Source organism: Strigops habroptila, chromosome 8, assembly GCF_004027225.2.
Source record: "Strigops habroptila isolate Jane chromosome 8, bStrHab1.2.pri, whole genome shotgun sequence".
In the NCBI taxonomy this organism is placed as follows: domain Eukaryota; kingdom Metazoa; phylum Chordata; class Aves; order Psittaciformes; family Psittacidae; genus Strigops; species Strigops habroptila.
Window position 1 is genome coordinate 17,700,751 of NC_044284.2, and position 131,403 is coordinate 17,832,153.

Below are 131,403 nucleotides of genomic sequence, written 5' to 3' on the forward strand. Positions count from 1 at the left end.
TGAGATTAAATGCCAGCATTTTACACCTCTTTTTTGTCTTCCTAAAAAAGACAAAGACATTAAGATCTTTTAGCTCAACAAAGTGCTTCCCATAAAGTTCAATAAAAGTAGCACCACCAGCCTTCAGGGGAACAGAGTTGGGCCTTTACAGGATTCTTTAGAGAATCCCACCTCGAACTCCAAAAGAAGCATTGACAGCTTGGGTCTTGAAGGCCTCAGTATCTAAATACACTGCAACAGCAGTTGGTCTTCTTGAAAGAGGAAATGTAATTCCCAATTACTCCACTCTTTTCTCTGTTCCTTTTTGCAAACAGCCAGTGCAGTGTTCATCCCACACCAGGTTAGCCAAGGTCCAGGAAACCTCGGGACTCAAGGTAGCCTCAGATTTCTCTAGCCAAAAAGCTTGCCATTCTTCTGCCTAACATGGAATTTCAAAGCCATACTAAAATCAGTGATATTGTTACTCCTAGTGTTGTTTCATTTTATAATTTATTGAGTGCTAATACTTTCCTCTCCTCCTTGTACAAAAAGGAGTTTATGACCAGTCAAGCACCAGAGACAAGTTTGACCTGTGTGCCATAATAAATCAGGTGCCAGGAACAGATGGAGAAGGGTTAGAAAGCATACTAAAGTCATTCTTGAGTTACACCTATGGTGTATGGTCTACTCTATGGACCTCATAGCACAAGCATTTGTTTTCAAAGCCTGCAACAATGGCAACAAAAAAAGGGGGGTAGAGGGGGAGAGAACATGAGCCATTGTAGGTCTGAGACTATACAGATTTCCACAGCAACGCTCAGTGGATCTGTGTTGGTTTTTTTCAACGTCTAAACATAACTATAAATCTGATCCTTATTTTCTATATATTGTTCCTGTTACATTATGGAAAAATGCTGCTAGGACTAAATTCAACCTTTTGTTACAAATTCCACTGGAATTATATCAAAAGTTATAACTGAGCTTTATAGATGATGGGATTGGTGTGATTGTTTGAATTTAGCATTCCCATTGTGGGCTAAATTTATACAGCGTATTTGATCTCCAGACCATATTCCTTTTCCCACATTCATTTCCATCTGCCATATCATCTCTCTACTTGACCTTGAATATTGTTGTAGCTTTGGAATACAACGTTTCTGTGGCTTTTTCTCAGGCCACTACTTGGTGTGGGAAAGGGGGAGTATTTTTTGTGGTCTCCAGACCAATACGACACAGAGCAGGCAAGAGTCCATGCTCCTAAACAATGGAAACCAAATACTGAATCTAGAAGCTCATGCAGAGGTTCCACTGAAGTCAACAGAAGCCACATGTGGCCATTCACCTGTGACTTTGAAAGGGTTTATCTTAGTCATTTTTGGGGTCAAAACAACAAAACTGGCTTGCATTTGTCGTAGATGAGCTTCTAGCAACAAAAAGCGTAAAGCAAGCGTAGGACAACAGCACCTACTTGAACAGTGTTTGTTCAGACATCATTAACCAATCCCTCCACTGTCATTGCACTCAATCATTGCTATTCCATTCTTAATATAGCTTCTTATGATTCAGGTTTCCTTTTGCAGTGTCTTATATTTTCCACTGACTTAGGACATTGAAACAAAGAGGTTTGCTTGACTTTTGGCCTGAATACTACTTTTGTTTCATTGAAGTTTTTGAAGAGACTACAGTAGAATTTTTTTTTTTTTTTGAGAACAAAGGGAAAGAAAATAATTCTCTGACATCTGTTCTTTTTACTTCCAGCTAATTAAAAAAGTTGTATTGCTGAGTGCTATTTGTTCGCTATTGTTTTTCTTCACCATTTTCCAGCATTTCCCATACAATCCTAGGCTAAAATATCACTTAAAGCATCATACAAGCTACCTGTTGCTAACCCAAGATGCCATTCACTCGTTGTAGGAGTAAAGGATTGCTCTGCTTTTGATATGTGTGTATAATCATGACAGTTGTCATTGACAAAAATGACAAAATTTAATGAGATTATATTTTAAAGGAATTAGCATATTTATAGTAGAAAAATACATTTTGCCTTAACTGTCTTGATCAGGGTCTGTTTTCTGAAAACAACAGCATGGTAAGTCCATATTTCTAATAGTAGTTGACTTTGCATAAGTAAGTGGTTACCACAGAGAGGGCTGGTTATTCCAAATTTGCCAACATCTTGCTTTTCTGCTTAAAGAGGTGAGTTGAGAACTCAGGAGACCAAACATCTTGTTTAAATAGATATAAATTAACACCACCACCACCAGCATAGGCTTAGTGTTTCTTGAAGGTATTGCTTTGGACAGGACTTGCATTACTCCCTTAGCTTTTCTGCCAGGGCTTGCCAAAAAGTTTGCAACTATCAACTGTAAAGTCAATGGCAATGGTATAGAATAACCATCTGCAGGACTTGACCCGCCAGCACCAAAACATTAAGTGCTGCTGTACAGTAAGGGTGGGGGTGAGGAGGGTGTGACACATCAAATTCAGAAAGCAATTCAACAGTAAGCTGAGCAAGCTGTTCTCACTACGTCTTTGACAGCAGGAAATTTTTTCAGCACCTGAAGCACCCTTATAAATGATATTCCTGCTAACGGCACATGGCTAATGTTTGTAATGAATTTAAAATAGGATGCTCTCAAAATAGCTCTTTAAAGTAACAATTCCTTTCCACATTAAAGATACATATATCTCTGCTGACAGACAGACATTGAGTCTAGTGGTTGTTCCTCTTATTTCTGTTTCTTATTGACTTATATCCTAGCTAAGTCTTATAAGAGTTTCTTACACATGTAAAAAACAGTGAGGGCCTAAAATCCAAAACTTACTTTTATTGTTTGTCCTTTATTGTTGAGTTTGTGAGAGATAAAATAAAAGGCAGCAAATTCAGTGGAGCCATGGAGGAGAGAGAGACATCAGTTAGATAGATCATTGGCTGATTTCATCTTCCCAAAACCAGAATATGTTCTATTGAGTTTGATGTGCCAGGACCAGAAATTGGGAAACATATCAAGACAAATATTTTAAAAAAGCAAGTACACATTGTTGCTCTGAGATAGGATTGTTTAAAATATAAACAGTTATGCAAATAGGAAACACATTGCCTGAAATACATGAAATGCAATGCACAGTAACCAGCAAAAGTAAAATCAGGCAGTCAGATCCTTAGTTGGATCTTCTTAGCCCAGCTACTTTGGCATCATCCAGCTAGGCCCTTTTTACATGAACTGAAGGGTTGGCCCAGATGTGAGTACAGATAAGGTGCAACTATTCTTAGGCAGTACTGGAAACCTACGATGCCCAGTAAAACTGCTGGTTTGCATTTGCAGTTTCTTTCTTGCCTTCCCCCCCCCCCGCCTCCACACCCCTGCCTTTTTTAATTATGCTTTCTTCTCTCTCTCCCCAACAAAATTCCCTCAACTCTAAGTGAAACAGACTGTGATCCACAGGGCATCCACACAGGCAGTCAGAACAACAGGACTTGCTCTATATCAATTAATTATCCCTGATTTAAGGCAAATTACATTCATGAGATAGTTGTTGCAGGACTGCGGTAAAATTTTGCAGAGCTGCAAGAAAGTTAAATCTACACAACTCTTCTCTCTACCTTTCCTTGGGATTTGGCACTCACTAGTTCACCATGCCAATGAAACTCTCCCACAGTAAACTCAATTCCTGTAGGCTCTGTAAATCAAAGATGTCAGGCATTGTAGAATGAATGGGAGGAAACTGGGAGAAATTATTGGTCTTTCTTCAACTACAGCTTCCCCAGAGCTATGGCTGATGGGCTGAGCACAACACAGGCTACGACTGCCTCAGACACAAACATCAATGTTCAAACCTGATTTGACTGGATCAGCACTGAAAGCCCGAGACAATAGCTGCTTATGAAGTCATTGTGCTTGTTGTGCATGCTGCCCACCACTGTAACTGTTCTCACTTGCCAGGCTGAAAGGGGAATCACGTGGGTATAGCTAACTCAGGTTAATGCGGCAGTGAAGATTCATATCCATATATACCAAAATCATCCCAAGAAATGAACACAGCTTTTCTGACTGTGTGAACACTGTGGTATATGTGAGCTAAAGGTAGCCAACAAATTTATGCCACTAAGCTCTTTTAATTAAGTTGGTGCTATAAAGAAGGCGGCACAAACAAAAGTTAAAGATGAGGCTGTAAGACACATATGGGGTAAAATTTATCCATCCATCAGGCAGCCAAGATGAGCAACAAAAGAACACAACCAGCAAGGAAAGTAAATAACAATGGTGAGTTCAAAGGAGACTTGGATCCGTGTTTGTGGAAGAAACGAGAAGCCACAGCCACCGATTGAACTTGTTCGTTCACAGTGGTGATGGATTGGTTGATTAGATTTTTTCAGGGTTAATAAGGGCAGGCCTCAATGGGTCAGAAAGCCTCTCTCATCTTGTATACATTCTCCTGGTATGTAAACTAACATTAGACAGTCAAAGCAAGAAAAAAAGTGTGATGAATCTCAGTGGTTCCCCAGTAGCTGCTTTCCCTTGCCACAAGGGTGATGTGAGGAGCTGTGGATTCTGCAGCAAAACCTGAATATATAACACTGAAGGGCAAAGTACTTCATTTTGACCTAAGCACATTTGGGTGGTGTAATGATGAAAGACAAGAAGTAAAACTTAAAATGAAAAGTAAGGAGACAACTGAGAAATATAAAAGCCTAAGGTCTTCACCTTTCTCCCTTCTTTTCTGAGTAATGAAAAAACAAGTCACAAAGAACATGACACCATTTAAAAGAAACATGTGCCACATTGCATCAGGGGAATCAATTTATTTTACTGCAGTCTTGCCTGACTGTAAATAGACAGAGTGTGAAATCATAGCAGAACTGCAGCAGAAGAATCTCGAGAGAGCAATTAGACAGAATATGCAGAAATCATTCATCCAAGAATGATCAAACACCCCAAAATTCAGACCTTGAGAAAAAAGTAGATTCTTGCATCCTCCTAGGATGCAGTTCAGCAATAAACGTGAAAAGGAGACTAAGGCAAGCAGTCTTCAGGTAGGTGAAAAGTAGAAGAAAGTGTGCACTAGAAGAAAGTGTCCTCTGGCACTGAGAGTGAAAGGAGACAGATTGGAAAAGAGAAGGACTAAAATTCCTCTACCATACAGAGGGAGTAGCAGGTGGTAGAAATTTGCTATTAGACTCCAGGCTAATTTTCAGAGAGAGGGGCACAGTATATGGGTCTTCAGTGGCAGAATTTGCCCCTAAATTGAAGATTGAAGTCTGGTCAGTGTAAACAAAACTTCTGTAACTGAAACCAACTGCAAACCTGTGCAACACAAATGGACTAAACAGATTACATGGCTCACAGAAAGTGTGAAACCGGAAGGATTTTCAGAGGTCCATCCCTAGCACTGGTCTGCCCAGAGCCAGCATTTATCTAACCTGTTCTTAAACAGCTTCAGAGAAAAGGTTTCTTAAATCTTCCTCCATTAGCTGGGCTATCCCTTGTGTTGGGATCTCAGAATTACATCTCAGAATATGTAAATCTTTCGATTAAAATCAGAATGCAATAAAACTTTACATTCAAAGAAGCCTAAAATTTTATGACTATAATCCAGTCGCCAATCGGCTGTATTTAAAACACTTTGCACTGTAACAGGAAGCTCTTTTTTAAGTCTTTTAAAAAAAATGCTCTGTTAAAAGTAACTAGATTCAGTAATCACACTTCCACAGTTGATTCCAATTTTCTGTAACAAGGAAAGTGTTCCTGGAAATATGATTCTTATTGTTACTTAATGTTGATGAGTTATTCAACCAAAACTAATTAGTTTTACAATGGAAAAATTGTATATGTGAATTAGGCATGGTCTCTGGAAAAAGCAGTGTTGTAGATCAACCCTCCTTTATGGGATAAATGCAGGAAAGGCAGATAGACTAGTTTGGGAGTCTACAAAATCCATTGGGGTACTACTGCACCTTTACCTTTACACTCTCTATTAATACAAGGAGGGCAGTGTAATTACAATTATCTTCAAAAGGCCAAGCATCAAGAATGAAATAATTACTGCCCAATTTCAGAACAACCTTTGAAATGTTTATGAAATGTAGGTGATTCCAACTTGTCTTTACTTGGCCTAAGCACCACAGGGCTGATCTATTCAAGTGATTTTTGTCAGCAGGTAACAACAGCTGATTCACGCTGTCTTCTGCTTGGGCCTTGATCACACCACAGACACAGTCCTATTTGACAAAAAAATAGTAATAAGTTCAAGATAAGGTTTGTGAAATTACAGTGGAATGAAGAGGCATGAAACGAGGCAACGGCTACTAAGTATTTAGCAAACTATCCTGTATTAAAGACACATTGTCTGCCCTCAAGAACTAAGCACATGCAAATCGATGTTCCAGATCTCAGAAAAGAAAAACTAATTCTCAAGTAATTGCTGTGCTGATTGAGTTTAGTATAGAGGAATAGATTATAACTATGAAGCCATCTTAGACAAAAATAATCTATTCTTCGAAGCATTACATACTAGCGCTTACTTTTTCATGTATAGAATTACTTTTTATTGAGTTGATTAAATGAAGTAAATAGATGTTAACCTAACTGATAAGTGGACAGACAGACCACAGAAATTGATACACCATTCTTAAAATAATGTTTAAACAAATGAATTTAAAAGCTCTCAGGAACACTCCCATTCCACTTCACTGACCACAAAGGGTGCCTAACCTGAGCAGTTTTGATTAAACACCACCGTACCACATTGACATAGTGGCAAAATTTCTCAGAAAGCTCAGAAGTGTAGCGCAGTCATCAAAAGGATATAGAATCATAGAATGGTTTGGTTTGGAAGGGACCTTAAAGATCATCTAGTTCTAACCCTACTGCCACAGGCAGGGGCACCTTCCACTAGATCAGGTTGCTCAAAGTCCCACCTAACCTGGCTGCGAATACTTCCAGGGATGGGGCATTCACAGCTGCTCTAGGCAACCTGTGCCAATGTCTCACCACACTCACAGTAAAGAAGTTCTTCCTGTCATCTAATCTAAATCTACCCTCTTTCAGTTTAAAGCCATTCCCCCATGTCCTGTCTCTATAGCCCTTGCAAAAATCCTGTCCAGATTTCTTGTAGGCCACCGTTATGTATTGGAAGACTGTTACAAGGTCTCCCCAAGCCTCTTCTTCAGGCTGAATGATCAGTTTATTTCCTGCGTAGTCCCAGCAATGGAGCAATGCTTCAAATCAGAACAGTTTCTGCTAGATTGCATGTAAAAATCATCATGGGAACTGCATGGAGACATTTTATAAATGGCAAAACTTGCTATAGACAAAGTCATCAATTTGCAGCCTAACCCCATCAAGGGACATCAAAACCCTAGAGGGAGACATGATTCAAAAAGTTCTGAGTCACCAAACTATTGTTATAGTTATTCTTTCTGGCCCAAAAATTTCCATTTGTGGTTTTTCCATTTTTCAGCAGGTTTGAAAGGTATTGTTTTCATGGCAACTTTCTGCAGGGGGTGGGAGAGCATACCACTCTTATACCAGTTCTGACTGGAAGGGAGGAAGGAAGGAAAGAGAAGAAAGAAGAACAAATTCCCTAAAGATCTGGACAAGTTTGGCTAAATTTAAACATGGTTGAATTATATTACATTGCTGAATCGCTTAGAATTGTTAATCAAAGCACAGTTTCTCCAAAACAACCATGAGAGATTCCTGAAGCTGCAGTTCTTTCTCTTTAAACATCTATTCCAACATGAAGCACCAAAACTATTTCAGGTAGGGGTGAATACAAACTTGAAGTCCCTGAGATTAGCATTTCATCCAGCAATAACACATAATTCAGGTGTGTTAGATCTGAAACATGCAAACAAGAGTAACATCCGAGTGGAGAAAATTGGTGATGAACAGAGGTTACAGAAACAAATCCTTTTGCATCACAGACTAATGGATACAGGCAAAAAGGACACGTGAAGGAATTCTGAGACTTTTAGAAAACGCTAAGTGTCCAAACCTGAGCACAAAACTAACTGAAGAAATTTAATTCAAGAAGTTCAAACAAACAAAGCACAGACTCTCACATTTTTAATTTGTGCAAATGCAGAAAAACGCTGTGAAATTAATCTGTTCTGCACTGGGTGGTACCCAAGTCCCCAGAGCTTTAAGCTCTTCGTGACCAGTCTTTCTGTAAATTATAGAAATTCAGCTCACAGTTGGCTGACAAGTGTCCTGTTTTCTGAGTCAAAAAGAATTTTCAGATGCAAGTCGAAAATCGAAAACAGGGAAGGGAAGGGGAACTAAGGAATAAAGGTGTTGATTTTTTGGTTTGGTTTTGTTTTTTAATAAAACCAGCAACAATTATCCTCCAGTAATGGTGATAAATTATCCAGATTGAGAATAAAGGGTTGCGTTTGCTTTTGCATGCATTTATGGAAAAATACTAGTAAATCACAAACATAATCTAATGTTTTAATTTTCTTTTCTCAAAGGCCACAGAGTTCAGAGTTGTCAGACATATATGAAATACTTAAATTCAATGGAAATGAATGAATTTCTTAGAAATGCATATAAGGAACACTGTACAGATCCTTAGCTGGTGTAAATCAATGAAGCAATGTCGGCTTCAGGAAAAAGGCTGATTTGCAGTGGATGTGGGTTTGAGTAAGAGACCTCAACTAAAATAATAATGGACATATACCTCTAAGAAATTTATTTTAGACTAATTTCTATCATAGGCATTTATAAAATTTCTATCACAGGCATTTTCAGTCTATGCTGATGCAAATCTAATGGTCAGCAACAGATATGATAGACACAAAACTCATGGAACAAATTCCTCTCTCAGTCAGACTCTGTAGGTGAAATGGTGAATGTTCTGGATTTGGAACCCTCACACTGTCTGGCACAGGTAATCCTACCTCTTGTCCCTCTGAAAAGTACCAAATATTTCAGGGGGAAAGAAAAAAATTACAAAATATGCGAAATTTCTATTAATTGCAACATAAAGAATCAGAGAGAGATGACTCCTCCTGAGATCACACTGTCCATTCCAATAGAAATATTGAAAGTTTAAATAAAAAGTGAAAAAACCCAAAAATCTTAAAGCACTGTATCAGACAAAACAAACAAACCAAATGAAACAGGTGCAGCCACCTCTCAATTCTCACATGGCTCAATCAGCTGTAGCAAAGTTTGGAAAGTAATCAGGTAATAAAAAGGAATCAGGATAATAAAGTCCAGTTGGTTAATTACTTAAATCAGGATACTCAGTCCAAGTTTCACCAAACTTGGTGAAGAGGTGGCAATGGGAGTAAAGATTACTGCAGCACAGCTACGATAGTGCTCACCTGCCTGTGAACAGCTCAGTGCAAAAGTAGTATGTAGAACCAATGATTAAATCCATAGTTGGTGTTTACAGTATGTTTACTGATCGCTATACAACTTCAATAGATACTGCCATTGCACAAAAGGACATTCATGTACATGACAGTGAAATATTCACAAAACACTAGGTTGCCAAGCAAGTCGCACAGAGCAGTCTCATAAGCTTCACATCCTGAGACATGCCATCACCAGCCCAGTTCAGTGGATAACAATGAAAAAAAAATCAGTAGAAACCCTTACACCTGCAATAGCCAGTCTGGAGAAAAGGAGCATAGCTGCTGGAATAAGTGTTCATCTCAACATTATTGACTGGGACAGAAGAAGGTAGAGGAAGCCCAAGTCAGGAAGAGACCTCAACTGTGGACTCGCACAGACTACTGACAAACGCACAGGGAAGCCATAACAGCACTCCAATCAGCTCTGACATGAATAACCAATATTTTCCAAAATCTCTGGATTCAAACACAGGAGAGGTCCTGAAGCAACTCAAATTTGAGAAAAGACAACTAACTAGCAGAACTGTAGAAGCACAGAACTGTGAAATCCCATGGTCTGTCACACACAAAAGAAGCAGAAGTCTCATCTGGTCAAAACATCTTTTCTTTAAGGTGTGTATATTTACACAATGTTAATCATGAGTCATGCCAGGACATAAATGAACAAGTAAAAGAGAAATCCATTGCTTAAATAGCTTTTAGAAGTGACTGAGAATATGATTGGAAGTTTTAGGATATTTTTTTATCCTTTCTTCCAGTGTGATTGTGCCATCAGGCACAAATCATGAGTAATACTGGTGCAATATATCCCATTCACCCTACCCAGCTAATTCTCCTTAGCACAAGGGAGTTTGTTTTCTGCATAACACCACGATGTAGAGCTGGCACAACATTTTCACAATTTTTGCTCACAAGCTTAAGACACCAAACATACTCCAAATAACAGAACAGTGCTTCAGATGGTAGAGCCTTCTGAAATGAAGAACATCTCATTTTCTGCAGTTGATTGTGACAAACTCTTTCAAGAATGAGGGGCTGGAGAAATTGTATTACCCAATATTCTTTTGATGCAAAGTTACTCGTTTACCTTTTTATTAAACCTATCCATTTATATTTCTCTATATATAGAATAACTATAACAAAGCAGTTACAAGCATGTCACGTGAGCTAGGATAAAAATAATTTTTAAAGCATAATTTCAAATACAAATTATTAAAACAATCAAAATGGAAATTTAAAAGTTTAATGAAAAAAGCTTTATCTGTATACCAGGAGGGATCTATTTAAGTTTAGGCCTCACCTAGAGATGTAAAATAGGTTTGTGTGCTTATCTTATAGGGCCACTGGGAGAGAAGGGCTTCTCCATCAGGTGGGAGCTGCAGCCTGCCTGGGCCCACAGAAAGCCTTGCCTCTCACCAACCCACTTTGCTCAGTGCCTGGTGCTGGTTGCGATGAGTAGCCTCCCCATGCTAAGTTTAAGCAGCTTGCACCCTCCCCAGGTGGGCTGTGCATCCAAGATGATGTCAATGTAAGGCTGGAGAAAGAAAGCTGTTCTATATCCTCCATGTCCTGATCTTGTAGCAGTGAAACCAAAGCTCTGTACTCATGCAAAGATGTGTGAAATGGTTAGATGCTTAGATGCTTTTGATCAAAGCATAGAGATGAAAGTTAGAAAAACATTTTTTCTTTTTGTCCTTTAAAAAAAAAGGCAAACACAAAACCACCACACTAAAGTCACTTGAGCAGGCAACTAGGGCAAAACAGATTCCATTTTACTCATGGTTCCAAGACTGGAGACAAACTCCACAATTCAGCAGGGCAGTTTTCTTTAAATGACCACAAATTGAGTACTGTCATTTTCTAGAGAGCTCCTGTGAAAGCCAGGAACCCTGCCAGGCTAATAGCGCTCACTGCTGAGGGCAGATTTCACTCCCTCCTCCAAGCCCACCAGGATTAGCACTGATAAGCAAACATGAGAGAACCCAAGACAGGCTCTGACATTACCACTCCACTGCAATTAACTCGTTCCCTCAAAACACAGCAGTTTAGATGAGTCAACAAATACGAGATAGATAGAGGAAAGAAGAGCTAGAAAATATTTCACCAAAATTTCTGACTACGTAGTTCAAATAAAGCCACATGACACTGCATGACCAAATCATTTATGCGATTATCTAATGATTCTGTGTATCAAAATGCTTCAATAAGAAGGCTCTGCTGGAAATAAAACTGATACATCTTTATTTAAAGAGACTACATTGGGCGTGGGGAGGGGAAAACCCTAGCCTTAGCATTATGTCAAACAGATTTTTTTTCCCTCCCCTTCCCTCTTCCAAAAAAAAAAAAAAAAAAAAAAAAGAAGAAATATATAATTAAAAACAAAACAAGAGGAAAAAAAAACCAAAAACCAAACAAACTAACAAAAAAACCCCAATGCCGAATTCATTCCTTTGTCAAGGTCACCTCAGACCACAATACTTACACGTTTTGCCGAAGCAGGGCCCATGCTCAGCACATTAGGAGACCAGATTCTGCTTCAGTAGTCTGTTGCCACTATCATCATGCCCTTTCTAAATCACAGGCATGTATCTGTCTATCAAGTCTTCTGTACGTCTGTGCCCGATCTTCTCATAACAACCCTGGGTACAAAACCATGTATTGAATACAGGTTTAAAAACTTCACCATATTGAGAGACCTCAGTGACTCAAGGCAAATGGCAAAGTGACCAGTATCAGCATTTTATAGTTGTGCCTACAAAACTGCAGCCAGTATTAGTCCTCTTCAGGATGCTGGCATCAGTGTACAACTGTTGCTCCTAGCCAAGGACAAAAAATAAGAACAGCTACCCTGTACAGCATACTGGGCCTGGCCACAGGCTTCCAAATGAGTCAGAAATATTGCAATTCTCTTTTGGATTATTGAACACTGAGTATCTTCTTATACACATGAGGCTACCTAGCTATGTAACTGCAGTTGTCAGAATCTTTAATGTTTGTGTTAATTTTATGACCCCTTCGGTTCTCCTTCTTCTTGCAGGATGAAAGCACGTCTATGGAGGGGAGGGGTCACTGCCAAAGGTCATCTATATTTAATGAAGTTTCATGTGGAGAGTCACGTAACATTCGCAGGCTGAAAAAAAATCTCTGTTGCTGGGACTTTAAAAAACAAGTTGAAGGTAGTGTGCAGTCACACTACAAGCACTTGTAGATCAGGTCTTACTGTGCCTTCCAATTTCTTCAGAGTAATAACTAAAAAAGTTGGAGGGCTTCCTCTAAGTGCACCATTCTGTTACCGAGGAAAAATGTCTTTGGAGGGTTCATATTAATTTCATGGATTAATATATCCTGTGGATAAATTCCACAGGATTCACTTATTCCCGGTAGTATGAGCTCTAGTATTTCACTAAGTTTACTTACATGGCAAAGGATTTGCTATTACACATCCCACACCAAAGAGAAAAAAAACCAAAACAACAGCCTATTTCAGTTGCTGAAGTTCATGGTGCATATTGCTGCACTTTACCGAGGTTCCAAGCGATGGAAGCGTGCTTGCTCAAGAAAACATGGCAGCATATGTTTAAGCAAGTGCTTTCCAAGTCCCACTACACTCATACACACGACTGACAGAAGCTGTCAGTATAGACTGGCGTGCTCCTCTGAATCCCGGCCAGAGGATACTTGAACAATTCCATCAAGTCAATTTAGATGTGCCTCTGACAAGAAAGAGATTTTCTTCCAAAATATCAGGCTCTGTCTGCCTATACCTGTGAGTATGCCGCAGATGAAGTGACAAAAGTTTGCAGGATCGGACGTGCAAATTAGAGAGAAAGAAGTTAAAGACATGTACAGCATCAGGCCTGCTTTAATTCAGGCACGCTTAATTTTTCTGGAATGCAACAGCGGTCACTGCCATGAAGTTTTCCATGCATGAATAACTACAGTAGAAGAATGCTCTTAAAGTCTACAGTTGCCTACAGGCCCCAGGAAAACCTGGTCACATATAATATGTATTTTAAAGTCCCCATGAAAGCAGAAAGTTTCATTTGTAGAGATGAGAGCTGTAAGTAATCAAAATGGACCTAGACTGTAAGATTCAGACCTAGACATAATTCACACACCAAACCTTTAAACAACCAAATCAGCTTATGCCAGATTTATGCTAGTATGAGAGCAGTCCAAAATATCTACCATTTTAGCTAGTCCTGATTATCTGTCATACCTCTGGCATTCAGAAAATGACAGACCCTACACGACAAAATGCATATGCACACACATGTATATGCATATGAAACTAGACAACAACTTAATATTCATCAGCAGGGATTTCATCAAAGCAAAACTGCTCTGCCAGAAGGTTAAGAAAGCTACAGTATACATTCACAAAGGGTAAGTGGAAACTGCAACATGCCTGTATTTCAGTGAAGCCCTTAGTGGAGTATCTCAAAATGCTGAAACTACATTCAAAGTGGACACCTCCCCAAAAAATAAAACCAACCCCCACACATCAGCTGCAATGCATTACCAAAGGCCATAATAAATAGCAAAAAAATAGAGGAACTAAAGCATGATCTCAGATCTACTTTGTTTTAGCATGTTTCTTACTAGCAAGGAAGAAGGAACAAGAAGCTTCTGAGTAAGACCACCTGATGAGTAATATTAATTCAGAACACCAGTAAGGAGAGGAAAAGAAAAACACAAAGCTAAAGACAATTAATGAATCCCTCTCTGCTTGTGATTTCAAAATTTTAGGCACTTATTAGTATGCAGAACTGAATTTGCAGATGCATCTTGCAGATGCAAATGCCCTCTCCATCTTCATTTGTCACAGCTCTTTTCCTGGGCTAACTCCACCCTAAGTGCTTTGTACTGTCCTCTCACTCTCTCCAGTGCTTAGTCTGGAGCAGTCTGAGCATTCAGAGGTGTAAATCATACTTCACACCCCACAGCTCACCATGAATGGGGTTATTTTGGCTCTCCTATTCCCATTTCACACCCCACATGCAGAAAACCTTAAGTGGCTATAAAAGAGACTGACAAGATTACAGATCACAGGCTTCTGTGAGCTCTGGAAGCACTGTACAGATACTAGTTTCACACACAGAAGAAAGAAAATGAGGTGGACAATTCTCACGAGCAATGTGTCAACTGCCTCAGCAATTTCACATCACTGTATGTATGCCATTTAGCTCTATCCCTTCCATTCTCATTCCCTTCTACTTCCAGTGTAGGCAGCCAGCATATCATGCTATGGAGAGACCAAAAACTACAGTGCCTTGCCACATTTCCATCTGCCAAGAGATGAAGATGTGTCTTTTGCCCCTCATTCTCTCTTTCACACCAATGTGTCAGATAGAAGTCTTGCTTGTCCTCCAAAGCAGGCATTCAACTACCCAAGGCTGCACGTAGGACTTCAGCCACAGCTCCAAACCTAAAACTTTTCTAACTCTAGCGAGTTCAGTGGTTTAGATATCAGGAGGGGCAGATCAACCTAGTTGCACTGAAGTAACAGAAACACTGTCATGGCTGAGGATATGCCAATGGTGCTGTAGTATCCAAGTGTCCCTTCTCATTTGTTACTAATAAGTAAGATCTCCTGGGCAGAGACAAATAGGCTTTCACACACAGAAGAAGAAAGGCGAATAATGTCACCAAATGCCCTGCGGCTAACATTTACAAAGAGACATTTTTACTGCTGTATGGAGATAGGATAGCAAAAAGCGTGGTCTTGTTGGCACAGACACACATGCACGCACACACAGGCGCACACTGTACAAAACTGTTTGAAGAGCTTGTGGTCTTGTTGTTAAATGAGTTGTGAATGTTTCCAAAAATCCTGAACACTAGACAATGGCAGCACATTGCTAAAGAATGTTTAAAAGGATTTCAGCTGATCTGATAATTGCCTGGTAAGAGAAAAGCAGAAACAGCTTACAGAAATGAAAGAACATGGGTTTGAATGAAGTTTTAAAAAAGTTGATCTTGAATTTTTAAGATGACATAGCATACACTGCAAGGAATCGAAAACACCAACTACAGGATAAAAATAGCTAGGATCTTCTGTCAGGAGAGCAAATCCGCATATACCCTTTCAGAGGACAGACATCCAGAACTTCGCATTCAAGAGTCTTTCCGACTCAGAGCTGTTACAAGACACCCAACTGAGAGTGATTTTCATTTCATGCAATCCAAAGTCAGGAGCATGATGTGAACACAGATGACTTGAACTTTCATTTTTTCACCCCAAAGTTTCTAGATGAAGCAGCCAAGACACGTATAATATAGACGAAACACTGATTTGTGCAAGAACTGCAACTCTGGTCTTGTTTCTATAGTCAAAACCATTAAATTGGAGTTGGATGAACCTAGCAAAAATACATCTGTGAACATTTTCTGGCATGTTAAAATGCTTACGTTCATACACTTCCACATCAGTATTCTGCACATATCCCACCCCCACATTTAGACGAAAGTAGTGGGCTCTGGCTCAGATGGTCCCCTACCAGCAAATCCTTGGAGGGTGGGCAAGTACAACTGAGAAAGTATCACCCTATTCTTATTATCTTCCTTTGGCAGAGCTATCAGAGACAGAGCACTATGATCTGAGCCAACATGGCTATTTTTTGCAAACATGCAATCTGGTAAGTGGGAAATAAATTTTAGTTTTACAAGAAAAGGGTTATGCGTAGCATCAACCTTCCTGCTTGCACACACACCAGAAACACTTAACACATCCCATCAGGAAACAGGAACAACAACATCTGATTGCTCAGCCCAGGCTGAATTCATAAAACCTTTTTCTAAATATTGAAAGAATTAAAAATGTACAGATCTCTAAAATAGTCAACATGTATGCACTTAAGAAAAATAAAATCCTAACATTACAATTCCAATAGCAAAAAAAGTTACTATATTAATAAAAAAGTTATTAGCTCTACTATGTTTTCATATGCATATTAAAGAAAAACCTGAGCCTTCCTACCACCTGAAAAAGATTACTGTGCTCAGCTCTCTAAGCAGCACTGTACCTGTACTGCAGGTACCTATAACGTATTTAAGTAGTTCTATTACAAGGAAAGACCAGAAATTGAGACACCCTAGATGAGGCAGAAAACAGAGCCTCAGAAAACAATACGTGTGCTATCACAAAGCAGTGTCATATCCCATGCATGTTATGACAAAGCAATAAGCACTGCTCTTTCATATTAAGCACAGCAATATGTTCTATGTCAGAACACTTATTTTCTTTAATACTTATTTTATTAAGCATGAGAAAAATTAATAAATCAGACTGCAATGTTCTGTATTCGGTACAACTCTGAATGAAGCTTGTGCAACTTTCTTGCAAATATTTATTGCAGATACAGACAAGCCCTACTCTGTTAGATTTGTGATTGGCTGTAGTTACCATTCACTAGGACTGAAACGTACATTTCAATGAGAAACTGGCAAAGAATAAATACTTGTAAGAGACAGAAAAGGCAAGGTCTCCAAATTCACTGAATGCACAACCTGGTTTTCCACTAGATGCATTTAAATTACATTTTGCAGATGTTTTTTTGAATCTTTTGCCATAGCATGTGAAATTAATTTTTGAAGGGAGGGAACACAAGAGAAACTTTTCTACATTTACATGTTAAAGAGCATTTGCTGGCCGAGGCACCGTAAAATGTGTTCTCCTGTTTGAGGGAGGCACTTTCCAGGGACACTACACGCCAGTTTCCGGGTCTGAATAACTCAGAAGCAGCAGCATTCCCCTGCAGCGGGTATGTACATAGCCAAACTAGTCCTCTGCGTTAAGTACATTAAGAGTGTCAACGTAAGATGGATTCCCATTCTTCTTCCACCAAACTGGAAGCGGAAGCTAAAAATGCCACTTTTCACTGACACTGTAAAGTTCTAAATATCCGAGAAATCTTGTAAAAAGTTTCAATCCAGCAACAAATGGATTACAAGAAAAAGAAAGAAAGAAACTTCTTTTTCCATTACCTATTTTAAGCAATGCTTTGATTTATTGTGAAGAAGACAGCGGAACAAGATAAATGTGTAGATCTTCACTAGAGATGTAGGCAGCAGAGACATTCCGGTGCATTTTGTGGAGTATTTTTTGTTTAAGAAGTTCAAAGAATACTTTCCTCTTCAAAGTCAAATTTCACCACCACCGGCCGGGTCATGTTCCACTTCTTGTTTCGATTCCTATCCTCGATGAACTCCTGGTAAGGATCTTGCTTTGAAATAGCTTTCTTCGAGCGTACATAACCAAAAAAGACAGTTAATGCCAAGAAAGAGTAAAACAACATGACAAAGAGGATGAAGAAATAGGCGTTGTCATATGGTTTGTATTGTGGCTCTTTTTGTTCTGTAGCATTTTTCCTTGTGTCCAGGTTCCTTTCCAGAAGTTGCAGAACACATTGCGAGATGAGAGAAGCTAAAGCTGTTTGGTTCATGTTGGGGAATTAAAAAGCATGTCAGAAAACACAGAGGGGAGTGAGCATCTAGAGGCCCCAAGCAATGCTTCATTAAAGCAGGAGTCTATCGGCTAGCTTTAACAGTAGTTGGATCTGGCCTGTAATCATTTCCTCTTTTGGTAAGGAATGCTGTTAAGCACTTATTGGGTCTCAGTCGTTTGATAATGAGGCATTTGGCTGATAAGCCTGCCTTGCCTGTGAAGTGATGTCTATTAATAATAACAATAATGGAACAATAACAAACCCCTGAGACATACATCCGCCAGGCAGTTTTAAATGTGTGATTTCCTCCCTTATATTTGGGGAGCAAATCCACTCAGGCCACTAAGTGAGAGGATTTTAATAACAACAGTGGGCTATAATAGGAGTACAAGGGCAGGAGAAGAAAAAGAAAAAAAAGGAAGGAAAAAAAGTTAAAAATATCACACCCATGGAGGAAGGTGCTGAAGTCCATCTCTGAGTTGAAGCATGCGAACGATCTCACACATTTTCTACAAGCATTCTAAATGCCATTCTCAGGTGCTTTCTTTCAGCATCACAGCTGGCAGTCTTTGCAAGATGATGTCCCAGAGCCTGATGCCTTTCTACACAGTCCCTAGAGAAAGGCCATCAAAATACGCTGCCTGTAGAGCAAACCAGCATTCAAGATAAGAAAGGGTTGCTGGATACCAATATGGCATTTCGGTCAGCAGCTATAACTTTAAAATGATAATTTTCAAATCAAATATGACAGGCTTAGAGCTGAAGTGGGAAGTTGAATGGTTTTTTTAAGCGTCTGTGTAAGTATTAGGGCTGGTGGTCTGTAGCTGTGTGATGCCGCAAACACATACCCTACTGAAAATATACAATAGCGTAATATTCAAACTGAAAAGAACTGCTGATACAGTCGTTCTGGAAAATGAAACCCTTGACTGCCACTGACAAGTGGACTACACTGAATGTTTTCAGACAAGGAGCAAGGGGGTTAAGTCTTCTCCAGTGTGTTTTGTCACAGGTCATGTCTACTTGCATGATAATAGCAGAGCAGTGCTCTGTGGATTCCTGCTTCCTATTGTGTTTTACAGGCTAGGTCACTCTAAAGTAAATTGTTGTTTTACAAAGTAGTGAAACCTTATCTTGCTACAAAAAAAAGAGTCCTTACTGCCACAAACGACAATGCCAGCTGTTTCTTTCTGTGATCTGAATTCTAGGGAGTAAACACCATGACTTTGAAGTGGAGAGCACATCACCCGACTAGCACTTTGCCAACTCTGCACTGTTTCTTTAGGCCTGACCCCCTGAACTGATTGTATGATGACTAATTCACATGCTAAGATTTCAGTATATCAGTATCACTAAACAGCCTGCATTTGTCATTAAGGGTTTCTTGTAAAAAGAAAGATGAAAGTGAAGTCTGTAATTTTATATGAGCAGCAGACTGTGGTATAAGTACATTTAGAATATGCAACTTCTAGAAGAAATGTTCAGCTCCACATTTTAACTATTTGTTTTAAAATCAGCCTTTCAAAATAGAAAAAAAGATTACAAAATCCCATAAAGAGCAATGCCAAATCCTGTGCTTGGTTGGAGCCAAGTTATGAGAGAGATCTTATTCACCTACTCTTGTGGGTAAAGGAGAACAGATCCACGGGATATAATTTTGTTCTGAGGAGAAAGATGAAAAGCTTCATCGTCAGTTTAATTACAAATAAAATACCTTCATTAAACCCGTATAAAATCTTCAGGAAAACTATGCCCAATTTATATTCATGTAACTGGAAAAGGATTTTTATTTAGGTTTTGCAGCTTTTCCAGAACTCTGCAAACTCTGTTTGTTTGTTTTTTAAAGAATTTGCTTCAGTAAAAGGAGCATGCAATTCTACATAAATTAAATTGGACACATGCTAATCCCTGTAAATTTGTTGCCTGCTTGAGAAACACATGACCTCTGTTGGCCAAGTTTCTGGGGTTTTTTGGTATTAGCAAAATAAATTTTAAAAGGGGGAGGGAGGGGTGTAGGACACCACCAGAACTGAATAGAGAAGTGACAAAAATCACAGCAGTGAATTCAGTGTGACAGTTTTAGATACACCATGAATGAGTAGCGCTGCGCCTACACTTCAGCATGCCTCAACACAAGGCTGCAGTACCCTGCTTCTTGAGGTGCACAGTCATTATTTCTCAAAGTGGTTTGACTCAATTTATGCTATGAAGTGAACTGACAGCCTCACATGTCTTAGAATTTTTTTAATGGTTCTTAATGAAAGGCACAGGAAGACTTGTTCTTTCTTTCTCCACCTTTCAGGCAGTCAGATCCATCAACCTGAAAGCTAAATTACTGTGTTAACACTGGGACACACTTATCAATACATGGGCTTCTTCCCACAGGTAGCTTGCAAACTCAGAATCCAGGCCCAATAAACTCAACTCTACATCTTCCTTTCCGGACATGTCATAAGGTATTGAGGTGTCCCTACAGTAGGGGATACTCTAGACCAGAGTAAACTACCCTTAACATAATTAATACTACATTTCACCGGTTTCCCCATGACTACTCATGTTACCTAAGAAAGGATGATGCACAAAGACTTGTAGCCTTAACACTGCCCACTGTAGGAAAAATTTAAAGGCTTTGCATACACTTGTAGAAAAAAACTAATGAAGAAATGCACATACCATAGCAGTCAAACTCTTCTGCCACCAAACTCAAGCCGCTAGAATGGACTTCCAGACATGCTTCTGGGTAAATGGTGGGGTCTTAGCTGCGCTCAGACCAGCTTTAGGAAGCTTTATGCCTTCCAGCCACAGCATAGCTTATTCCCTTCTGCTTCTAAGCAGCTAGGAAAGAACTACACCCTAACAACCCACAAAGCTCACCAATACTGCCCTGCTTTGCCCTTCCTGAAATACTCTTGCCCAACCACACCTGCATCAGGAGTTAGATGATAAGACCCAACCCCAATTAAATTCAATTAAAGGGAGATGCTCATTCAGCCTTCTGCTCCTCTAATGTAATCTGGTTTTATTCTGGTTTAGGATGTTTTTATGCACTGTTTCTGCATCTGGTTGAACAGATCAATGCTCTGTTAGGGTACATAAACAAACATTGCTTTAAAGTTGCTTTTTCTCTCCCTTTTTTCACCCTCCCCCAGCTAAAAGTATATAATGGTGCTTTGAACAAGATCCTAAAGAGCTATTTCCATAAAGTGGTCCAATTCTTTTTAGAGATGTAAGTACATGAAATTCTTCAAATGTGGGGGGACAATGAGTGAAGATTAAAAAGAAAGTAAAAGATTAAAAGGAAAAGACCATAAGAAAAACTCAAAGGGGGGGAAAAAGATCAAAAAGAGGATTAACCATGTTACTTGTTGTTTTTCAGAAATTAAAGAAGTATGGAGGATAAGGAATTTGTTTCCTTTTGGCCCTAGAAAAATGCCAATTATGGTAGCTAAATTGCCAGGATCACATATCAGTATGCTTTGGAAATGTGAGAAATGGATGGGAAATATAAACACAGGGCAATAGCTTACAGTTATGTTATGAATTAAGCCACAAAAATATCAAGATTTAGTCACTGAATAAGCTGCCAAAGTTAATCTTTCCTGATGAACTTGAGCAGAATCAGAATAGAAGCAACAGAACTGCAGTTTCACAGATCAAAATTGCCTTGCTCACTCATCTTTGTTATCTCCAGGTCCCCACATACCTAAAAATTCCACTAAAAGTGTAAGGAAAGTGCCTGGGTGCACAGGGACATAGATCAAGTTCCTTATCTACTGTGGGTATTCATTTTTGTAGGTTTTTTTAATGCTTTAGGGAAAAAAAATTAACTATTCTGAGTCCCTTTTTGGCAAGAGAGATTATGATACTATCCACACTTGCACAGTTCTTGTTTTCCTTTAAATTTTTAGGACATAATAGCCGAGCAACCTTTTGGGGAGCGGAGGAACAGCTTCCTCCCAGGTCTTTTAAATACATGGCATTTACTTAGCCTTTTAGGGATAAGGATGATAAAAGGAGGCAGACAGGGATTTCTGCCACAAGCTTGATGAGTGTCTAAACCTCAGATATAGTTTACCAAGATCTGTAGGGTAATTTTTACCCAAACTAGCTATTTGTCCATAGGCTGAGCAGACGGTTTTGCTGTGCTCAGTTCTGACCCCGCCACCACCACTGAGCACAGCTGCCTGGCCTGGGAGGACCCTGGAAGGGCCTGGCCACCGGCAGAGCCGACAGAGACTTCATGCTTGAGACTCCGTTAGGCTCTCAGCACTGGCATGCGTGGTCTGAATAGAGATAGGAGCCAACAAAATGCTCTGAAACCAAAGCCAGTGTGAAGCAAAGGCTCACAGGAATGGTCTGTTTTGGACCCCAAGTGCTGTTATCCAGCAAATTCCCAGAAGTCACTCACCAGTGACCCTGATCCCAGCCACACCATGCTGCTGCTTGCACATAGGTCAGCAGGGACCTAACGTAGCTCCTCCACGTCCCAGAGGAGCACCTGCAAAGGGAGTGGGATTTCATTTTACACAGTGCCTCATGTGCTAGGAGCAGAGTCCAGAAATGGCATGGCTGTTCCCGGCCATTGCCTAAGGGCAGACTGAGCTCTGTCCAAAGGCACCCACCTCTGCCTGGCTGCTTCCCTCAGCCACCTCTCACGGACCCCACACACACAAGGAAAACCCTCTTTTAGCAGTACTAAGGGGCCACAGCAACTTCTCTCCTCCCCACTCATCATGCTCTTTCCCTGGGACAGCAGCACCCAAGTGGAAAACTGTATTTGGGCTTCATCTTCAGGAGAAACCACCCCTCAGGTTTCTCAGCGGATTCCCAGCACGATTCCTGCTGCCTCCCCTCCCCACCCACAGGGAAAGCCGTGCCGTTCCCATTGCATGTGCCAGTCGGACACCTCAGCACCAGAGCTACAAGATGGCTGACCCGTCAGTCCTCACATACCACAGAGCCCCGTCCCACTGCCTCTCCTGGCCAAGCGCTGTCCTCATCTCTGCTCACCCCCTTCATCATCTCCAGCCCCAGCGAGACAGAAACTTCCCCCAGCAGTAGCTGTTGCTCTGCTCAGGACTGCCTGCCTCCACAGCAGGTGGGTGTGCTTCCTTGGCTGCTTCCCACAGGATGGGTGCTCCACAGTGTCCCCCCATCATCCCTGCCCCAAGCCTGTAATGGCTATGCTAAACCATGATTAGAAACCCCTCTGAGCTCTAACAGAGAAGCTGAACTCCATCTTACTTTTAAACACATAGTCATTGTCCCCTTTTCAATTCAGGCATCTCTGAAGTGGAACAGAAGACCTCAAGGTTGCAAGAGCTGCAGGGGAAAGGGATGCGAGGCGAAGCAGCCATGACTCCACATGCAGACTTCAGATGAAGACAATGGAGAATGAGTTCGGTCAAACGCTGAGTAACAGAATCAGCAAAGGCGCAAGACCCCGATGGGCCTCTGTACCTGGAACTGTGCAGGAACTGGATGATGTCCACCAGCCCCATCACCCCCAAGCCCAAAGAACCATTTGCCTTTTGCAGGGGGTCTAAACCAGCATTTCAAAAACCTCTAGAGATTTTTACACTTTGTAAGTTATTCCAGTACTGACTGTTGGGGCACCTATACAAAGGTGGGCTCTAAAATACTTTGTCCTTCCCTGAATTGCTGAATTATAAAGTATTATGGGCTAAATGTGCAGAGTGCCTGTAGCAATCATCCTTAAAAAGCTAAGTCTTTATAGGTGTATGCACTTCAGATCATTATGGATAAATGCATATATATATGGGGAGAAAAATATTTGTGTTAATGAAACAGAGATGTGAGAAAAAAGCATGGATATTTGTACAGAGGTATAAGAAAAGCTGAGAACATAATTGTGCAGAACACAAGCAAAGATACCCGTGTGAGCACTGAAAGGAGGAAAGTATAGTCAGAAACAAGTAGCTTAACATTTGGTTATGGCCTAAGGGATAAACTTTGCTGAAGATGAAGACACTGAATAGTTAATAAAGCTTCTGAACTGTTTCTAATTCTTAGACAAGGAAGCAATAGTTCTGCTCTTATCAGCCACTGCTCTTTCATATTTGTGTATCCAGCTAGCTTTATTAAATTATTCAGCAAAGGTCAAATGTGATGTGTCTTCCTGGTTTTATTATGATTTTTCATGACATTGCCTGAGTAGCTGAATAATAAACAGTGCATGTCAAAACGCTGCAGTGCCTTAGCTATCCACAGGCACATAGGATTATGAGCCTATTCAGTCATCAGTTCTGAGGCAATATAAAAGCATTAGGCAAAGATTTGAACTACATATGAACACTGCAAAGTGTTGCTTGTGAAAGCACGACAGCAAAACAGAACCGAGTGCCAGGCATATGTGTATGTATATGTATAGATTTTGAAGTCTGCTTGTACGATAAATACTTTATAAGATTTTGAAAGTGACTAGCCATCTAGCTAAAGCACTTTGCTCTCTGTGGCGGATAAGAACTTCCCAGCCTGTGATGAGCTGCTGGGGGGTGCTGGAAGAGAATATGTAGTGAAAATCTGACAGACCAAATAGCCTATTACCTACAACAACCACAGGAGCAGACTGCAGCTTTGGTTATTTTACAATAGACAAATGTCTAAAACAGATTGAGATCAACTCATGTGATTCTTTAAGATAACTCTATGATTCTCTGGTTGCTCTAGGCAATATCTAGATGTCATTGGAAAAGGCAAAAGAAATTAAAAATGGGATCTTCTAATCAGAATGAAGGTTTTCTGGCAATTATTAAGAGAGCAACAGAACATTGAAAAGAACAATACAGAGAGGTTTATGAATTCAAGATGTTCCAGGTTTCTGATGGTCTCATTGATATTGCCTTAAATTATTTTCTTGTGATTTTATACAGAGATACCTTTCAGTAATCCACATTATAGACTTTAAGGTCAGAAGACTTTATGGATAGAAAACATAGAGAACTTTCAATGTTACTAACATAGCAAAAATGTATGCTTACACGTTAGCAATGACCACTCTAGCAGTCATCAGAGTTGCGCTCTGACAGGAGGGAATACATTTCTTAGGTGTATGAGACTGTATCACAGAATTCAGACATAACAAACAATTTACATTATATAGTCTGTGATACTTCCAAGAAAATGCAAATTCATCCTTATTACACAAATTATTAGTAGCATCTGATAATTTGGGGTGAGTTTGGGATTTTTGAAATTAAGTAACTTCATATTTTTTCATTAAGTTTAAAGATCTAGGTTACACGCCTGTAGCCAAATTTTTTAAGTTTGAAATTGCACAGATCTTAACCTAGGGATGAGAAAGCTAGCTCTATTATCACATCTACGCAGAACAGATTTCTGAGGACACAGATCCTGTTTAACAATCAGTTATTTTCAGTGAAGATTTGTAGGTTCAGGCAGGAATTTTGTGCCTTGCAGAATAGTTGTATGTCCTGGTTCAACAGCATCTGTCACACAGATAGACGAGACTTTTCAGCAAGATTGAGTACAAAACCCTGTGTGATTATTGGAGAAAAATGTTTACATATAGGTTTTGTTGGCATACACTGGATTATCCAGGGGGAACAGAAGGAAAATAGGTCCCATTTTAAAAAGGATTATTTTCCTATCTTATTTAGTAAATATGATGTATGTTAAAACAAAGGAATAGTAGCATATACCAATGTAAATATATGTCAAAACACATATATTGGTTATTTTTATGGGAATAGAGGTTATTCGTAGATAAAAGAAGATTTAAAAGCAAAGAATAAATTAAAAATCATGGTTATGCCACAGGGAATAAATATTTTTTCAAAGCCTGTCTCTCAAGAGTTTCCAATCTCTTATGAGATGACAGACAGTTAAGCAGCTGTTGTTATTTATTTCCACCTTGTAAAACATGCAAACCCCACCATCAAAAGAAAAAAGGATAAAAGGAAAAAAAGGAAAAAAAGGAAAAAAGGAAAAAAAAGAAAAAAAAGGAAAACAAAAGGAAACAAGAGGAAAAAAGGAAAAAAAGGAAAAAAAGGAAAAAAAGGAAAAAAGGAAAAAAAGGAAAAAAAGGAAAAAAGGAAAAAAAGGAAAAAAGGAAAAAAAGGAAAAAAAAGGAAAAAGGGAAAAAAGGGGAAAAAAAAAAGGAAAAAAGGAAAAGAAAGAGGAAGGACCCAGAGATCCATCTTTTATGTAGTCATCAGTGAGTGGACTCCACTGCTATGAGCACATTCCTTCAAGATATTCCATGGCATTTCTGTCAAACACAATATCCATGGCAGGCTTGTACCCCTTTGACTTTCCAAGTGTTCATATTCAAGAAACACACATGGCTCCCAAGAACCTCTTCAGCCTTGACAGTGATAACAAGAAGGGATCAACAGTACCCCAAGTAATCCTTATAGCTCTGTCAAAGATTCCTATGGCACATCATAAATCAGAGAACTGCTTAATCCTTCTGCCCTGGGCTCCCCACTTCCTTTAGCAAGAGCTCATCCCAGTTCCCTGCCTGCATGTCTTGCCCGCGAGAGGACTGGATGATTTTCTCCTCATCTGTCTTGTTTCCAGGCTCTCCTGCTCAGCATTAGCCTCTCATACAAGGAAGTGCTTGGGAGACACTTAAAAAGAGGATGGAGCAGCCAAAATATGCAGTCTAACTTTAGGTCAGGAACGTGCCTCTGTAGCACTACAGGGGCAGGGGGAAGAAATCACAGCTCTGTCCCACCCCCCACAGCTGCTGCAATAGAAAAGGACAAACCGTGAAGGTGGCATTTTGCAATCACCCTGCAACAAATACACACCTTTCCTGGGAAGCAGCACTCATGCTGATATCAGCCAGTTCCAAACTGTGCAAGCAAGGAGGCTTTTATCCTATATTTTTCAGCAAAGGGATTGCAGGTGGGGAAAAAGAGGCTTATTTGGCCTTTGCAACAAGCCTAGGGCACAAGACAGATGCCAAGGGCCAAGTCCTCACAGCGGGGAAGCAACATTGAAAAAAAATAATCAGAAAAATTAGCAGTTTAGAGCAAGAGGTAGATATTAATAAGAGATTTTTAAATTTTAATTGTCACAGAAATTAAAAGCATATCAGAGAAACATAAACTTGAAGAAAAAAAAAAGAAATCCCCTTTCCCCATTTTTCAGCATATAACATCCTCTTTTTAAAAAGTATATTCCTTCCTTTTCCAAGAGAAGAGGCCTAGAGTTTAAATAAAACAAAATAAAACAAAAATAAAACTCACCCAGAAAGAGAAGCTGAAAGAAATTCAAGATGGTTACATTCCCCACAAACTAAGGAAACTAAGTGTCCACCAAGCCCAGTGTGAGCTGATTTCCTCACACACCGATGTATCACTAAAATGTACTCCATTTTGAAGGGCCTTCCCCATGTTTTAGTCAGCTTGTGTGTAAGCCTATTAAAAATTCTTGAGGAAAGAAAATCAGGACAAAAACCACCCATAACTGATTACAAACCTCCTGTCTTTTATGAAGCCATCCCATTTGCCCTGCTTCTCATGGGTTTAAGCCCATTTTATTTTCTTTTAAATGCACAGCAAAGGCACAATGCTTTTCTCTTGTTGGGAAAACACACTACTGGTACCAATAGCGCTAGGAAAATGCGTAGTTCATTAACAAAAGCAAAGCTCCTAGTGGCACATTAGCAGTACCTGTGCACAGGGGCTGCTTGAGGCTCTCGTAGCCCTAGGATGTGTGCAGAAAATCCTTACATAATGAATACAGCTTGCATTGAAGATAACATGGTTTATTTCTTCATGATATTCAGATTAAAATGTATCAATGTATTTAGCACAATACTACATTTTAGGACAAAAATCATCAGTGCTTTGCAAGTGTTCATAATGTTTATTCATTATAAATAGTAAATATTTACTGAACTTTTTACATGAAACGTTTCTTTTTTTGTTGGCTTTTTTTGTTTGTTGGGTTTTTATTGGGGTTTTTTTTGTTTTTGTTTTTTTTTTTGTTTTGGTTTTTTTTTTTTGTTTTGTTTTTTTTTTACAACACTTGTGGTGTTGTAGAGGCTGCAGCACAAAGGTAATATTTCATTTTTCCATCTCCCTTAAGACCAATGTGTGAACTAACTTCTGTACTGAACCTAGTCTAACTCACTACTTCATCGTCCTTAATGCTAAAAGGAATGTATTTGTGTTCTGCCTCCCTCTTTTGTTCCAATAGAGAAAAATAAATAACACTGCCTTCCACCTTCCTCTCAACATCACAAAACACAAATTTATTGACATTCTAAAATGTCACAATGCAAACCTCTTGTAAACCTTGGTTCCTATAATTATATTTTCTATATTGGATATCACTGTATAATTTAAACAAGCATGTCAAGTACAGGTCCATCTCTATGTCCTGTACATCACTAAAAAAAAATGTAAACGTAAATCAGTTCTTTGTATTGTTTCCTGAAAATGACCTTTAAATCATGATTAGCAAGCTAGATCTTAGTTGTCCAGCAGACTGCAACATTTCTGTATTTTATCATCAGGAATTATGCACTGCAAAAATAAAAGTACCTGCAAAAATATAGTTCCGATTCTATCTACATGACTTTGGATGATCCCAAAGTTTGTGTGAGGTACACAGTATTGCACATTGCTAGGCAGTTGTGAAAATTCAGTCGCATTGTTGTTGATTTTTTTTTCTCCCATGTTTGTTTGAAAAGGTACAATGGACTAGGAAAACTCCACATACAAAAAGGGTAAAATCTGGTTTTCATGTTACATAAGATCTCATTTCTTGGTAAAGCAAAACTTGTAAGTGACATTTATTGATAATATGATTACAGAAGCATGGTAAGGTAACCAGTAAGTTGCTCTGGAAGTCGTTCGCACTTATCCTAGCTTCCTATGGACTGTGACATTTCCTCTTGATGACAATTTCCAGTGTGTGAAAACAAAGAGGTTCTCCTGCCCTTGCTTCAGAAACTGAGCAGTTTGAAAGTTAGACTGAAGTCAGCACTGGATGTCAGATGAGTCAGAGTACGCAGAGCTCAACTGCTCTAAGTTTCAAAATGTTCCATTTGTCCCAACCAATGCACATTAATTTCAACAACAAAAAATGGAATGTTTTGCCAGGCAGTGACATTAAATACTGCTCTGTTTTGTATACCCACTCGTAATGAACCATGTCGCTTTTATTTATTCATTATTGCTTTTGGCCTTTGTCTTCTGTATAGCTTTATCCAGCCTTCAAAAGTCTACTAAAAGCTATGACTGGAGAGAAAATAACAATCCTGCTTCTCTCAATGGGACTGCCCCACTTTAGACTGCAGTGTGTTGAGAAGATCACTTGTATCCAAGCCTTGGAGTGAGACCGGAAGACAATACCAGGTTTAACTTGAAGTGGACAGTTCATTTATGCGATATCTGGCTTCAGATAATGAAAGGCACCTGCAAAAAAGCAAAAGAAACTTTTTAAGTCATACTGTGACAACTTCACAGCATGGGGCCATGCCAACTACAGGTTGACATTGTCATATTTAATACTGATATATCAAAGGAAAGGGACTAATATTTTTATTCCTAGGACAAGTTTGACAAAACTCTATGTATCTGGGATTATATACTGTAATGATTCTTGAGCTGACCTCATTAAGAACATGTGTTTCTAATAGTGGAATGCCAGTGGTTATTTCATTTTGGACAGCCCTTATGTTTTACCTAATGGCAATCAGGTTTCATGTCTCAACAATTAATAACATCAAGATGTTGTTGACATCACTTAAGAAAATAATTATGCAGCAGAAATTTTGCTTGAACAATCAGCTATCTCACCAGTGCACTCTGTTCACTTTGGAGTGAAGCAGTAGTGAGCCATTAGGATCTCTGCTCATAATTTTCTTTGTTACAGACAGAAAGTACAGACCCTTGATAAATGGGTACAGTATTGAACTTCACAATGCAGAAGTCCCAATACTCACTTTGTCCATACTGTCCATACTGGTAGCCTGTGACGGGGTCCATGCTGTAACCTGTGGAGCTGTAGGTTGGTGGGCAGTAGGACTGGGATGTAGGCAGGCTGTCTAAACTCTTCATATGATCTAGCCGCTGGCTGCAGCTGGCTGAGACAGTGGTGGTGGGCTCCAGACCCCCAGTTAAAGGGGACAGGGCATAATCAGTTTGGGGCTGGTGAGGCACACCGCCGTGGTTAGTCAAGAGTCCCATTACCTAAAAGGTACAAAAATAAGAAGAGTTAAAATATGTGAAGAACTGTATTGCTTACAAAACCACAGGAGTTGTCCAGTCTATTATCTGATTTCCTAAAATAAGTAGACCTGGTATTCAAACTATGCTTTGAGCATCTAATCCAAAGAGGAAGTGGAATTTGGTTGCACTGCCCACCAAAAAACCTGATGGCTAACAACCAATAAAAAGTGATACTAAGGGCAAATAAGCAAATATAGTTTTTAAAAGTTTTGTGATTTTAGAGTGCCTGATCCCATGACCCAGCTGGGATCTCTGCAGATGTTTATTCCTTGAGGACTCAATTATAAGACAATAAAAAGCTGCTTGTACACGAGCAGTTATGAAATCAGCAGTTAAGATTAGTTGAAAAGGGATGACTTGAAAATACGTACTTGTCCTCATAAAAGCACTGACCCTCTAGGCCATAATTTCCAGTAAAAGAGCAAAAAAATAATTCAAAAGCACCTGTGCTTTCAAGCACAAATGAAGGCAGCTACATTAATAAGTTCTTACTGTATAAAAGTCACTTGAACTATAGGTTGGTCTGCATTTCCTTTCCCAGCACATCTCTATAGCACATTTTGAAAGTAAGTATGACTGAGAGAATTGCTTACTTCTTCTGGAAATAGTCTGAAGCTTATAACAGATGGATGACATACGGCTTCTGCTGAAACAGCATATTATGATAATTTTCAGGTTGTTCTTCCTCCAGAAATGCATTACAAATATCAAATGTACACTCTTTGATGATCATTTTGCTTTACTGCACTTCTTACCATAAACTAAAAAGAAATTATTAAAATTGGAGTCTATTGTGTAAAGAATAAATTAATGCTCATAAGAACTTGTCTAATTCCTAAAGATCTGATGCACCGTCTTGAACTGTATTTATTTTTCATCACAAAAGAAAAGGGATTATTATCTGGAGGGAGCTTGTGGTCCCAGTTCTGAGTTTTGTTTGTTGTTTAATAAATAAATGAAACAAGATCCAGGGATCATGATTTAAACAGAAAGGAACACCTATCAAGGTCTTACATGTCTGATAAGGAAAAGAGCAAGAGGCACAAGCAGAGTACTTCAAAAAAAGATACCCAGATACCTACATCAAGAACACAAAACTGCATCAGATGCACCCAAGGCATCTCACAAAAAAAGAGAAGCTGAGAAAGAAGTGCAATTACTACTCAAAGCACTAGAATGTTCACTTTCATTTCACTAAGCAGAAAAACATGAGTTTAACTGATGGTATTTGCTGTTTCTCAAACCGAAACATTCATGCAAAAAAAAAGTTTCAAAATACTTTCAAAACACTTTCAAAAGTTTCAAAATCCCAAGACTTCATATAGATACTGAAATCTTGTAGCATTTAAGTTAAAAACACAAAAGAAGAATTTGGATTCCAGCTATATTTTCAATTTAATTCAAATAACCTTTTTAATGCACAAACCCTATTAAAAGAATCTGAGGTTAATAAAAACAAAAAAAAGACAAATTTAAAAAATCTCTGGAATCACCAGATTGAAAAATCATGTTATTTGCACGGCAACCTGCACAGCATTTTGTTCCCAACGCCCTTAGAATCTGAAATAACTGGGTTCTCAAGTTTTTATTCTAAAAATTGGTTCCTGAAAACTATTAAAATTTCTAAATATTATTTTAGTTAGTTTTTCTATTTTAGGAATTACAAATATTTTTCTTGCACCTTTGGAAAAATCTTACAGTCCTGAAAATCTAGCATGTTTAATGATCTGACATTGCATGAGCAGGATACAACATCAGAAACAATGTTCATTTAGGTTATATTAATCCTTGTCCTCTAAAATAAACACTAATAGAGTTAAAAGAAGAGAAAGATCCTCAAAAAAACATAGGTTAACTTAAACATTTACATTGAAAATTACTACTATGGAAAATATTTACGTAAGCACAGATATAATGGTTTTGATGACAACTTAAAACACACATGGTTTATCAGAAATCTGAAGTAAGTTCAGAGCCTTTTCCATTCCTGCAGAGCAACTACGTGACATCCATATTTACAGGGCTTTACTACATTCTGTTCCAAGTTCAAGATCAGGGAGCATGGGCTTGGCTCCATCACCCTTGCAGCCCTGCTGGAGTCCAGTGGCACTCCCCTTGGCACAAGCACTCTCACGTCACACACCGTCTCTACCAGGACTTCTAGGACCAGTTGCAGAGTTGAGCAGATAGCTATTTTACCAACTATGTACTTTAACTAGATTTTTTTTCTGTTTAATATTTTCAATAGACAACATGATTTGGACTTTGCCAATAAAAATAGTGAGCTCAAATACTTTGGAATTGGGAGTAGTTTTAGAGTTAGAGATTAGCCCGGATCCAGACCTGGTTTCAAAAGACAGTCAAATTTCAGTAGCATCTATAGTTGGATAGAGATTTATCTTCTCTGACAAACTAAAATGAGCATTTGATGAGATTTACTTTAAAAATTTTAAGTTAATTGGATAATAATACAAGTGTTTAGGCATATTTTTATTAAGTGCACACGCACCTAATAGAAGCTTGGGAGCAGAACTGACACAGTTCTCCGTCTCTGCAGTGGAGAAAACTGAAGTTGGAACAGTAACCATCTTCTCAGAAATATCTTCTCCAGAGGCTTTCAGCATCATCCTGCAGTTGATTAGTATCTAAATAATTAGATTTTTGGTCATGTCTGTTTTGAAAGCTACAGGAGAAGTAGCCTCAGGGCCGAAGTCTTTCGTACGGTATGTGCCATGACCTTATCACCCATACAAGGAGTTACAGGAAGGGCATGGCTGACTTTCACCTAATCAATTAGAAAGCCATTAATGGGCCACGTCCGTAAGATGCCCAGCATCCTCAGCTGAGTAGTGTACAAGAGACACATGAAGATCTGGATTTTGCAACTCAGATCTTTTCCTGGTAGTTCTAAATAAGTAAACAGATCTAATTGTTTTACAATAATTAAGGAAGAAAATGACTTTATTCAACCCTTATACCATCTATATTTCAGGAAAATATGTACTTCCCTCTGAATTACTTTGGGAAAGCCAAGGTAGTAATTGTCAGCCTCGCCTCTCTGGTTCCCAAAGAAGCTGAAAAGTAAATCAAGGACTAATCTAACACCTAGAAACAAATGCTGCTATAACTATTCAATTTATTTTAAAAAAGTATTCCTATACATGCAGAAAATCAGGCTGTAAGGTTTTCGGCTACATATATTTTGTCCTCATTATTTACAAAACACATGCAGAAATGTTGAAGCTGAGCTTTTGAGCTTATATAATAAACGACAGTATATATAATTAATAAAATAGTTCTATTCTGTTAGAAAACAAAAATGCAAATAGGAGCAAGCAAAGAGAACACAGTGAACTGCAACAACCAAACTCTACAGAGAAGTTTTCAGAGAGCACATCCCAAGCAATCCAAAATACTCATCAGGACAAATCCCTTGCTGATGGGGTCAGCACAACATCACTAGCTGAGGATACGATCCAGAAAGAGAAACTGAATGATGAAAGCCTCAAAGACCATGTAAGCAACATCTGGTCCATTATCAGCTATTAGAAAATACTTCTATTATCGACAAAATAAAGGCCATTAAACTGAGAAAAAGCTTATTCCATTTAAATGAAACTTTATGCCTATTACTGTGGTTGGTATTTTAGGATGTAGGACCTACCATAGGCACAATAAAATGCTCATATGTTTTAATTCATTTACGCATGCCTGCATTTAATATGCTTTGTGACCATGTCTGCAATTAATATGATTTGTGAGAAAAGAACATGTGCAATATTTTTTGGGTACAGTGATACATTTTTCCCCCCCCTCCTGTGAATGAAAGATTTAATGAAACAGCTCAAGGAAAATTGTTGGCAGTTAACGTATTAAGTTGAACTGACAGAATCATGAGTAAACTTTAGTGGAGTTAATGATATCCTCTTATCTGACCCTGACACATTTGCAGCATGTAATTTACAGAAGCTCTGTCCAGGGAATCTTGACAAATGCTCCTAACGATGTCAGGGCAATGTTCCATTCTAATGTAAAACAGATGTGGGTCAGATACCCTCATTCATCACTAACACTGAAAATTTCAAACTCCTTCCGAGATGAATGGCATTACCTGCTGTTAACTCTTTTCACTGTAGAAAAATCTCTCAAAAACAAAATATTGCACAAGAAAAAACACAAAAAGGATGGTTATGATGCATTCAAATGAGAGATTTTAGAAGATTAATTAAAATTAATTAGCTAGATGGATCTATACCTAGAGAATCCTAGAACCATGTTGCAGATTCTTTTTTTATATAAGAATATTTCTGCCGAGTGTATGAAGAAACCCAACAGAAAGAATTTTTGTGCCAAATAGCACTGGGAACCACATGTTTGGTTAATGAAAATAGGAGCAAATACATTGACCTTGAACATCTGATGATCTGACCTGCATACTCATATCAAATGAGACCTCATACTGACTTCACACCACTAGACATCAGTGAAATTAGAGAAGGTGCACTAGTGTACATTTAGGATAATTAAAAGGATAACTTGATCCTTCATGAATTACATTTTTATCTACAGGAAATTACTACTGTTCACAGCATTACCATAGTCTGTCACAAAACTCATGCCTTTTTTCAGGTGCTAGATCCTGGAGTAATAGGACCAGGTAACGTTACTGAAAGAAGCAAGAGAAGCTAATTCTCTAGCTCCTGGTTGTATGGAAAAGCTTACAAAATTTGATGACTGAAAAGGTAAAAGAAAGCCCAAAGATGATCACATAGTCACAATTTATATCAATAATATATATGGATCTGTAAGTATATATATAAAATAAAACATCTCAAAACTTTTTCAGGTGGTCACAGAGACTGCAGGCTTGTGAGTTTAAATGCTCAAATATGGCAATATTACTTACAACAGTTCATAACAAGCCTAAATTTGAGATTAGGTTGCTGTCTGCCTGTGAACTCTCCTCCTCTTACCTTCTACTCAACCCAAAATGCAAAAAGAGGATTCTGGCCATCATGAAACCAGCCCAAGTGCCACTAGCTGGGCTCTCGCACACTTTCCCCTCACAACTGGGATACATAGTTTTGTACTCTCTGAAAGCAAAACAAACAAAAAATGTACCTTTTTTTTTTATTATTATTAATTCAAACACTGGTTTTATTTTTTCTGGCAGGTGGCCAGGCAGATGGGATCTGCAAAGCTTTCACATGCGGACTCTCACCAAACTCAGCATTGACGTGTGGAGTTAAAAAACATGACAGACATGCATAACTGGAGGAATCCAACCAGTAAGGAAGGGTTTATTCATGAGGCTCACATGAACGTGCAGGCCAGGGCCTCTAATGTTAGGCTAATCAGCACTGGGGGCAAATAAAAGTGTATCTTGCTATTTTGGTCAGGGGAAGCCTCTTTGTATTCTAATTCAGCACTCCTTCTTTTATGTGAAAATTATTACTATTATTGACATCTTGGCAAAATGAAGGTAAAAATAAAACAGTTCTCTCTAAGAGAAGTAGGAAATTTTGTAGGAAATTGAACTTGGTGCATTTAAAGATGGATGCATTGTTTTCTAAGGACTGCTAAGGATCAAATTCTGCTCTTTCTGATCCCACTGCAACATATGCTTTGCACTGAATCATGCTGTGGTATTTTTAGTACCTTTTTTTTTTTTTAATCTAAAATATAGATCATAATTAAGGACTCAAGTGAGCCATCTGTGATTACTCACGATAAAACCCTCATTCATGCACCAGTCCTTAACTGAATAAATATGCAAGTATTCAGATTCCCATTGATATTTCTATTTTGCAAATTCATTAAAGAATTAGAAGTTCACCAGCACATGCCAGTCTTGCACTCTATGAAGGGCTGACTAATACATTCACTTAACAAGTGGTTTAAATTGAACTTCTACATGTAGCAACAGAAAAACAAAAATTATTCCGAGGGCTGCAGTGATGCTGAATACTCACCCTGTGTATATTCTAAATGGTACAAATTATTATGAAGATAAGTCAGTCACAGAGCAATATCATTAAAAACGGGTTAAGAAAACCATGAAAAAAACCAAACATGATGGCATATTATATATAGTGTCATTTTACACTGTTTGTATTTGAGGTATCTATATTTTTTATTGTATTTCTAAATATCTGTTCTTATGGAGTTACAGTAGAATTGGCTTAAAAGCTTCCAGAAACGTCCAGAGCTTTTTTGTACCTTCATGTAAGTTTTCTGAGCGAAGAGGAGACCTTCTGAAGGCTGAAACTCCAACCCTCCTGCCCCAGCATTTCTGACATGGTACAGATGGAGGAAGGAGTAGGCCCAGAGAAGTTAAGGTGGACATTCAAATGTAAGGTCACCTGTTTATTGCAGTCGTTATATTAATATATTTTATAGGTTAAATTATCTAAACATGTATATTAATAATATTTAAAATGTTACAATATTTACAAAAAAAATAATGTTATGATTTTTGCATGATAACAATCACGAAAATATTTGATCTCATATATTTGTACCCACAGAAACAAAAATAATCCCACTGGCTGATTTTTTTTTAATTTTTTTTTTTTTATTAAAAACCCAAACACATTACAAAACAAAAACTCATATTCATAAAAATTACATCATATGAATTAATTTTCTTCCTCACAAAGAAATCCCTGATCTCTGTCTCATGTTCTTGAGTCATTAAGTGAAGAGCTCTCAAAGCCAAGTTCATTGTGACAGAGATCATGAGCTTCTCATCGGTGTAGGACATGGATCCAAATGAAATGTTTTTGTGGGCAGCTAGTTGGACAGTAATTCAACAGAAAGTACTAGAAAAAAGTATAATAAACTAATATTTGCTTTTTTCCCCCCTCCTCTTGTCCTTCTTAATGAGGGAATGCAAGTTTTTAGCCACTGGTTCCTGTGTTACCCTTAATAACAGGGTTAACGAGACAATACAAACATATCTAGCTGGTTCGACAGCTGCCATCAGGTACATACTTCAGGTTAATGAAAACCAAGTGCTCTCAAAGACTAAGTCTTAAGATCTATCTCAACAAAGAGAGTTACGGAATAATTCTTAAACTCAGGAAGCAAAATGTTTTAACAATAAAAGAAAGAAACCTTGAAACAGCTTGCAGCTTTACTACTGTTCACAGAATAGTCTGGAATTTTCTTATCAGGGTTATTCCTGAGCTCCAGGTAATGGCATGAGAACTGCAAACTTAGTTAAAGACTGTTATGATCTTCTACACAACCCGTTCAACATTCAATCCGCTTCTCATTTTGAAACTGCAGCCTTTAAAGCTACTGGCTTGACTCAGTTATGGGGAAAGATGATGAGGAAAAGGAAAAAGCAGATCTGAGAAGTGTTCTAGACAACAAGGAGGAGAAAAACATATGTTCAGCAGGAGACAAGTTATACATATTTGTTCTTCCTCCAGTACAAACTTCACACTGTAGTCCCATTTAAACCTGGGTATCCTACAGGTTAAACACAGGAAGGAAGTGAGCTCACAGGCAGCAATGGGAGCAGAGCATTGCTGCTCCACCTGAATCCACAAGCACTCCAAAACTGTGAACTGCCTGAACCACCTGGTAGAGGGCAAACTGCTACTTTGACACTAATAAAAACCACATGACAAGGTCAGGGGATGCCTATGTACACCGGAAAAGCCTTTTTCCTTATCTTAAATGAAGCAGTTCAAAATATTGATATCCTGTCTTAAAAACAATCTGCTCTCTAGTAAGACCATACACCTGCAGTTGTGAGACAAGTGCTTTTGCAGTCGCTCTTCTGCTTCACATTGAGGAACCAGTAATGACCGCTAATGCTGTGATCAGAAAGTGACACGCCAATTCAGAAGCACACTTAAGTCCTGTAGACACATATTAACACATAGATATTCTACTCCTTAATAATTTTGACTTAACAAATGTTTGTTTAAGGAAAATGCACTGAGCAACTGAAACCTAATTTGAAAAGGAAATACAATATTCCCATACACATACACATGAAAGCCAAAAAGCTGCATAATAGGCATAAGAAAACATAAAAATATGCAATTTACATATATTACACACTAATAATCTCCATTCTGACATTATATTGAAAGAGCTGTGGCTGAGACGTCAAGCTTGCAGTTGAAGTTGTATTTTTCATGAAATACAAACAAGGACACTCCTGGCTACCAGTTCCCTGAGACATTAATCCCTGTCTTCTTCCTGGAAAAGTCAACCCTTTGCAGGTCTGTAAGACAGAGGTTCACTCACCACAGCCAGGTAGTAATGGGTAAACCAGATGAACAAGGAGAATAATCAGTCATCTGGAGGAGATCTGCAGACCTTGTCTAGATGTTAGCAAGTGCTGAATATTAATAAGATGGACTCCTTCTGTTCTCTTATTTTTTTAAACAAGAGCAACAACATTTTATTATGCAGCCTGCAAGACAGGTATGTTATGGAGCATTCCGCTTCCTAAAACTGACCAAGACATACAGCCTTCTCCAACTTGCTAAGGCTAACACAATAAAAAATAAAATTACGGCACACTAGCCATCTCCATTTGTCCTCCCAGCACTTGCCTTAAACAACATATTTGTACATCATATTCAAGAACAAAGTTAGAAAGGAAACATCCAGTATGGAAAATGAAGCTTTGCAGGGGGTTTGCATGTCGGACCCTCATTTGGAATAAATTGAAGTTAAAGGAGAAAAGGAGGCTTAAGTCTGGTAAGAATATGATCCTATGAATCTCAATATTAGATTTTATTCTGCACGTTCTAAGATTGGGGTTTTTTTAAATCACAAAAGATTATTTGGGCTTCAAAGTGTCGTCCCCCCCTCCTGCTGGAGTCACCATAAATTCAGCTTTACACACAGCCAGTCCAGAGCTCTTGCCTGCCAGAGAGACATGGATGGGTGGAAACATTATGCTAATTGCTCACACATCCCAGATTTATTGTGGTCAAAAATTCACTGGCTAGTAAAAAGACCCTCTTTCTTTCTCATCTAAATTCCACGCACACAGGCAGGGCACTGCAACATGCCCACTCAGCAGGAAAACTCCTGTTTCTCTTTCTTCTTAAAATCCCCAACACAGAATTGGCTTTCAACTTTCCAGCCACTGTTACCTCAGCTGCTAGGTCAGCACCTGCGTGTCTGCGGGAAGAGCCCTGAGGAAGTGTGACAGGGGGATGCACTGCAACATACCCCACAACTAAGGGGCATTTCACACACTAACTTCTCAACATACATGACCAACGTCTGAGGCTCTTTTGGGCATAAAGACATTCACTGTTTTGCTATAGTCCCACAAGTTACATGTCTGAGGCTGAATCACTCCCTTACACAAACAGAAATTCTAGGTATGTCCCTTTATACATACATACATTTTATACATATCTCTAAGTCCTTGTTTAGGCCCCAAAACTGTTTTAGAGGAGCTCTTGGTAAAACTGCATGAATTTACGGCTGGTTTGTTTGTTTATTTGATAGAAAGATCTTTATCAGCCAGTGAAGGTAATCATTCAGTTGCCAAGAAGCTGTTCAAGATCTAAATGGATGTAAGTAATCTCCTGTATACATTCAGTGATGACTGCATGATGTTAGCTTTTGAGCAACTGGCCTTTCCCTAAAGCTGTTGGTAGAGGTGCAGGACACAGGAGCTCCAAGCACTGGGGTAGAAAAAGGTTTCAAAAGTCTAAGGAAAAAAGGCCATAACAACTGAAATTTCATAGCAAAAAGACAGGGCTGGGTGTAAAGCATCACAGTAGCTGATTAAAGTCATCTAATCTGCTCCAGGATCTCCTTTTGATTATATCAAACCTCAAATCAGCAAGATTATGGGGGGAGGAAACCTGGCCTCACTTTTTTATCCTGCTTTGCCTAGACACCATGAGATTTCTTTACTGTTGTGCTACATTTCTGTGTCACAGACAATAAAAGCTTTGTGAAAGGAAAGAAAAGATCGCGTTTTCCATAGCCAGGACCAACATACATTCAAACTGACACAAACAACTACTTTTGATAGAGTAACACTGAATCGCAGAAAGATACTTATGTCAAAAATGTGGAAGCCTTGTGCACTGTGAAACTGGCCACTTAAAAAAAAAATACATATACATAAAAAAAGAAGCAACTAATATGTCATGGCTTTTCTTGGAGATTGCATTTAGAAATAAGAATCCTTTAGAACAAAATTCATTCAAGTCTTGTTGAAAGTACATCCGTTTGTTTTTCTGTTGGTATTTTTTTCCTGAGGTTTCAAGCCATAAAGTTTTGTACCCCACTCTATGCTATAGGAATCTGTGAATCTTAATTACATTTACTGTTACAAAAAAGGGTTTATGAACTTTTGCCTTTGGGCAAAAATGTTTATTTCATTGCCTTTGTTATTCATTCTTTTCAACTCTAGTGCCTTTGAACTTTTCAGCTGCACAGAGTTATCACCGTTGCACAGGAACCAGGAACTGTACTCCCGAGATGCAAACCACAAGTTGAAGAAAACGAAGGAGGCAAAGATATACGAGTCGTTATTTTGGCCACCCTTTGTGCCATTAAAATCTCATTTTCTGCCTATTAGAATGCCCTCTCCCTGCTTAGGCAGTGGTGATAGTCGGTGATTAGTGTGTAATTGAGTATAATTGTCTTTTCACTTTTCATTTGTGTCATTCTGAGCTTCTCTCTGTTTTTCTAACCACTGAGAGGAAAAAAGGGTAGAAAGCAGATAAAGCTGTTAAAACTCTCACTTGCAGCCCTGAAGAGATTCCTGATTGTAATTATAGATTGCATCCTCTTTGTGACTTCTCAGAATTTAGTGGACATTGCTTTCCAAGCACCTGGGCAAAGCTCTCGCTAATAAAATAAACTACCATCTATTCAAGCTTTAACTAATAATGTCAGCTTCAGATGGATGCCACGTGTAGGAAAATTTAACCAACCTTTTGACACTCAATTATCAAGGCAATTTATTAACACGATTTCCTAAAAAGAGCTCACACAAATTAGAAAAACAATTATGGTGTTCATGCATTTATATATTGCCAAAGAGCAGTAATAGTCCTAATTTATGTATTTATAACTCGATTATAGCTCATCTCAATGCACACTGCTCAGCCCTTGGAACTCTCCTCATACAACTTGCCTGTAATTTTCCTGGACCATTCGGTGAAACCTTGGTGAGGTTATCTTAAACATATATTCACAGAAAAACTACATGATCTACTTTCTGTACCTAGCCATGGACCTTCAGGAGAATAGCAGTAACATTACAAATGTTTGGCGACTGAATTTAAACATGAAGACTGCATGATTACATTATAAATCGCTGGAAATTAAATATAAGCTATGACTCTTGAAAAAAGAAGGAAACTAGCAAACTGAAATCATGTGGCTTGTATAAAGAATACATTATGGTTTAAATTTGGCAATTCATTATACTGTGGCCTGAGGGAATAGACTCTTTGGTTCTGGTATACAGCAAATCCTCTGTCTGAAAACACAGGACTGACCTGAGGTGAAAGGCCATTGCCAATGGCAGGGTTCATGGGATTTGAGGGCCCGGATGGAGGCACAAAGCTGTCTGTATAGCTGGAAAATCCATGCCTGGTGCTGGGTAGGCAATAGGCAGAGCTGCTCTCTGGATTTGAAGGGAGGCTGCTTTGGTGTACAGTGCTTGGAGGGAGAGGCTGAGGTCTATGGACGGTACTGCTTGGATCAGACACGGCTGGAAGCAAAAGAAACATGTTGATATGTTTTCCCCTTTTTTTCTGGCATAATAAGTTCATTATGTGAAGCTCAACTTGACAGAAATGCGTCAGAACCTGCATCTAAGCACTAGATAAGTAGAAAGTTAAATCTTTAATATTGCTCGATATTTAACTGGCCAGTAAGATTACACAAAAATCCTTAATTAGACTGTAAAATCGTAACAAGACACATGCAGGTTTCACACAATCCTTAATGGGCATGTATTATTAAGAATTGATACAGCAATATTTATATAGATAGATATGTATTTTTAAAAAAAAAAAAAAAGGAAAAGCTTTATTTGCTTAGAAAACTGGTAAAAGGCTTTTCTCGCCTGGTCACAGCACAGAAATTCTGCCATGGTTTGTAGTGAACCTAGTAGCGCATGGGAGAAGCCCTGGGCTTTGAAAAATTCCCTTAATAGAACATCCACCAACAGTTAGGATGCAAATCTCAAGCAGGGAGCAAGAAGAATACAGTAGTTTGTTTTATAAAATCTCAGTTACTAGGTTTTTCTTTAACAATGAAATCTAGCATAGCCTAGATTTGAAGCTCTGTTCCCTCCTCCCCCCACCAAAAAAACCAACACATCAAATTTCAGAGAATTTCTGATAACATTAAGACAAAACTTTCACCATACTGAGGCTTGCTACTATCTGATGTGAAATAAGATGGTCTAAATAGCTGGGTTTTTTTCACTATCATCAGATAAATATTCAGAGTACTTATGGAAGTTTCCAGTGCACCATTATTGAAAGTAAAAAAGAAGACAGAATCAACTTCTGCCTCCTTCCCCACCACACCAGGCACTCTCAGCAATGGGGGCCAATGCAATAGAAGGATAGGGAAGTGTGTACATTGCTTTACCAACACTGCACCTCTGCCGTGCAGGAGGTTATTATTTCTCTAGCTAACATCCTTCACATGTAACCAGCCTTTTCTTGCAGCAAAACAAACCCAAGTTCTTACATGCTTAAAATAAGTAGCCTTGCAAGGTCCCCACTGACTGAGACCCTAAATTAGTCAACATGCCTTTTTCTAATTAGAAAATATTTCTACAACAGACCAACACAGGAAACCTCCCAATAACACTATTTCAACCAAGTACTTGTTGGCTACTGTACCTTGCGGTATTGAGGTGGGTTGATAAGAGGGCTCAGAGAGCTGGTACGTCGGCAAAGTTGGCATGGCACTGGGTGGAAATCCTCCTGGGATCAGATGGTTGAAAGCCATCAGTTGGTTGGCTCCTGCCTGTTTCCTCCATCTAGCACGCCGGTTACTAAACCAGACCTACAAATGTTTTAATTAGGGACATTTGATTTTTGTACATTTAATAGGGGTGCATCAGAAATAATGGCATTATATTTCAAATGCATTCAGTGTCTGAGACAAGAGATACAGAGATGTGCACTGGGCTTGGGACTCCTAGACAAGAAAAGAGCCCTTGGCAGACACTTCCATGGTTCAGCAGGCAGGACACAGGAATTGGAAACCCTAGTTTCCTCTCAAATACACCCTCTCCTGAGAAACAAGCTGACTGATGCTTTCAAACTTGAGTGCTTTTAATAGCTATTAATCACTATCCTTATTGCGCCAGATTTAATAAGAAAGGGAAAACATCTCTCCATTTGGTGTAAGTGCCAGCCAAAGCTATTTGGTCTGGATTGTATTGTCTTTATATTTAATTTGCTGACGAGTTAGCTGCATTGCTTAATGCACTGTTGGAAGGTGCTTGTACTTATATATTGGGATACTACATTGCCCTAATGATCAACAGAACTTTAAGCTTTTAATTTGAAAAATACAAACCCAGTGTACAAAACACACAAATCCCTCCCAGCAAGTTTTCATGTACGTTCACATATGTACAAAACATCTCTTAATAATCTTGACATTAACAGTAGATCAGAATTTCAGTACTAGATTAGCATTTCAGTACCACTTTGAAATCTGTTCCCAGGACAGGGTACCAGACAGATGGAGTTTGGATTAGCGAGACATTTTAGCTATAAATCTGTTTTCCTTCACGTCATTCTCAGTTCATATTTTAAGTTTTCAAAGTCTTGGATGGCTCTTATTACCTCCATGAAAGGGAGAGGCAAGACTTCACAAATGCAGACACAATAAGAGTTGCAAAACATGCAAATTCATATTGATATTATAGAGATTACACATGCCATGAATCAGAACGGCAACCAGCCACAGCAGGGGTGCCTGGACCAGCGTGCATGCACACTGCCCTGACTGCAGGTTTAGGACAACTTTTAGATTATAACGCTCAAGTCCATGAAGTGGACCACCCCAGAAAAGAAAGAGATAACGGAGGTTACACACACTTGTAAATGAGGAGACAATTACTCGTAACTGTACACACAGAAGCAGTTGCAATGATCATCCATGAATATTATCAATTAGATAAAACCTTAACTGGGTATTTAGCATCTTACAAAGTACCTCTGCACAGCCTGTAAAGCCTGGCCTGAAAGCCAACTGAGGTGCGTTAGCTGATGAGCCACATGTAGACGTATAGGTAAAAGCTGGGTCTCAGATCTGTCACCCTTTCTGCAATCAGACCACGCTGGCGTATGAATCAGCCATCACAGACTGGATTTCTAGGTGTAACATCATTCACAAACCATGAGTAGCCCTTACATAAAAGTGCAAAAACATTTTGGACTACACTGTGGGCTTCTCCTCTGCTTGCTATTTCATAGGAGGAGTAGTGGGACTCAGTGTGCCATCTGGTTTCTGACATGGGCCATCTGTCACCGTGTAGTTTGATCTGGCTTCATCCTCTTTCCAGAATGAGATGCTCAGTTCACACAGCTGCCTCCTCTTTTGACCACAACTTCTACCCCTCAATTACATACTCCCACTCCAGTTTAGGATTTAGGACAGAGGGATAGATGGGGCCTCTGCCTACCCCAGAATCCCTCTCTTGGTGTTTTGCTGCACATACCTACCCTCCCTCTGCCTCCACATGAACCATTTTTGAAAGCAGCTAGCAGGGACAAGGCACCAGGGGAGAGATGGAGAGTTAAGGATAGGTCTAGATTCAGCAATATCTTTTTACTTTCTCATCCTACAGACATCTATATTTTTTTTCTTCTCTCACCTTACCTCTGCTTCCCTCACTGACATTTAAGTCTAAATTTCTTATTTACTCCTCACAAATTCCTTCCATCTGCCTATGTCTCCCAAAGCCCACCAGTCTTACACTCCTGCAGAAGACGACCCAAGAGAAGGAAAAAGGGGCAAAACACACTGAATAGGGAGGAAAAGGCTTTGCTAAATAGCCAAAGAGCATTTAAGAAGGATAATGGAGGTCAGAGAGGGAGCAGGGAACAGTAAAAGCATGTTGTAATTAGCCTACCCAGGTCGTTAACTATGGCTTTCTCCATGACACTCTCCCTTCTCCAGGTCAAGGAGGTTATCTGATGATCTACAAATGCTTTGAAAACATTAACTGAACTACACTACCTGAGTGGATTTCACTGAGGAAAATGAGGTAACTAGGTTTTCTTTCCTCTACAGATAAGCATTTGCTATATCTTTATTAAACGCCCTAGATCTTTATTAAAATTGGTCAGATCCCAAACTTTAATTCAGTAGCAAGTGATTTGCGTTAATGTTGAGATTTATGCTTTTATTTACAGACAGGTTTCTGGCTCATTTTATAGATTCTCATTTTTCCAGAACCACAGGTATGTTTTACATCCCTGAAACGGACACACTCAATGGTATCAAAAAGTCTACAGCAGCCCTTCAATGAACATACTTGCACAGAGCTCTGTTGCCACCTGGAGCCCCATTAAATTAAGTGGGACTCTGCAGGGGTGCAGGAACCTGCCCAGGCTGAGCAGAAACAACACTATTAGCCCCTCAGTCCCACGTAACTGGGATGTGCTAAATGGGTACTCTTTGACTGTCAGCCTTGTCACATTATGCTGGCACAGCCATGGTTTCAGGCTCATCCATCAGCTCCAGCCACTTCTGCTCCACTGCTGCCCCATCAATGCAGCACATACCTTCTGCCACCTGCTCTGGCTTTTTATTTTCCCTGGGTGACAGGAAGGCAGATGGCACCTGACTGGCACCAGAGTTAGTCCAAAATTAACTCACCAAAACCCCTTGAACAAATTCATACCTGCAGAGCAAGGCTTATTGCCACTAATACCGCACACACTTGTCACTACGGAACAGCAGAGGCACGTTAATAAAGCAAAAAAGTAAGAAGAAAAAAGAAAACACACCACACACCTTTACAGTGAGCACCAGGGGCCCGACCCGCACACACATTTGTTCCTCTCTGATTTTAATGGGATTTGGACCAGCCTTGATAAAAATAATTTATCTTTAAAAGGACCATAAGCATGGCCCCGACTCTTACCATCACTATTTTTTATAAATGAACACAGTGAAGCTCTGAATCTGTGGTTCTGGATGTTTTAACACAATCGGTTTTACTGTTGTTATTATTTACTATCATGGCTTCTCCCTTTTCACATGGCTGGAGATTTGTTTTGCCACTGTGTTTAACCCCCATTTTATACCAAGTAACTGCAGAGTTCAGCTGTTGTACATGACAGAACGCAAAGCAGAAATAATGCAACAGTAAGACAGGAGCTAAAAATACAAACAAAATAAAATGGGAGAGTTAAATCATTGAAAATAGGTTTCGAAAAGTCAAGAAAAGATAACTAAAAAGAGTAACTAGAAAAAATAACTCTAAAAATTTTATTTACACTTTATATAATGTTTATTAAAATTAGTCAGATCCCAAACTTAATTCAGCAGCAGTTATATGCTTTCTGAGTTAACTGAGATCATTTATTTTATTGTTACTTTCTAGTCATAGTATTTCACTTAGACTACATTCGGCTGCCTGGACTTATTCTCAAGAGTTCAGGAAATCCTTTTATTTTTTTTGATCAGCATATATCCTGAAGAATCCATGCGCACTTTTACCACTGATTAAAGAAATCCTGAAAAATTTTGCCAATATCAAGCCAAGATTTAAAAATAAAACTGGTCACCACAAGCCAATGTGTCTGCTTAGAAACATATTGTAAACACCTGAGGAAGTATTTTATTCTATTTGTACATTTCCAGCATGATGTAAACACCATGACCTCTTATGTGCAGCAAATTTCAGTTTCCACCAGCATGACAAAATCCTCATCTTCTGAGCAGCCTTTTCAAATCTAGCAGGTTCCCACAGGATGGACGGTTCTGTTCTCCTACACCTCCCTTCTGAGAAGGATGTAGAGATGCTCAGAATATAATATAGCCCCTGGTAGAGACCACAGGTGTCATACTGTGAGAAAATGCCACCCTGCAGCAGGTGTGACAGAAACCAACTCTAAATTATCTGTGCCTACTTAATCTGACAAACTAATGTATCTTATGCATTGCCTACACCAGCAATAGCATGGATCTCAGTGGAAGGCAGACCAACCCTAGCTAGTACTTCACCACTACCACACAGAATTCCCTTATGGAAACAAAAGCAGTGGATAAGCAAGCTATTGCATTTTGGAGACTCAAAATATAGCATTCTTACACAAACAGTACTGTGTCTGAAGGAATGTGATCCACTTGCATTGGTGTAATGTGAAGGAGCTCTAAATTAGTCCAGCATTGTGCTTGGTGCTGTGCAAATGCAGACACAGGCAATGTGGTTTGTCTGAAAGGCCCAAGCATCCAAAAGTGATGTCTGCAGCAGAAGCCAAATCACACTGATTTTAGTGAGGCTCTGGCTCCCTAGTTTCTATGTCACTTTCAAAGGAGGAACACAAATTGCCCAAATGGTAACAATATTGAACCCTAGTGTCTGGCCAAAATTTACATCTCAAAAACAGATCTGAAGAGAATGAAATTAAGAGTACTTACTTTAAGGGGAATAAATATTGGAGATTCTAGTTTTTCAAGGATCTAGAACTGGACTGACCAAAAAAAGAAATCAGTCCACAAAAGAATATAAAAAAAAGTATTTTGCACCAATGTAGAATGGATGAGGTAAACTAATAGGTTTCTCTCATCTATACCTTCTCATATTTAGATTCTGCCTCTTATTATAATTTTTATTTTAAGTAGTTTGCAAGTGATCATGCCAAAATCTTATTTTGTTCATCTCAAAAGGATATTCTTTAAAAGATGAATTTATACACTTGGGATCACATTAGTGTAATTAGCCTTGACATTTCAACAGTCTGATCATAAACACAGAGTGCTCTATGTGCTTTTAAGGCAAAAAGATCTCTGATCCAACAGAGCAAAACATTTGAGATGTGAATTTTGCAGAAAACCCGTGGATATTTTGTTATACACAGTCCCAACCATTGCAAGCATCAATGCCAAAAGCACACAAAGTCAAAAGACTGATGTATTGTTAACGGCACTTCTAATTTTAGACAGAGGGGTTTTTTTGTTTTTTTCCTCTTTTGCCTTATGATATTTTTCACAGTAACTGTCTAACCCACCCACCATATTCTCTACCTCGCTTCTCCCAACATTCACATGTTCAAAATGAAGTCTAACCATCCTGCAAGCAGGAGTCCTTGGTGGGTGTACCATCAGGGAATGAATTTGGGGTGGCCAGAATAGCAGTGGGGATGCCCTACAAAGAGGGGAGACTGAAGAAGGGAAACTGATAATGAAGCTGTGCTGCACCATCCATGACAGAGCTGACTCTGCTACGTCTGTGAAACACTGCAGGATGACTTCTAAAGACACCTGCAGCATCCGATCCTGCAGTCCCTGCTGATGCTGGAGCTACATTTACTTCGGCAGCCTTCAAGCAGTCTGTGCAGGCACTTTCACCCTTTCAGCAGGCCAACACCTGACACCAGCCTGTGTGCCTGCCTAACCCGATGGGGAAAACGCAGAACAACAGGGGGAAAAAAGTTAAAAAAGATTTTTTCATCCCTTTTCTCTTTTTGCAGTAGGGTGAATTTCCACCCTGGCTCACCATGGTATCAAATGAGCTCCAGGGAGGGCACTGCCAGGGACTAGCCATAGGAAAAAGAAAGAGTAGAAACAGAATTGCTTTTCAGCAAACACTGTTGTTAAATCAGCTTCATTGCAACATCTGCACACCTCCAGCCTCACAGGAATAAGGTCTCCTGTATACACACAGGGGCACACCGTGGGTAAGCCTGCTTCCGCACAGCATCCCAAAGCGGTGCTGCTAACCTGCCATGGCCACCAGTGCAGGTTCTCTGCCTGGGGTCTGCCGGGAGCTGTTGTTTATGGTGATGGGAAGTCATGCTGGTTGGGATACAAGAAGTTATCAATATGACAGAAACCAGAGTTCTTTTAAAACAAAAGGAGAAAACAAACCATCGAAAAACCCCACAAAACCACACACACACAAAAAATAACCCACCACAAAAGAAACCCCACAACACCACCACACCACACACAAAATTGAAAAAGACCCCAAAACCAGTAGGGAACAAGGACTTCCAACCACCTCCCAGTGTGATCCGACACATTCAACTGTCATAGGTTTCTTGGAAAAGACTCTGACTCAGTCCCACACAAATACTTCTAAAACACTGCAGCTGAACAGTTCTGCAAAATATTGAGTAATAAGCAAATTGAACTGTGTATTTATAAATTAAAGCACCACTAATTTGAGCCCTTAGGCAGCAGAGACCAGAAAAAGTGAATCAAAATCAAATCCCTTCTTTTCCTTTATATTTAAAAATGTCTTCTTGGGCCTGCATATGCTTGTAGTTGACTAATTTACCCATAAGAATTTCTCCTTTTCCTCAGGGGGAAAAAGAATATCTGCAATTACAGGGTTATCTACTACAAGAATGCACACAGCATTTTCTTTCTTTATCCTATACTTGATGCAAGAGGGACAGCCTCAAGAAAAGGCACTAGAAATTCTCCATAAACCACATCAGGAATAACTGTAAAGATCTGCTGAAAGGTCTTTAATGTTCCTGAATCCATCCTACATTCCTTTATCCCGTCTTCTCATTGCACTGAATTGTTCAGCACACAGACTCAAACCATTTCAGAGGAGCTGAGGGCAAGTTAAGACTTTTTTTTAGTACAGGTCCTCCCTTCCCCATGATTTCCCAGTGAATGCTTTTCACTGTTTGCTGCTGAGAAGAGACTGTTAAAGCTGAGAAACTGGACTTCAGATCTTTCAAACCTTACTACTAGCTTAAGAGTCATAATTTCTTCTCTTAGTTTTCCTCCCACTACTTATTCTCCCAACCATCTCTTCCCTCCCTGAACCACAGTGAAACAAAGGAAACAATATGTAAGCACAGCACTTAAAAAAAAAATATTTTTATAATTTTTCTTCTGGCTACTCAAGACTTTTGAGCTCTTGGGACTTCTTTTATTTGCTGAGGTTGTAATAAGCTTTTTACAAAAGCTTACTAGCTGATTACAAGTCTGACATGGGAACATTCAACCTCGTCCTAGTAGCCTGGAGAGATCTGCTTGAATTTTCAGACATGCTCTTTTGTTAAACAATATTTTTCTTTTTGGAAGTTTTCAAGCAAACCAATTTAAACCTGGGATTTGGCCGAGAACCACCTTTTCAGGACGGGACATACTCACATTTCTAAATTCTTCCTGACTTCCCTTGCTTTTTCACCATTATTCATGGACTGAAACAGGCCAAACAAATATCTCCTGTTGTCTTTTGGGGTTAAATAGGAAGGCCATGTGTCAGCTGCTTCCAATGCAGGACCTCCTGCCCTGCACAATCCCATACACCTGGGGGTGCATCCTCAATGTGGTCCAACACACAAGCCTCACACATCACATTTCTGATAATTTGGGATGCCTACCTTCAACACACAGCCCAAGAAGGTTTGTCTGACTGGCCAGCCCTCATCAGCCAAGGCAGGCTTTTGGCCCTCCTCCTGCTACAGGACAAACCTGCACCTTATTTAAAAACCCTTCGCTGAAAGATTGAAGTAAACACCTCCCATCGTCAATCTGAAACAGGCTCCAAGCTGCTGCCAAAGTTCACCCAGTTCATCCAGGTCTAAAAATAAGCCTGATGTGAGAATCAAGAGGTGGTCAGAAAAGATGCTACCCACTTCATTCCTAATGCACTATTTGTTACAGAAACCACAACTGCACTGCTCTGAAGCTCAGAAAGAGCCTTTGATCTTTATCTACACTAGGGAAAATTTCACTTTTAGACTTCGCCTTCAGATTGAGTTGGTAAAAATAGACTACAGACCTTAAGGGCCTGCACTGCAACTCAGTAATGGCTTTAATGAGGTTTTAAACTGGACCAGTAAAGCACTGCATGGTTGTGATTTTTACTCTCAGCATGTGAATCTTTAACCTCACATTCCCGGGGGGATGCTGGGAGGGGGGAAGTGGGGGTGGGTGGGTGGGAGTGTTTTTATTTGTTTAATGGTCATCCTTTGAGACTCTGCTTATGTTTCTGAATTGTATCTGATGAATGCACAAGACCAAAGATCTTTCCCCTTCCTGCTGCCTCTAACGTGCAGTGAAGAGCCGGATGCCATTGGAAGAGGCAGCAGAAGAGATTGTCCCAGCTCTACACCACATCTAGGCTCAAACATGGAGGCGAAAGATTCAATTAAGTACACAAATAACATTCACAGTGTAAAGTCTGTTTTCAGTTGTTTGTGGCTTTCAAAAAATTCCCCTTAGGGGCTGAAATGCTCTAAGCTTGATCTCAGCCCAGAAGCGACTTCTTTTCCCTACTCCAACAAACGAGCTTAGAAACATGTATTTGGTTACCCTTCAACAGTGGGAAAGTGAGAAAATAGATGGTTCGGCAGTTTAAGACTCTTCCTTTCACGGGTGTTCAGAGAGCACCTCAGGGAATAGAAGGAAAGGGGAAGCATGGGGGTGGCAGGGTAGAAAAAACAAAACATGAGATGCAAGCACTACAAGAAGGGACTGAAGGAATAGCAAGTTGGTCTAGTTGTAATCAATTAAATAACTTCCTAGACAGTGTGAAACAACTCTACAAAATTGGACCTTACAGCTCCAGAGAAAAAATAAATTTTCCAGGCTCAGCTGGTCTCAGGCTGCAAAAAGCCACCTCTTTTAGATGATGCTTGATTGGGAAGCAGTCAAAGAGATCTTTGTGTATGTATCTATATAAAATTTGGTATCTCTGATCTCTGTCATACTGTTACCAAAAAAGAAGTGTGACTAAGAAAGCTTGAATGTTGCATCAGTATGGCTATCCAGCCCTCTCAGCCTCAAGTCTCTTGGGGTTATTTTCTTTTCACAGGTTGTCTTTTATTTCATGCCCATCATAGGTGGCTATTTTAAGGAGCTATAGAGAGGTGCTGAATGCTGATAAGGCAAATCCTGTATCCCTTAATCCACTGCTAAATCATTCTGCCAGTCTTCAAGGGTACCAGACAGATGGAGTGCACTAGGAAACTGCCCACAGGCTGGTTACTTGAACCCCAGCTCATCTTTAATCCAGAAATGTTTTGTTCTGGTATTTTAATCATTGATTGACTGGGAACTTTCTTCCATGCTGGGTTAGGTAAAATATCCATGTCAGAGTTACTGGGGAATTTGTGAGGCTGTATATCATAGGAGTGGTGTGAGACAGGATGTGTCTCAAGGGAACCAAGGAAGCCATAAGGAATGTAAAAAGTCACAGGGTTAAAGCCACATTAAGACAGCTGTTATGTTAATGAGAGTTCTGCTTTTCTTCTAGCTGTGGGTCATTGAATTAGAAAAACACGAACAAGGTCTTTTTCATTTTATCGTATTTTGGCACTGAAGCTAACATAACCCAAAACATCATATACTAGATCCCATTCGTCTTGCTAACAGAACTTGTGTAGGAAGCTATCTTTATTATATTTGTGTGTGGATGATTCCTAGGGTTTGATTTGGTCTTACCTGACACAAGTCTATAGATGAAGCTGTTTTGCAAGCATGTCACTTAGTAAACATGTTAAGAAAAGAGTCATGCACCACTGAGTTTGCCTTCTAGACAAATTCATCTACACATCTGATTTTGTCACAGTCAGAACAAACACTTACAAGAAATGTGGTGTGAAGTCTTCCAAAAAAAAAAAAAAAAAAAAAGTTTAGCAGGTAAAACTGAAAAAGTCTGGACCTTTCAAGACAGATACTCAATAATACAGCCGTGCTGCAATAGGTGTGCTTGTCTCAAAAAGTCAGAGGCATGTTTTCTATTGCTATTTTGGTTTGCAGAGTCTGGCTCAGGCTGAGCTTCAAAGATCAAAACATAAAAATAGAGTTTCACCAAAGCAACCAAATTCACCTGTACCCTTGCTTAGATCACAAGTTACCATTCACTTCTCTTCCTTGGTTAGATCACAGGCTACAATATTTTGCTTGTCACTCAATCACACATTTGCTTATGAACACTTGCAACTCAGACAGATTTAAACAGGCATGCTTTTCTAAATTACTCTTAGAGATCAAGTAGTGGAAGAACAGCAGAGGATTCCACCTGAAGTATTAAACATTTCACAGGACATGCTACTTTGCCATGAAACAGATAAGTCCAAGCCTGAACCTGAACTCTAGGGCACAGTTTATTCCAGAATTATTTGACTATTTGTCTGGTTTTGTGCATCTGAAAATCCAGGTTCACGCTTCTTTTTGATTTAAATCAACTCCATGGTTTACTCCTTCAGCGCATTAGCTTGTTTTAGACAATGTGGTTCTACACAAAGTTGTGAAGACCTAACAGTTATTTGAGGGTTTATTTTCTTTCAAATTAAACTGACAGTGAGATTAAAACAGATATTACAAGGTTTAAATTAAGTCAACTTCAAAAGCTAACTTAAAAGTAAACTGTAGATACAGCACCAGTAACCTTGCTCACTCGCATGGCTCTACAGACACATTGTCCTTTTTAATATGTTTTTCTCTCTTCTGTTAATGCCTGAAAGACCCAAACAACAACAGATGAAATCAGTTAAGTACCTATAGACTGGCACAACAGCTGACCTGATTACGTGCAGAGTGCTGTCAAAAGCATAAAACAAACAAACTGGGATAATAGACCTTCTTCTCCAAAGGCTCAGTATTGTATTCATGGTAGGTATGGAACAATTACTGGGAAAAACATACATGGTTTTTTTTCAAAGCAGTTGTCTTAAACAGTTGGAAACCCAATGTCCATTGGACCCAATGTCCTCAGCAAAGCCCCCTGAGGTTGTAAACAATGTAGCTTCGCATTTTCATTCTATCCCAGAGTAGGATCACTTCAGAATATAAAAGGAATGACATGCTAACAGAAAAAGAAATTCCCTTTTTTAGGCAGCTTTTGAATACATACCTGGACACGAGCCTCTGTGAGTTTGGCTCTTTGAGCAAGTTCTTCCCTAGTATAAATATCAGGGTAGTGTGTCCTCTCAAAAGCTCTTTCCAGCTCTTCCAGTTGCTCTGCCGTGAAGGTTGTTCTGCTGCGACGCTGCTTTCTTTTTAAAGGTAAATCTGGTTCAGAATCAATGTCAGAGCCTTCATCAGACTGGGGTGCTGATGCTCAAAAAAGAAAAAAATGAGGCAAAAATTAGCTTTAGTTGAGTGGAAAACAAAAAGCAAAATATTGGATCAATCGAAGACATGGAAAAGCTGCTTTGTCCCCATGAACTGAGTTGGCAAACTTAAAAAAATAAAAGAAAACAAATCAGAGTTAAATGTGCTCAAACAAACAAAGAATTGTCAAAAGTTCAGCTATGACTTTAGCACCTTTTCCTGGGCCAAGAATACTGATGGATCTCCAGAAATCTTTTTGAGTAAATGAATTACTCAATTTCTTTGTTTTAAATCCTCCAGCAGTTTGCAAGTATTTTAAAAACCTGAGAACTGCTTAGTACAAAGCAATACGTTCTTGTTCCATTCCCTGAACTAGCAAACAGATACAAATATTTGTCACACCAGCGTGCATGTTGTAACTTAAACATCCCGACTTTATAGATACAAGTCCATGAGACCTTCCCTAGAGATCCATAACTAAGGTCTTATTGCTGAAATGATTATGAAAGTGATTGCAAATGTATGGGGAACACTACTGGAGAAATTCATTGATACACAATCAAATATTTATTTTGTATCGTGTATTATTTGTCCTACACTCTGAGCAGTATTATAGATATTTGCTAGTATATCTCAGCACATTAAAACATCCCTGCTTGTTTACAAGTTACTCACGTGTCTTAGGACTGCCTAACATCACCTTAGGACAGGTCAGACAAGTATTAATATTAAAAAAAGAAAATTTGAGATGCAAGTTACACAGAGAACTCCTGTAAGAATATCTTAGAGCAATAGTTTGACTTGATTCTTCCAGTTACTAAAGCGAGGAGATTCCAGCATATGACCAGAGCTGAAATACATGGTTTCTTCACCTAAGGTTTCAGCACAGAGCACAGCTACACACAGATGTGCTGATGCTCAGCATCCAGCCAACAGTCGAGGATGTGACTGCAAAACAGCCAAGGCTATGCCGGACCAAGGGCCACTCACACCACATCCCAGATCGGTACTTAAGGAAAGTCAGCAAGAAACAGACCACGTACAGCATGTCCATGACCCAAGGAAGGGACTACGAACTCTTGCGATCACCAGTTTAAAGGGAAATCAGAAACGAAACTCTTTCTGGGTTTCATGGACCTAGAGAGAGTGAGCTCACATACACACAGACAGGTATGGCATCATTGCTTATTTCCTCTGGCACTCAAGCGAATTCCAGCTACAGCCCAGTCGCAGCTGAACCCATAGCCATAGCTCTGAAGGAAGCAAAGCCCCTATCAGCACCCAACCACATTCTCTTTCTTCAAAAACCATAATGAACCAAAAAAGTAGACTTCCAAAGCCAGCCTTCACTTGCATCAGCTGTTGTCCCAGGTGACAAGCATTCCTTCTTGTCTGAGTCTTCAAGGGAAACCACCTAAAGAGGGCAGACACTCCCCAGCGATGCTGAAACTGCTTGTTCAGCAAGCATTGCCTCTACTACTTCAATAATGCCAAATAAATTATTGATATAGACATTGATTTAAAATAATCTTAACATGATTTATTTGGCAGTAACTGAGAACACAAAGCCAAGAAGAAATCACTGTTTCTCAAGCTCCAGCTAAAGTTCCCCACCATGTTCATTTCTAGCTTACATTTCCAATTTTACTCAAGCTGTTTGAATTAATAAATACACCTAATCTGTTTACATCGTATTACAGCATGAGAAGGACAAAATGCTTTTTCAGGCAATACAGATGAAGAGTTTATGAATTTCTGTCTACCAAAAAAAAAAACAACCCAAAACCAAAAAACAAAAAACAATTACGCTAGACCAAAGACTTTTATGTGAAAGCTGTCTTCGTTGACCAGACACCACCAATATCTTGAACCCAACATACACAGAACATCAGGAGAACCTCCCATAAATCTCAGCATTGATGTAGTGTGAAAACAACTGACTCCCAGAGTCTTTAATCTGCATGGAAGTTTTGCCCCAAGTAAAACTCTGGTTCCTGAGAACATCGTCCTCAAAAACAAAAGGGAATCAACACAAACATCCTATCCCAAACAGTTCATTCCTTACTAAACAGATAATCTGGGGTATCCCAAAGCGAACATAACATATTGTCTGAATTAATGACAAATCCCAAAACTTCTCAGTTGGGGTCCCAAGCGACACCTGCCTTCCTCAGCAACTGCCAAGTTACAGTCCTCCAGGATAGCTTCATGATGCTGGTTCAATAATAAAAGCAGGATATTTAAAACCTAGTTTCCTCATGTTAGCCTTAGATACAAATCATGAACATTAAACAGAACAGCTGTGGTGACAAGCTAGTCCAGTGGAAGAGAGCACACCAGCCACGCTAACAGCGTCATATTGGCTAGCCCCGCACTTTGACCATACCTGACTTGTGGTAAGATCTGCAACAGAGCTCAGGAAGGTCCCTTTTGGAGACAATTTCTGTGACAAAAGTTGCCTTTGATTGTGTAGAATGAGGGTTGTTTTTTTGTTTTTTAAATCAAATAGTCAAATCCCCAGATGTCAGGAACTCTTTCAATACTCTCTTTCAGGCTCTACATGTACATATGGAACTTCTTCAAACATCTACAGTTATGCCTATAAAAAGTCAGCTTAAACTGTCTGATTCAGAGTGGATATTTATCGCTAAGTGTCTGAAGTGAATTCCCTCACTAGCTGGTGGAAAGTATCAGGAGACCTATAATGATCTTTCTAAAAATGTTTTATAAAGACTTAGCAAAATCTTGTGATATTTCCCCGCACCTTGCATTCATGCAGCAATGAGAATGTAGAGCTGAAACATTGACTTCTTTCCATTTTTCATTTTCGCTTTACATTTCGTTTAGCAGTATACGAAAGGCACAAAGGTAAACCAGTCAGCAAAAGCTGAAGCATCTGAGAGTCCACTACGATACATCTAATCAAGTGCAAACATTTAGAGAGAAAGTAACAAAATTAAAGTACGGAGAAAATGTATATCAAATTAAATGGCTTTCATATCTATCTGATTCTAACGGTGTTACCCTTCACCAGGCCTGGCTGCTATGTGCAGCTTTATTGAAAACACTGAGTTCCTTTGTCTTGTCTGATCTGTGATATTAATATCAGACAAATGTAATCTTAAATTATAGCTATGTCTGTACTACAAACGACACTTTTTATTTCTTACGGTCATCTTAAATAGTATTAGTTTCAAGGAAGTTTTTATTCTTATTTTTTCCCTATTAAAATACCGTTATTAGACATTTGTATAGGTGAGAAGCCAATCAGAGCACTGGCTAAGCCCATTAATTTGACTTACCTCAGCCTCTAAAAAAGCGGTGTACATTTTATATATGCTCAATAGCCATAGCGCATTGCCCTTTGCTAAGCAGTATCTCACTAACAGATCCACTGACTTTTATGATACAAAAAGATACTATTCAGCACAAGTAAAGGTGGTCAGATTTTAGATAGGTTATTTCTATATCACCTCCACAGACACACAATATGCATATTGCTAACCTTTACAGTTGCCCTAATGATCTTAGTACTTCAACCCCTCAAGCTATAAATAGGAGAAAGGAGACTCACCAGTGCCCTTGGAGATTTACAGCCAGACCCCCCAGTACCCCCCGCCTTACTGCACAGCTCAAAATGGGAGAGGCAGCCAAAAGCACTACCAGTAGCTGAGCCATGAAGTTTAATTAAAGAAGGAATTACAGAAATAAAGAGCAATTATTTGTCTCTTAACCCCGTGGGACCTGAGGAAACATTGCATGCCGGTTATCATCACGACATGCAAAAAAAAAACTCTGCTCAGTGTTGCAGGCATTCGGTCACCTGGAGCTCTGCAATGATCCCTTTTCTAAATGCCATAAACAGACACGGTGGGGCAAGAGCCGAACAACAAAATAATGCGCAAGAGGTCAGTCTGTGGGTTGTTCTTCCTCTCAGCAAGACATTTCATTCGAATAATTAAATAACAAAAACATGACAACCATTTAAAACCCATACATTACCGCTGCAGCACAGCGCACCTGACAAACGCAGGCAGAGGTTATCTTTTTGCCACCTGCAAGGCACAACTTCTCTGGCAGTCCTTCAGTCACTGCAAAATGTTTAAGTAAGATTACGCAGCCTCTTCCTCCATGTGTAACAGCCTGGGGTCTGCCCTAGATAAATTGTCTGGCCACAGATCTCGCTAAAACAAGACTGAAAAAACAGCATACCAAAGGCCATGGAGGGTTCTGGTGGTAGTTTATTTGCTAGCTACCATTCCCGGATCTCCTCATTTCTTTATTTACACACAGTTAATTCCGCAGGCTCTCCCTCTTATGCCACATCTCTATTCCTTAAGGTCACGGCCAGGACATCCCCAGCTCTGGGGGAGTGCTGGGAGGCAGCGGGTACCGCGGGGCTGCTGCCGGATGCCTTTCACACCAAGGGAGAGGCGAGTGACCTGCCTCGTGTTTACTCGGGTGCAGGCGAGGAGGAGTGCAGCAGGGCTGCCACCCCCCGCACAAACCCACAGCAAATGACAAATGACACTTTCTCTTTGTGATCTTTGGGATTTTTGTTGACTTATTTGGAGGCTTTTGTTGGATCCTAAGAAATGGCCTGTGGCTGAGGTCTATTCGACCGATTTCCACGCTCCATCTGTGGTATCCATCAGCAGGGCCTTTGCCCGCATTCAGGGCTCTGACACCTGCCTGGCAGGATGCGGGAGGCACAAAGGAGGCTGCCGCGGACGCGAGGGGGGCGGCGGGGAGGGCAGCCAGGGTGAAGGGGATGCACAGCAGGGGTTAATCCGAGCCACCCCCTCTCCAAACCTCCGCACCTGGAGACATCCCTCCAGGACTGCCTCTCCCGGCCAGAGGTAAGGGGGCTCAAACGCAACCCTTCATCATATTGTGGATGAATTAGAGAGGAAAGGCAGGGAAGGAAAGAGGGAAAACCACCCCAGGATGTGGGCCGTCGGAGTCACCCCAGGCTCTCGCTAAATAAACCTCTGGCGCTGTCTTGCTGCGAGGGCTGGGAGCAGCAGTAGGTGGCCAGCAGCGCATTCCTCCCTGGATTCTTGTTTGTGTTGGGGTAGGCTTTCAGCAGCTGGCAATTTAACAGTCAACGGACTAGAAACATGTCAGGCATCCTTTCTTTCCTCAAAATATAGTCCACAGGAAAATAAACCTGCACCTTTTATTTCCTACTGACAGCCTCCCTCTTTTTTCCCCACTCTGAGCAGTCCTGTTTAGGAGCAGGCTCATGTTTGCATACAAAATGTAATGAAGACTCTGAAGCCAACCAACTACCTCATTTCCAACCCGTCGGTCCTTCATTTTGCTGTGTTTGCCTGGGGAAACATGACGCCAGGCTCGCCTCTCCTCCTCCTCCTCCCAAAACCTCACTGTCACAGCAAGGAGCCATTAAAAAGAAAATGCGCCCTGCCAGGTCTGCGCTAATCAAAACAGGACAAATAAACTCTGACACTCAACAACTCCCCGAGTGCCCACTGCCCTGGGTGGAGACTACAGATTAGTTATGAATATGGCAGGCAGTGGGGAATGAGCTCAGGGGGTCTGGAGTCACCCCTCAGTCACCTGTGAACTGTTTAAGATGCCACAACCAAACGCTGTTTATCCAAGATAAAACATGCTCCAAAGATTAGAAAGAGCATCCCTAAATTTTACGTTGTGGTGCTCCCACTAAAGCAATTTGGACTCAGAGCTGCAATTTTATCCAATTCACTGTTCTCTTTCTGTGCTTCACCATCAACAGGGGAAAAGGACAGAGAGGACACTACGGCACCCCCAGTTTCACCCTGTTAGGTCACAGCCCAAAATTTGTTAGCGGTTGGACTCCTCTTCTTTGACACAAAAAGCAAATTTCAAGAAACATAAAGAACAAAACAAGAAACCACAAAAGATTTCCCAGTGGGGTTAAGGTAAGACATGCCAATGTAGCTACACACTCCTATTTCCCTGTTAAAAGGGAAAATTTAGGATCAGCAAATATATAAGAAAATTCCCAATTTTCCTAGAAGGCAACAGAATACCTATGTTGAATACTCAGAAGTAGTAAAACTGCTTTTAATTCTTTCTACCATCATTTCGACTATGAAGTATCAAAAACTAAGAAAAGAAACCAAACGGCAAGCCTCTGTTCCAGACATGAATATTGCTCATCTAACAAGGATTAAGTCACACTTCAATTACCCCTTTGAAAACTGCTGCTATTTGCAAAGGGCATAGTTACAAAAACATTGTAAATGGCTTTTTTTTTTAAAACTCCACAGGCACTTCACAAAAGTCTGAAGTGAGAGAATGAGAGAAGTGGGGAGAAAATATGTTGCTGTTTAAGTAAACTGATTAATAAGAGTAATTAATCGGTTGCTGGAACTGGAAAAGAGAAACTCCGTCTCCTAAGCTGGAAAGTCAGCACAGAAAGGGAACAACCACAACAGTGATAAAAGTGATCTTGAGAGAAGCGGATGGTATTTTTATTTTGTTTGGGCTGATTCACATAGAGAAATGTGCTTTGTACGGCAAAGTGAAAAGGAAAACAGTAGCTGTAGCAAAAGGAAGTGGCCAACAGTGACTTTTATTTACAATTACCAAGAGACAGGCTATTATTGACCATATGTGCCACAATCACCCTCCTTATCATGGGTTGGCCATCATGTCCATTGGGAGCTGTTAATGAACTGGGTAATTGAGCTGCTGACATGTGTTACCAAAACAAAACAATAGGAAGAAGAGACAAATGAACATTTTATTTGCCAATCAGAGTAGGTTCCGCTTTTCAGAGAACTGTGCCTAAGTAAGTGGCTGAATACATAAAACAGTGCATTGAAGGCAAGCAGATGCATGCACAATAATGGTTAACTGACAGCCTATGGCCCATCTGTGCTTAACATTTTGTTAAAGAAATTACTTGACTTGCTAAAGAGACAAATCATACAGCTGCCCCAAGTGCTGCATTATAAGAGATAAATCATTAGCTAAACTGTTTCATGCTTAAAATGACAATGCATATTAACAGTTATGCAGGGACATTTTGTCAGCACAGCTTGATGCAGTTATAACTTACAAAAAATGTGACAGCTCATAGCTATTCAATGATTTCAACTTTAGAAAAGAATGACAGCACTGTGAAAACAATTTCACCGCACAAACAATAGACAATTCACAGGCTCTTCTTTTTAAAAATGTATTTAATTTTTTTTTGAATGATGAAATAATATGGAAAGAAAAAAAAAAAAAATGGCCAGTGTCTAACTGTTCTGCACCATTAATCTGCTAGCATGTACTTCATTCAAAACCACAGAGCATCAAAAAGGAACACATTCCATTTTAAATATCAAAGCCTGCATCACCAGCACTAAGAATAAATGGCTAATTCTCAACTGTGCATGAAAGGATAAAGAATTTCTAGAGTGAAAGGAAGGGAAGAGGAAACTGCAAATACAGCTACAAAAATCTCTTCTTATTCCCCCACCTCCTCTTCCAAGAAGAGATTTGTTTTGTTGATACAAGTAACATTGAAGTACTTAACAGCTTTGCATGTGGGCTTGATTCCACTCCCAAGTTCCACTGCTGTAAATTTGTACTAGGAATTATCAGCACTATTATTCTTTTACATTGAAAGCTAAACATAAAGGAAATGCAATTACCACTCAGATCCTATTGTATAGGTAGTACACACAAATGCGTGTGTGTATAGCCCAGGAAACCTGCCCAAGGGAGAGCAGAACAGACTCATCTCCTCCTGACTGTCACACAGACCAGGGCAAGCCAGACCCTCAGCCAGATTTACCTGAGCACCTGCTCTACATGGGATAAAACAAACACACACAAACGAACAACCCACACACAAAAATAATGTGATTTGGTAAAACTCACGTGGGTAAAAAATCTGTGGGAGCTTTCCCCATCATTTCAGAAGCTGGTGCCCACATAAGGGTTAACTCAGGTTTAATGACTAAATAAAAGTTAAATTGGTAGTTTTCCCCATGCAAATAAGACTGCCTTGCTGACTACATACAGTCTCTATTCAGTGGCCTTCAAGGATTACTCTGTTGTTATAAAAGCAAAGCTGGATCCAGGCAAGCTTCGGCCCTTGCTCAATCTCTCCATCATTCCTAGTAGATCCAGGGAAGGAGTTCAGCAAGAGGAAGCCAGCACTGTGATAACCCCAGGCATGACAAAGCACTCCAGCATGAACCCCTACAATCTCAGTCACTGGACTCCAAGTTACCCTGGACCTTCTCTCTGAATACAGCCTATTGACTCGGAGAGGAGGGCTTTCTGAAAAGCACAAAGAAGAATCATTAGCACGTCCCGTTGATTTTCACTGGGACCTCATGATTGCTGAACTCTAGGGGCTTTTCCAACCCTTCCCACAGGGAGCATCTGCAGCAATGCTGTGAACACGAGTACTGTCTTTAAGCATTTCATCATCTTCTCACTTAAAAAAACCCAAAACATACACAAACTAGGAGATTTCAAGGGAGAATTTACAGAGGACAAAAAAAAAAAAAATCCACAAAGACAAACACCCTGCCAAAAAGACCACCAAAACCAACTTTACCTCCTAAATTTAGAAAAACGCAAAGGAAACTAAATACTCAAATCCAAATGAGTTTTGGAGGTTGATGTTTTAGGCTATATTTTAATATAAAACTCAGGGAGACTTAAGAGGAAAGCTAATCTCTCTTGTACAAATCCCAGAACGTACTAAGAAAGGACTGGCGTCATGTCTTCAAGCCGGTATCAGCTGATGGAAGAGCTGATTGGTAACCAATTAAGACTGAAAACATTGAGTATCCTGGGAGATGGAACTTGTCAGCTGAGAAATTAAATAAAGCAAATGAAGGAGTCTCTGGGTAAATATAAAGACCGTATTTGCGAGTTGAAGCACTGCAAATAACTGAGCTGTCAGCAATCTTTCCTGGGGTAGGCAGTGTGGCTTCTTCAGAATTAAAAATAATCGATAAATTACATTTGTCTCAATCCTTTGCAATAACAGCATGCGAACAAAGCTCCTAAAAAGTTATACGAGATCATCAAACTTTCTGGGCATATCAAGAAAAAGCTTATATACATTTTTTATAACCAGCTCTGTATCACTTCACTGGGTTTTGACCAACTCATAGTGTTGCTAAAAGATGTTTGAAGACAAAAGAAACTCTACAAATGCCTAAGGTAGAAAATCGTGAGACCATTTTAATACACTTCCTATCTCTCTCAACTAGTTCTAGCACCCGAATTAATACCATCCTTGATTCAAAACAAACACTGACAGAACAAGCTGTTGTCGATAGCTTCATCTCAACATCAACATTACAGTCCTCAAAGTTTCTATGGGAAATCAAGGCTATCATCTCCTCTTAAACCCACAGCTGCAGCCAGACCACCCCTCAAGCCACTTTTACCCTTATAGAGCTAAACTGAGTTATATGACCATCTCTATCACTCTCAGGACATAGAATGGTGAAAATATTTCCAGATTTCTTTTTTTTTTTTTTTTTTAGTGGAATATTGTATTTTGTTATTGAATACTCCATTTCCTCTAGAAATCACTTAATTTTGCAGATTTCTAGGTTTTTTGTAAAAGGAAACTAGAAGTACAGACTTTTTTTTTCGCTCCAGACTTCAGTCAATAAAAACAAAAAATTACATTTTTCTTCAGATATTCTTCCTGTGATTAATTTTCCAGGGTACTACCTACTCCTGCCAAATGCTTCTTTTCCAGCCAAATCTGTTAGTAACTCAAGGTCACTCCCATCACAACTATATAAGAATTGGGGTGCTGACCTCAAAATCCATCATTTTCTGTCATGGGACCTGATCCTATTGTGTACTGGGCCCTCCAGTCCAACTGTTGAAAGACAGTCTTTGCCTTTATGGTTGTTCCAGTATTTGGGATGAAAGGACCCTACAATGGGATAGGCAGCAGGGTCCTCAGCATCTCCTTGTGTTACTTCCCAAGGGGTTTTTCATTCCCAGATCCTGCCTTGGGTACCAGCACAGGGGGTGCAAGACTCCTTCATGCATGAGACTTCCCGAAGCACACAATGCTGCTTCCTTCATGATAGTGCCAGTGATGCCATTACAGTAATTAACTTGAGTCCATCTGAGAGCCGGGCATTTGCAGATTCTCCTTGTTGCTTGTCCTGTAGAGTTTGTATACCAATGAACTCCTGGCATCATCCTTTAATTACCCTTTCCCAGTGACTGTCCCCTGAGAGCTTGCAGCACAGCACCTACATGTAACTCAAACTTCTCTGGTTAGGTGAAAGGTGAGCAAACAAACCTCGCAGAAGCTATTATAGCTCTTAAATGCCACCTGACTGTACCATATTACAGATGCTAAATGGACATAAGGAATTAAAACAAGATATTTTCTACTTTTTAAGCAGGCATTGCTGAAATTAAACTGAAATTTAGGCAATTAAAAAAGTTTCATGCACACATACAGTGCAATAAAGAGATTAACACTGCAACTGCTAATAATGAAGCAAGGTATACAGCTTGCTACCTGTTTAAAAGAAACATGGGGAGCTTAATTTCCAAAGAAAACTCACAGTTCTTCAGGCCAGTAAGAAAACCAGAACACAGCCCAACATCAGCCGAGCTCGGAGCGGTCGACAGAAGGGATCTATATGCCATGCTGGGCTGCAGCCAGCTCTGCAGCACCTTTACAACACAGAAAATGCGTCCAGCTGGGAGTCGCTCTTGGTCCATTCTCTACACCACACACACATGAAATTCCCATACATGTGCTCTCATTTACTACCTGTTGGCAGATGCCGATTAATGCCCTTCAAAACATACAAAAATGATGGTTGCTGGTAAATGCTTAATGGCAGAGATATCAAAAACTATTTGACTAAATATACACACACACCTACATCATCTTTGAAACCTCTACAGATATTAATAAAAAATTTAACTCTCTGAATGACTAGCAGACCTAAAAACTGAAAAAGTAACTCTGCACCAATTTTGAGAAATACACATACGGCTTTTCTCAACTATTCTGCCACACACATAAGCAGAAGCAGTAGGATACCTGTTAGTATATCCCGTAGGCTTTGCTTGGACACTAACATTACAAAACATATTTTGACTCATTTCTTTTTTCCTCCCTCCCACAACATTATTAATTTTGAAAGAATATTTGTTCATGAATCAAAATGAAATAAAGTTTTAACTGATATCCAGCCCCTTTAGACAGCTCTGACTTTAACAGAGGTTTAAAATGAGAAATGAAACACGTGTTGATGAGCACGCAATCCACAGCGTGCATGGAGCACAACTTACATAATGCATTATTACACCAATATAAAATGTCAACTGAATGATTGTCTTTGCTGTATTAATTTTGGCAGACTTCACCACAGTACTTTGCATTTTGTAGCTGTTTAAAAGTAACTATGATTTTATGCACTTCCCTAAAAAAATTTTACTGCAAAGCATTTACCAGAAAACTACAAATTAAACAAAACCCAAAAATTAGTTCCATGCACACACAGTGCTATAAAGGGATTAACACTGTGATTTGCTAATAATGAAGCAAGGTATACAGCTTGCTACCTGTTCAAAAGAAACAGGGGGAACCATGGCTTCCTTAAAGCCAGGCAAATTAAACAATAAATAATGTTGCTTGATCATGGCGGGGGGGGAAGAGAATTTTTTAAATCCTCTATTTTAAATCCTCTATTTTAAAATATAATTCCTACATGTGTCTAAAGGACTGTCTACACTACTGTTTCACAACCTTTATTTAACCTACGGACTACGGCAGTCCCCAAGAGGACAGTCTGTGAAACGTCTGCTGGCTATAACCATTCGCTGCCCACCCAGGCTGCAGGGTCAGTCAGCCCCAGCTACTGCACAGCTTTTGGCACAGGGTTGTCACGAAGGTTTTCAAGGCTTGGGGTTCCCACTGCTTCTTTTTTGGGGGGTGGTGTTTTGTTTGAGCATTGTTTTATTGAGGGGGGGTGTTTGGTGGGGTTTTTTTGGGGGGTTGGGTTTTTTTTTAAGTGATTAAAATCACCGAGTTTTAATTGCCACTACGTATATTGTCCACTTCCCAGCTTTCTCTAACACTGTGCAACATACTGAAATATAAGATTATCAGGGGATTTTCCTCAAAAGTGTTAGGTAATCTTATAAATAGGCAAAAATATTTAAAAGTCTGAGCAGAGGGATAAAAATTTAAACTGGAACTCAGACATTCATTCAGTTTCTAACAGCCGCATGGATTTGAGGCTGCTTTGGGCCGTTTAGCTCATCTACTCTGTACTTATTAACAGCTATGAAGCACTATAGATCCAACAGTACACCTCTGGTACGCATCAAGCATATGGGGTACCTTCTGCATCCCACCTGCAATTACAGCCTCCTGGGTCTGACACGCAAGACATGCAACCCAAGGTGCCAGATCCCTAGTTCTAACTAACTTCTCCTCCTGATTATTTTCCATGATTTTCCATTCTCACACCACCTCACCCTGCCTTGCTGTTTCCAAATTTCCAAAAAATCCAAATTTCACTGCTCTTCAGTCTTGCACATTCTGTTAAGACTGGCAGCAATAATCATCTAGTATGAAAATAAGGAGAGACTAGAAGACAACTTTAATTTTATAAAGGCAGAGGTGTGATGTAGGATCTTTGATATTCCAAGCACACAGATCAAGGCAGTACTAAGATATATGATCATTCCATGTAGCATCCCTACAAGATAAGTAGCTGGAGTTTCAATGACTTAAAGTGACAAGACTGCCTAAAAAGAGTATTTAGGTCATGTATAAGGTACAAACCAGATATACTGTCACTTATTTGCTCCTTGCTATTCTCAATGGAAGAGACACTGAAGAATCTAGTTCTTCATCTGAAGTATGAAGTGCAAGTCTCATATTTTAGGTGGTCTCTGAATCCAGCCCCTAGACTCAGATGTAGCCCTCCATCACCCACAGGTATCAGGAAGTTACACACACACAACACGCAAGGTGGATGGTCTTTAATTTAGTTTCTTTTACCCAGATGGGAACCCAATGAAACAGCCTGTGATTTTGTGGAGCATGAAGAGGAGTTCATTGTTAGATGATCTCTCACATACTGAAAATCAATGGCTTTACCCTCCAGAAACAGGGCAACTTCTCTAAGACAAGTGGTCCCAAACAGATTTACAATGTTTAAAACAAACAAAAAATAATAATATGCAAACATAAGAATTGAGGAAAGTTGATAAAATGCCTAGTTTCTTAGCTACAATCTTCCATCTCTCTTCAATCAGCTATCTTGAACTGTTCGACTGTAGGGTTAATTGATAGAATCTATTTAAAGATTTTCTTTGTTTCTCAGAGGTCCTCAACATTACAGGGATAAAAAGAGGCAGATCTGGGAAACACTGTATGTCAACTATAAAACTAGAAAAATTCTGGCCCCTGCTTCCTCTTGCCTTCCACTGCTATTGCACCACTGAACTGAATCCCTGTTTGTTCCACTTGTACACGACTAGAGCACCAAGTGAAGAATTATACATGTGATGCTGGGTTCCCGGTACCACAGCAAGTGAAAGTCTTAATCGCTGTGCCATTAAAACATGTAATGAGAGCACTTTCTTTGGTGGGAATAATACTAGTTCTCCTTGTTTCCGATTTCTCCTGAAAACACTAAAATCCTCCTGCTACTGTACCACATTCAAAAGCAAGAGGGTTTCTTGAAAGCAGACTTTTCACAGCTCCAATGCTTAGCATTTGCCTGCCATCATATGGAACCATAACACATCCTAAAACAGAAGCTTGGGTTTGGCTGCATGCGAGCCATATCTCATGTTTAAGTTCAGTCTGGAACAGAAATACACCCACGATGAATACTGGAAGAAGTACAACCACTAACACATAGCCTGCTCCCCCTGCCTATGCAGACAAGCAGTACGTATTCTGGTGGGCTTTTCTAGAAGCTTAGAAAAGACAAATATTCAACACCCATGGAATTTCAGCAAAAGTTATGCACTTTGTTTGTTTGACAGCAAATTTTTAAAATGTTCATTTTTTCCTCATTTCACACCCTATGGATTGTGAGATGCAATTCTCTGGCTGCTCAAATCCTGCTGAGAGCCACACCAAAGTGTTAAATACAGATTAGGAAGTCAAAACCTGTCCTGCAATCCAGTCGGACAGAGCCTGACAGATGCCCCAGATGCATATGAGGGAGCCTGCCAGAATGAACTCTGCACAATAGCAGAGAGACAGAAAAGAATAAACGCCACATGCTCCCAGCCAGCCTCTTGTGACTGCAAAGGAAAACACAGATCAACTGAGAAACAAGCTCTTTATAGTTTTTCTAAGTGGTTTCCTTTTTATTGTTGGAGAAGCAGGGTAAGGATATCCAGAATCCCAGGTTTAATGCTGCCCAAGGGGATCACAAACCACAGAAACATAAGAGCTACCCTGTGGGGGCTATATTTGTGGACTTTTTGCCTTCACCTACTGTTGGCCAAGTAATCAGTGTTCCTTTATCCCTGGTAGCACGTAAAGTTGTGGCTTTGGGCTCACAGTAGGAGCCTGGAACATTCATTGTCACAATGGATATCAAATCATACAGGAATTCTAGAGAGGTTTCATTGCTGTAATAGCTCACCAACATCTCTGCTGCAGTTTGGGTATCAGTGGGATGAGAACACTGCTCATCATAGAGCTCAAAAGCCTTCATCTCTGCTTTAAAGTCTAAACATGTCTGTGATATGCTTACATCATTAGGTCCTTTTCACAGAGACAGCTGAAGATCTTTGTTGGTACAGGTCCCAGCACAGTGGCAGTCCCTGAACAGGGCTCCTGTTTACCATAGCAATACAAATAACAACAAGTGGCTGAGCAACAGATGGCCTGGAAACATTTCTGATGTTTTCAGTGACCATTACCTTATTCAGACATTCCAGTTAGACTTTCCAAATCTTGGTCTAAGGGCAGTTACCAAATAATACCTTACAAATAAACTTTGACCCAGGTCAACATTCTGGTCAACATTCACTTAATTCTAAGATATATCATCATATATAAATGGATTAACCAACACATGCAGGGGACAACTTCACAGTGAATGGTCAGATTGTGATCTTCAAAGAAGAGCCTGCATCTGTCATTAAAATAACAGTCACGCTGCTCTACTAAGGTACCAGAATTTGGATTGCTAAAATCCTTGCACTGTTTTGAAAGTCTCCTTCAAACATCAGAATTGTTTTCCAAAATTGAAACATCCTGGGGTTCTTTTTTTATTTTATTTTTTTAATTTGACTATTCAGGAAAAGGAGTTTGCAGAAATGGTTTAATCAAAACAGTCTCGTTCAAGCTTCCATGCTTTGTCTTGCTTTTTCAATCCCACATCACTCAATCTTTCCCATATCGTGCTATAAAAGGCACAAAACCAGTAGAAGTTCCATTGAGATTTTCTGATCAGGATCTAAGTCAAGAAAAATAAAGTCGGGGTCTGCATGAGGAAGAGTCTAGACCATCTTCTGATCAACTCACAGTGAGTGGGACATTGTTGTCCATCTCAGAACAGTCATACATTTAACTACACTGACAAAAACAAGCACCGTTCCATCCAGGAACATTACTGCATTTCAGACTTGAATTTTCATTACAACCTGGGAGCATCAAGGTTCAGTAGAAGGTTTGTGATCTTTCTAAGCAAGCCTGGACTTTGTTTTGAATAAAAAATGGGCCTATTTATGCTTTTGCATCAGTCATGTGAAACGTGTGGTTTTGCATGGATTCAATTAGAGACAAGCCTGAGGCACAAGAAGTTCAGATCCTGATCTGGATCCAGACCCACCCAAAGCTGAGGGACATTTAGACTAAGGCACTTGGTTCTTGTCCATCTCCGATTCCACTGTGAAAACCAGGTGGGACGCACTTTCAGCAAAGCCCCACTCCTCCCCAGATTTTTTCAGCTTTTCCAACTTGACGTGTCGGCAGCAGCAGGAGGGTTCATATGGCTTCTGATGGGATCTGAAACCCATAAGACACTGCTTGAGTCCCTGCAAACCAAAACCATGGCATCTTCCCAGCATCACAATTAAGCTTTAAACCATAAGGAAAAAAGAAAACCCAAATTAACAGCCATATTGACAGTTTTATAGACCCCTGAGGGCTCTGCCTACATCCAAAGACGACAGTGGGGCTTTTTTAAATTAAAGTGAATTAGCAATCAAGTTCCTAAGAAGGATTCATTTAATAAATTAAAGGACAGAATTCAAAACAATTCCAAAAGTAATCCTTTGGTCATAAACCATTCTCTGTACAGTGGAAAAATGGAACATTGTCATTCTGAAGCTTAGCTGACATTCAGCAATTTTCCTCTTTTAAAGTAATAGTTTATTACGTTAGTGGGCATCATCTTGCAGTAAACTGATGTTGCCATCAGCTTCATTAAGAGCAAGATAAGCTTCTCATTACTTTCTGATAAGGCCAAGTCTTATTTGGTAAATTTTTGCAACAAGAATTAAGGAGAAAGAATTAGAAGTAAATTTGATCCTGCTGAACCACTGAAGGAATCAAGATTCCCACCCTCCTCCTCAGCTTTTGAGTCCACCACCAACACGCTGAACAAAGTTTTGGCTTTCTGTTTTGCACCCCACGTACAGCATGGTTTCAGGATTCTGTTCCCATGACGTGGGGTGAGCACTCAGCTCACGTTAATTAGCAGACCTCCGTCAGGACCAGACTCTAGCGCAAAGTATTTTACAGGGCTTAAACTCACAGTTTAGCAGCACAGATATTCTCACAAACAAAGTTAAAGTCAATCCAGCAAACTCTTTTGAGTGTTTATATCAAACTCAATGCAGCTACCATTAAAAGTGACGACTTACAGACTCCTAAAATGCCATTCCCTTTAATATGATTTCCTATGGTAACACACAATTCATTGGAAGGCCTTTGCACCTATTTAGGAACAGACAGACTTTCAAATTAAGTTCAGTGGAGCCATGACAGATTATACCAGCAAAGGTTCAGCTGCTCTGCTGTTTGGGTATGTTTCTAATTGATGTCATTTCATGCTTTCAGACCATGGTTGTAACTTGTTGAGGAAGGTAGTATTTGCCCTTCTCCTCGTTTCACATTTCTCCTTCCAAGCTTTCTCCCCTGCCTCCCCTATTCTGTGTTAGCGGAAAAAACAGAATCTTGTTATAGTATTTCATGAAAAATGGAAAGAGGGAATCATCTGTCTCTAGAGGGAGAGGCATGTGGTCGTGGCATTTGTTCAGGATGCTTTACAGGGGAGACCAACCATGCACTGGACAGTTTCTAAGACCAGTAGCTCCTTCTCCATTTTCACTCTTTGAAATGTCCAGTGAGTGCTTAAAAACAATAGATCAAAAACTAACCAAAGAAAAACACATCTGTCTTGCACACAGCCAAATAAGCCCAAGCATTTGAACTCAGCTCTCCCATACCCCAAGCAAGCATCCTAATGCCCAATAGGTGGTAGTTAAGCAGGTGAAGTGGAGGAACTCTGAAAGGACCCACAGACATCTGGTTACAACTTTTCGCTCAGCACCAGGGAAACATGTCCCTTCCTTAAGGCAGGGAGCTGCCCTGCTCACAGCAGATGGGACAGGCACTTTCTCCCCCTACTTCCAATCAGGAATTCCAGGTGGAGTCAGGAAACTTCTCCTAGCTCCGAAGAAAAGTCTGTTTTGTCCAACTGCCAAGGCCTGACAGGAAATGAATTTTGTCTAAAAAACATTGAAGCTTGTCTGTTACAGCTCAAGCTTCTTTCCTCGTATATTTTACCAACACAAAATTCAGAAAGATTTACCAAAAGATTTAATTAAGAGGCTGGAACTGTTCTGGTATAACTGCCCTGAAAAGCAGCAAATTCATTACTGTTTTCAGGAGCACACCAAGGTTTTCCATTATGCTAATTGATGTCTCTGGAGTTTAGGGCTTTCCAGTGCGCAACGTTATGTACCAAATGCACAATTGAGGGCTACTATAGTCAGACTACAAAGGTTAAAAAAAAGTACATCTAACAGATAACCTCTTTTCTGTCACTTCTTGCCACACTGCTTCTCTGAAACACCCATTATTGTACATTATATTTTAATCACCATTCAATGCAAACATGATCTGCTTTAGTGAAGAGTCATATTTGTGATTCCTACAGCTATGCTCTTCTCTTCCCCTCCAAAGCATGGGCAAAGTTGCATCGTTCAAACCAATCTCTTTAGAAAGTCAGGCAAAGTGCCTCCTAAAGGCATCAGAATAACAGTATTTAAAAGAACCGTATTCCACTTTTTTTTTTCTTGCTTGTTTCAATGGGGAGCATCTTAGCGTGGAACTAAAATAAGTCAACACCACGAAGCACAAAAGATCGCAAGGATTTTCTGCAGCATGGGCTTGTCAAAGCAAGCAGGCAGCCTTTGTGTGCTCCGGCACAGCAGGAGCATTCCTCCAGGTCTGAGTGGCAGAGCGCCCCCAGCCGCGGCTGCCCTGCGCGCCGGGGTTCCCACACCCAAGGCGGTGGGAAGAGGAGAAAGCAGAGCTGCAGAAGCAGCGTTGTAAATGGGATGAACTGGTCAACACGCTTCTTAGGAAATGCATGGCTTCCAGGAAGAGTCACGTGGGAAGATTTACAATACCTCCACATCAAAGGGCTTGGCGTTGGCTATACTGGTTCTTTCAAAAGAAAGCCATGTTTGTCCCCTATAGCATCTACTGACTCAAAAAAGAGCGCAAAGATATCCTGAGAATCCTGTATGTCCACACAAAAGTACGTTTTAGCTTTTGATTTAAAAAGGAAAAAAAAACCAAAAAAAACCAAAAAACAAAAAAGCAAACAAAAATAATTTAAATACAATCCCCATTTTCCTTTGCTCCATTACAGATGGCTCAATGTAAGTCTCAATCTTGTAAAGTGTTCTGATACACTTGCAAGTTCCCTCAGTTAAAACTTCACATTTCTATTTTCATTTAACATCTTGCACCGAGGCAGCTTTAAGGATAACGCCTGCGTTAGGAGCGTCAATGGGTGACCCTCCAGTACACACTGACCCAAAGATAAACTTTGACCTGATGTTTGCTAATAACACTTCTTCTTAAGATGCCTTGTTTCTTTTATGAACTACTGCTTGACTCTGGGATCTGGAAGCTGACATGCATTAATATACATCTCTGGGCGCCCTTTGACTTGGCCATCAAGACCCCTTGACCCTAGACTTGATTCCTAAACCCTGTCAATTGTTTGCAAGTGGAAAAAACTTATTTTCTAGTAATAATTAATTTTGTTCATGTTTTATTAAGCATTTCTCGTCTTTTTTAACTTGCTCTTATTTGAACTTGAGTATAATGGACCATTATTTATTTTAGTGGTTTTCCAGATTACAACAACAACAACAAAAAACAAATTTAAAGATACTCCTTTAGAATTTAATCCTTTGTTTTCAAGCTTTGTAAAACTCCCAGTAATACTCAAGTGCCTTTATGTTTCAAAAAAACCCACCCCATGAACAATAATACATTTTAAAAAGCCTCCTTTTGTCCACTGCTTTTCAGATTTATCTGTGTATTTCTGTAGCTTCACAACTTTTTTCAGATAACTTTACCGCATGCTTCAGATGCGATCTCACAGCCATAAAAGCCAAAGGGAAAACTTCCATCAGTTCCCACATCGGCAGGATCCAGCGCCTCGGCTGAGGCACTCTATGCCAGTTTTTAGCCAGCACTTGACATTTTTAGACTTTCTTCTTGAAACAAGAAATTTCTGTGTCTACACAAAAGAGTAGATATGTTTATATTTATGTGTATTTATATGTAAATATATTTCTACACTCTGTACCCTTGGTTTCCTCTGTACTAAAGGAGAGGGCAAGGAGCCCGCCACCAGCCCATCCCCGCCATCCGAGGCATGCTGCCGCTTCCTGGTACATTCCGAGATGGAAATTTCTAATTCCTGGAATCATGTTACATTATGGCAGGAATTGCTACACTTTTGCCTGTTTTACATCAGGACTGAGAGATCGCACAAAGAGAATGAACGCTTTCCAGTGCTTAGATGGTGTATCAAGTGTATGTCGCACACATAGCATTATAGCAATCAGCGTCTGGTAAGGCATACCATCAAATAAAAGGCCTCCAGTTTCAAGAAAGAGCACTGGGACACAGCAAATGAGGGGTTTGAGCAAAACGAAGCAACTAACCTTTAGTTTTGTTCATAAAATGCAGTACGGCCTCAGCAATTATGATGTTATATTCTTAGAGCTGTTCTGTTTTCTTGCTAGACAAAAATATTTCCCAAAAGCTCCAAGAAAATGCAATTAAAAATTAAGTTTTACATTAAAAAAAAAAAAAAAAATCAAACCCTTACACCACCAACCAACACTCACTAAAGAAATTGAAGGGCGAGGACACATCAGGCAATTGCATCAACTAGGATAGACAGGAGCCCGTTCAATAGAAGATGTGCTTAGGTTCCACTTCTTGCTGTTGCAAGGTGAGCAAGACTCCGGTTTGAGGTGGTGGGATAGCCAGATAAGAAATGTGCTTCGACGCATCCTACTGCCCCCTGTGGGGGTGGCATCCCAAGCATTCGCCCCATGTCTCAGGCCCGCTGGCCAACACGCAGGAGCAGCTCAGAGCAGCCTCCAGCCTCAAGGCACACTCACCCCACAGACACGGGGAGCTTTGTCATACACACAGTATCTAGGAAACCCTAGGAGGCAAACAGCAACAATCACGGGTTGTTTGGGATCCTGTTTTGTTGTTGGGTTTTGGGAGTTTTTTGGAGGGGTTGTTTTTAAATTCCTATGCATGTCTGAAAAGATCCAAAATGCTCTTTCCTGCTTCCAGAACAGAACATACCCCAAGTAATGTAGGTTTTGAACTAGTCTTTTCAGGTCTTTGGGCCAGACAGCTCCCGTGAATCAGGCAATCAGACAGATTTCTGTAGGACTAAACCATGAGTAGAAACTACTGCAGCAAAGAAAGGAGGCCTGCTCCAGGCCCTGGCAGGCATCATCTCTTCCACTGACACACTCTGAAACCAGGGCTTTCTTGGTTTAAAACCAAAAGTTAAGGAGGAAGCAAAGCTCCCTGAAGCTCGTGGGACTGAGACTGAGGCAGGTATCCTGACTCTCCAGGTTTCCCCAGAACAGGGTATTCAAACCCAAAATTGTTTATTGTTATTATCAAATAACAGATAATGCACACCATGGGATTTTAATGCCTTCTGTTTTCTTCTTCTAGCTCAGCTGACTCCATCCAGTCATCCTTTCTTTGTGTCATTCGAAACATGAATTCCTTTGCTTCCTTTTTCAGTCCTATGCTCCAAATTTTAAGTCAGCAAAGCCTATTAAACTGGTAGACTACCCAACAGAGTGGACACCACCTCTGGGATGTGCACTAACCTTCCTTGCTCCAAGCAAATACAGCTGTCCCCAGGAAGTTAGAACAGAGCACTTTCCGTTTGCAGCAGCAGAAGCTTAGATAATATTTTCAAACAGTTGAAATCAAAGGAAAGAGACAAGGAAACCAGACCAGCTACTGAACTACGCTAAACAGGACTTCCACTGCTGTGTATCCTGCTCCAAGTCCAGCTGGTGATACAGGCAAGACAGCCTATATGCTTCTAGAAATCCCCTCTATTTTCAGGTGATGCAATGATCATAGTACTATAGAATGGTTTGGGCTGGAAGGGACCTTAAAGATCATCTAGTTCCAACCCTTTGCCATGGGCAGGGACACCTTCCACTAGACCAGGTTGCTCCAAGCCCCATCCAACCTGGCCTTAAACACTGCCCAGGGATGGGACAGCCACAGCTTCTCTGGGCAACCTGTGCCAGTGTCTCACCATCCTCACAGTAAAGAACTTCTTCCTAATGTCTAATCTAAATATACCCTCTTTCAGTTTAAAGCCATTCCCCTCTGTCTTGTCACTATCTGCCCTTGTGAAAAGTCCCTCTTCAGCTTTCTTGTAGGCCCCTTTTGGTACCTTAAGGTCGCCTCATAGCTTTCTCTTCTCCAGGCTAAACAACCCCAACTGTCTCAGCTTATTTTCATAGGAGAGATGTTCCAGCATCTGATCATCTTTATGGCCTCCTCTGAACTTGATGGTACTTTATCAGACTTGATATATTCAGAGGAATCCTTATAAAGCCTTATCCTCATCCGTCTGTAATATTAATAAAGTTCTCCTGTAACAGGAGAACCTTTTAAAACCAAACAAAATAAATTTATTAATTTAACTCCAATAGACTATAGATAAAACCCTAAGGACACTAGGAGGGATCCATACAAAAGTAAGAAGTCATTGGTTCAGTACAGTTATTCCAGCTGGAATTCTTAGACAGTGAAGTGTTCATATAATGCCAGTTTTTCTATTAATATGTAGCTTTGAAACTATGCTATGTCTGACATACACAGGAATCCTTCTTCTTTTCTTCTCTTTTAAAAAGAAAAATAAATATAGTGGCCACTATAAAGGAAAAGTTGGTATTTCTTCTTGTACGATGGCAGAACCCTTCATACAAGCACAACCACACTGAATAGTCTTTTAAATTATTTGTTAGCCAGAAGCTCAAAGGAGGGTGCAACATAGCCAGGAAAAAAAAAAAAAAAATTCCCCCTGGTTAAAATTTAGCATGCAAGATCTCAACAAAAGTGATTTTTGACTGTGCGAACGCTTTTGTTTTCTCAACAACAGCAACAAAAAACGATTTCTTCTTTCTCCTCCACAGTAAACCATTACCAGCTGTTGATGGAGTATCTTTTTAACACGCGTGAAGTCATGTTATATATTCTCCATTTAGCATGTAAAAAGCATTTTTTGCTGCAAATCCTTGACTACCTTATACCAATAAATCCAAGAGTATCGTCCAATCTTGTTATATGGCTTAAGGTTTATTAACTCAAGTGGGGTTCCACCAAACAGGATCGTGCTGGAGACTCGAGTTACCTTTACGCAAAGGTGACTGCAGCATCATGCTCAGACCTATGCAAAGCCTTTTGGCATATTTTGCCCATACTAAGCAAGAGCCACTCTTTCTAACTAAATTCCATTACACATTTAAAAAAAAGAAACAGGTAGTTAAGTAATGTTGTAAAACTTCACATGTTTCAAGATGGTTTTCATCACACACTTGTGTTCATGTGTCCATTATCACACAATTCTCTGCATCAGCTGGATCAAGATTAGAGCAGTTCTCCCACAGTGCGTTACTATCTCCTTGTTTCAATAATGGTGCCAATTCAGTGCAACTATGAAGACAAACTCAGGAATCTTGTCTTATGCCAGGACCTTAAAATATGCCTGTTTATGGGCACATCCGTTTATGCAAATAAAATAGTGTATTTGTTTTGCCTGTGTAAATTCAGGCCAATGGAAAATTAAGCCCTGTGGGCATAGTTTAACCAACAATACAAAGAAAACTGTGAGGCAAATCTGAAACTTTGTCCTTAACTTACCCTGTTAGGGCAAAATAAGGCAGGAATCTCATACCATGTGTGCTACAACTCTTAGGTACAATGGCATATGTTAAGTAAGGAGAGTTGCAGCCTCCCCTCTTAATCTTATTGTTTACTGTGGTTTAAAGTCTGACCCTTAACATTATATGTGGTTTAAAACTATATTTGGACAAAAGAGAGTAAAAATGACTCTCTCAGATTCACAAATGTTTGTCTTTAAGGTTTGTTCCAGAGGAAACCATGTGTGCCTTAGCTTGCTCCATATGCAAACCCTTACATGATTTTTAAACATGCTAATGCTCACATTCTGCATTTCAGGTTAATCACGAAGGGTTATTTGTTGGTTTTCTACTAGCAGCTTGCCTACAATCCACCAACCCACCACTCTTTATGTATATATGTTGAATAATTATGAAGCAGTGAGTATTTATCACCTTTTCTGAGCAGTAAGCAGAAAGAAATACAATACTATTACTTCCAGCTACTGGCTTTCCCAAGATAATTAGATAACACAGTGGACTGAAGCCTTGGTTAGTCCAATGCTGTTCAAGTTAAGTGATTGACATGCCTCTGTCTGGCTGCTCTATTAACTGTTTCATTTTGTTGCTATTTGCAGTTTGCTTGGCTAATACTTCGAACAAATACAGACTGTTTCTTTAGCCCCTTTTTTCTCTTTGACCTTCTCCTGCCCATTTTCTTTGAGTCACTTCAAACTGCCTTGAAAAGGCCTGTTGAATACGCACAGTCCATCAGAGTCCCAGGTTCATCCCATTCCTTGCCCTGAATGCTTTACTTCAAAGATGGGCCGCATTCTTTAATTGCCCTTTGAATTAATATCAAAGGGTCACAATGCGAGTGCCAAAAGAGAAAGAGGCTTTAATGAAGCAAAGAGCTGCCATTCATTTGCAGATAAGCACGTTTTTATGCCTGACTGGTCACCATGGCTAAATGCTTCATGAAGAGAAGGCAGGGCAAGGCAAAGAGACTTTTACTTAAGTGGTGATTAGTTCAAACAAACAAGAGTAAACAAATAAAAAACAACACAAACATCCCAACAACAGAAAATAAGTTCATATGGCTGAATGTGTTAAGAAACAACCAACATCCTATTGTGCTAATAAGGCCACTAACCCTTTGCAAAATGCTGGGGTTCAGCTCTGCAGAGCTCTGGCTCAGCCTCTGCACCAGCCTCCTTGTTTCCCCTTCCCTTCCTCAAAAAAATCATTTTGGGGGTTAAACTTCCACCCTTAGTCTCAGACCAAAGACACAAATTGTTTTTATACATTTGCTTCCAGAAGTATTAAAAAATAAATAAATAAATAAAATAATTCTCTGACTTTGCAATAAGAAATAAAGAAAAGGAATCGGCAAGTTTACTTTGCCTAATTTTCTCTGCAATTGGGCATGTTTGGTTGTTTGCATTTTAGTGCCTGTGAAATAACAAACTCTGTACTTAAATTATTTATTGATTTACATTTTGCTAATGTGTTCAGTACTGTGCTAAACTGTGTGAGTGTCCATCTTAATTGTTTAAAGTTCTCCAATATTTAGTCAATTTCAATACTTGGGGATTTTTTTGGTTGACTGGCTGGTTTTGCTTATTTGAAACCTATGAAGCTGCACTAAGAAAACTTGCTCAGCTTCTTAATCCTATCTATGGAGTCTTCTATTTTCTCTTTAAAATACCAAAAATATAAAATTAAAATGAGAAGCTTTAACATGCGTTGTAATGCAATTATAGCCACAATGCAAGTATACAGAAACAAGAAATTCACAGGTGTCCGCTTTATGAATTCTGACTTATTATTTATGGACTCCGGTTTCTCTTTGCACAAAAATAATAACTTACTTAACAAATAAAAGGTTGTTTTATTGCAGTAAAGTTATCCCCCCATGAAAGAGGATTAGCTATACTCATGACAGTATAAAAGTGCCTTATAAGTGCATTCACATCAGGAATTGTGCTGGTATCCCCCATAACAAGGTTGTAGGGGTACAAACAGCCCAGAAAAACACAGAACACTTTTTTAGCCCTACTTCTTCAAAAAGGATTTCTCATTAATACTGCGTACACTGAAGCCTAACCCTGTGTGTAACCTGTGACAAGACTTTCCCTTACTGACACTTCCTGTGATTTATTTTTTTTTACCCCTCCGCCACTACCCTACTCCTGCCTTGCTCAGCAAGAGAGCTCATCACCCCGATCCCGGCTCTGAATCTTTATTACTCACCAGAACGTGAAGAACTTTGACCTTAAAACATTCAGCTGGAAGCTCAGTACTGACAAACACTGGAAAAGCATCTTGCATTTGTGGAGAGAAGCAGCATAGTAATGAAAAACACGCAACAGAAGAGTGGAAAGGTGTTAGCTGCAGAAGAGGGACAGAAGCGACTTGGAAGTTTTGGTGCCAGCATTAGAATCTTTTTCAGAATATAAAGCCATATGCTGAGCAGATTGCGAGGAAACAGCTCAATTGTACTGCCTTAAATTAATGGCACTACTGAAACTTTAATTTGGATATTTCTTTGAGCTAGCCTGGTTTTTAATGCTACTTTAATACTTGTCCAGATGCTAGAAACTCTGGATTATCTCTGAGATTTATTACAGTAAATGTCCAGCACCACCAAGGTTGTACTGTTCTTCTAAAGCCTGGTGCTCTTCTGTTTCTGAAGCATTACATTTTCCAGCACATTTTAAAAAAAAAAAAAAAAAAAAAGAAAAAAAACCTCCAACTAGTTAATTTATTTTTCCCTACATTTTCCATATTTCAGAAGATTAATTTCACTCTTCCTCAAATGCTCACAGTTCTGTACATTAGGCTAGATTACAGTTAGCCGGGAATGAAAGACATACTGTTCAATTTGAATTCCTCTTCTAGAAACCACAGCACATCTGACTTCTCTGCAACACCAGCCTCAGTAGAACACCAGAAGTGAAACTACATCACACTACACTTAGAAATAGTTACTTATACCGCACTCCACTGGTGTAATGTGAACATTTTCCACATGTGCACAGGCAGCATGCTTAAGAGGAGGGCTGTGGGGACAGCGGGTCGAGCAGCAGATTGACACATGACACAAACTCAGGGCTTGAGATGGCAAAGCCATTCCTGAGGGCTTGATCCAAGGCCGAGGGACTGGCTGCTTGGCTGGCTCACAGCACTGAACCATGCACCAAAACAGCCTCCTCCATGCCACAGCCTCACAGAAAAACAAAGGGCAGGTCAACCTGCATGCCATCAGGTTTGTTAGCTTCACAAGCAGAAGATGAAGCTCAGACACAGACATCAGGGCTGCAAAGCTGGCACAGCCCTAACGTCACCACTGTGCAGGATCTCATGGCTATCCACAGCCATCATAGATACTACAGGACCATTACAGGAGCTGAGACCCTACGTTTTGACCAACACCAGGTCAGAACTAATGCAAGTCAACCACATTTACCCACACACTAATTGCCACAATTATTATATTATTGAAATAATCACCAAACATGTAGACTATCCTCTCATGACTAGGAGTACAATGGTATTCACAGTTTGTATAGATGATCTTTAATACAAATTGCTCTTACTCATTAATACACAGTCCAGAAATACAGAAAAATGTCACAGTTAAAATTCCTAACTGTATTTTATAAATTGCATATGCAAAGCTAGATCTGGAGTTACAGGTCTCCAATAAGGATAGCTAGACTTCCCATTGGGAACATACTAAGTATCAAGCTAATAAAATAAAACAAATAGATGTTTTAGATGCTTTCTATCTTTCAAATTTAAGTGACATTGCTTTACCCTTATACATTTTAAAAAACCCAACCAAATCATAAAACATTAAAACAGGAAAAAGTGGATTTCGCTATTAATTCTTCATTTTGTCTGATGTTATTCCAGCTTCTAGCATACATAAATACATAAAACGTATTTAGAGTTACAGTAATAACTGTTCTAAAATAGCCTACTTGACAGGCAAACCAGAAAAAACATTAGTCAAGCCATCTTACCTACTCATTACCATAAAAATAGTTAAATCGCTTTATTTTGTGAACCAGAGGAACTCTTTATTATTGTGATTATCATTATTGAATTATCAAGAACCACCATAAAATTTAAAATGTAAGCAAATGGATTTCTTAGTGGTTTGTACAGAAGTTCTTTACTGATACAAAGCAAAACACCACCATTCATAGATACAAACCACTTTCTGCATAATGGGGGCATGAACATAACCATCACTACTCCCCCATAAATAGTTAGCTGTCCATCCAGTACTTGCCAGGGCATGTGTGCTCCTGGGCAGTATTTTCCTGGAAGTGTTGTGACAAATAATACAGGACTATATTGTGATAACTGGATTTAACTATTTTCTACTTTCTGTCATCTTTTCAATATTATTTGTGGTTTGAGTTATCACCTAAATAACTTAACCATCAGGCTTCAAACTCTGATTATCCAGCTTTTTCTATTATCTGCAACTTCAGTAGTAAATTCCATACAGAGCAATTCAATACTAACAGTGGTTTTGTGTAAGTATTACTGTTACTAAATAAAGAAATAAAATGCACATAATGAAAAAAGGAATCAAACTACTTCAGTGCTTAATAATCACCATAATCTTCAGGAAATTCAAAGTACTCAACTACTACTTGAAAGAAAGCACTCCCCTACTATCTACGTACTACATGCAGAAGTAGAGAGTCCCAAACCTGATACAACCTGCTGTTTGCAACCAAGAGTGACTCATCGCCATTTCAGTAAGTAGTTGAAACCCAGATGTTAAACCTCTGTTGACACATTCCTAATACCATATTCGACTTAACACAGAGTTCTCAATACAAATCATATTGCTGTTCAGCCAACTTGAAGTTCGCCGGGACAGCACGTCCATGAGAGCACCCTTCATGTGGTTTATGTAGAGCCTAATGCAGGTGGCAATGTCCTTATTGATCTCCTGCCCAAACCCTACCTGCTGCTGGGACATCTTATCAAAATCTTTTGGTCTTCTTTAAGAGCCTAGGAAGTTTCTGAGTTAAGTTGAACAGACAAATCAGCATCTGACTTTAAAAAAAAAAGACTCTCCAAAGAACATTGAAGCTGGAAAACAAATCAGATCTTAGAAAACATAAAAACCTTAAAGTTCAGGACTGAGTTTCTACAAAAACTTCTAACAAAACCAAAATCTATGGGAAAGCACCTAGATAAACTTTTACTGTGCCATCAGTTCTCAAGCTCCTCTGCAGCAGGACAGCTGCTCTCCCAAGGCCTCCAGCTCTAACACAGCAGTCCCGGAAAATGCAAAAAGGCTTTAGACATATTTTCCAAAGTTTTCTGTATTGAATTTTTATTTTATGAAGTTCATCCTTCCTATTTAATTTCCAGCTACTCCAAAGTTGTCAAGAAGAGGATTTATATGTGTTAAAGGAAAAAAAAAAATAAAAAAAATGCTCTTTTTTCCTCTACAAGTCCCATGGTACATCTGCTTAACCTTAAGTCCAAATTAACAAAAGGGTTTGAGGGTTTTAGTCTGGAAATGTTCCGTGACAAACTTATCAAAAAACAAACACTTCAGACAGTTACAGAATAAGGGCTTCTAGTTTTCACACATACAATACAACCATCTTCAAGGAAAGTTAGAAGCCATATAAGAGAATGAAAATGTGACCATATGTTAATTCTTTAATCTTAAAAGACCATTGCTGTGACCCCAAAGCACATGCTATGATGTAATCTGCCCTATGTGCTCAGCCCAGAGGGCCCAATTCTACTCCCATTAAGGCAGCGAGAAGCTTGTATTGACTCCAATAGAAGCAGGCTGCTCCACAAGCAGCTACCAGCCGAGGATGGCAGCATTTAGTTGGTCTTAATCAAACCACCAATTCTGAACCACAGAAAATAGTTCGTGATCAAACAAAACATCACCATCACTTTGAGAGTTAGTGAGGAAGCAGGAGGGGGTCACCTGAAACACTGGTCTGCACTTAATACCACAGAGACCCCAGAGCACAGGCATTTTAGATGAACCTTATTTTTTTATTTCCCCCTTAGTCTCCAATAGATCTCAAAACCTTGAAGCCACTTTTCTGATCCACCATAAAGAGCAAGCAGTGACTGCTGTGCAAGGTAACAGGATTTAAAGAGGAAAATAAATGGGATCCAAAGAAAATTTCCAAAGAGCTATCCTGCTGACAGTCTCAATAGAAAACATTTGTTATGAAGTAATAAGAATTTACATAATTTTGGGGAATAGCTTTTTTCAAAGTAATTCTCTTTTTCACCTGCTTAGGACTTGACCATGTATGGCTTTAGTTAAGTTTTGTTGATGGCGGCTCATGTTTAACCAACTGGTTTTAATTTACAAATTAAACTTGTCAGAAGTAGAAATCCTTTCCCTTGGAACCTTTCCAATATGTCAAGAATTAATTCTAATGAAAACGGCATTGCCTAAATGCAGGATGGCCAGTTACTTACTTTATTTACACAAAGTCCTTCTCAGTTTCTTTGATAAAAGCAGCTAAATCTTTTTCCTCTTTCATGTTTTGTCAGCACTTGATTCCTTTTGTCCCCTGGCTATTTGCCTAGCTGTGGACAATAAGGCAGGAAGAATAGAAGCAGATTGTTGGAATGGCCCTCAATAAACCTAATTATGACATGTTGACTGCACTCACCATGACATATTCAGGAGATCCAGGCTTATTCAATTACCCTTGCCAGGTTTCTCTTTCAGACCTAAAGTTATCCTTTGACTGTTTGTATTTCTGAACAGTATTCATGTTCATTGTGAAAGAAAATCCCCTGGACTTTGAGGGGTTTCTAAGTTGATGCTGTTATTCTAGCTAATTTTTATTAACTGAATGATAATATGATAAAGAAATAGACTTTTGTTATGTAATAAGAACAAATCAGTGTGTGCTTAAAGTTACACCTTTCTTTCCTTCCCTCCCTCCCCTCCCCCTGCAGAAGACTGACAGTACCCATAACTTGAGTTAATAAACAAAACTGTCTTCTCAGCCTGTATTTAAATTTCAATGACACGAAATATAACCTCACTGAAAACTTTTGGCAGCCCCAGAAATCTTCCTAAAGTAAAAATTACACCATCGTCCTTCCCGCAAACCTCTTTATCCTCAATATCCAACAGCAGCTGAGGTGCGCAGCGCTGTCAGCACCAAAGACCATCTTTTCACCCATCCCTTAATGTCAACAGCTATTTCTATATCTGTTTGAAACAGTGTAGACAAAATTTTTCATTACAAGTCAGACTATACATTGGGGGTGCAGTTTACTCCATGGAAAAACCATTCAGGAACTGTGCCAACAGTTTCTGCAAGGCCATTTTAAAGAAGCTATGTGTCAAGTGGACAAAAGAATGAAAAAAATGAAGGAATGCTAAATGGAGAGAGAGAAAAAAGCAGCCCTGATCAAACTCAGCTTATATGTCAAGCGGCTCCCAAAGAATTTATATTCATGTCTTTATTTCAAAACACTGCTTAGTTATAATTAACTGTTTTGATGCTACATTGTCTGCTATTTCCCTGAGCAGCTCCTGTGATTTTAAATTAACAGAAAGTCTGCAAAACAAACTACGAAAAGAAAAAAAGCTTTAAAGATATTGCATGGATCACTTCTTTTTAAGATAAGCAGCAGATCAGATTTAGTCATTACTGACACTTCACAGGTGAGAAAAGATACTTTGCCCAATTAAAAATAAGTACTTCTAGTGTTTGATGTAACAGCCTCCACTTTTACTTTTCAGGACTGCCCCAGCCAGTAAAGTCAGAGCTAATATTCTAAGCCTTTCCCACCAGCTTTGGTGCTTGCTATCACTGTATGATCCTCTGCACAGAAACACTGCAAGAAACAACCACCACAAAAATTGCTTCCTTACTTCATCCTACAACAGGCTGCCAACTTCCCCACATCCCACAGGCTAACTGGTCTGTGTAAACCAGAGTCTGGGGAAAAAGGAAAAAAAAAAACGTGAAAATATTGTTTCTGACATTTCTTCACACTCAGCCCTCTAAAGGACACTTTTTGGAGTGAGAAATTCTGATCCCCAGAGAAGTTTGGTATCTCGGCATTTGTTTTCCTTCTGGTTAAGAACAGAAATCTGAACATGCCTCAATAGCAGAAAACTGCAGGGGAAAAATCTTCTTAAATACATTCACTTTGTCTCAAAAGCAAAAAAAAAAAAAAAAAGAAAAAAAATGATCAGGCCTTTAATCTTCATGTTCTAATGGTAAGAGCTTAAAAATTCGTAACAATTTTTCTTAAACATTAAACATAAATATTCAGTTTTGTTAAACATTGAAAAGTTTACTTTAGAACAAAATGTTGCTGTAATTGCCATGATCTGATGGGAGTTTCATGCTCAATGTACCCATATCTTCCTAGCAAAAAACAGTTCAGAGATCTTCTGATCAGCACAACCTCCAAATAGTATTTAGAAAGACAACAGCACAAAGTATTTCAAAGGACATCAACTGTGCTCACATGGAGTGATGCCCAAATGTCTTGGATATAGCCTAGTTTACTAAATTATCAGTCACATGGAACATATTCATAGGATTGGGTTTTGTTTGAAACTTGGAGTCTGGGGTTGGTTCTTTCTTGGTTTGAGTTTGTTGGGGTTTGGGGTTGATTTTTTTTGTTGTAGTTTTGCTTTTTGTTTTGGATTTTTTTTTTGGGGGGTGGTTCTGGTTTTGGTTTTTTTTTTAAACTGGAGACTTTAATGAGTGCTGACAGTGAGCCCTCTGAGCAGCAAAAGAAACTTAACATGCATAAAATCCTCCGTTTGCATCCTCTTACTAACAAAAGCAGGTACAGCTTTGCTTAAATTGTTTAATACACATCTATTGTAACAAGTACATGATTTTCTTCTGGCTGCACAATGTGCCTGGTCGGACTTGGCTCTGCCCCAGCACTGCCTCAGCAACTCCATAGTTTACATGTGTCTGCTGTGTATATCTGTAATGTTTGTGCATGCAGAATATGTCACACATCCAACAAGCAGAAGTTAGAGAGCACCATTCTTAAGATCTGTAAGGCTTCCTAACAATACATTTAGGGTACTAATACTAAATAAACACATACATCAGATTGAAGTGTGCTCCATCGCCATATTACAGAAGATGTATGAAAAGTGAACAGAAATCTTTCAAATTTACCCCAAAACATGGCCTTATTCATTTCGTAACTTGTTCTATATAATTAAATGAAGATCCTCTATAAACAACAACTATATCCCCAAAGCAAAATTAAAAAAAATAACTACACCTTACAACACAAAGAATCCTATACCTGGCAGTACATCCTACAAGCACTTGCTTAGGAAAAAGTCGTCAGTTGTTCAAACTGTACAGAATTATCCATGAAGCCAGAGTCAGATCTCTGTTACACTGCTGGAAATCAAAGGACTTTGACAGAGGCACCACTCTGATCTGATGCCAGCAGGCATCAAATCTGATGCCAGGACCAGAATGTGGTCTTAAAACATATACTGTATTAGGGCACTAATCCCTGTCAGGTTTTTTGGAACATATATGTGGAAGTACAAATTTGTAATGTCTCAGTCCATTATTTTATGTTTCACAAGAGTAATTAGATCAAGTCAGTATCTCAAATTATGCTGGTTTCCCCTTTGTAACCTATCAAAACATACAAAAGGAGATTAGAAATTGTTCTCTTACTAAAATTGGAATCAGTGATACACAGCAACTACAGAAACATTCAATAAAAAGGAGACGTCGGTGACTGAATTTAAGTGTACTGAATCTGATGCTGAGCTCTTTACAGTGCTTTGTTTTCCATGCAATCAAGGGCAGAGACAGATAAATGACCAAATACACCCTGGATATTTGCGTAACAGAAACTTGCCTGTGGCACATATTCCATGAGTGATGAACGCCTGATGAAAAGTGGTAGCAAAATAAGAATCCCTCCTGGTCCTCAACTTTCCTCTATCTCAATCTCTGTCAAGCTGACAGTGGTTTAAATTACGAGAAGGAATAGAGTAAAAATAATACCCTGAATTTATCTAGTACTTTCCACTAGGGACATCAAAGGACATTTTATTTATTTATTTCTATAAAAATAAGTAAGTGCTTTGGAGATGAGAATACAGAGACGTGATCATGGTCGAAAAAGTTATATTCAAATTGCAAGAGTTTAAAAACACTCCAGGCAAGTGGGAACTAAATTCTCTCATTTCCCAAATATATTTTAAACTTTGTAAAACTGATGCAAAACAAGGACTATTACCCAATTCCCACTAACTGCCTAAGACTATCAGCCCACAACAGAACCAGAATCCAAAATGCTTCTCTTTACTTTTGAAAAAGTAAATTCCCACTGACAACAGTCTACCAAATTCAAGCCTGTTTTCTCATTTTCAGCTCTAATTCCTATTTATTCTTTCATTATTTTTCCCAAAATGAAAGATACAAATAATTGTAACTGACTGTTCACAGACTTGATTTTCAGAGAGATAAATGGCATCGTGCCATGCCAAAAGAAAACACATGAATAGGTTGAGGTATTGTGTGTTTGAAAATTATTATAAAGCAGCATCTGTTCAGATGATCGTTTTCCACAACTGCATGTATCTTTGTTCTGTGCTCCCTGATGCTCTCCTTCGCTTTGCTAAAAGAAACTCTCTCAGCAGCAAAGCTGAACTCATCTGAAAGCCCCAATGCAGTGGTTGCCCATCTTTTTTTCCACTTAGGGAAGCATTCTTCAATAGGTGTGCAAACACTCACATAGCAAATTTAAGCCAATCGACACTAAGCCAGCTTTTCTCAGCTACCTTCCACTGATGGTTTCAAAGCAGTCCATAGCCTCTGTCTATATAAACTATGTAACACACTCCTAGCAGATATCACCGCAACTGCTTCTGTTGTGGGCAAATCATTTATTTTCCAGCTAACCCTCACAGAAAGCCCATTTCCTCCAGACAGCCTGACTGAAGCCAAGGATGCCTGAGTATGTATGACAGGCTCGAGCCAAAAGACAGAGCATGCAAAATCTTCCCTGTCATCCCAAAGTCTAGCTTTCCATTCTTAAAGCCATCAAGCCAAACACAATATGAAACAGTTACTGAAACATGTTATTGCCAGCTTGTTCATGATTACTGGTTCTTCTTCCCTGCTGAATGCCTAGCTAACTGAATGAGGGTTGTCATGAAGAATGACTCAAATTGTAAGTCTGGCACAGCTAGGCAATCAGGATAGGAACACGGAGCAAGCACGCAAACAACCACCACTGATCTTCTTTTGCAGGACTCAAGTCCAAATACAAGCTAGCACCAAGCATGCTTTGAGAACAGCCCACCCAAGCCTTCTCTGATGCTCAGATGCTACAAGCTTCATGAGAAAGGTGACCCAGCACCCCCTCTCACAGCTCTGCTTGATGACTGGCGTCATGGTGGCGCAAGCTGTGGGATGGCACGTGCTGATGCTCACGTACCACCCCTGGATATGGGCTGGCAGAGGGCTTGCTCTCTTGCCTGTACAAGTATTTCTTGAGTATTAGAGCCAAAATGCTGCAATATTTCTTTTGTTCTGAAAGGTGACTGTCTTTTGCTATCCCACTTCCCAGAAAGTCAATAGCCTTATGTGCATCAGCAGGAGGGTTGGCATAGTTTAGGCTTGTGGCATGGATAGCTCTGCTTTGCGGTATTGGAAAATAAGAGCTGCTTTCTCCATTAGACATCCTCTGGTTTCTCTACCTTTAACAAAGGCTGATGTGACACAGACTGATAAAGTAACAGTATTTTTTTTTTTGCATGCCTCCAGAGCACAGCCTTACAGGTAAGGCCAAAACTGCTGCTTAAATCCAGTTTTGACCTAGATAAATGACTCCAGACTGCTGTATTTAACATCCTGCAAAGAAATTCCTAGGTTAAAAAAAAAAAAAAAAAGTTTTAAAATTCGCAAAATGAAAGCACAATGTAAGAATTGAAGATTGAAGAGCTTTGTCTGAATGCTATTTGGAGTTTCTATTTCCTATCACGCAAGCATCCCCATTACAAATCCTGGCACTGTGCATTACATACTGACAGACATGACGTTCAGTGGCTGCTTTAATGCACAGCAGTTATATCCTTGGACTACTTCTATTAAAACACATCAGAGCTATTTTCCCACCTAAAAGGCAATTTATAGTATATGAATAATGAGTATTTTTGGAGGAAGAGAAGTAGATATTCCTTAGGAACACAGTTAAAAAACAGCTTCCTCTTTCATTTGGCATGGTACCTTCCCAGCAAGGCAGAAGTGGAATTTCTGAGACCTCTTTATGAATAAGCAATAAATGACTCATGAGATGGGATAAGTTAGTACCTTCCAAAAAGGCACATCAGCTGGAGACAAGAGATAGTTCAGGCTGGGCACCTCGGTTTGCACATGATCTATAGCCTCCTCTGCTACAGGAGGAGAGAGACAATTCCCAGGATAAACAGCTGTCCCCATCTTACCTCAAGAAAAACCTGTCAGGAAAGAAAGAGCCTCGCAAGTTTTTACTTTGGCCTTTGAAGTTCTTCCTTGGCTGACTGATGCTCGCCCATACATAACTAGAAGAAAAGACTTCCATTGTGTTGCTCTTCACACCAAGCATATTATTCTCCAGACAAAAGCTTTCAAGTCTAACTTTTAAACACACCTCTCCTTAGGGTGTACTCTTTCTAAGCCATAAAATCGTTTTTGTTCATTAAAAAAAGAAAAAAAAAAAATAGGCAGCTTTTCCCCCTCAGGCAATCTACTCTTCTTGGTGGGGTTTTTTTTTATTACTTTTTGCAAACGGATACCACAGATGCACGACAGTTAGCAACAGAACAGTCAGCTCTCATCCTCAGAAATACAGTATTTTTCCGCAACATAGTCCCCAGTGGCTTATCCAGCACAGCTTTAAACATGAAATACAACCACTGTAGGAACTCCCTGGTTTTAGACGAGACCTGATGAATAATCACGCTCCCTGAAAACACCTCCAACATCTGGCAACTTGCTGCTATTTGCAGGGTCTGTGAGCTGGGTCAGGGCAGAGATGCAGGAGCAGGGCAGGGGGTTAAGCAATGAACATGCTCAGCACCTGCTTGCTCTCTGCCTGATTCTAATCAGTATTCTCCTCTCATGCCCAGGAATGCTAGAATTCCCCAGTTTCCTAAATGAAAAAGAAACAAAAAACTTTTTCCCCCTTAAAGAAAGGATGGAGGGAAACCCTCTTAGTTTAGGGTCTGACCAAATTTTGTTAAAGACACTGCAAGTCTTGCCATTAAATTCAGGAGGCTTTTTTGAGGTTTCTGAGAACTCTCACGTGCTTGACACTATTAGAGGAATTAGTGGTGTTAAAAAACAAATAAAAATTAAAAACACAAACCAAACCCCACAACTTCATGGTTTAAAAATCTGACTGTGACAGTGCCATTTTTCTCGAACCTGTAGAAATCAGTAAAAACTGTTTGTATCAGCAACTCTGAAAATCAAGTCTTGCGTTACTGCAAATTGTACTGTACTTGCACATCCAGAAACTTTTCTTAAGACCTGTTGGTAAGTTCAAGCCAGTCTATCAGCTGGAACTGGCTCCTCAGTTTTTTGGCTCATAGCTTTATGTCAAGTCACTAGAATACTTCTGTCAGGAAAATGTTTATTAAAAAAATAAATACAGATTAAAAAAAAAAAAGTTTTAAATCAAACCAAAACAGTTCATCTGTAATCAGTCTGTGTAACACAAAATCCCACCACTGAGAAATGCATCCTGTTGCATAAAGATTTTGAAAGCTACAGTTTTAAACTATAAATACTAACAATATACACCAAAAGAATATTTAAAGCATGGGGTTTGTCTCCTTTTTTTTTTCTGCTCTGTCATAATTCTATTAAAAAGTACAATAGTAAAGAGAAAAAAAGAACAATTAAAAAGGAATAAAATGTTTTAAGCAGCTATCCAGAAGTTACGATATGTTCTTAGTGAATGCAACAGCAACATCCAGTTCTAGGGAACAGAGCAAGACCTGCGTGCCCAGTCACAACCACATAAATTTCAAGCATCAAGTATTTGCTTAGAACCAAATATTATTTGCATATATTATTGAATAAATTTTCCACACCACATATTTAAGAAAATTGCAGGCTATTCATCGGAAACCCAGCTAAACCAGCATGAAGTATGTATCATTAGTTGTTGTACTCCAGTAAACACATTGCAGCTCAGAGCCTCTGAGCTGCAACGTATTGCGGCAACACCTCTGAATTCATGAGCTTAATCCCAGACCATACTAATTATTGTTGATCTTCTTTTACTGTAAACAACAGTAATAAAAGCATTAGAAATAAAAATGTTGAATCTTGATCTACTTCATCAAAACGCACTCACCTGCGGCTCAGAGCCAGGGGTTGCAGCATTACTGTGTTCAGTTAAGAAGTGCTCCACACCACAGGCCACTGGACCAAAGGGCACTCACTGGCCCCTCTACAAAGAACCTAGTGTTCCCCAGCTCTGCAATCCCAAAGGCTGGAACTCCAACTGCTCCCCTAAGGACAGGCTGCCAACCTTTCTAGCCACCAAGCGTTCCTTCTGAAACACCATTTCATCTGGATTTGCGGTTTCAACTGATGAGCTATGGCAGCTGAACCTATATAGCACTTTTGATTTCTGGACCCCAGACACTTGGAGATACCATTGAGGGAGGAAAATATCATTTTTAAATGATTTCTTAAAAAAAAATTAAAAAAAAATAAAAAAAAATATTTCCTATACTCCAGCCCCTTCTCCACTGCACACACTGCCAGGATGCACACTAACAGGAGACAAAAAAAGGAGAGTGTAGAAAGCGAGATACAACAGCTTCTTTTGGCTCTAGGGGATCATGGCCCAGAGGCAGAGACCAGTAACTGGGGAGGGGGAGTGAGCAGTCCCATCTCAGCTGGGTCCAGGCACAGGCAACTCAGAAACACTGAGAAACAGGCACTGGGAAACACAGGGCAGATTATACCAACTCAAACCAGTTCTCTTCCAAAACAAACCCAACTCTTCTAACACTAATTCTGCTTTTTCTTGTTTGTATTTAGGGGTATCACTTACTTACGAACACATTAGTCACCAAGATCACTCTTTGCTGCTCAAAAAGGGTATTTAAAAAGCTCCCTCATCCCACTCCAAAGATGCAGAACTACACTCATTGCAGCCCCACCAAAAGACTATTAAAGCCCATGGAAAGATGCCTTCAATGGCCCATTTCCCACAGCTGTGGGAACTTCAGCAGCAAACCAGCACCAGCTGTGCAAGTGGGAGGGAAGCCATTTACCCCAAATCACTGGGACTTGTGGCATCTACTCAAAGAGCTGAACATCACCAAGTGCAAAACACCACCTACGAAGCACAACTGTGACCACCATATCTTCACCTAGAGAACACAACAGTCCTATGGAGGCTTTAAACTTCACATTAAAAATAATAAATAAAATAAAGAGCACTTACAAACCTCCCAGAAGAGAAAGGCAGAGCAAAGAGCTCCCCAGGTTGGAAACAGGGTCACACCAACTCCTAGCTGGGCTGGGAACCACCCATTAACTTAAAGGTTCTGGACCTAGCCCTGGGTCCTGAGGACTCTCATCACTGCTTGGAACTCACACTCAGAGAAGCACAATGAGTCTTTTAACCAAAGGATCCTGCCCTGCAAAACTGGTCCAAGGTACCCCAAGGGCATGCCATCCCTCAAAAGCCCCAAGGCTAAAATGGGAACAGTAACACAGCAATATAACAAAGAGCATCCAAAAGACTTCCCCCTTTGCCATTCTGGGAAACCTGCTATTCTGTATGCTCTCCCCATGCTAGCCAGTGGCCAAAAAATAAGCACCAGGTGTCCTATTTCTTTAATAGACTGACTTTTCTGCATGATAACACCCAAGATAGAAAACAGATGAGTCGCTGCTCCACTCTTTGATCACCTGGAGGATCTTCTCCCCCTCTCCTCCCATTATTTTTTATTTATAACTTCCATTATCAGGATTCACATACTAGATGTATTTAGGATTCTTTTAATACTCTAATACTCAGACTAAGAGAAATATTTGTCATCAATCATCCATCTTTTCAACTGCCAACACAGGAGAAGTATAGTAACTTTCTTTGAATCCTAGCTTTTTTTAAGTTCTTCCGTGACCAAGTAACCTCTTAAGAGCTTGGAGAAAAATCCTCCTTATGCCTGTCATATCATAGGGTTTGACAGCCATTTGAGTTAGAGCTCCCTATTTCTTTCCCAAAATTTCATTTGCTGTGTTGATTAGGATCGAAAGTTGAAGGCAGGAATGCAGTTGAAGAGGATAGAGCACGCCCCCCCTTGACATACGCTTCAGCCAGGGAGGAGCCAGAAATCAGACGGAGCAAGCAGCACTCTGCCTCCCATCCTGCTGGGACTGATGGAGCAGATCGGTTACAGAGCTTCTTGCAGTAGAGCGCCAGTGACTTTGTTTGCCTTTTTTTGCTAAACCGTATATTAGAAAGATTTTAAGTGCAGTTCTCTAAAACAGCTCTTTTTAATTTGCTCTGCTTGTAATATTGTATTTTAATCATGCTTACTTGCCATGTCAGATCTCTTATTTACCAACGAAAATAGACGTTTAGTGCTATAAAGTCTTGCTAAGTCTGAGAAAGTGAATGAGTTCACACAAAACTGAAACTTAATTAAACTTTCATAGTGGGGCCAAATGCAACCCTAAGGAACCTGCACAGCCCTGCTGAGAGCAGGGGATTGTTCAGATGTAAATGATGGTACAATTTGTCTCAAGAACATTTCAAACATAGACGGAGAAGGAAATAATAAATAAATAAACAAAATGTCTGCTGCATGCAGCCATTTTACATTTTTACCAAGGGAACTGAGCATCCTGAGAGCCTGCAATACTTTCCGCTGCTTGAGTCCGTGCTGGGCACCAGCTCAGTGCAGGCTGGACCCATTCACCTGCCCCAGCACACAGAACACGCAGTTCATGCCAGTCTCAAGGCAGTTCAGAAGAGGTGGACAAGCAGTTAGTTTTAAGGGCTTTTCAAAGGCAGCACTGCATTTGTTAGAAAACAAGCTGTGGGTGCTAAAGCAACAGGCATTTGTGTGGTTTTCTGTCTAGCTGCCAAATACTTGAGCATTTTTGCTTGATCCTGTTGATTTAAAAGGGAGCAGGTCCAATCAATTGTGCAAAGCCAGGGATGAACCCACAGGGCTTTTTCCTAACTGCAACATCTATTGTACAGTCTTCTAAATAGATTCCAAAATGGTTTTTTTCTATTATTTTCCAGTTCCACAGATGGCAGCAAAGAACAGAGTTAGACTATATACCATACACGTACAGCTACCATAGGCAGCAAGAGAGGTTAGAGCATACAATGTCTTTCTCTGCACTGCATGTATTAAAAGAGGTACGGAAAAAAGTGTAGATCTCCTTCTGTCCAGAATACTGCACAATAAAAGTTTGATGACTACTTACTTAAAACATCAGTCCTTCTGTAAACAGTCCTTACCCAGATAAACTTTCTGGCTTTGGACTATTAGAATTGGGTAGATTAATTTGCAGGATGGTAGTTGTGTGAAAATACTCCTGCTTACATGGAGATACTGATGATTTTATTCAGCATTTGCTCATACACCAGTGTCAGTCCACCAGCTGCAGTGGAGTTAATCTTGATTTATAACTTGGTAAATGGAATTCCTGAGGTTTGGGGGATTTTTCTGTGAGGTTTGTTTTTTGTTTGGGGTTTTGGGGGGGTTTTCTGGGTTGGGGTTTATTTTCCCCAAAATCCATACTTCACAGGATTTCATTGTAAAAATGGGAAAGCAGTGCGTTTCACTTTCCATTCGCACATTTCTTTAGCTAAACATTTGCTTCTTCCCTTTTTCCTGTCAAAATGCCTCCTTTCTGAAAACAACTTCTTCAGCTGCTCATGAAGCCAGTGGAAACCTGACTTGCAGCTACTTCTGTGCAGGTTTCTTCTCGCCACTCAGCCTGACAGGAGGGGCTGGGTAGGTGTCCAAGTGTTCATTTGGAGAATGATCCCCCCAGCTCACAATCCAGCCCCTCAGCACTTCACACCACATCAAACAACGAGCTCCTGGGCCTAAACTAAAAGGAAGTCCTGCACGTCCACATCACCTTCAGCAAAAAGGATTTTCTGTGGAAGCATTCCCTGCTACTCCATTAGTGTGGTTTTTATAAAACCTGTCTGTATTCATCTCCACCTTTCTCTGAGCCAGTTAAAGACACAGAGATGGAAAGCAGTTTTAAGTCCAATTTGCTTACACTGAGTGGTGCTACTGCCTCACGGAGCGGGGTACGTGGATTATACATTGGTTACATTTTAATAAAGAAGAGAGTAGTTTTGCCAGAAGAACTGTAGTTGTTGCTCTTCTGGGCTGGTCCCGATTACGGAACAGATCCCGATTATATTGGCATAAACAGTCCTACTCATTTAAATAAGGTGAATAAGATTTGAAGGGGGCTGAATAAGCTGTCTGCTTGCAGAAATGTCAGCTGCAGTTTATACCTCATACTATTCAAACCACTGTGATCTATGTGACATTATATCTGATAAAGAAATTACTACAGAATCAATTTTGGATCAGACATCCAACATGAGACATTGCGTAAATACAAAAATCCTTAAGACAGGTCCTTTTATGGACATGTGCATGATATAAACATTGGTCATGTCTGGCAGAAATTCTACATCCAGGCAAATATCCATTAGAAAAGAAAAAAGAAAAGAAAAAGGAAGAAAGGTAGAATGTGTGACACTGTTCTCACTGCAGCTCTCCAGCAAATGAACAAGTTGAGTTGGTGGACTTTAGGAAATTTGTACCTAAAATGCTTTCAAAGAATTCTAGCTATTACTCTGGAGCAAAATGTCTCCTGAAGCAGCTGAGTACTTGTAAAGTATGAGCAGAACCGATACTCTATTCAGAGATAACCAGACAAAATGAAAACAGAATGGAATGAAAGAAAAGGGAATGAGAAAATGCTGATTTTAAAAGTTCTGGTTTATCCCTTTATTCTGCTGTTTGTCACTACAGCAGAAGAGGCTCACCCACATTAAAATCAGTGTGACACCAGAGGAGGCTCTCCAGCTTTACCCGGCTGCTTACTGCTGTTTTTGAAGCTGAATTTCTGTGTTCAGATATGCCAGTGATCTGGATCTAACGCTCACACACCCTACAATTCAGATGAAACTTCATATCATAATTACAAGCCAATATAACACATCCAGATTGCACAGCCTCTTCTACTGAGGATGTGGTGGGATGTATTTTACTATCTCTGAAATAAGTATAGCTTTCTGTAATGAAACAAGGAACTGATTATTCTCAAGGACTCTTGCTCACTTTTCGGCACAGCCTGGCCGACCCGATTTTCCCCCTTTTTTTTGAGGAGGAGTAGTACAACTGCCCTTGCTGATGCAAGCAAAGTCCATAAAATCAAAACTGAAGAAAATGCACAAAGAAATGCTGGAAGCTCGTTTGTGTTCCCTCTATACTGAAAGCCAAATCTGGAGGACTAGCTCACTTCCCAAACTCCCTTTCTTTTATTGGCAGCTCTGGACTATTTAGTTATGTGATTTGGTATATAAAGACAACTTTTCTTTTTCCACTTTAGGTTACATTCATCAAAAAGATTACATGCAACAAAATTACTTTTACTAAAACTCATTTAAATACCACATATTTTACCTGTGGTTATAGTAAAATTTCCATGCACTGTATACTGAAAATAAAGTGATTCAAACAAAACCAAATCCAATAATGCTAAAGAAAAATCCTCCACAAAACTGGAAGAATGTACAGTGCATACATCGAACAGACCATGCAAAATAAGGATTCCATTCAAATTTCACATCTCATTAAAGACAATTTGGCCATTAATCCATATGGGTTTAGGAGCAAAGAAGGATTTTCCAAGACAGATAAACTGAAATGATCCTCCTTTGATCTCTGAGGTTAAGAATCAGTGACAATGGAAGATGAACAACAAGGGGCAGAACTACTGGCCTTTTTACGTGCCACAATGGCATCAGCAAACAACTACTTAATCAATATTTGGCCAGGGACATTGAAAACTTCCTTTTCAAATTTTAATTCACAGTTGTAAAACAACTGTAGGGCAACAGCAAGATAAGACATTAAACTGACTGCTTAATTGCCTTTTACTGTCTTAGTAGTTATATATGCACATTTGTAATAGTTCGTGAATCTTTATTTACTGGGATGAATAAATGACCTGTCAACAATTACATCAAACTCCACTAACTAAATAATCTCGGCACATGACACACTTTAACTCTAATGTGTCCTCAGTGAGTTTTAATTTCATTACGCTTCACTTTTTTTTCTAGGCAGAGTGATTTAAACTGAATTAGTTTAACAGCATGGGGCAGGAGTACTCCAGGGCAAGTAAAGTAAAACGCTGTGCTCACACTACACTAAACAAGGTCTTGTGGTGAATTGTATTACTGTACATCATTTTTATTAGCCAGAGCTCAGCGTTTGGGGAACACTTGGAAGTATCCTGCATTTTTACTTCTATATTTTGTTCTTTCTCTAGCCACATGTGTTTGTTACATAGGATTTAAAGTGACATTTACATGGAGAAATTCACATTGACTGGCTTGCTCTGATTTATTGCTTTGCGTTTCACTCAATTTCTTCTTAAATTAACCAGAGAGCACTTTGTAGTTCTGCTTCATTTCCCAATGCAGTTTTATTACAGAGCTCTGGGGACTCGTGATGATTTATCACTATCAACTTTATTGGCTTCCCTCTTCTAAACCCTCTTCCAATCCTTATCAATAAGTAAACCTGATACCAAACTGAAACTTCCCCAAGTAAGTGTTAGATAAAAGCGTCGTCTTTGACTGATACAAAAGAAAATTAGTATTTGAAATCAGACTCAGAAAATAATCTAGTTTAAGCATTTCATCAGCGTCAACTTTTACTTCCAGCATTAATTGCTAATTAGATTTTTATCTAATTAAAAGTTCTGTCTCTCTGTCTGCTGATTCCATCACTACCTCTGTGTAAACACAGATGAAGAGATCCTTGCCCTCGATAAGAGTTTTGCCAGAGAGTTTCACTTGGGATTAGAGTCACACTCTTGTTTAGTGGGTACTTTCTATTAACCTAATAGAACAAATTTGGGCCCCATTCCTGCCTGCCCCAACCCACGTGTGTAACTTTACACACATGAATAGGCTCTTTGAGTGGGACTCCTCGCTGTTACCCGCATACGAAAGCATTTGCAGAACTGGAGGTCTGATACCCGATCCAGTAAACCCATCTTACACCCTAAACCTGAGGATTTCCCCCTCTAGCTGCAGTTGCTCAGCCCATTATAGAGCCGGCTTCAAGAAGAGCCTGATCTCTACCATGGTAAATTCCTACTGACGTCAAGGATTTTGCAATGGTAGGAGAATCCAGAAAGCCAAAGGTAAAAATCACATTTCTGAAACAAGTCCTAGCCACACCAGGGTCGACTGCCTGTGTTTCTTACGTCAGCCTTTCAATAATGACACTGTATAAGTCTATCAGATTATTACAATTTTCAGAGCAACCAAATATGATGCAAACTTTGGTACAAATTCAAGTTATTCTACTGCTGCATGTGAAGCAATCCTGACACTTGCTAAAATAACATTTGTCTTTGTTCTATATATATACAATTAGAAAAACTGGAAAGGATGCCCACAGCAGTTCTGTTTAAGTGCCAACTCTTTTTAAGCTGAAGAAAGTGTCCCTGAGATGGCAAAATACGCAAATCCATGAATGAAATCGTCATTTCAAGAAAGGGATATGATGTATCTATATATTACTTCAAAGAGACACTGCTGAAGTGAGTAACACCTCTTTTTCCCACAGCTGGAAGTATTACTAGTACTTATGTAAGGCGATTAGCGTGCAGTTAGTCTGACAATTAGCACTCTCCTCAAAGTCCTGCAGCTTGCCTTCAAGACAGGAGGGCACGGGCTGCTCCCGGCATCTCCGGAGCAGAACTCCACTCTGAAGTCACCCAAAACACAAACATTTAACAATGTTCTGAAAGCACTCAGCATGCTGGGACATTGTGCTCTCGCTTGATGGTGAGGTCAGTACTGATCGCTGAGGTCATCAGTTATTGTGATTAGCTCAGAATAATGATTTGGTAGTGGGAGCCTGGCCCACAGTGCCACAGAGATGATGGGCCAGGCAGAAGAAAATGTATTTGGGTTGTGGGGTATCACCTACTTCGATTTGCCTCATGCAGCACCTGGCTTTTCTATCCAGGACTGGACTCTCGCACACTACTGGGATATGAGGAAAGAAAGGGGAAAAAGACAGACAGAAAATACTGTTAGCACTATCTGACTTGAGCCAAATCCTGGAGTCAACAGGGAGTTTTTCTTAATGAAGCACTATTTTCTTGTCAGTTCCTGAGAACCTCAGAAACAAAATTCTGTTCAAGTTACATGAGCTGATTTCTTAGACCTGCTACTGATGAAATTCCAGTCTCAAGAAGATAACTGCCCACAGCCACAGTCAGCACGTTTCATTCAATAAGTGAATCTTTACCGGGAACACTGAGCAGGAGAACACATTGTGTAAGACACAAGAGTATTTCACTCAACAAGTAAGTCCTCTTACCACCGTGCCCTGGGACAAGATGCTGGAGCAAAATCACGACAAGCCCTGCATCAGAAAATCACACGCAAAATCTAACTCAGCGTCTCCTTCGCCCCATGCTCTCTGGCCACTAACCCAACAGTCTACAGTGCAGAAATGAATGGGATGACTCAAAGCAGTATCTGGTGCCTGCATGTTAATCCTGCCCCTTAATAAACTGCCTATATTAGTTTTACAACCTAAAAATAACTGGCTGCATGATACTGACCAACCCTAATCAAAACATCTGCAATCCCATCTAGCCTGAGCTACCCTTTAGATCATGTGCCACCACTTCAAAGCCTGTGCATCAAGTCAGTAATTGTAACATTGCATCTAAATATTTAAGCTAGGGGCTGGCAGTCGCGTGTCCCATTTACAGTCAGCATCTGTCCTCTAATTCCATTACAGTACAAAGCAAAAATGTTTCCCAAAACTTGCAAACAGGAAAAGCATCACACAGCTAGAGAAGCAGCAGCAGCTTGAACTTTCTAGCTGCTGAGCAGGGCTTTTGTGCTAAGGTCCCTTTCCCCCCCCTTCAAACTCCACATACACACACTAAAATAGGGGTGGTGCCGAAACTGTATTAATGTGAGCCTCAGGCACACAGAAAAAAAGAAAAGAGGAAGGGGAGGGAGAGGGGGGGAAGGGTTTGGTCCAAGATGAAAGTAAGAAGGAAATAAAGGAGGCAATTTAGTCTGCTGTAGCCTGAATTGCTCTCAGTACAGCCAGGGGTAGAGGCTTGGGATGAGTAGGGCCCTTTTTGGACGGGTGCGCATGACTGGGGGAGGATCCGCCAGGACAGGGCCCGGGGGCCAATTCCGCTGGCCGGGAACAGAGGCCCCCTTTGAGGCCGGGCAGGGGGGTCCCGGCCCCAGCCCCAGCCTGCACCGCCTGCTCGCAGCAGGCCCGAGGACCAGCTCTACGCCCCATCATTTGAGCGCTGAAAGCAGCCGGTTTCTGCCAGAAAACAACAGCTATCTTATGAAGGGGGAGTTATCAGATTAGTCAGCAAACCATGCCGCGCATAACTCCCGCTAAAGGTACAAGCGACTCCCTCTTCTGTAGCGGTTATGCTAAAAATATGCCCTGATGTGCCATATAAAGGCACAAAAGTTTCTCTCTCATGTTCTTTATTTATGGCTTATGCCTTTAAGAAAAATTTATCATGCATGCAGAAATACAGATATGCTATTATAGAATTATCAGCTTCCTGATATGGACTGCGACAACAAAGGTTTTCACTAAATATATGTCCAAAATCAGGGTAGAGGGTGATACTGACAGAAGTGTAGAAATACAGCAAAGTGGGCTGCACGTGTGGCATTGGTAAATGTCAGCCAGAGAATCATATTCAAATGTCCATGAACAGAAGCTGAAACAGAATCACAGCAGGACATATGAAAGTTTATCTACGCTTATTCATAAGTGATGGGAGAAATCTCAAGCCAAATGACATACTGTTTCTATCTCATGTTTATCAAAAATATTATGTTTCTTTTCTCTCTAATCCCACTCTGCTGTAAGTACTCTCCAGATCTTGAATTAGGTACTATTAAAATGACAATTGTTATCCTTGCCCTCAAAAAAAATGCCTGTCCCCGAGCCACCCAAATGTCCATGGTGAGGAGGGGATTTCAGGACACGTCAGCAAGTGTCCAGAACTGGATGTGTGCTCCCAAGCAGGAGGGCAAGTCCCCACTCTGGACTCAGCCCCGGGACTTGCTTTCTGTCCTATCCCACAGCCTTCCCTTGTGTCTCCTTGTACCCATGCTCCTGCTGCTGGGACACCTCGAGCCCCTGAGACCAACATTATAAAAACCACTCATACTGCAAAAGACTCGGCACTTTTTTCACTGCATAACATGGAGCACTCCTGTGCAGAGCACTCAGCAGTGAGCTGCCATGCAGGGGATTTGCTGAGCACCACCGGTATAACCTTCAGACATACGGAAAGCAACCCACGTCTTGGAGACGGCATCGAGACGGCCTGTTGGCAGGACTGTCTGCCACACCAGGCTGGTGGGTGCTGGCAAACACAGTCTTGCAGCATCAAAATCCTCAGGAAAGCTACCAGTTATTTCAGTAAGACAGCAGGATCTGACCTGATGATTTTTATAGATGGAGTGAAATCAAAGCTCCTCTGCTGGCAGCGGGAGCCAAAGCAGAAACTTTTTTGTTGGCTGGATACAGGAAGTAGTGGTGGAGTTATTTTATGGTTATCTTTTTTTTCTTTTGCGATGAGTTCGCTGGTGTGCTGTCCCTGTAGTACCACACAATACGTAAGGCATGTGTACGGTAACAAAACCTTTCTCGGACAGCAGCGCTCTCTGAACTGCAGCATCCTGGCCATTCCAGTAACAAGATTAAGCAACAGCTTGCTAGTCAGGGAGGGGGAGCAGGTGCTGCTGCGGGGAAGAACACACTCTCCCTCCAACTGCCAAACCTTCCCAGCCCTGTCACAGAACAGACAGGATTATCAAACTGCCGTTTGCACAGAACTGCCCAGCCACGTTCACCCAGCAGAAACCTGTGTGTGCAAGGGCAGGATAGGGCTGCACTACTCCATTTAGTCAACAGCAATTTTGCCACCAATTAAACTCAAAAGAAGCAAAGTAGGACACTTCCGTCCACAGAGAGTGAAGGAGAGGGTATGTCGGAGGACAGAAAGCAGCCTCCTTGTACAACCGTGCTGGGGAGCATGAGCGAGCCCCCGCTTGCAGCAAGGCACTGCCAGCCCCAGTGCTTTTCCTGCAAGAGTCTCAGGGCTCCCCCAGGCTGGAGGGTGACAGCTATGTGCCCAGACACTGATTTATGGTAGATCAGGAGCCATGCTTTAAAGAGCAGAGTCAAAGAACGGGAAGACTATTTCAAAGAGAAGTAGAGGGGTAGGTTATACTTTCTATAATGCTTTTTCTTTTGCTGTCTCTATTAATTACTTTTTGTTCCATAAAGTGAGGATATTATCAAGGCTTCCTATCTTCTGTTTCTAATCTCTGTTGAGAAATTCAGGAAAGCAGAACTAGTTATTTTAACAGCTAGGGCACTGAGTTTAGCTATTTTTCCCTTGGTGCAGGTCCATCTCAGAACAATTCCTCTGTAGAAGCAAATACTGAAGGCAATTCTGGACCCATATAGGGGTCCCTCCTATTCGGGCAACTAGACTGGGCAATCAAACTGTGGTTTTTGGCCTTAAAAATGTCTTACTTCCTTAGCATCTTCTGCCTGTTTATATTACAAACTTGTTTGTATTACAAAGCTCCTGAAAGCTTTAATAACAGAGTTGAAATCTAAGTTTTAGGGAGTGCAGGTTTGTTCTTACATAACAAACAGATATCCTACTGTTAAGGACAGGTTTCAATTGTCCTTGAATGGCATTCAGCATCTCTAGATGTCCAAAAATGCTAGAAACTTTTTCTAGGTAAAAACAGCTACTTTTTCCACAGTGAAGAGTCCATAAAACTGCGTGGAGCATCAGCTATTAGGGGCTCATTGAATAATTCATCCCTCATTGCAAGCCCATAATGTCTTTTCTCAGCCTTTTGTGGGGCTGTTTTCTCTTCTTTTCTCCTTGAATTATAAAAAGGTTGCCTTCTTTTGTTCACATCAAGCTGCTGCTAGCTGAAGCTTTGTCTGTGTAAAGCCAAAGTGTGAGTTTCAATGGACTCCCCCCTCTTTGTTTTCCAAGTTCATCTCCAAGTGTAGATTGTGTATAGAAGGCCTTCTTTGTAAAAGCTGGAAAAGTTGTACAAATGTTTGACCAGCTCATTTGGTACTTTTGTCTCGCCTTCTCCAGTGCCTGTGCATGTGCTGGGCAGCCACTTCCATGCACAGGCCGCCCAGCCAGGCCCTCGCCCTGGCCCAGCTGGGCACGGAGCGGGGCACCACTGCAGCAGGAGCAGCGGCTGCCCCGGAGCAGCCCTTTGCCTTGTTCAGGTTGCAACCTCCTCGCAGCCCCTGGCCAACCACCAATACGACCTTTTCCCAGCAGTTTTAAGAGGAGAAGAAACGAAATTTGTGGCTCTCTGCCCTGCACACGGCTGCAGAGACTCGAGGCTCTGTAGCCTTTGGCTTCAAGCACCCGTTCTGTGCAGCTGCAACCTTTTGCTGGGATTGGGCTGGGAAAGCAGCGCCTGCACAGCCATGCCAGGGGCTCCACGGCCGGCTCCAGCCCTCCCTGCTCCCTGGCCCCATCCCTGCTGTTGAAAGCCAAACCAGTGGCGACCCCCATCTTCACCCCAACCTCCGCGCCATTCCCGCACAGTTCAGGGTTGTGCTGGTTGGGGGAACAGGACGGCATGAGATGGGAGAACCGTGGCTCCTTGCGCTATGCCTTCTGCTGCACTGGCCTGGGGCAGACAACCTCTGGGAGAAGGGGAGTGACACCCACCAGCACCCGAGGCTGGCACTGGCCAGTCCCAGGGCTCCACACAGAGCAGAGGGAAATGGGACTTTACCTCTTTCACTGAGGATGCCGTCAATGCTGTGCTTGGCCTTCTTGTCGCCTTCCTCCACCTCCTTCCTTTCCAGCTCGGCCTCCTCTTCCTCACCTTTCCCAAACTTGCTCCGCAGGATGCGGCTGATGGAGCTCACTTCGGGGGGGGGAGCACAGAGCTGTGATGTGGCTCGTCCTCACCAGCCCCCCGTGCCGGCCGGGCCGGGGAGCCGAGTCCCCCATCTGTACCTCTGCACCGCGTCCCCCCCGGCCGCTGCCAGTCGGGCTTTGGGGGGGTGCAGCCGCCCACTGCCCTCCTCTCCCTTCCTGCGGGGGTTTTCAAGGGCACCATCCTGCACCGCGCTTCAGCGCTGGCACAGCGGCACCGTAAGAATTTTTTCCCCCACGCCCGGGCAGTGGGTGATGAGGAAAGCCCACAGACACCCGCACAAACACTGCTCCAGCTCCGTGTGCCCTCCCCCCCGCAAACAGCCCACCGGCACACGGAGCTGCTCCCCATCTCCCGTTCCCAGCGTCGGGTCTCCGGCAAACCCCGAGCCCTCCGGCGGCAGCAGCCCGGCGGGGAAGCGGCGGGAGAAGGAGGGGAGGGAGATGCAGTTGCGATTTAATTGAAAACACCCCCGCCGAGCGCGGGAATCCCCCTGGGACGCGTGTGCGGGTACCAGCGTGCTAACGCCGACCACTTCACGGGCACCAGCCCGGCCGGAGCTCCGCTCACGCCGGGCACAGGGCTCGCCCCGGGTATCGCGTTGCCCTCCCCGTACTGGCCCCAGCTCCGGCCCGAAGGACGTCTCTGAGCCCCCGCCGCCCCGTACCTGACGGCACCGTGTTGCGGTCACATACACCGTCCTTCAGCAGCTTGTCCCGGATCTCCCAGCTGAACATGCCCGCGTTTTCCCGCTTGTATTCCTCAATTTTCTTCTCAACATCCGGCGTCGTCACCTGCTTCAGTAAGGACAAGGAGAAACGGGCACAGTCTGCAGGGCCGGGAGCAGCCGCGGGAGCCCGGGCTGCCGCCGCCGGCACCCCCGGGGCTGCTTGAGCCTCCCCACCGCCCCGCACGGCCACCACCGAGAACCGGCACCGGCCCCGCTTAGAAACCCCGTTATAAAACACCCCGAGGACAGGCAGGTTAAAATCCGAGGGGGCATAATAAGTAACAACGGGCCAGCATAAAACAAGCACCCCCCGGTTTAAACGAAAATTCCAAGAGAATCCTCCGGGATTACAGAGGAAGGAGGGATCGAGCCCTCGGTAAGGAAAATCCCAGCTCAGGCAGCACCCGCTGCCGTGCGGCCGAGAAGAAAATCCCGGGGAAATTCTAGATCGCAATTAGAGGAGGACTCCGTGTCAGCGAGGCTCCAGGTCAGGAAAGTTTCGGCTGGACAAAGTTTGCAGCGCCAAATAAAAAATAGCGAAATAAACCGCTGAGAGCTCCGAGTACCAAGAGGTTTCTTCGATGGCCTCGCGATTTTAAAATAAAGCCGAATTCAAACAAAACAAAGGTTCCCGGCTGGGAATAGCCTTTCGTTCGGGTAACACGCTTATAAAAAATTATCTCTAGTCTTAACACCGAAAGGGAAAGTTCAGGCATCACTACTTTAGAAGCGGCAAAGTGGGAGGAAAATAATACAGCAGCAACTTTAGTCAAAAACTCAAGTCTGCTTTTGTGGGAGTGAAAAGCTATAGGGGGAGGAGGCTGATCTTGAGACAAGGATCCATATTTGTCTGCATTATTGTGAGCGCAAACTTTTTAGCGGCGTAGCTATAAATATACACAGCTTTGGGGCGGACAGAAAAATAAACAGAACCATGAAGGAGCAGTAGGCAGACAGACAGGCAGAAATACGGGTAAATCTTTTGCGCTTAGCAGCGAAGGAAGAGCGGGCCCGATCCGGCCGCGCTGTGTAAGCCCTGGCATCTGACCGACCGCTTCCCCGGCCCGGAGGCACCGAGCCCTCCCGGCTCTGAGCGTGGGGCTCTCGGGGCTCCGGACAGCCAGGCGGTCAGAAAACGACCCCTTCCGCCCTAGTTTCGTTTGAGAAGTTATTTTTCAAAATAGCGTTTTTATCATTGAATAAAACAAAAACAAAACGCCGCCACGAACTTCAAGTGTATTTTTTAAAGCCTCGTAAAGTGTGAGAGCAACAGGCTGTGCTCCGAGCGGTGGGTGCCTGCGCCCACCCCGGGGCCGCCCGATCCCCCCGGCTCTCCCAGGGTGCTGCCTCCCTCCTGCAAGCTCCCCGGTGCCGCCCCTCGGGCCTGGGTATCGGCGGGGCCTCCCTCCCCGCTGCCGCGGCCGGGCTCTGCCCGGCTCCGGGCGGGCGCGGAGGAGCTCACCTTGGGCTTGCTGCCGCCAATGGCCCCCGGCCGGATGGAGCCCGTCTCCTGGTACCTGCAGAGAATTTTGGAGACGCAGCCGTGGGACACTCGCAGCTGGCGAGAGATGACACAGGGCCTTATGCCATGGTGGGCCATCTCCACTATCTTGTGTCGGATATGGTTGGGTAAAGGCCTGCCATTGATAAACACTCCTCCGAGCTGATTGACTCTGCCCTGGCCTAGAGGAGTAGAGACTAGAAAAGGAGGGGAGGGGAGGCAGGAGGGGGAAATGGCGTTAACGTCTCCTTCGGATCCTGCTGGGTCTTTTTTTTTGTTATTGTTTTTTTTGCCGTTGCTTTTCTGTAAGGCAACTCGCCGCCACCCGCCGCCCCCCGCCCCGCCCGGCCGCCCCGCAGCGCGCCCGGGCCCGCCGGCGAGTACAACACTGCAACGCTTCACCTGTTGCACTCGCACCGGAGCCGGGGTTCGGGGCCTGCCCGACTCCCGCGGAGAAGGCGGAACGGGGGACGGAAGCCCGCGGTCTCCCCGGGAGGCTTGGGGTAGGCCCGCGGTTCGGCCGCCCCGGGGTGCGGCGATAGGAGCCGCTGAGGCCCCGGTCCTGCCCCGGGCAGGGGCTGCGGGGCTCTCCGGTGCTGCGGGGCTCTCGCATTGCCGCGGCCTGGAGCGCGAGAACCGCCACTTGCAGCGGCCCGGCCCACCCGGGACGTACCCTCGTTTCTAAAGTCCCTTTCGATTTCGTTTGCATTGCTTTTATTTGGTTGGGCTTTTTTTTTTTTTTTTCTTAACTTTTTCCTCACTTTTTCCCCGAATCACCGCCCTTCATTCTGCTAAAGAGCGGAATCAGGGCCCGCTGCGCCACCGACCTCCCGGTCGGTTCCCCCAGCTCTCGCCGGCCGGGATGGAGCGCTCCCGGGGTGCAAAGCCCGCAACCGGCCCTAGTGTCGGGCCAGAGGAACTGCTGCTCCAGCCCTGCCGCGGGACGGCGGCTCTGACAGCCCCGGGAGGTGAGCCTTGCGGCTGTCCTGGGACCCCTCCGTCCTTCGGCTCTCGAGGTGCTGCTTTGTCCCGGCCTCCCGGCACGGAGTACTTTTCCCTTTCCTGAGTGGGAGCAGCGCGGACGCGGCCTTACCTTCCAGCGGGAACCCGCTGCGGGGATAGTTCTGCCCGGCCCCGGGTCTCATCATCCTGGGGACAGCTCCAGCCAGAGTTGTCATCGCGGCGGCCCGGCAGGGTTATATCCAGGTGAGGGCTGATCTAGGAGAGACCCGCGCTGTCAGCGGGTCCCACCGAATCAGGAGCGGTCCCGGGAGGGGGTGGGGGATGCCGCCGGGGGGCGGGGAGGAGGCAGCTCCGCCGCTGCCCCTTTGTCAGTGACCCGCGCTGCCCCGCACCGGGAGGGCCGGGGCCGGAGCCCCGCCGGGCGGCGAGGCTGGGCTCGGGGAAGGGCGGCCGGGCGGGGTGGGGGGACCGGGGTGGGGGCGGCAGCGCTGTCCCTGTGCCCGGTGCGGTGGGGAGCGGCAGCCGCGGGGCCGGGAGCATTTATCGGCTCCGTCCCCGGCGCGGCTCCGCGGCGGCGCCGCCGCGATTGGCCGCCGCTGCCCGGCCCGGCCGCGCCGCTCCCGCTGATTGGGCGAGCGGGGCGGCTCTCCCGCATCGCCCCGGCCGCCGCGAAGGCAGCGTGACCGGTACGGCCCCGCGCTGTCCCTACGGGGTGAGCCCTCTCGCCGCGGGCAGAGAGCGCCCGGCTGCGGGGAACTACTCGATGCCCCGACGGCCGCCCCGGCACCGGGGCGGGGAGCACCAGCCGGAGGCAGCCTGGCCCTGCAGCCCGGCCCTCGCATCCGTCAGTACCGCGTACCACTGCGGGCCTCCGCCGCGCCGCCGCCCGCCCCAGACGGGCTGCCTGGCACGAAGGGGCAGCCCCTGCCTCGCTGCCGGCGAAGTGCTCAGTGCCCTGGCTCCGCTCGCCGAGCACTAGTGGCGGGGGGCAGCGAGGAACAACCTTTTTAATTTTTTTAAGAGAAAACCCACCCATTTTCCTTCTTTCTACTTGTTTTGCACCGAAATTTCTCGCCGTCCATAAGAAACATCTTTGGACCAAACGGTGTAACGGTTTGGAACGCAAGAGCTGCCAGTGAGATCTCCGTGGGGATTTCTGCTTTTAAAAATCAATGGGACTAGAGTGCCCCTGCGTTACACGCGTGTGCGTGAGTGTGTATATGCGGGTGTGCATGGGTGCGAGGCGGTGCGTATTAAAGTCTCACTAACAGGCGTTTGTTCCCAGGAATTTATTGTAGTATTCAAACTAAACTGCTGGAAAAATAAAAGAGGTAAAGTCTGCCTCGGAGCTGAAGTGACCACAGCAGGATATGACGCCAGGAGTGTTGTAAAGACTGTCTGTCCTTAGAGAAGGTACTATTGTGCATGGCCTTTTATTTATAACTTGGTAAGTGCCAGCAAACTCGCCTCCTTTACACTCTGAAGTGCCAGCCCAGCTTTCCACAGTGCTCTTTATTTGCAATAGTCTATTCACTAACTGTCACTCCCGAGCTTCAAGTTATTCAAGACCTTAATCAATCAAAAGGATGAGAATCGTTCAGGTTTCCCCCTTTGAAATGAGGGAAACAATGTTTTCTAGGCTCCCAGTCGGCTGCCTCTTTACAGGCAGGCGATCGTTTCTGGGCCGGTATCGGCACCGGGCAGGGCCGAGGTTCATGTTATTTAGGCAGGAATCCGGAGCTGGAATAAGGAGAGAATCCGCCCGCCGAGGGCAAGGCGCGGGCTCGGCGCAGGCACCGGCGCCCTGGAACGGCGGCGTTGGCCGCGGGCTCCTCACCGGGGTGCTCTGGGCGGTGGAGCCGGAATGCCCGTCCCCGCGCAGCACGCCCGAGGGGCTCCTGCTCCTGGTCCTGCCCGCTCCAGCTCGCACGCCCCGGCCGTCAGACCGAGCGGTTGCCATCAACGTTTTAAACGCACAGAAACAACCCCCAAATTCTGAGTGCGCGGGGCCGCCGGCTCTGCCCGAGGAAACTCTCCGCACACCCCACGAACAGGTTGGCAGTGAAAGTTCACACGACAGTAAAAGTTCATAGTATGTTTTACACAGCGTTTGTGTTTTACAAAGCACCCCGATGGCCGAAGCTTGGAGAAATCCGCTACCGAGCCCTGCGGAACCCCAGCCCCATGAAATCCCCGCCGGAGCCGGGCCGCGGAGCGCGGCCGCCCTCTCGGAAAACGTTCTACGGGTGCTGCTCGCACCCCGCTACTTGCCACGCATACTTTACTCGAGGAAGAAAGGCGGTAGAAGTGTTATTAAAAAGAAAAGCAGGACGACGCCATCTAGGATTTAATTCGCGCTCGGGCAGCGGATCACGGGAGCGCACATGGCGCGACCAGCCCCTCTGTGACCCCCCGACCTGCCGGTACCGCCGCGGCCCCCAGCGTGGCAGCCGAAGCCGTCCCCGTCCGCGGCAGGGGAGGGTGGCCGCCACCTTGATGCTGGGTCCGTAACCCACGTCCACCCGAAGAGGGGGCGCGGATGGGGCCCATCCAAACCCCTCGCCCGCGCAGGAGGAGGAGCGGAGCCGCTTATCCCGCCGTGGGAGACGGGCTCGGCCGTTACCGTGAGTTACCCCTACACACACACCACCCTCCCCAAATGACGCGCATCCGTGTGCGTGGCGTGTGTCCGCGTGGGCCCGCGGAGGGCAGCCCCGGCAAGGCCGGTCCCACGCCGTCCGCGGCGGATCGGGCGCCCTCCGGTCGCAGCGGGGCTGGGCGGTCCCCGCAGCTCCTCCCGGTTCTCCGCTCCGCGCCCGGCCCCGTGGGGCTCTCGGGGGACCCACCGGCCCAGCGCCTCCCCCAAAGCCCCAAAGGCCGAGCCCCGCTCCCCTGGGACAGGCTCCCGGGCCGGGCTCGCCTGGACGGGAGGGGGAAGCGGTGTGAAACCCACCTAATCTCGCCCTCGCTGTCCTGCGCTACCGGGCACCGAGTGCGCCGGGGTGAGCCTCCCGCATCCGCCCGCACGGGGACTGGTGAAACAGGCAAGGGGAAAAGATGAAGCAGGAATGCCTGGCCCCGCTCCTCCCTCCCCTCCTCGCCCCCACCCCCATATTACAGTCCTTTAGGCCAGCAGAGATGATTTCACGGTTTTCCAGTGGAAATAGCTAAAAGTGCTCCTGCTAATTACAGAGCTCTTCCAGGCCAGGTGCACTTTTAATTGGATTAGTAAATGCTCCATATTAAACCTGCAGCACATCAAATGGATAGTGAAAATTAGAGCTATTAAGAACACAAGCAATCATTTCTGAACGATAAACACTACTGTTTTCCCCTCTGTTAGAAACAAATCAATTATAGTGTTTCCGGGTTTGCGCTCATACATTAATTTCTCATAAGGATTTCGAAAGGAATTCTCTGCCTAACAGTTTCTAGGGGAGGTGAAGAGGAGAGTGCAGCTTCCTAAATAGAAACGTGTAATAGAGGAGAGTAAGGGAGAATAAAGCGAAAAGAGGAGACGAATAGAAGAAGAGGAAAAGGAGAGGAGACTAGCATAACCGGCGTGTATGGGCGCCCTGGTTCCTGCACCACTCTGGCTCTTGCCACGAACACCTCCCAGGCAACCCCCTGGGTTCAGGAGCTCTGGACGCAGACTGCTCGGGCCGGTTCGGTTTCACCCAGTGCCTGGTGTACGTCTTTCCACAGGTTTCCCTCCTCCTCCCTCTCCTCTAGAGCTTTTGCGGGTCCTAAGCCAGGCCGGGGGCGCCGGGGGCAGCGTGCGGTGCCTGCCCGGCGGGCCAGGCGCTGGGCTGCCGAGCTGGGGCTGCGGGGCTCCCGCAGCCACTCACCCACCCAACCGGGTCCACCCGCGTCCTCTCTGCAGCAAGCGAGACTTGGGGGGACGCGTCTGCTGCCACGGACCGGAGGCGAGTTAAATCAAACCGGCGTCGAGTTGTTTGGACGAGAGCGGGGCGAGACCGACGGCGAGTTGTAAAATACCACAGAACTTCAATACTGTTCTAGTAATCTGGGAGTTAGAGTAATAAGAATGGTTAATAACCCCCCTGCTTTGAGCAGGAGACGCGATGTGGGACGGATAGAACCGGGGGGGAGGCGGTGGATGATGGCACCCCGCAGCGTCCCTCGGACGGCAGCGCTAGAGAAGCGGCCGGTCACTGGGACAGCCAGCCCCGTACAGCCCAGTTTCCTCCTTAGAAATAAGCTCCGCGCATAGAGCCTTCCCGAGGAAAGCTTCTCCAGGCCGTGTTGTCGCATTCCCGACATCCCGCTCCTGGTCCCAGTAGTGTCCAAGGACATTCGTTACCTGTCGAGCTGGCGGTGGGGGGTGAAGGAACCCCGCCGCCGCTGCGACCTCTTCGCTCCGGCGAAGCCTGGGGGCCGGTGCCCCGGGAAGGCCCCGGGTTGGCGGCAGAGAGGGCAGGAGCGTTGCCCTCCGCCCGGCTCTTGGGCCCGAGCCTTAGGAAATAAGTAGCCTTAAGATTAATTGTTGTAAGGCTTTTGGGGGGTGGGAGAGGAGGGGGGCAGAAACATAATACTTTTTGGCGAAAAAAGAAATTACCAGCAAAGGGCCGGGGAGATTAACATTTGGAAACTTATGAAATGTAATCTGCATATCCAATTGATTCCCAGCATATCAGTTGAAAGGATAAAGATGCGTATCTCCATGATGGATATTGCATTAATAGGCACATAAATAAAGGTTGAAAAGTCATCACCGAAAGCTTTGAACCTTTTTCCATCGCTTTTATGTCCCATCCGCACGTCTCGGCACCGTCTTAATTTTTTTTCTTTTTCTTTTTTTTTTTTTTTTTCTTTTTTTCCCTCTTGACTTGTTACGTTTTCATTAATTTACAGCCACAGAGAGTTGGACAGCCCGAGAAGGGGCAGCTCGGCACGGGGGCAATTGTGTGCAAGGACAGGGACGGGGAACAGGACACCCCATAGCCCCCGCACTCCCTAAGGCGAGGCCAGGCACCACTCCGGAGCCCCACTGCCCGGGGGTGTGGAGGGGAGGCACTTTCTTCCGAGTGTAAGTCAGCGCGGATCACTCCTGCCAGGATCACGGAGGGAAGGGAAATCCGGAGGGTGAAGGCAAAGCACTTTTGTGGGGGATAGCTCCGAGGTAGCTCTCGCCATCGGGGCCCCGAAGGGAACACCCCAGGAAGCGCCTCCGCTGCCCGCCTCCCGACGGGTCTGGCCTAAGGAGACCGGCCGTGCCCCGGTCTGCGAGTTGGTCCCCGGGAGGTGCCGAAACCCAGTTCCCCGTAGGCCGGTAGGGCTGACGTGGGACAAGGCGAAACACTTAACCCTACCAATGGCTCCCTTTGCGGCACCAACCGCCCTCTCCCTCCCTGTAAACTGGCAATAAATACAACATGTATTTCACTAACTCCTCACCTTTCTGATTACTACCAGACCCTCCAGTAAGCGATACTACAGCTGCCACTCCACACTATCACATACCTGCTGGGATGAGGGCAGAGATGCATGTGGGGTCCCGGGGCTGGGGGGCAAGAGGGAGCGGCGGCGTGCGCCCTCCGGCTCGGCGGAGCTGGGGCTCCTGCAGCGGTCCGGGCCTCCCCTGCAGAAGGACGGGGGGAAAGGCGTGCGTTACTCACGGATTTGGGATTTTAGGGATCGCAGCTTAATGTTGGATCCACCTCGGGGAAGGGAGACCCGTCGTGCTCCCCCCCCCCGGCTCCCACCTGCGAGTCGCACTCACCGGAGGGGAAATTCGCGTTCCCCTACCCCCCTCCCGTAGTTAACAGCCCCATTTAGAAGCGCAGCGTTTAATCCTCGTTAATTACTTGTAAAACCGCCAGTGACGATTAATTTCAGCAGTATCACAAGAGATTTCCACCGGGACTTTTGCTGCAGTGAAGGGACCGCGACGGCTTCACGGACCCAAGGCTAGGGCTGATGCATTTGCCTTCGTAACGAGTTTTCACAGCGGCGGAGAGGAATGGCCCCCTCCGGGTTTACCAGCATGTATTGTGCACCGGCAGGCACCTAGCCCTCCATCCCGGACACCGCTCCCTCCACGCCCGCTGTCCAACATGATGGAGCCAGGAATTAACGATATTAAGGGAAAGCGGCCCTACTAGCACAGATATTGGGTTTATTAATCGGTGTTTCGCCCGCAGCAGCGCTTTTTTTTTTTTTTTTTTTTTTTTTTAAGGATGAACTAGATTAAAATCTGGGAAAACAGAAACGGAAAGAGAGAGGAAGGGAAAACGAAAGAAGGAAAAAAATGAGAGAAAAAAGGAAAGAAAGAAAGAAAGAGCGAGAAAGAAGAAGAAAGAAAGAGCAAGAAGGAAGGAAGGAAAAACAGCAAGAAAGCGAAAGAAATAAAAGGGGAAGAAAGGCCAGGAAGAAGAGATGAACGCAGGCCGAGGAGAGCCGGCCCCTCGCTCCGTGGCTGCCCGGCGAGGCCGCTCCCGGCGGCGGCTCCGGCCGCAGCGATGTCCTTGCCCTGGGCGGGGGCTCTCCAGGGCCCGCGCTCCGCTGGGGGGACGGCGGAGAGTGTCCCCGGTTCCCCGCAGCGGGCACTGCCGGGGCCAGGAGGCGGCTGGTGCCGCCGCTCTGCTCCGCCACCCGTCCCGTGCTCAGACAAAAGCACCCGCTGCCCCGCCGAGCGCGGCTCTGCCCCTGCCAGGCGCCCATCTGCAGCATAACGGAACGAACACAGCGCAGGATCTGGGGCACTTTCACCACAGGCTGTGGCTTCCCTTCGGGGCGAGCCTCACGGCGGCTCCGGGGAGAGCAGTCCGCCGGTCCCGGCAGAGCCCGGCCCCTCGGCGCCGGCAGCAGCGCAGCTCTGGGAGCGGGGGCTGGGGCCCGGCTGGTGGGTCTGCCTCGGGCAAAAGGTGGAACAACCTCCCGCAAAGAAATCAGGATGGGTGTTTGGGGGGCGGCACGGCCCAGCTAATATCTGGAACAGTGCTTTGAGTGATCGTCACCAAAGAGAGACTTTTCCCTGCCCTTCAAAAGAAAGCAGAAGTATCTTCCAGAACAACTATAATCTCACCTATTTTCCATGTGGTTTTGTTACTTCAATAATACCAGATCTACATTTATTCTCAGAGAGAAACATTTGCTACCCGACTAGAAGAAAGTGTGGTTTCTATTGTATTTTTAAGGTTTCATTTACTTAAAAGTTTTCAATAGTTACAGTTTGGGGTTTTTTTCGCAGAAGAATATTTTTCTGTCCTCTGGTATTACTCATCCGACTAACAAGTCCTTATTTACAACGTGGAAATCGAGTTGGCACTGTTGCTCACCACCACGTTTTCTAAGTCATAAAAAGCTTCATTCTTCCCATTTTAAAGGAAAGCAAATTTCGATTTATACCTCAAGCATATTTTTTACATTTCAGTCAGTAAAAAACCCCTCCAAACCCCAAATGCTGTTATTGCTATTTGTTATTAAGCAAAAGATTACAAAATAATAGCCAAAATGGATCTGTCAGATTTTGCTAAATGGTTAAACAAAGGGGTAGGATGGGGAAATGTTGCTTACAGCTGGACCTGTAATGAGCTGCAGTCGAAGATTTAGATTCCCTGGCAAACCAGGAATAGGATTGGGGGATGATGATTATGAGTAATAATTAATAATAATTATTATTATTCCAGCTATTCCTCCCAAATTTCATATTGCAATGAGACAAATCAAGCTCACTGTATTTGTTTACTGTAAAAATCTCCTTAAACTGAGATATTTCTCAACTGAAGCTATTTGTAAGGGAATATGATCACCTTGATTCAAAATCTCACAATCTGCATGGCATGTGAAAAGTAAGCCTGAGAGCAGCTCAGAGCTAGAGCTGTGGGGCCAACTTCAGACCTGGCTGGTTTCAGTAAGAGGAGATACACACTAAACGGGGGGCCAGCATTGCTCCTTCGCTGTAACACAAGCAAAAGTATTTCATACTGCACTGATCAATGTAGTTGAATATGTCTAGTACGAGTCTACGTATCCCCCATGACAGAAACTGCATTTTGCTAACGCAGTTGTGGCATTTCTTCCAAATATCTCAATTTCTGCATGCACCCAGATAAAATATAGTATAAAATAAGTTGCAGTGTCTTCTAGCTTTTATAAAAGTGAGCCACCAAATTAAAGTATTCTTCAGAAACGTTAGAAATCATAGCCATGAAAGACCCATTGCTTCCTAGAACCATCTGTAGCATGAAGGGAACACTTGTAAAGGTTCTGTGAAGATCTTGCACAAATGGACAACTGACAGGGAGCCACCTCTGATGTGGTTTAAATGAGAGGAGCTTAATACAAACAAATATTCACGTTTTCTTTGGCAATATAACATGCTAACAAAATTAACTAACTTCCATTGAGACGAGGCATATTCTCTAGACTAGTAGAACAGCCAAGGACACTCTATCTCCAAAACGTCTCTAACACAGGGAAAAGGACCACTGAGCTCAGGAGGATTTGAGTGCACACAAAGAGCTCTGACAAAGTTACACAAACCATTCTCCTACACTTCTATTTCCAGTTAGACACTCAGTACCATGTCCATAAACATATCTCACAACCTATTAATACCAAATGCACTGTTTATGCTTAAGCCTGCAGGTCAGAGGTGATTAACAACCGTTCCTCTACATGATGTTCACATTCACATTTAAATATTGGCTTCTTAAGCAGTTGTTATATTTTCACTGACACACAGAACACAGGGGTATGGGAAAGAGACTGGACTGTGCCAGTCATGGATATGAACAAGGGAGCTGCAGCAGCACCTTCTCTTGGGATTCACGAAGACTATTCCCCTAAGTAAAGGTTTTCAGCACCCAGGGGAACTTGTAGTACACACACACCTCAAATTCATTCAGTGGGGTTTTGTCTGTTTGCACAACCGGCAGTCTTGGCCAGTTGGAGCAGTTCACCCACTCCAGTGAAATCACTCACTGAAGTAAGATTACAACTGAAAATCCACATTAACCATGTAACTACACCCACATTCTTCAGTTTGTGGTATCTGTCTGCGCGCAGGCAACTCTCTCTTCCATCATTTGCAAAAGGCACCATATACAAAGTGTTACACACAATAAGCTACTTTGGGATGTATGCCTCACAACCAGACCTGACTCCCTGCGAACAGTAATCTGAGCTACAAAAGAAGAGCATTAGGGTAAGAAGCAACAGTATTTCCATATACAGCTGTGATCCACCATGTTTTAATAATGTATTTTACAGCGCAAAGAAAAAATAATGGAGGCTTATTCTTTTCTGTTCTTTTAAGTATAAATGCAAACAGAGCCTCACTTTTGAGAGTAAGGCGGTCTTTTGGGGTTCTCTGCCCGCCATATTACTATTGAGCCTGATTTTAAAACTGTGCTTCCAAAATGCTGTCAAGACAAAATATGAATTAGATGCAAACTGCTGGCCACTGCGGGAAATTCAGGCCATGGCTCTAACTGGCAGGGATGCAGGACTCAGTATCCACCGCTGTTGGCTACTTTTTTATCATTCAGCTTTGCAGTACATTTCTAATGATTGTAAATATGAGAGTAACTGCTATGTCATGTTTTGCATGATAAAAGAATACAAAGGTACCTCCATATGCAGGCCTTTGAACCAACCCAACTAGGTAACTGAGGTTTATATTCCTTCCATGCATCTATGGAGTACTCAAGTGTTTTTCTGTCAAACCTGTCTTTCAAAAAGATGAACACCTGCTGTTATGTAAATTAAGATTGTATGATTATTTACTGCTTGTGGGCTAGTGATGCAGAAATGAATCTGATTTCTTCCCTGCAGCTGCAGTATTTACCAGAGACACTTTCAAAGGAGAGCACAGAAATAAAAATTTCTGCAGCATGGCACTGGAGGTACATGACATGTTAAAAACATAATGGTGCTTTAAGTAATTGAATTCTTGAGCACAAGAAGGACAACATGAAAGAAATGATGTGGCAGTGATTGTTCCAACGCATCCCCATACATCATAAATGGCAGCAGCTCTCCGAAAGTAGCGCATACTGAGCTCTAGACTTGTGGCTGCAGCTAGTTCCAGTGAGAACCTCCCTCAAGCAGAGATGACAGCCACTGTCCCAGCCAAGATGGAAAAAACAGTTTACCACACATGCCTACCACCCAGGCTCTGTGTTGGCAACTGGGTTGTGCCCTCCTGTCTTTTTCCTCCCTCTCTTAGACCAATAGCACGGATGTCTGGCAGCCAAGTCCAAACCATGAACTTGACAGTCGTCAATCTAATCTTCCAGTCTGGAGTCTGGTATGCTCCACTCAGGTAGAGCAATAGGCAATTACTGCCACAAAAAAAATGAAATCTTTTGGCACAATGGGAAACTACAGATCATTCAAAGTTCACGTAGCCTGTTATCTCATAGAAGTCACAACAACCCTGAGAGTCAGGACTTTGTTTACTTTCCTGGTGCTTCCACTTCTTGGCTGTAGCTGCTTGTACCCCAGACTGTGTAACACAGAGAAACGTTGCACAGCAAAAAACAAAACCAAAACAAAAAAAACCCAAACAAAAAAGCCAGCAGCTTGTATTTCCCCAAATGGTGTTGTGGCATACCCTGCCTTCTCCGCTTTCCCACAGAGTGCCCCAAAGCACCAGTTTCTTCTGCAAGATGTGTGGATAGTGTAACTGATGCGTACCCCTTCAGCTGCCTATCTGTGTGCTTTTCTAAACAGCTAGAAAACGCAAGTGTTCTGACTGAAACAGCTACAGTAATAAAACACCACCAGCCACAAGATTTTCTTTTTGTATTTTACTTTTTTTTTTACTGAAACTCGAGCAAAGTTTGGCTTTGGACAAGCAATCTGTACACTTCAAGGAACCCAAAATACAAATATAATACTGGGATTCTACAGTAGCCAGAGATGTATACAATGCATGACTTTTTTTCTGACTGGTACTGTGATGTGGATCCAGACTAATGCTCCTGAAACCAGTGGAGTTTCCCAAAATTTGCATAAGTAGGGAGAAGGATTTGGCATACGGTCAGACTGTCCATTTTAATTTGGCTCTGAAATATTTGAGAATATATGGGTAGGAACCTGATATGTAATATGATCTTTCAATTGCGAGTAAGCCTGAAAATCCTGTTTAGGCCTGTGATCTTCAACTTTTTGCAACATGCCAACCTCTAAACATTTTAAAGTTGACCCTCGTGTAACAAATTGAAGCTTCTGATGATCAATTTGCTTTTCTTACTTACCTTTCGCAGATCCTTTAGTAGTCCACGGATCCCAGTTGAAATCATAGGTTTAGCCAAAATGGCAAATACTGTTTACAGAAAAAAAGGCAAGAATAAAACTATGATGGGGAAAGAGGAAAAAAAAAGATGGATAATGCATTTCTTACTGTAATCAGTATTTCAGGGCATAGCTACCTAACACCTAATTGCGACTGCAGCTCCTGTAAACGTACCCACGTTGGTGGGGGCAGCGCACCTCCGATAGCCAAGCTCTCACTGCAGCCAGAAAGCCCACAGGAATCAAGCAACGCAAAACTACTGTGCAGTGAGCTCCAGCTGAGCTTTACGGGCCCTCAGAGCTGGTTTCAGCTCTACATGAGATGGAGTCATAGCAGTGACTGCTGGCCTGGCTCACCTGAACCGCAAGGTACCGGTGCTTACCTGATGGCACAGAAATGAGGATACGCGTGCTGCGTTTGCAGTAGAAGCACAAACAGGTTAACTCATATATTGGTGCATATGATGTACACATGTACATATTTTATAGATTTATTTTTCTCAGAAAACATTTCTGCTGTTTATGTCCATTAATTTACATGTATGTATTCTTACTAACAGCATCATTATAATAATACTTCACTTCTATAGCACCTCCTCTTCAAGGATCTCCAATTGCTTAAAAACTTTAATAAATAAAGCCTCACATCTTGCCTGTGAGGTAGGTCAATGCTATTATCAAACTTCACAGATGCATTAACTGAAGAACAGAGAGGTTAAGGCCAAATTTCAAAGGTTTTTAACCTGAAGTCAACCATGCTAAATTCTCATTTAGATGTTTAAATAAAAGTCTCGTGATTTTCTTTGGTGCAGGAACATCCACAACTACAACTGCTGAATCAACAGGGGCTAATGATCAGGCCTGATTTTAGGAGGCATACACCTTTTACATGGCTAACGAGCAACTCTAAGTTGGAAAACACTGGTCTAAATACATGAACCACAGTCAGAGCCACAGTTGAACCCAGTAATTTATCTCCTCAGGGCCTTTAAGTTTTGATATACAATTTTAAAAGGCTGGTGTGGATCTTTTTAAATAGACGTAAGTGACACAAAAATCTTAAACCGTTCCCACAAACTGCATCCATTGCAACAGTCTGTACAAATACCACTTGGGCTGGTGGGGGCTTTCGGGTGCCAGGGGGTTGTTTTCCACAGATTTGTGATAACCAAGACAATGCACAGCACATGTCACTTGTGCAGTCATGAAACACATCACACAGCTTCACCTGCCGTCTTTACGTTTCTACATAGTAAATTCCTTTGCACTTGTGACAAATAGAAGTGGTCAAGTAAAGGTCTATTAAGAGGATACGCGTCAAGAGTGTCATGCAGACAGCTTGCAAAATACACATACTAAAAGATCACTTGTAAAATTCTTGAATTGTTAAGCACGAAAATAATTACCTCATTCCATTACAGTACTGTGTCGAAACACGGAATAAGCAGCAGTACCTTATTCCCAATAGAGTAGATTATAACAACTAATTAAGTTAAAAAAATTCAGGCACCAAATGAATTATCCTGCAACACAGAACAGTATCTATATAGAGTCCTCTCCTTAATAGACTACAAGACCAGCTGCTGGGCAACGTGTTTCCATTTTGGATTATGAGCATCTCGCCACATTTCAAAAACATCTCTGATGTTCCAGCCTCACAGGACAGAAGCATTTTCTGTCGGCCTTCACAGAAACTCATAACACAGAACAGAAACTTACCAAGAGGGAAAAACACCGTCTTATTACAGCTACCTCGAAGGTAAATGTCCAATACACAAATTATGCTACCGCACTCCACTTCTACAGTGATGATGAAAGTCCATATTTTAATGTGGGCTTCTCTCACTGTGCAAAAATTGGAATCAGTGGCCAGTGAAACATTACTCTCTACCACAGGAGTCTCTTCGCTCTATTTTAGAGCTCCATTAATTAAATCATCTTCCATAAATTGTTTTAAATGTGCAATGTACTGTTTCAGTCTCCCACATTAAATGAGAATTTCAAAGAATTAAATAATAAAGCTTATTTTAAGCAACCAGCAGAGGGCCCGATGGCCTTCTAATAAAATTATAACAAAACCGTACTCAGTACATTGTAGGGAAACTTTGGCTCAGTCTCCTTAAGATAATACATTTCTGTTACAGCTTCTTCTGTACGTACTTGTTAACTTCACAAAAGGGAAAACACAAAACGCATTTAACATCGTGATCCTGTTCTGCTCCTAATCACAGCGAATCTCTCCAATTATCTTCCAGGTGGGGGCAACAGTAAGCCAGTTTTCTTTTAATCGAGATCGTGTCCTTCTGCACCAGGGAGCACCCAAACTTCGGTGCGCTCCCAACCGAGGTGGGGAGGAGCGGGCCCCCAGCCTCGGAGCCCCAGCTCCCCGGGGAGGCCCTTCGAGACATCTTTGCTAGAGACGCGTCCTGCCCTCCCTCCAGACCATCCCCACCACCTGGGACTGTGCCAGAGCCGCGGGGCTGGCCTGGCTCCGGAACCCACCGTGTCACCGTGCCCGGGCTGCCCCGGGCAGGCCCGTTACACCCAGGACAGCCCTGACCTGGCCCGTGTCCAGGCTAACACCAATCCGACAAGCGGTACCTGCGAGCAGGGCTGCGGCCCGACCGCTCCTGCCCACACAGGGCCGCCCGGCCGCGCTCTCCCTCGCAGCGGCCCGCGGCTCCCCTTACAGCCCGCTCCGCTCTGCTGGCCCAGCCCAGCTCTGCCCCTCAGCGCCCGCCGCCGCCCGGCCCCGCTCCGCTCCGCCGGTGCTACGTGTCGCTCCTGCGGGCGGCCGCCGCCCGACCCCGCGGGGTGCCGTTGGCTGTCGCCCCGCCGGTCGCCGCTGCCGCCTCGGGCCGGTACTTGAGCCAGCAGATGAGCCATGTGACGACGACGGAGAAAAGGGCGAGGATGCTGGCCACCGACAGGCAGATGGGCCCCACCGGCGACGGCGAGGCCGAGGCGCCGGGCCCGGCGTCGCCACCGTACTGGTTGACGAAGATGAGGCCGGTGAAAAGCAGCACCACCATGGAGAGGAAGGAGACGACGACGCACACGCAGCCGGCGCTCAGCGCTGCCCGCTTGCAGCTCTGGCAGCTCTCGTAGCCCCCGCCCGAGGAGCGCGGCCCGGCCCTGCCGGCGGCGGTGGGCGGCTGCGGGGCGAGGGCGGCCGCCGCCTCCCTGGCGCGGGGCGGGCGGCGGGGCGGCAGCGGCGGCAGGCTGTCCTGAGGCAGCGGGTCGCGGGCCCGCAGCTGCGGCGGGCAGGCGGCGGCCAGCTTGGTGTTGACGGGGAGGCCGTGGACGCGGTGGTCGGGCAGCGCCGTGCGGTGGCGGCAGAGCGGGCAGGCCAGGGAGCCGCCGGCCGGGCGGCCGGGCCCCGGCGTCGGCTCATCGCTGGAGGGCTGCTGGGCGGCCCGCAGGTGCAGCTGGCTCAGGCACTCCTGGCAGAAGGTGTGCAGGCACTCCAGCAGCTTGGGCGCCCGCCGCTCCAGGTCGAAGTAGTTGTAGCAGATCTTGCACTCGTAGTCCTCGTAGCTGGGGGCGGCCGCCGCCGCCGCCTCATCCTCCCGCCGCCCGCCCTGCCCTACACCGCCCTTCTGCGCCGGCTCGGCCATAACATCTCGCCGGAGCTAGGAACGGAGAGCCGCGGAAAGGCGGAGAGTCCCGGGCCGCGCCACGCCGCGCCTCCAGGCGGGCGCGGAGCCGGGGGAGCCGCGGCCCCGCCGCCGCCGCCGCCTCCTGGCCGCGCCCGCGGGCTGCGGCACGGGCCGGCGGGAGGCGGGGGAAGGGAGCGAGGGAGGGCCGGCTGCCGCCTGCCTGCGCTGGCGGCTGCCGGGGGCTGCTGGCGGCTGCCGCGGGCGGGGGGCGGGATCGGCGCCGCCCACCCCCGGGAGCCGCCGCCGGTGCGGGGCCTTTCTCCCGGCCCGGCCCCCGCGTCCCGGGGCCGCTGGAGGGGCGAGCGGCAGCGCTGCTGGTGCGACCGCGGCGGTCGTAGGTGGGAAATGCCGGGTAGCTTTGTAGTCCTGAATTGAGTTTTTGTCATCGTTCTATTGATTGTACAGTCGATGAAGACTCCCCTGTGTGATCATGCGCTGGGACCAGCAGTTGGATTACAAAACGTGGGCTGGGCAGCGGACGCGGTTATTCAAGGGTTAATAGGGGAAGGCCGGTACGCGGGCAGGTTAACATCCTTTCAATGCACTGCAGCTCCCAGGCTAACAAGTATTTCTCATCTGTTCGGGAAGAACCTTTTGTGCACTGTGATTTTCTTTCATTATGCACAGTGAAAATAAAAGGTATTTTGTTCTGGAAAACAGGCAGAAGGAGCCCCTGATGTTTTTATTTACATCCCGACATGGCTACAAGATGGAGAGCTTTTGCCCAGTCTAATGAAAAGCAATCCAAACAATGAAGTGTTGACAGCTTCTAATGTCATATGTTAAGCAATCTGGTGGATTTCACTAAATCCGGTTCTGCTCTGTCACATTAGGGAAGTCTGGAGTAAGTCCATTATCTTCAGCTGTAGCACAGGCCATAAAAGTAATTATTTCTCTGTAGTTCTGAAAATACACTTGCAGGTGGGGATAGCTCTAGGCAGGAAAGGCCCATGCTTCAAGCATACTGCATCATGATGTTAAGATGCATCTTAGGAACATCAGCTCTGGACTGCGCTGTCTCCGCTCAGACATCTTCCCCCCTGCCTTCTGACACGTTATATTAGGTATGCTTCGCTGCAAGTGCTAGGGGAGGCTCCCTCTCCTCCTCAGTATTGGATCCTTCTTCTGTGTACGAGGACTTTATTCTTGAGCCCTGAGCATTCTTGAAGAGCTGAGCCAAACAGGAGAAGTGCTCTTTAGAAAGACTGACCTGTTGGAAAGATTGCAAAATTGTGTTGGCAGATCTGAAAATTGTCCACAAGTTGTTGAACAATAAAACTAGCAAAAGAGGAAGCTTCTTTAAAGTTTTTCAGCTTAGCATAAACCGAAATAATGGGATAAAGTCAAACAGAGAAGAGTACGAACGTTCTCTGTATGGGGAGCCAGATCCTTTTTGCAATTTATCTTAGGAGATGATTTAAAGCCTGTTAAAAATCTAGGTTCAGTCTCTGAAAAGAAGAAAGAAAATGACACTTGCTGTCACTGTCCATAGCTACTTCGGCATATGGGGCCAAAAATCACCCCTTTTTGAAAGCCCACACCAGTTTGCAACCTTAGAGCTAATCTGCCTCATCACCTGGGGGACTTCTCCCAGTGCTATGTATCATCCCTGAGGAATTTGGACCATTTTCATCTATCTGACTCTGGTATCTTCCATTTTTTACACTAAATCTCATCTTACTTGCTCAGATATTCTTAAATGTGTGTTTCTGGTAGTTTGGTTTGTCTTGCCCCCCTTTTTTTTTCTTGCTACTGTTTCACAGTTAGTGTCATCTTCCTATTGAATTAATTAATTTTTCAAAGTATATGTCACATTAGCACAGGCACTGCCCTTCCACTCGATGTTATTGCCACTTTCGTAACCCTGCAACTTCCAGTTATTTTTCAAAACATGTGAAAGTCCTTAGATCCAAGCAAATCTGAATTAATTTTTCAAGTCCAATTTTCTGAGGCACTGTATCAAACGCTTTAATAAGGTCCAGATACATCAGCCGCGTTTCTGGTTCAAACTGCTTTGCCCTTGTTTTGTGTTCTGAGTTTTTCTTATCTGATGTGTATCTGCCTTGAGGTCAACTGAAACTCCACCTAATAAGTATATGAAAGTCAGCGTTGGGAAAGCTTCCTGTAATTCTGGCATGAAAACTACACAGAATATAAACAACAAAGTTGAACATAAGTGAAAAGTAATAAAAATTAAACATGTTAAATGTAAAATTAAGATGAAAATTACATTTTTGATAAAACTAAGAATGAGAAAAACTGGTGTGTAGTCACAGAAACTTCTTTGCTCATCATTACCCTTGTGAACACAACGCTGTATAACTAGATCTTGCACAAAGCAAGGTTATCTTGTGCTGTGGGGTCTCTAGAGAACATGATTTAATCGGACATGTAAGCTGCATGGTCCCCACACCTGGAGAGATGCTGCTTTTTAGGATGGAAGGGTGCAACTCCTATTTACCTCTTTGTGTATCTAGTGGCACTCACAGGTTCTGGCCTTACCCTCTAGCTAGCACAGGAGCTCATGTGATGACACAGCAAGTCAGTTCATGGAGACAATCCAACTGAATGCTCTTTACTTTATTAGTTTTTCTGCTGGGACAACTCAGCCAAGCAGGGCGCTGCCTGGGTGCACGAGGTCTGCAGCCAGTGCAAGGAAAAATGCCAGTGGCTGTGTGGTTAGGAGACAAAATGAGGCTGGGACCACAGTGACAATGATTCATGCACACTCACCTTACTATGGAACAAAGCCACTAATGATTTCAGCCCTTTTGTCTTAGTGCAGCATCGTGTCGTGTGTGTAATGGGATATTAGAGTCCAGAGTGAGGCTTGAAAGCCTGCAGTGATAACCTGAAGAATAAGCTGTGTTCTTGTACCCGCTGGCAGCCTATCTGTGTAGGACAGTGTTCAGCTATAGCTCTCAGGGGGTTTGCAGTTCACTGGCCAAGGTGTTTGTGCAACACACACTCTTATGCCCTGTGACATGGTGTTACCCTGGCTCCTCTGTTGCTTGGACCAGCAGAGTGCTTTGCCTGGAGTTGGTGGCTTCTTGGCTGGAGTCCTTTGGTGATTGACACCATGATTCTTCACAAGCGAAGGAGTTGGACCATGAGTGCTGGAAAACATCTTCATGTTGAATTTAAAGGCTTCCCCTAGGCTGGGATAGAAAAGAAGAGATATTTCTTCAGATTTTTAAAGAGTACTGTATTTCAGAAGATCCAGATGTATTCTCTCTTTTAGTCACTTTAACTACGATGGGTATTTGTTCTTTGAATTGTCAGCTTGTAGAACTGTTCTTTAGTGGGAAAGATGATTAGTTATTGTAAAAGAATCCCAAATCCTGAAATGCAAGTGAGAACTGAGCCAATTCTGAGGGCTGACTTTTGGCTGAAACACTATCAGAGACTTTGGATGTTATTCAGCAGAAACTGTATTATGAATTATGAGGAAAAGTGGCAAACGACCTTTACAAAATACATATTTTTCCACTTAAAATAATCATCTTTGTGGCTGGTAAGAATTGATTTTTAATGTTTTAAATATTGGGCCTGATTCATCCAGTGCATTGTGCTAGTTTTATGCTGGTGTAAGGCTTGGTCTAGGAAGAGCTATAATAATGTAAAATGAACTCTCCGATGAGACAAGCCCAAAATTGCATAGAAGAATTCCTTTTTCATAAGGGACATGCTGGCAGACATCCCTGTAGCAGTAATGTGTTTAGCTGGTTTAATTCTTCAGAATGTCTGTGTTGCTGTACAATAGGTTTGTTTAATAAAATTTGACATCTTCCTTTTTATTTACGGATAGGAAGAAAGTTCCCACTGATGGATGCGTAGGATGAGAGTGGATCCGATGCCAGCCCTTTCACAGTAAAAAAGTTAACCCCCCTGTTCTATGCTTATGTTTTCTGTATATTTCAACAATGAAATAGCTTATTTAGGACTGACGCAAAGGCCATTGAAATCAAACATCTCTCTAAGTCCTTGTGGTTTAATATACTATCTCATTTGAGATCAGAAGCTTTCTGACAATATTTTAATATTGGAAGATTTTTACTTGTATAAAAGCCTGCTTACTGTATGACTTTCTAGAGTGCACAAAGTAACTAAGCCTAGAGCTCATTTGGTAAATGTTTAGAAAAAGAGAATTCTCCTGGTTTTCAACCCTCCACTTAAATTCATTTACACAAGTTTCATTCTCCAACCCCATTTCCGCTCACTTTTGAGGGCTGGCAAAATCTGTGCATAATTTTTATGCCCTATCATTGCATTGTAGGATACTGCAACATAAACTTCTTCATGGTAACGTTTTATTTCATATAATGTATTTCTGAATAATTTATAATTAAAGTGCTTTTTTACCTTTTCTGTCTTGGTATAAAAGCTATTCCATATGTGATCTATTGCATTCAGTACAGAAGGAAATGTTAATTTTCAGTCATATTAGCAGGACATTTCAGAGAGCTGAAAAAGGAGAGAGAAAGGATTACAATTATGAGCAATTCCACATCAGTCACACTTGTATAAAAAATACGTTGTTCTCTTAATGTACGTAATAGGAAAGATGCAGAGGTAGATGCAGAGGTACAATATTCGGTGCCCCTTTCCTTCCAGAAAACCTCTTTTTGCGTTGTAGCTGCTAAATATGGTCCTATTTCAGTCTCAGGCAATGAGGAATGTGTGAAAGAGAGTGCCTTCACTGACCACCCACCTCTGCGGGTGAGGTCTCTGCTTTCTCTTTTCTTCTAGGTTAAGCTTTAAGCTTCTCTTCCTCACCCAGTGTTGACCTGCAGCCCCAAGCACAGACACACCTTGTTGGCATCCATCTGATGCCAAATTGTGCAACAGGTTTGCAATAAAAGGGCGAGGGATGTGGGCTTAAAGCCGGGGATGACTACATCATTTCTGGTGGGAATAGTTTCTGCTTATTCCCATCCATTATTTTCCATAATCATGTGTTTTCAGCACATCCCAAACAACTGCATTACTAGCTTTGGTTAAGAAAAGATGAGTAACCATTCTAAATGGTGAGGGTATATCCATTAATGCGATATACTTCTCAAATACCCAAAGTTTAACAGCAGTGAGGACCATCAACACAGACTTGCTATCCAGAACACACTCATCTCAGAAATGTTACTTAGGCTGATGGCAGATGTGGGCTAACTTAGCAGTTCAGGCAGAGGTGAGTCTGGTATTGCCTGTGCAGAGCTATGTTTAACCAAGCTAATGGGAGTATCAAGATTAATCCTTTGGGCTCCAGAGCTGTGCGCCCCTTGGGTCTCTTGGGCTGTGTGGTATGGCAAAGCGCAGCCAAAGGAGCCTGCATTTCTCTTGTGTATGGCACTTTATTACAGCTCCCTGAAGCAGGAACCGTGTTTCTGTGTTAGGGCAGATCTGTCCTCGGTGTTTGCAGGGATTTAATTAATCTCATCAAAAACAGTATTTAAATTGGCGCAGTCTTGCAGGTTGGTTGCAGCTTTAGGAACAAATGTATTTTTATAAAATTTATCTTCTACTAAGCAAACTGCACTTCTTCAGACCCTTTGCTGATGATATAATTGAGAGAAGAATCCAGGAATTGCAATGATTTAACTATTGTTGGTTTTTTTTCAGAAAGGACCAAGCTAAAAATAGAAAAAGAGATAAAACCTTAGAGAAGTCCTTTGTTTTGGCCAGCACCGTGTTTTCTGCACATCAGAGTAATAGTGAAAATTGAATTTGACACTGGATGCTGATTTAGGTGACGGTGTGGGGCTGCCAGAGCCTGTTTGGGCTTGCTTGGTGCAGGTGCTGCTACAGCAGCCTCCGCAAGGAGACAGATCTCTGCAGAGCAGGGCATTTTGGGATGTGGGACTGCTGCATCTCATGTGGCACCTTGGGGCTTAAAATTAGCTGTGTTATGGCTAGGTTGGCCACATTAAAGCAGCTCTGTGGGAAAATACAGCCAAAATTAATAATTACTAATGATGGTGATTAGAGTAATTAATGAATACCAGCATGGCTATTTGCTGTTGGGCAGTTACTTTCTGCTACCCAAATTGTCCTTGTATTGTACTGAGAAAGAAAAGCTATCCCTATATGGAATCGCTTCAGAAGATTATTTAGTGCTTCAGGAGTTCTGTTTAAAATGCACAGTACACATTTCAGTTACTGTTTTTAGTATTGGCGTACCACTGGTAATGTTGAGTTAAAATAGGGATGGTTATCTCTGAAGTAAAATCCTGATCCAGTGAAGCTGGTAAGAATTTTTTCATCAGTTTCAAAGGGGGCAAGTTTTAATCCTTGATAATGACATTTTTTTTAAAGACAGCTTGGAAACAACTAAACAACTACTGTTGCTCAGATGACAATATTACGGGTATGTACTTAAATCAGTTTTATTCAGAATATGAAATAGGTTAAGGGTTTGGGGATTTTTTAATTCATACTATTGCATATATTCAGATATTAAAATTGTAATTTTTGTTTTGAGCTGAAGTGAGCACATGAACTTTCTTTAGGTTGTTATGGTTTGGTTTTTTGTGTGTTGGTTTGTTTGTTTGTTTGTTTGTTTAGGCAAACATTAATGTCTTCTCACAAGAAATAAATTTAAAAATCAGTTGACGTGAACCTAAAACCTACCCGGATCTCTGCAACCGTGGAGGAGCCTGGCCTCTGCTTTTGGAAGAGGAAACAGTCAGAAAAGCAAATCAAGTTTTAGGGGTAAATTAGGAACAATTATAGACCAGAAGGGAAAACATCATTTTGACACTGTATTCATCATGTAATGAGCACTCTGTGCACTTCTGGTCCAGGGAAGAGCAAGAAGGACCAAGGATTAGGAAGAGCTTCCTTAAGAAGGAAAGCCATCGGACCAGGACTCCACAACCTCCGGAAGAGGCAGCTTAAAGGGGATACAATAGCAGTCTAATTGATTCTGCTGAACAAGCCAAGTGACTCAAGACACAGCAAACAGATCTCCAGCATTACAAGGGGATGGAGACTGCAAAAAGGGATGCTGCCAACTTCTGAACTTGCCCCACCAAGGGTGACTGTAACTCTAGAAGGAAAGGGCTATCTGATTTGTTACTTGGCATACTCCTGTTGTATAGTCTGTTCTGCTGGCCCACTCATTTTCATAATATTGGAAAGGAAGATGAGAAGCTTTTCTCTAATGGGTTGATTAGATATTAAATATTTTGGAACAAAACCAACTAACAACTGGGATGTCATTCTGATGGGGATGAGAACTCAGGATGTTACATTTGGAGAGAAAACTCTGCAATTAGCTAAAAATACAGTTCTAGCTGAGTCAAGAAAGAGATTCCTTCATCCTAATTTGAAATCTAAATTACTTTAATTGAAAAGTATATGGTTCCTGAGTTTTATGAGTGAGAATAATTGAAAAAAATTAAATTGCTATTTTTTTGCTCACAGTTGTTTTCACCACAAAAATATGGACTAAATTTGTACTCCCAGTAGTGAATGCCAATTTGGAAGAATTCCACTGGATTCATTGCAGTTGCTGTAGTTGCACCTTCCTTAGCGAGTACAGAATCAGGCTTTGCGTGCATAACTTTTCCACTTTCAGACCTGAGGGAATAAGATAGGAAGCCAGGCTGAGGTCCCATTCCAGATCAAGTCTTTCATATGCAGATTATAAAATCAGTGAAAAACAAACATGGTTTGGCAGTTACTTTAAAAGACACCTTTGGATGATTTTATCAACAGCAGAAGAGGCAATTTATTCTTCATGCTAGAAATCATTATGAATCTTATATTGGGAGATGTGTTCTATACTGACTGGGTTTTGTGTAGAGAGAAAAATATTGCATTTGGGAGAAATTTTTTAGGGCTACTTAATGTCTCTGGAAACACTTCTGCCCTGAAAAACCTCATCGCGAAATCTCAGAGAAATATTTTTACCCAATGTATTTAGATCAATATTTTTGGTTTATTTATTTCTATAGTCTTGTCTCTTTGACTGTCTGAGGCTTCAAATAAGATTTCAGAAGCTTATCCAAAGTTTCTATATTAATTTTGCTATAAGTATGGAAATTTTGCTGTAAGTATGGACATTGAGTTTTAGTTGTATTTTGGATTTGTAGGTGCAAGAAAGCACCCCAAGAATGCAGCTTCTCTCAACTCTTGCACTGCTAGAGACCTCATACTGTTAAGGGAGTTAAAAATCGGAATTTCTCTTCAGCCATTGCCAGGAAAGCTGCCAACCACATGGATGATCCATGGTGCATGGTCAACAATCATAATTAAAAGATCTGTAGGTACTGCTGTTGTCTTTCAAAGAATGCATATTCC

At 42.2% G+C, this 131,403-nt stretch overlaps 2 protein-coding genes across 6 annotated transcripts; both read right to left on the bottom strand.

The window, feature by feature from the left end:
• Positions 1–29,079: 29,079 nt before the first annotated feature.
• Positions 29,080–108,404, bottom strand: PAX3 (paired box 3). 5 transcript variants are annotated; one of them, XM_030494583.1, is made up of 10 exons: positions 108,312–108,396; positions 107,180–107,415; positions 105,655–105,784; positions 104,841–104,975; positions 96,001–96,009; positions 54,061–54,260; positions 42,887–43,052; positions 41,525–41,739; positions 29,735–29,981; positions 29,170–29,204 (listed from the first exon to the last, which is right to left on the bottom strand). In XM_030494583.1, the coding sequence occupies exons 1-10, from the start codon at positions 108,394–108,396 to the stop codon at positions 29,170–29,172; spliced, it is 1,458 nt and encodes a 485-aa protein (XP_030350443.1). The 5 variants fall into 5 exon arrangements, with proteins under 5 accessions (XP_030350440.1, XP_030350443.1, XP_030350442.1 ...); XM_030494582.1 differs by lacking the exon at positions 96,001–96,009 and adding an exon at positions 99,709–99,711 and having other exon boundaries at positions 54,061–54,266; XM_030494580.1 differs by lacking the exon at positions 96,001–96,009 and having other exon boundaries at positions 29,080–29,204; positions 54,061–54,266; positions 108,312–108,404.
• Positions 108,405–119,898: 11,494 nt separating this feature from the next.
• Positions 119,899–123,116, bottom strand: LOC115612050 (RING finger protein 223-like). The gene has a single exon (XM_030495870.1). It carries the CDS (start codon positions 123,061–123,063, stop codon positions 122,218–122,220), a length of 846 nt encoding a protein of 281 aa, XP_030351730.1. The 5' UTR covers positions 123,064–123,116; the 3' UTR covers positions 119,899–122,217.
• Positions 123,117–131,403: the final 8,287 nt, after the last annotated feature.

Coding starts and splice junctions, on each gene's coding strand:
- PAX3 (XM_030494583.1), bottom strand. CDS start 108,396: ATGACAACTCTGGCTGGAGCTGTCCCCAGGATGATGAGACCCGGGGCC. Junction 43,053..54,060: donor TCACAGAGGCTCGTGTCCAG/GTATGTATTCAA, acceptor AAACATTTGTAG/GTCTGGTTTAGTAACCGGCG. Junction 29,982..41,524: donor GCAATGGCCTTTCACCTCAG/GTCAGTCCTGTG, acceptor TGTACCTTTTAG/GTAATGGGACTCTTGACTAA.
- LOC115612050 (XM_030495870.1), bottom strand. CDS start 123,063: ATGGCCGAGCCGGCGCAGAAGGGCGGTGTAGGGCAGGGCGGGCGGCGG.